The 144,179-nt window shown below is 35.2% G+C and overlaps 7 protein-coding genes, 1 long non-coding RNA gene and 5 pseudogenes across 10 annotated transcripts; 7 read left to right on the top strand and 6 right to left on the bottom strand.

Moving 5' to 3' along the window:
* Nucleotides 1-8,776: 8,776 nt before the first annotated feature.
* On the bottom strand, nucleotides 8,777-9,632 carry LOC120217078 (protein LATERAL ORGAN BOUNDARIES-like). Its single transcript, XM_039214295.1, has one exon. It carries the CDS (start codon nucleotides 9,626-9,628, stop codon nucleotides 9,071-9,073), a length of 558 nt encoding a protein of 185 aa, XP_039070226.1. The 5' UTR covers nucleotides 9,629-9,632; the 3' UTR covers nucleotides 8,777-9,070.
* A 16,370-nt stretch (nucleotides 9,633-26,002) lies between these two features.
* Nucleotides 26,003-43,321, top strand: LOC120217088 (annotated as a pseudogene).
* Nucleotides 43,322-46,390: 3,069 nt separating this feature from the next.
* Nucleotides 46,391-50,006, bottom strand: LOC120217087 (annotated as a pseudogene).
* A 728-nt stretch (nucleotides 50,007-50,734) lies between these two features.
* Nucleotides 50,735-51,289, bottom strand: LOC120217104 (ethylene-responsive transcription factor ERF021-like). Its single transcript, XM_039214311.1, has one exon. It carries the CDS (start codon nucleotides 51,287-51,289, stop codon nucleotides 50,735-50,737), a length of 555 nt encoding a protein of 184 aa, XP_039070242.1.
* Nucleotides 51,290-74,957: 23,668 nt separating this feature from the next.
* LOC120217086 lies at nucleotides 74,958-76,960 on the bottom strand (annotated as a pseudogene).
* Nucleotides 76,961-90,173: 13,213 nt separating this feature from the next.
* On the top strand, nucleotides 90,174-94,113 carry LOC120217076 (annotated as a pseudogene).
* A 676-nt stretch (nucleotides 94,114-94,789) lies between these two features.
* Nucleotides 94,790-97,303, bottom strand: LOC120217110. Its single transcript, XM_039214318.1, has 3 exons — nucleotides 96,964-97,303; nucleotides 96,077-96,228; nucleotides 94,790-95,648 (listed from the first exon to the last, which is right to left on the bottom strand). The coding sequence occupies exons 1-3, from the start codon at nucleotides 97,208-97,210 to the stop codon at nucleotides 94,974-94,976; spliced, it is 1,074 nt and encodes a 357-aa protein (XP_039070249.1). The 5' UTR covers nucleotides 97,211-97,303; the 3' UTR covers nucleotides 94,790-94,973.
* Nucleotides 97,304-100,644: 3,341 nt separating this feature from the next.
* Nucleotides 100,645-103,863, top strand: LOC120217108 (arginase 1, mitochondrial). Of its 2 annotated transcripts, XM_039214317.1 has the most exons (7): nucleotides 100,645-100,830; nucleotides 100,911-101,059; nucleotides 101,146-101,305; nucleotides 101,724-101,857; nucleotides 102,576-102,785; nucleotides 103,118-103,228; nucleotides 103,450-103,863. In XM_039214317.1, the coding sequence occupies exons 2-7, from the start codon at nucleotides 100,913-100,915 to the stop codon at nucleotides 103,717-103,719; spliced, it is 1,032 nt and encodes a 343-aa protein (XP_039070248.1). In that variant the 5' UTR covers nucleotides 100,645-100,830; nucleotides 100,911-100,912; the 3' UTR covers nucleotides 103,720-103,863. The 2 variants fall into 2 exon arrangements, with proteins under 2 accessions (XP_039070248.1, XP_039070247.1); XM_039214316.1 differs by lacking the exon at nucleotides 100,645-100,830 and having other exon boundaries at nucleotides 100,837-101,059.
* Nucleotides 103,864-104,450: 587 nt separating this feature from the next.
* LOC120217107 lies at nucleotides 104,451-113,719 on the top strand. Of its 2 annotated transcripts, XM_039214314.1 has the most exons (10): nucleotides 104,451-104,801; nucleotides 105,214-105,252; nucleotides 105,484-105,610; nucleotides 105,959-106,020; nucleotides 106,833-106,900; nucleotides 107,222-107,271; nucleotides 107,670-107,739; nucleotides 110,188-110,311; nucleotides 110,636-110,752; nucleotides 113,580-113,719. In XM_039214314.1, the coding sequence occupies exons 1-10, from the start codon at nucleotides 104,508-104,510 to the stop codon at nucleotides 113,679-113,681; spliced, it is 1,053 nt and encodes a 350-aa protein (XP_039070245.1). In that variant the 5' UTR covers nucleotides 104,451-104,507; the 3' UTR covers nucleotides 113,682-113,719. The 2 variants fall into 2 exon arrangements, with proteins under 2 accessions (XP_039070245.1, XP_039070246.1); XM_039214315.1 differs by lacking the exon at nucleotides 106,833-106,900 and having other exon boundaries at nucleotides 107,211-107,271.
* A 2,176-nt stretch (nucleotides 113,720-115,895) lies between these two features.
* LOC120217106 lies at nucleotides 115,896-119,075 on the top strand. The gene is made up of 3 exons (XM_039214313.1): nucleotides 115,896-116,213; nucleotides 117,984-118,098; nucleotides 118,814-119,075. The coding sequence occupies exons 1-3, from the start codon at nucleotides 115,992-115,994 to the stop codon at nucleotides 118,885-118,887; spliced, it is 411 nt and encodes a 136-aa protein (XP_039070244.1). The 5' UTR covers nucleotides 115,896-115,991; the 3' UTR covers nucleotides 118,888-119,075.
* Nucleotides 119,076-126,845: 7,770 nt separating this feature from the next.
* Nucleotides 126,846-128,568, bottom strand: LOC120217082 (GDSL esterase/lipase At1g71691-like). The gene is made up of 4 exons (XM_039214298.1): nucleotides 128,250-128,568; nucleotides 128,037-128,158; nucleotides 127,468-127,707; nucleotides 126,846-127,396 (listed from the first exon to the last, which is right to left on the bottom strand). The coding sequence occupies exons 1-4, from the start codon at nucleotides 128,524-128,526 to the stop codon at nucleotides 126,926-126,928; spliced, it is 1,110 nt and encodes a 369-aa protein (XP_039070229.1). The 5' UTR covers nucleotides 128,527-128,568; the 3' UTR covers nucleotides 126,846-126,925.
* Nucleotides 128,548-132,530, top strand: LOC120217085 (annotated as a pseudogene).
* Nucleotides 132,531-133,179: 649 nt separating this feature from the next.
* Nucleotides 133,180-134,198, top strand: LOC120217083. The gene is made up of 3 exons (XR_005525122.1): nucleotides 133,180-133,296; nucleotides 133,651-133,755; nucleotides 134,149-134,198. It is a non-coding gene; the product is annotated as an uncharacterized LOC120217083 (long non-coding RNA).
* The last annotated feature ends 9,981 nt before the right edge of the window (nucleotides 134,199-144,179 follow it).

Raw genomic sequence — 144,179 nt, 5'->3', positions numbered from 1 at the left:
AAGACCTCCAGTGCAAGATGTTAAATCATCATGTTCATCCATAAGACCTCCAGTGCAGGATATTTAAAATCCTTCGGGTCATCTGTAAGACCTCCAGTGCAAGATGTTAAATCCTCCGGGTCATCCATAAGACCTCCAGTGCAGGATGTTTAAAATCTTTCGGGTCATTTGTAAGACCTCCAGTGCAAGATGTTAAATCCTCTGGGTCATCCAAAAGACCTCTAGTGTAGGATGTTTAAAATCCTTCGGGTCATCTGTAAGACCTCCACTGTAAGATGTTAAATCCTCCGGGTCATCCATAAGACCTCCAATGCAGGATGTTTAAAATCCTTCGGGTCTTCTGTAAGACCTCAAGTGCAAGATGTTAAATCCTCTGGGTCATCCATAAGACCTCCAGTGCAGGATGTTTAAAATCCTTCGGGTCATCTATAAGACCTCCAATGCAAGATGTTAAATCCTTCAGGTCATCCATAAGACCTTTAGTGCAAGATGTTTAAATCCTTCGGATCATCTGTAAGACCTTCAGTGCAAGATGTTGAAATCCTTCGGGTCATCTGTAAGCCCTCCGGTGCAGGATGTTTAAAATTCTTCGGGTTATCTGTAAGACCTCCAGTGCAAGATGTTAAATCCTTTGGGTCATCTGTAAGACCTCCAGTGCAAGATGTTAAATCCTTCGGGTCATCCATAAGACCTTCAGTGCAAGATGTTTAAATCCTTCGGGTCATCTGTAAGACCTTCAGTACAAGATGTTGAAATCCTTCTGGTCATCTGTAAGCCCTTCAGTGCAAGATGTTAAAGCCTTCGGGTCATCCATAAGACCTTCAGTGCAAGATGTTAAAGCGTTCGGGTCATCCATAAGACCTTCAGTGCAGGATGTTTTCAAATGAGATTTTAGAAACTAATCCTTAGAGGGTTTTTTAATCTATAAATCCTTCGGGTCATCTGTAAGCCCTTCAGTGCAAGATGTTAAAGCCTTCGAGTCATCCATAAGACCTTCAATGCATGATGTTTTCAAATGAGATTTTAGAAACCAAGCCTTTCAAGGGTTTCCTAATTATCTCAAAAGAGTTGTTAAAAGAAACTAAGCCTTCGAGGTTTCTTAATCTATAAATCCTTCGGGTCATCTATAAGTCTTTTGAGCATGATGATAAGACTTTCGGGCCATCCATAAGACCTTCAGTGCTGGATGTTTTCAACATTTTCGTTGCTTGATTCACGACATTTCGAATCAGCGATGTCCTTAAAAACAAATTTTATCTTACCTGAGATTATTCCTCATTGAACAAATTTCTTTGCATTCATTTCACATTTTTATCTAGATATTGAATATTTGACAGGAATTCCAAAGATTTCAGCAAAGAATTAGTCTACTTTTCAATCTTTGAAAACGTGAATTTCAATAAAGATTCGAATCCATCACAGAAGGAGATAAATCATCATTCCAAGTGGAAAAGTTCATAATAAGAACTCGTCTAAAGAAGAGAACTTATTCAACCTTTTGCTCGACTCATTGCAGAAGGAGATAGATCATCATCAACATTTCCAGAAGGAGTTCATAATAAGAATAACAAAACTTATAGATTAGAAGTTTGAACATTTCAAGCTAAAAATGGTGTTTTATGTCTTTGCTCCATTCCTGTTCCACAGCAACGAGCAAAGAGGGGCAGCTGTAATCACAATTTTTAACTTCCCATTCCAGCAGCTCCACGTTTCAGCTTCAACAATTGCCAACAGCTCAAACAACAACAACAACCGTCCAGCTGTTGCTCTACTACAGCAACATTCCAGTAGCTTCTAGCAATGACAGCTCGTCCTCTATGTTTCAGCAGGTCTCCATCTGCACCATCCTAGTTCTAGCTCAGCCGCCACACCCACAGCCACCAATGATCCACGTCCCAAATCAACTTATTATCATAAACAAAAATAGTGTAAATTTTATTTATTTTACATGTAAACTGGAGCTATAAAAACCCCAGAAAAATAAGAAAAAAAGAAACGGAGAAATCTAGCAAAAATACATTGAGGATTGGAAATAAAAACACAGTAAAGGTTCTCTTCATTTTGTTTTTAGTTTATTTTTCAGTTTTATTTTTCATTTAATTTTGTTTTTCGAAATAAAAACAGCAGATTAATAAAAAAACAGAAAAGATAAGGGTGATTTTACCTCACCGTCGGTTTTCGTCGGGGTAGGGATTGTTGTTTGAGCTTCTTTCGTTCGGAATAGCGGCGTTTGGAGCGTTTTTGGCCATCGATTCACAGTGACCATTTGGGTTATGTGAGAAAAAAATATGAGAAGGAAGGAGATGAGAAGAGTTTGGTTCTGGAAGAAAAAAAATTAAAGAGAAGAAGGAATGATATTTTGTTCTTCACGTTCTGAAAAGAAATAAAGGGGAGAAGGGTTTTGTTTGTTTTAAATTTTGGGGTAAATCACGCTTCAGTCCCTTATTTTTGGAAGTTTCTTACTTTATTCACTTAATAGGAAAAATAATGAAATAATCCTTCTAATTTATGCGTATATTTACACTAGTTCCTAATTTCTCTATTTTTTATTATTTCAAAATTAACTGCTATATTTTATTTTCTTTTATTTTGATCTCTTTGCTTTACGTTATTATATTTTAGTCATATTAATTCTCTATTTTAATCTTTTGAACTATTTTATTTTGGGAATTATATTATGATATTTTTTTATTTTAGTTCTTTACTTTATATTTTAATCTTTTATTTTAGTCTTTTACTTTATATTTTAAATTTATGCCATTTACTTTTTATTTATTTAATTTTAGTTATTTAATTTCATTACTTTAATTTTTAATTTTTTAATTATTTTTTAATTATATTTTTTAATACTTTAATTTTAGTCTTTTAACTATTTCGTTTTATTTTTTTATTCATTTCATTTTAGTCACATGAGTATATATATATGAAAGATTCATAAGTAGAACTTGACTAATTTTATAATTTAATTAAATAATAATATTTATTTATTTATTTTTATTAAGAAAGGGGTTATCTTAAAGTAACTAGATATTCTTTTATGATATTTTAAATAAATAAATACCTTATTTATTAAAAAAATATATATATTTATATATTTACTTTAGTTTTATTTAAATCATTTTAATATGATTTTCTTAGGAAAAAATATCATATTTTTATTAATATTTGTTTATTAATATTAAAGAAATGGGCTGTCTTAAAGTAACTAGATGTCATTTTCTTTTATTTTTAAATAAATAAATACTCTATTTATAAAACCTTAAGTATATATAAATATATTTATTTTTGTTTTATAAAAAATATTTCAATATATTTTTCATTAGAATTATACGATTGAATCTTGAATAAGAGGATCATAAATTAAATTTATATTCGAATTATTTAATTCTATTATTAGAGACAATTTATAATTAACGGGTATCAATTTTGGGCATTGTGGGGTGTTAATCCTTTCTCAAACGTAACCGACCACGAATCCCTTTTTATTTTTAAAAAGAATGAATTTTTGGTTACACGCAGACCATTTTTTCTTTTAAATTGGTTTTTCTTAAAAAAAATTTAAAAGATGATTTTTAGGTATTCGACCTACCTAACTTAAAAGGTCGATGGTGACTCCAAAATATTTTCTTAAAAAACCATTTATTTATTCACATTAATTTCCCGCCAAAAAAATTCGTGTCCGGGCGAAAACCGGTTACGACATGTCTCATTCCTAGATGATGACTTTTCCAATGGCTCATGTGAGTTTCCTTCCTCCGGGTCCATCGGATTATTGTTCAGGGCTAGTGAGGACTAAGGGGGTGCAGTTTTTGATCCCTAAGCCTTTTCGTTTTTTTAACTGTTGGGCAAGTGATCCTGAGTATTAGAGGATCGTGACTGCTAAGTTGAGAACCTTGGAAAGTGTAGAGGAGAATTTCTTCAGATAGAAGTCGAGGGTGAGTTGAGTTTAGGAGGGAGGGAGACTCTAATTCAAAATTCTTCCACTCTATGGTGGCTGTTAGGTCGAATCGTCAGCTTATTCGTACTTTCACTGATGACTCGGGTCGAGTGCTTGACACTCATGAAGATATTTCGGTTGAAGCTATTAGTTTTTTTAAAAATAGTTTAGGTAAACCAAATGAAGAGGTTGTTAGGGCTAGTATTGAGGTCTTAAGGAAGTTGTTGGGATGCACATTTTTTTTCTACTGCAAATGATGTTTTCTGTAGCAGGGTGACAAAGTAGGAGATTAAAGCTTCTATGTTCAGTTAGCATCTAGATAAGGCTCCGAGGCCGGATGGGTTCATATCCCATTTCTTTAAAAAGGCTTGGTCTATTGTGGGTGAGGAGGTAATCAAGGCTGTTAGTTATTTTTTTGATCATTCAAAGTTGCTGCATGCCTTGAATAACACCGCTTTAGTTTTGGTTCCTAAGAAATTGAATCCTAATCGCATTCAAGATTTCAAACTCATTTCATGTTGTAATGTTATTTATAAGTGCATTACTCGAATCATTGTGAACAGGTTAAAGGCTTTCATTCCTGGGGTTATCTCTGGTAGTCAGAGTGCTTTCATCTCGGCAGTGCTATTATCGATAATACACTGATGGCTCAGGAGTTGGTGCAGGGCTATAATAGGTCCTCTTGCTCTTCAAGGTGTGTTCTTAAGCTGGATTTACAGAAAGCTTTTGATTCTGTTGATTGGAGTTTCCATTTGTCTATCTTGGAGGCTTTGGATATGCCGAGGGTGATAATACGTTGGATCAAAGTTTGTGTAACTACGCCAAAGTTCTCTATCTCTATAAATGGAGGATGGATTGAGTTTTTAGTGGAGCGAAAGGTCCTTTTTCCCCCTATTTATTGGTCATCATAATGAATGTTCTTTCTTGACTTTTGGATAAGGCTGCAGAGTATGGTGTTTTTTGGTTTTCCGAAGTGCCACAGGATCAAGCTTACAAACCTCTGTTTTGTTAATGACCTGCTAGTATTCTCCAAAGGAATCGTGGATTCAATTTTGAGAATCTGTGAGGTCTTGAAGTTGTTTTCTAGTTTCTCGGTACTCAAGATCAATACTACAAATCTGAAGTTGTTTTCTAGTTTCTCGCCGAATTTAATAAATAAAATAAATATTATTAAAGAGTATACAAATAAATATTTATTTTTTTTAAAAAGTGATTATAATTACTATTTTATAATCTCAATGTTTATATATATATATATATATATATATATATGGAGGACAAATAACTAAAATTCAATGATCCCTGAGATCCTAAACAAGAACAAGACAACTGGCCTTCTTTTGTCACAGCAGCGATGCCGCTGGAAAACATTGGTTACTGTTAGGGTGCGTTTGGTTCACGGAATATAAGATTACCAGTGGGAATAAAATATTACCAGGGAATATGATTACTGGGAATGTTGTATTTTGTGTTTGGTTGGTTTAGCAGGAATGTAAGATTACCGTGTTTGGTCAAAGGAATAAAAGATTATTGGAATGTATATTTGACCAAATTGTCCTTATTATATATTTGTATAATATTACAAATTGTAAAATATTTATATATTTTCTTTAAAAAATTAAATTCATAATATTTATATAATTTTTTTACAAAATTAAAAAATATAAAAAATATTTAATGAAAGGGTAAAAAAAATTTAACCCCTAAACTTCATATAAAATTTTAATTATAGACTTTTTTTGTAAATTTAAAATAATTTAAGGATAAATTTGTAATTTAACCTTCGTAGAATTTTTATTATTCAATGACAGAAGAAGGATATTTTGGAAAAAAATAAAAATTTAAGGGCATTTTAGTCCAAAATGCCGGTAATGTTACAATACCTAAGGGAAGGGAGGTAATGACATTCCCGGTAATATACCCCAAAAAATCTACTATTGATAATAAAACATTACCGGAAATGAGATTCCCAGCCAACCAAACATGGGAATCCCACATTCCTTGAACCAAACACCCCCTTAAAGTAAACTAATGATAAATATCAGAAGTTATCAGGAAAATAATAGAGTACTGCAAATTGGGTCAAAATTGTAGAAATTAAGTTGAGGCACAATCATTTTTCCTACAAATGAGACAAGATGATGCCCTAATTTGGAATGAATGAAACGTTGCACTTCACATATCAATTCTGTAAATTTAAAATTAGAAAAATATAACTATAAACTTAAGATAATATCAATTAGTATTGGATGTAATAGTAAGACATATTGTATTCTCAAAAGAAATACAAGTTTTTTTTTCTGAATAATTATTATTTAAAGAATGAGAATTTTGATCCTAATAGATTTTGAATTCATTATCTAAGAGAAATGAGAAATGTTAACCGAGAGTTTTTTAACCACTTGCTTTATCGACAAAGAAAATATTAGTTCGAATCAAGAACTCTGAGTAAAAAAATTACTTAAAAATATTATCAGCTGAAGGAGCGAGGAATTATATTTGCTACGTATCTTACAAGTGATATAACCATGCTAAATCTACTGTGAATAACCCAGTATGAAATTGTGTAATTTTTTTTTTATAATTTGTCAGTGGCATATTCTGTAACAATTTGGAAATGTTGATGAGAAATGCAGAAGGTGATTGAAGAGCGAAAACCCATATTCCGAAATCCAAAGAATGTTGGGTGTCCTGGAAAAACAAGCAATCTCCATGGGACAATGCAATGCGATGCGATGCAGGAAGGGGAAAGAAAAGCAAAAGCAAAAGGCCAGATTCCCAAATCCCAACAAATGGTCAGTGTCTTGGAAAATCAAGAACATCCAACCTAAAAGATACAAATGATGAGACCCTCCCGGTTCGGAAAAAAACATCTGTAAGACTTGCTTGTGTGGATTGGGGGGGGGGGGGGGCAACCGCTGTTGGCTTCATCACTTGGACCCGCACACCCCCCTGTCTGTATTTCTTTGTCCTTTCCCCGTTTTGTTTATTTATTTATTTAAACAACACTGTCATTTTTCACCTGCTCATTGCTTCTTTTTCACGTTTTGCAGAGAGATTGATGGGGTATGGTTTTTGATGGATTCTCGATTCAGTATTCACTTTTTCATTCATCAGCTCAGCAAACAAACACAAAACCACAGAGCAGCCGCAGATAAACTTCAACTTGAGGGAAAGATAAAAGCCATACTGATCTCAGTACATTCTGAAACCCAACAGTACCACCACAGCTCCAACTATCGTAAATCACAATAGTATAACACGGTGATGCTGCAAATGAGGCCAAACGACTAAAAATAGTGGAGGCGATGAATTGGATGACAAAAGACGTGAACTGCCAGACCCCATATGAGTGAATGATAGAGGTGCAAAAAACACATGAGAGGAGGACAGTCTTAACTTTTTCTGCATTCGTATAGTATCTTATCATCTTCATGTGTCTGTAGAAATACAGATACATTATATAGTAGTAATAAAATATGTTCTTAAAAGATTTAAGATGAGAGAGAGAAGATGACAAAAAATGTGAGTAACAGAGAAGACGATTGTGATGATTGATCGATCGTCGTGTTTTTAATGAATCCAAGCGTGTGGCTGGCTGTGAAGAAATTTAGGAAATTTTCTGAAGTCTAAAGACTCTTTAAACCTAAATTAACACTGTCTAATGTTGAAAACGACAGCTTAGTTAATTTGGAGGGAAAAAAAGAGTGGAGACCCCTACCTTTCCGTTTTTAAGAGCATGGCTTAGATAATTTTGATAACGACATATGCTTTCCACTGCCTGTTGCTGACCTCTCAAAAACCCAGAATTTTAGGGTGCATGTATTGTTGTTCTGTAAAAAACTAAAAACCCTAAGCCACCTACGTTTCTCGTTTTCTTCCTTGTTGTTTTAGAGATCAGTTTCAATTCATATTAAAAATATACAGGAAGAAAACAAAATTACGAGAGAGAGAGTGTTGATGGCTTTTGTGTATGAGATTAGACTGTTTTAGTGTAGTAAATGTTGGGGGCATCCTAGTTCCTAATAGTGAAATAATGGCTGGTGAAAGAAAAGCTGAAAGAAACCCTTCTCCATGCAAACAACAGGTAAACAAATGCTTTTACATATGGCATCCAATGAGGACAGTGATTGTGACTCACTGTTTGAAACACCTGTTGCCATGGAAATGGGAGGTGTGGAGCTATAGCTACTGGGTCTCACTAGCTAGGAAAGATACTGGAACTCACAGCGTCCCTTTCCCTTCCTATTTTTTAGTACAAACCTAGTTAAAGATTAATTAGGTTTCAATAAGATATTAATCAAAAAGCAGAAAGAAAAAAAAAGTTGCGACACCAACCGCTCTACATACTAGGTATAGGTCATTTTAATATTAAAAAAGGTACATGCTATTGCTGGAAGGTCAGCCGGCTGATGTTAAAAACATGTATATAAAAATTACGTGATGTTATATAATAAAAGCATGTATAGATTCATGGACATACACTGCATCAAATTCGAATCTATGTACAGAAGAAAATAATGGTTAATTTATTCTTCCAACTTGGGGTTGAATTATGGGCATTTGAGACCTGCTGCGATGAATGAGTTAGTGAATAAAAGTAAACCCAGTGGTCCTCAAGAACAAAGTAGAAATGTAAGAGAATCCTCTTTAAAGTTGGACCTTAACACTTAAAAACTATTTTATTTCACTTATTCTTCAAGCATAGACAATGACAGAAAGGGAAGAGCAGCTCCACATGCACCCATGCCTAGAGCTACTTCTGCACAAATGACTCAACCAAAGGCTTAACAGTCATATATATGTATATGGCTTGTATTACCCTTATTTAGGTTCAAATTACCACAACACATAAAATAGTACAATGCAGATGATACACTTTAAAACCCCAGGTATTAGCAGGACAACAATAGAGTCTCACTGCTCCCACCATCACCGAGACAAACAATGAAAACTAGAAAAGCTAAGCGACATCTCTAGCTCGGACATAGGAAAGTCCTGAAGATGGAGGTTAGCCATAGACCAAACCTTCACTTAAAAATGTAAAAGAAGCACTCATCCCAGAACGACCATATGTCTCCATATAGGAAACCCTAAATGGAGCATAGTAGGCTCTGAAATTGTCTTGGTTGTTCACATACCGCCTTCTCCTCCTCCATCGTTGATATCACCTGAAGAGGCATCGTTCCAAGGGAAAGAATAAGGAAGAGCACCGGGGACCTGATAGAATTCTCCTCCTTCATTGCCAATATTCCTTCCGTTAAACTCCGGTAGCCTGTTACGGGGAGTGAGGGGTTGAAATGAGCTTGTACCCGGTGCTTGAGGCAAGGCTGGGGGGATGTCGTTGCAGGCGAAGCGGATCAAGTCGGCATTAGCTGTGTCAAGTTCTTTTTGGAGCCTTTGGACTTGTCTCTGCAGGAAAGTGATGGCGCCAACGCAGCCATAAACTGGATCTCTTATTCTCGCCTCAGCTTCATAGGCGAGGGAATTCATCGCGTCCTCTCTTTGGTGAGGGAGGAGCTCGTTGAGGAGCTTGGTCACGTTGCTCGCTCCGAAGATCTTGTGAACATTCACAAATTTCTGGGGCTCCTCCGGTGGAAAGTAAGGAGCAAAGATGCAGCCCGGCATGCATTTCCTCCTCAACAATTTGCAGGCAGCGCAGGGTGAATTGTAAGAGCCGGAAGAAGCCATTTTCACTGCTGTGTACAGATCAAACAAGAACAAGTTTTCGTCAGCGGAGATTTTTTTTAGTTCTTTAATAATGGGATTCTTAAAAGGTTTTGACTTTTTAGACACTATATTTTCATTTACACTTCTTCTGCGTATTTTTCATGATATTATCAGTTTTTCCTTTCTTTTTCGTAATTAACTTGGGGTTGGGGTTCACTCTTCAAGAATCTGTCTATAGCTACTAGGGTTTTCCTGAACGTATCTTGCGTATGATTCAGTATCCCTACAATCTAACCAGCTAGTTTACCAAAGGAAATAAGTCCAAAACTTTTGAAGTTTAAAAGTAAGAAAAAAAAAATCTTAAGCCCACCTTTCTGACACTCTCAGAGACAAACAACAGGAGAACCTTTTGAAACATACATGCATAAGCAATTACACATAAAGCTCTTAACTCTGTGAACATTAATTATTACTGATTTATTTTCTGCCTTCTTTTTCTGTTCCTTCTTTGCTAAGTTCTTGTTCGTTTAGAGGGAGAAAAAAGGGTCCAATTCAAGAACTGGACCTTCATGATCCACACAAGGATCTGTGCCTGCCACCATTAATTTTGGTTCCTATGTTTGTCTTTTCTTTTACATATAATATCCATAATTAACTTGTAGTACTGAAAATTTAGTAGCATGAATAGCTGTAAAGCCATCGGATCGATCCTTTTCAGCAATGGAATGAAGGATGGGATCTGATCTGAGAAGTGCAAAAATTCACCAAGACAAGATTAAACCTTTCATAGGTATATTTAAGGTGTATTTGAACATAAGCAAAGCCCAAAACTAGAGCCTTTAGCTATTAGCTATTTAGCTTAGCTTGACTTGCCAGCAAAACAAAAACAAAAAAGAAGTATTGGCACATAAAAGAAGAAAGCAGGATCAAGACATCATAAATGTACACTGAACTTGGATCTGCGGTTTATGATCAGAAGAATAAAAAAGGGAAGTACCTTTTTCCCCTTAAATGAATGAGCTGTGAGGAGGATTGTGGTTTGCTCTCCTACCAAGATAAGGGCAGCCTTGGGCAGTGGAAAACTGCTGATAAATAAACCTAAACAACCCCAGCAGATTTTATGGCTGCAGCCAAAGAGGGAGGGGGGAAACCCTAATTGGAGAAAGAGAAGGTGAAAAGCAAGATGATCAGTGAGAAAAAGGTAATGGAAAGAGAAGGGGAAGGCAAAGAGCATTTAATGAATGGGGATGGAATGGAGGCAAAAGACAAAGGTGATGAAAATAGCAAGGGTACACTAAGGAATGACCGTGACCTTGCATCTAATAATAATATCAGGGGATGTCTCCCATTTCTCTCCTCTCTTTTTTTCTCTAATGCATCAGTTCATACTTGACATATACTCCCTAATCCAAAATAACAATTATCAAAGTTTCTTAATGGAGAACTCTATGTATTAACAATTGGGAAAGGAGAAAGGAAAAGCATATTAATGGAGAATTCTTCTACATGAATATTTATCAATCAATGAGGCCGATTCTCAAATAATGGGAAATAATCACCCCTCGGATCATAATGTTAATGCTTCCTTGAATGTTTGTTACAATTATACTTATAACTCTTTCCCTAATGATAAACTATTCTAAAAACATAATTTATTATCAATGATAAATAATTTGACATTCTTTAAATTAAGTTTTGAATTCAAATCTTATAATAAGAAACAATAATATTATGAGAATTTCAAAGTCATACTTAACTCCAAATATAATTGAGCTCATGCAACTCCAAGAGGAGATTTCAAACAAAAATAAATAAATAAATATTTAATAATATATATATAGCGTTAGGATCCACTTACAATATGTAAAACTCTTTTAGTTTTAAACATTTTCTGGTTCGTTGGATTAAAGGAAATCAAATACTGAAATTAACTCCTTATTTTTTTTAAATAGTAAAATTTTTTATTAATTGTCTTTCCTTGCCTCATATGTGTAAAATAATTTTCAAAAAAATATCTTTTTATAAATAATGAGTTAAAAGTATAGATGAAGATATAGATACTCTCTTAAAATAAAATTTGAGTTATTAAAACTCAAAATTAATAGATCCTCGAGTGACAACTAGTTAATTTAATAAGATAAGATATTAGATTTTTTAAGTAAGATAAGTGATTTGGATTTTGACATTATAAACGGAGAACATTGGTTGAGATGATCGCTCCATAATAAACATCTATATCATCCGATCTGAATTAATCAATCAATATATTATAAACAATTAAAACATGTGTTTTAATCTACTAACATTAACACTAGATTCAGTATAATAATTATTTAGCGTATCAGAGGATAAATATTTTATTCTAAAAACAGAATTAAAACAATTATCACGTGTCCAATTAAAATTAGTTATAAGTGATTAATTATTTTTTTTAACAGTGATAACTGAATTTATTAATAAAAATGAAGAAATCAAAATTACAATGTATTCAAAGAGAAAATTAGAGACAATAGTCGCAAAAAACTTATACATAAAATAAAAATATTAAACCCAAAGATACGAAAAAATTGAAACATTCTGAACATCAAAACAATCTAATAACCTTCATAAAACTCCTCTGTAATTAATTATTTTTTTTAAACCTCTGCACTTTAAAGTTAACACTAATTCAGTTACAACAGGTGAATTATTAACTGAGTAAAATAAAAATGTAAAGGAAACTCTGCTAATACCTACCCAAAGCAATTTAATATACTTAATCTTTAGCTGTTGCGTTATGTAACCAAAACAAAAGGCTGTTGCATTTAGGACTAATAACTCAGTTTTAAATGTTTCTCCCAAGTATCTGCAATGACAGCAGCAACTGTTGTTTAAATCTAGCTTCATCATTTCTTTTCATCGGCAATTCTCGGTGAATGTTCATGGAAATTCTATCAAGATACTTGACAAAAGAAGATTCAGAAATGGATTCCACTGTTATTAGAGCCGCTGTTCTTTATCAGTATGCTCTTCTCTAAATGGTCAATTAGTTCGTTTATTTGAACTGACGGATCATACAGTTCATAAAAGTTCATATTAAAAGTTCAGTCTACTCTATAGTTTTTTCTCAGCTAGCTTGATATTAAATTCCCAGTAGACTCATCTTTTTCATAAGAGATAATAAAAGACCAAGAGGCCTACCCCAAAACCTACCATCAAATGCCCCAGATAAGCATGTTACGCAACGCCTATCCTATTCATTTGTAAATTATATAAACCACTGTTGGGCTATAAGCATTCCATATGATCTTTCATCTTTTAGTTCCATGACTTTCCTCATGTCCAATCAAGCCAATTCACATGACAAGCACACAAAACTAACTTTGGAAAACGTTAGCTCACCAGTGAAACAATCCAAATGGGGTGCCATAAAATGTAATTTTCAATCCAAAACCAAACAAGATTTTATGTAAGAGATGAATTTGAGAAATTATATTAGAAATTGAAGTAGTGCGGAACCTCAAAATTCTAGAGGATGTGAAATTAGATCAACAAAAGAAAATAAAAAGAAAACATTTGAATTATATAAGAATTTAAATTTTTAGAGATACGAGCACCCAACACCTCCTCGATCCATATATGAACTTATACATATAAAGTTAACGGTGAGATGTAATTTTATGGGTTAGTTTTTCTCTCATATCTACTGTAAACTGATGAAGTGACTGGGATTTGATGTTCACTGGTATGTCCAATATGTCTGCAACAGTCTCCATTATAAGATGGGGAGATAACAACAAGCTGGTGGCATGTTTATAATGGCAATGGGAATACCGAAGACTAATGTTCCCTCTAGATAGTGTTAATTTAAATTGAAAGGTAGTCTAGGCTACGATGGTACTAGTGGTGGGAATTTGACAATTTTATATTAAAAACTCTAAATAAATAATAATTTAAAAAAATATGATTCTATGGACATTATTTAAAAGAATAACCCTAAATCGTTCACATCAAACGATTTTGTGACCTACAAACCGTATGTTAAATCCTTTCAGGTAAATCGATAAAATAATTTTATAAAATGACCTCGCGCATTGCGAAGCGCGAGGTAGCCTTTATGATCCAAAATATCGCAAGATTTATGAAGGACTTCGTGGCCTGCAAAGTGCGAGAACAATAGATTCTCTACCCTCCCTTAGTGTCCATAGCCTTGTTCGGATACTATTTTTGGGTGGGAAAATGATTTTTTTTTAATTATAAACGTGTAGTGTTGTAATTTATCTTTAAGGTGATTATAATATCAACATATATAAGTTATTTTAAGCGGGGTAAAAATGTTGTTGAAAATGGTTAGAAATCATGGTTTTCTGAAGAAAGAAGAAAAAAATAGTTTGATAAACATATTAGAGTGTTATTTCTGCTTGTAAATATGAGTAATATGTGTTGTTAATTAAAAAAGAAATAATGAAAAAAACTCATTTAATTGATACGTGAGCCTGAGTGATTGAGACATTTGTTCTTCGAGTGTCCGAGATTCCTACATATAGATAGAGCATAATTTCGATTGTCCGGTTCTTTCTTGATGTTCAACCAAATCTTCGTCACAAAAAATTCGGGTTGACTGTGGACGACCGATTTTTTTCGTCGTAGTGCATAATCTGGCCGTATTGTATGTGTATTATCAAATTCATCCAGATCTCATTCATTTCCAATGGGAGGGAACTCATATTCATAAACCTTGAATATAGTTTCAAGTAAGTAAACCCGATCAACGAATCTCATGTAGGGTATTTGAACATAAAAAGTAACATCAATGGTGTGCGAACACGAGTATTTGAAAGTTTGGAAAAATTACTCGCATGTTTTTTTCTCGTAAATTAACCACATATGTGTTGTGTTGTATGCCTACCAATGGCCTCACAAATTCTTATACACAGAATAATGACATTTCGCGAGAGAATCATATGAAACTCATCGCGTTGTAATGGTACTGGAATGTTTACAATTTTATGAGGAGGTCTGGGTAGATTTGGTGGCCACCTGCCATCCAGTCAGCTGCTTGTCTTCCTGAGATTGCGAAAAGGGTTGCCAGTCGATAATATGTTACATTGACAACGAACGTGATAGGCAAATGACACACTCCCTTTAGTGATGAATTTATTGTCTCAATCAAGTTCATTGTCATGTGACCATACCATTTACCGTCATCAAATGATCGAAACCATTTCTCTTTTGAGATTCTAGCAAGGTAGTTGAAGCCCTCAGAATTCATGTGTCTCAGTTCCTGCATCAAGTCTTCAAACTCACATACAGACTGTGTGTAACCTATTAATAAAAAGTGGAACAATTAATTTGAAATAATTTTTGTAAAGATATGGTAAACCGAAAAGGGTGAAATACGTACTTATTTAAAGCAACATTAGGCGCTCATATTGACTCTTGAACTTCTGCAAATAGTTTGCGACAATATGTCGTAAACAATACATTTAATTAATATTTGGGGGTTGGCAAGACATGAACATACGCTGGAGTGCGTATTTGATACCAGCACCTCTATCAGAAATACGACAAATCCCATAATCTCTTTCCTGCATCACATGTGATAGAACATATGTTTGTATGTTCGTAAGGAAGAATTCCTAAGAGTCAATATCTTCCTTTCGACAATTGCGAAAACAATGAGAATAATTTTTCTATTGTCATCTTGTGCAACCGTCAATAACATTACTTTAGTGTATCGACTATATAACCAAGTATTGTCGATTTGAACAACCGGCTTGCAGTGTCGGAATACATTAATACATTGCGGAAAAGTCCAAAAGAGCTGGTAGAATTGGTAGACACCTTGTACAACACGATCATTTTTGTACGCTGAGATTGTTTCCAATTTCACAATTGTTCCCGGAATGTGTTTCTGCATCAGTTTAAGCCATGGCCGCAATTCATTGTATGATTCCTCCCATTTGCCAAAAAAATTTGTTGGGCTTGATACCTTGCATACCATGCTTTATGGTAGTCAACTGTGTACCCATATAGCAATGTAACTGAAGCAATACAGGTCGAAACCGTAACATGTGGATTTGATTTAAGCAGCAAAATGAAGGCTTCAGAAAGCACGTTCACATCCAAGTTATGATGATCTTGATTCAGGATGTTGGCGGTGTATGTATGTGGTTGGACGCATTTTGTGAGTTTCCAAATGTTGTTCATCGTCTTCAACCGTGATATAAAAACCCTCCAATTACATCTCTGCTCCTTGTAGAGACAATTTTGTACCACGAGCATGTGGGACATTTTTTTCATTTCCTTCATCAACTTGTTATATGTTAATTTCGTTGGTAGCTTTATTGTTACAATGTGTGCAGACTGAAACACGACACTGAGAGATGCATCACCGATCATTTAACCATCGTAATATATCAAAGCAGTAAGGCTTTCTCTCATTGACATTTTAGCTAAGTGATTGCCTGATAATACTGAATTGTGGTTTTTTATTGTTCAAGAACCTCACAGGTTGTAAGACGCGATTTCAAATAATGCTTGTATTATAAATATTTTTCTATTAAGAAGGTAAAATATTTTTATTGTATTATAAATATTTAATAATTTATTGTTTTATTAAATTTTATTGTACTAGTTTTTATTACTTTGTAGTTATAAAATGGAAGGCGGTTTGCTAGGTTTAGATGAGAATCATATCTCGAGGCATTTTACCGATACAGTAACAATTTTAAATTGCGTTGTTATTTTAATTATTGTGAATGTTTTATTTATTTAATTTTTTAGTATTAGTTTATATTTTAATTTGTATACTATTTATTAAATTATGAGAGATACCATATATTAGATCCACTCATTCGTAACGTTAAGTTATAGATACCTACTCGTGTATGGCTGTATTTAGCTGAGGCTGGATTCGATTACGTAGCGAAATGTGAAGAGCACTGTAACATTGAACCCAACCTTATTTCTGCACTGGTTGAGAGATGGAGACCAGATACACACACATTTCATCTTCCGTGTAGAGAGTGTACTATTACGCTGGAGGATGTTTTTATACATTTGGGGCTTCTAGTAGATGGGGATGTGATTTTAGGGGTTGCGGATGGTGACTGGCATTCCTTGTGCAAGGAGTATCTTGGAGGTGTCCCGCCTAATTTTAATAGTGGTCGAATACCGTTAAATTGGTTGGATACAACTTTTAAACATTTAAGTCACGTCGCCTTCGAGGAACAAGTTAAAATATATATACGAGCTTGTATATTACAGCTCATAGGAGGGATCTGATACCCGAAAAGTCGCACAAGCAAGTTTATTGTATGTGGTTGTGTCACCTCACAGATTTTCACGTTGCCGTGCACTCAGTTGGGGCTACGTAGTTTTGGTATTTATGTATAGGGAAATGTGTCGAGCAACTGATTATTGCAAAAATGCTATCGGCGGATGTCCCATTCTTTTCCAGTGTTGGGCGTGGTATCGCATGCCCTTTTTATGTCGGTCATGAAAAACTCGTTGTTATTTCCGCTATTATTGAGGTAATTTCAATACTGAATTCATATATAACTAATTTTATTGAATATATAATGAATTTTTTTCATTGAATAGGTGGTCAAGTGTAAGAAAATATCATAGGGATTTATCGAATAAATTAGAAGAAATTTGGTTACTCATTGATCAGAAGTTTGATACAAAGGTATGTATTTAAATTTTATTATTTACTTTTAATTATTGTTATATAATTAGAATATTATTTTGATAAGAATTATATATACTTGTTTTAGTTTCAATTGGCTCCTTATTCTATTGAAGAAATGAGTATTTGTATCCCACATCACTTGAGAGGCCCATTAGATGTCTGGATGGCGATAATCCCTCTGATATGTTACGATATTATTGAGTGGCATCCTACTGATCGCGTGGTCCACCAATTTGGTTGACGATATGCATATCATCGATAGATGGGGCAAAAAAGAAGTCAACTGACTGCTGAAGCACATTAAGTGGGTAATGATATGGGAGGATCGACGTGAACGCATTCCTCATACAGAACCCATTTATGTGGATCATTATTCGTTGCGGATGATTATTATGAGTGGTTCAATACAAACAGGAAATTGTTCCTACTTTTCTAGGAAGCACGAGGCGGGAGCATTCATCGGTGCCGACAAAGACATTCACCGTCACAACATCATCATCCCCCGACTCATGTATAGAGAGAACACACTTCCCTCTTGTCCTCGGTTGCATCACTAGAACCATCACAATAGCCACCATGTACACCAGTGTACATTTCGCAACCGTTTCAGATGGCACCGCAACCTTATCAAATGGCACCGCAGCTGAGTTAAACGCCACCACTTCCATATCAGATGTCACCGCAGCCAGGTCAGATGCCACCGTAGCTGGTTCAGATGCCATCGCTGTAGGGTTTTATGACCCCTCCTGGCGGATATTATAATTTCATGCTTGTAGATCCAACGTGGGGTTCATATGTTTCTTATTTGGCGAGTGAAGGTTCACCACAAACACATATACCTCCGACGTAGTTTTCGCACTCATCGATGTCGTTGTTTTCACAGTTTTCACAGTTTTATATGAGTGGTGGGATAGTTAGTCATACACCTCCAGGGTCATTATTCTATGGAGGTGTTACATCGTCATCCGTCCCTCATCAACAAAATGTAGTTGCTTGTGATGATGATGATGAGGAGTAGGAAGAACAAGTTATACGAAGAAATCCTTATCGACATAGACAACCACCGCCCTCCAGAACACATTCAAGACACGACATCGATAAAGTTGTTTAGTTTGTAATATTTTTATTTAATTTTGTTTGTTTACCAACAATTGTAAATTTTTTATTTAATTATATACTTTTTATTTATTTTGTTTGTTAATTTTATTATTATTTAATTGTTCGAATTGCATCGTATGCATTTAATGTTTCTATTTTGTAGTTTTTATTGTTTGAATTGTATCCTTTTTTTGTATTTCGTTTGTAATGTTTTTTATTTAATTTTCACTTGAGTATCCCATTACTCGGTGATGCTCAAATGAAATTAATTAAAAGTAAATGAAAATTAAATAACACAAACTTAGATTTCATAAATAACAATTACATCATCACAAAATCAACGGTTACTTGATGACAAAATATATGAATTTTTTTCCTATTGTGTCCCTACAATGTCCACATCTTTTTTTTTCTCTGGACGTCTCCCGAATATCCATATCACAATGAATTATAGTGGATTTTGGATGATCGGGCTTCTTTAATAAAGACAGATCTGGTATAATCGGAAGCCAATTCTAAACCTCGTCAGGGTCTTTCTCATTACCTATGGGGGGAACTCAAATTCATATACCTTAAATACTTCTGAAATTCAGTATACAGATCCAAAAAAGGTTATAGTCTTGACGGGTATGATAGCAAGTTGCTATGACATGGGAACATGGATACTTCAGAGCTTGAAAGAACCCATAGTCACACTACATGTCTCGTAGACTAACTCTGAACGAGTTAGCTTGAATCACTTGAAGAGGTCGCGGCATCTCTGTGACACAAAGTAATTCATGGGTTCTACAGAAGATTGTTACAGACATTCCATTTGATGCATCAATTCTTTTTTTTATAGATATACAACTAATCTTGGGTGCTAGACATGACCGTTTTGCATCCAAGTTTGAGTTTATCCCCCGAGCTTGGCAAAAATCACTCTCAAATGAAAATACATCATTTTAACCAAAGCCGTTACTGGTAAATGACGTGTCTCCTGTATGGTCGAATTGATAGCCTCAGTCAATTTGGTCGTCATGTGTCCTTATCGATATCCATAATCATCTGTATTTGTTCACATTTCTTTGTTGATGAGGCTGATGTAATTGTATCCTTACTCTTTATTTCCTCGTAACCTAAACGTCAAATGTAGAACTTATTGTTAAGTTTCCATAAAAATAAAAATGATTGAGAAATAAAATTAGACATTTTGACATACCATGCACACAAGTAATTGTCTCTCATTATTCTTCTTGAACTTTCCATGATAGTTAACAGCAATGTGTCAGATACATTACCGATGTTGGACATAGGGTGGTTGCCACATTGGACCTAAAAAACCCATTGCTGCTTTGATCCCAGCTCCACGATCTGAAATGACACAGATTTTTCCCTCTTGACAAAATGTAAGCGTAAGTTTCTGAGAAAAAAGCCCAATAATATGTATTTTCTCCTTCAACAAAGGTAAAAACAGTTGGAAGAATATTGCGATTACTACCTGAACAACTGTCAATAGTAAAACTTGCTTGTATTTTCCATACAAGAATTTCCCATCAATTTAAACAATAGGCTTGTAGTATTTCACAATATTAATGCACTATGGGTAAGTAAAAAAAGTCGATAGAATTGGCATCGATCGCGAAACACTCGATCGTTGTGGTATGCTTGGTAAGTTTCAAAGTCGATAACTATCCTAGGATTCAATCTACACACTACCCTAAACTAACTTGGTAGTTCATTGTAAGATGCATCCCACTCGTCATGAAGTTTTTTAATGGCATTTTGCTTCCTGTATGAGACGGTGTGCCCATATTGTGACTGTATAGCTGAAATCAGCACCACAATAGCTATGTGGGAGCTTGCTTTAACCATGGGCATGATGGCTTGACAGATAATGTAGGAATCCAAGTTGGGATGATCCTGTTGATCCATCTAGCACATCATGTGTGAGGAACGTTATATACTGTTAGTTCCTATATATTGTTTTTCCACTTTCTCTTCTATACACGAACCATCAAGTTCTATCCGTTATCATGTTGGACATAGTAGCAAACAAACTTTTCGGTGGTGGAACGATCGACTTTAAACTGAACAGAATTATGAATATTGTACTTCTTAATTGACATCATCCCTTCCTCTTTAGATGGAAACTCTATTCCTTTATATAACTCACCATCATTAACTGATGAGTTAAATTCGTAGTCACCAACATTAGGCATATTCGCAAAGTCTGGCCTATAAATTGCATCATAGTCAGCTTCATACATGTGTGCTGGAGGTTCGGTGTGTACCATATTTGTGGGAACTTCATCTACATCATCATCATTGGAGTCCATGTTGAACTGTGGTGATTCTGGCTGAATGAATATTCCAGTCTATGTATCATCCTCACTTGGCTCACAAAGAGGTTCTTCTGGTAGAGATGAGGGTTCCTCCATGATGCCAACATTTAAGTGGAACAAGCTGGTAGTTGAATGCCTTCCCTTTGAACTTGAAGGCATCTCGACATTGAGGTCGAAGAAGCTCGCAATTGAATGCCTCCCCTTGGAACTTGAAGGCATCATGTCAAATGGGTAATGCATAGATTGTTGCGTCAAGGGCATCTCCATATTCAGATCAAAGAAATTGGCAGATGAATGTCTTACCCTTGCATTGGAAGCGATGTTGCCATACGGATTATTTGTGGAGCCATCTTGGTACAGATCGTAACAAGTTGCTGATGAATGTCTCCCCATTGAACTTGATGGGATGGCACCATGATGTGGATTTCCCATTAACGAGTTAAAATCATTACACATTACTTGAGTTGGGCTATCAACTTGATTATCTTGTTGAGCCAACCCATAGTGGGAGCATAATGACATACCACAAACTGCAAGCACTTCAACAAATGTCGCATACATTTGTGTATCGATGTCTGAATATTGATTCTGAGAATCAACCATCATAGCAACATCATCACCGTTGGAGAATTCAAACGCTGTATAAGTTAACGGAAATACTACAGTTGAAAATCTGCATTGAAGTGAGGACAGTCTTCTAGTACTTCCAGTATGAACCTTTATTGAAATTTTAGTGATCAGCTCCTCAAGAGTGATGTTTCTCTTTAAGGATATTCTAACAGAATGATTTGATACGAAGACAACGCTGGTTTCATCTTTCTGAATTTCTCTATCATATTAAACAATAGCTGAAATACGCGTCATTTTGAGAGTTTAAAAGATTGAGTCTTATATCTGCAAAAATAATAGTTGAAATACGCCTAATTAAATAAATAGTATATGAATTAAATATAAACTAATCCAAATTTTTTTAAAAATTTCACAATAATTTCAATAACACAATTTCATATTGTTACCATATCGGCAAAATGTCTCGAGGTATGATCCTGCCTTCCAATTTTACAACCGCAAAAACTAATACAAAATAATTAGCACAATGAAATTTGTTCAAATAATTAAATGTAAAATAAATATAATATAATAAAAAATAGTTATACCTTATAAATACAATAAAAAATCTACTTAGCTTGATAGAAGTGAGAATAAACAAGTAATTTTGGTGTGGTAATGTTTGCATTCAGGGGGATTATTTATAGGGGAGGGGGATAGGTAAAAAGCTGAGTTTTTAGGCTTGAGTAATAATGGAGTACCCAATAATTCAACGTGCATAATGGAAGGCTCGAATGACCATCCACGTCTTTCCTTACGTGGAGCCAGCTCGAACAAAACCTAGTGAAGGCGCGATTTACTATCCACGCTTTATTAACACCGTGTCAAAAAGGGTGCTAGATCGATAATATTAGGGGAGAGGGTGCCTGACAGGTAATTATTGGGTCTAAGGTGATATTTCGATAGAAAGGCTGGGATATTCACTTGAACAGCACTAATAACTTTTGAAAGGGAAAAAAAACCTTTTCCGGTGCATAATTATCAAAGCATGCATACTTGCTAATTTTCATCATCTAACTTTCACGAGTCTGCAAACAATGGTTCCTCTTTATTTCCGCAAGTTCAGCAAATGCAAGTGAATTATTGTCATTTTTCTGTTTACAGCTCTCTGTTTGGGCTTCATTAACGATCAAATACAATGTTGGGCATTTTTTTTTGTGGTCAAGAAGGCAATAATGGGCTATGAGAAGCTTATTATACAACTACAGATCCAACATTTGGCCTCTTTTTTATGTGAACAAACCTGACAGACCGTGGTTGTCCACAATTTGATTTGGCATATTATGTTTCTTGTTAGATTGGCAAAACAGTGCAAAGTGCAAACATTTTAGCTTTGTCTTATTATTTGAAGTCAACTCTTCTTGTCTAATGCTTTTCCTTGTAGGCCTCTCCTTCATCAAGTAATACTATCAGCAACGCCAGCAATTAAGTATTAGCGTTAGTAATTATGGTTTGAACAATGGGAGATGGAGGGGGTCCAGTTGGATTGGGAAAGCTTAAATTGAACTACAAGTGTTAATCTATGGAGATTATGACAAGATCGAGGAGGAAGCAAATGGATTTAGTAGTGAAATAATGATATGTGCAGATGTCACATTAGGCACGTATATGCAATCTAAATGGTTGGGCCTGTTATCCCAAATGACACTCACTGTTTCTGTGCGCAATGAGTTGCAGTACGTGCCTACGTGGAGGAGGATTATGAAAAATTCATATAACATTCAATAAAATAGTCATTTGATTCCTATTTTTTACTCTAGTCCCTAATATTTTATTTTGAGGCAAAATGACCTTTAATTAGATGAAAATCTTTAACTGGCTAACGATGAACGTTTGTTCCCAACGTGACATATGTTAACACATGTTATGTGTACATAAGTGACATGTAACATATGTCACATGTACATAAATGATGGCGTGACACATGTTACGTCATCACTTTAAAGGCATATAACTTACCATATTAGCAGCAAGCCTTGATCATTAGTCAACTACACTTTCTACCTAACAAGGAGGTGTTTATCTTCAAATAAAATGTTGGGACAAAGTGCTTCAAAAAAATAAGGATTAAAGTGATTATTTAGTCAAATGTTAATGGTAAACTTTAGTATTATGCCTTTAATTTTTAACTTGAGAGTGGTTGTGATTTTGGGGGAATTCTGGTTTCGGGTGTAGTTGATGGTTAGGGATGATTATTCGATGATATTGTTTGAAGTTTAGGGATTGAAACTATCATTGATGGGTGTTTTGATGGGGGATAATTGACAATATTGGGATAATGTGTCTTGGATGCTGGCAGCATGGTGTGTTTCCTACTTTGGGGTGTTTGGTCCGAGTGAGTCTCTACGGTGTCAAAAGTCCAACCCATATGGGCTCTGTCTATGATTTAGGACTAAGTAGGTTTATGAAATGTTGGCAGTGGATTAAGGATGAGTGTATATTTGTGGGAGAAGAGAGCAGCTTGAAATATGGATGTGAATAAGATTTATTATAAGTTTGTGGTGGTAATTACGTTCGAGTTGTGAGGGTGAAGATGATCATAAACAAAAGAAAACATTTATAAGATAACATTGGTAGGTGCATCTACAGATGATGAGAGAAAAAGTTTAGAACATTTTGTGATCGGAGATGAAATGAAATAAGATAAAATACATTTTATCGTATCACATCTATTTTCTTAACCTCTTAAAAATTTTAGAGATTATATATATATATATATATATATAATTTATTGTCTAAATTTATTATACCAAATTTATTAATTATCATATTATATGTCTTTAGTTTATTAACAAAGAAGGATTAATTTATCACTCTTTTAAGTAAGTGTTTTATTTTTTATAATAAGACTTAATAATCAAAAGATTATTTAAAAATTTTACCTCATTTTTTTATTAATTAGTTTTGTCATTTGCCCAAATACACGCATCTCAGTTCTCATCAACACTTCAATTCGCGCCCATTTAAAAGATTGCCAACTTTAAGCCCAAAAAGGGAAGGAGGTCAAGCCATCTCCCTGACTCTCTTTTCTACAAATAAAATAAAGTAATTTACCTTAAATTTTATCACACATTTGATGTAGATAAAAGATGTTTAATAACAACATCTTTATAGAAAAATATTTAACTGTCCTAGATAAAATAATAAAGAGTTTGCACATAAATATTTATAAAAATATAGTTTTAATTCTTTAGATATAACCAGATTTTTTTAATATTTTATTTGAAAACTCTATAAATGTATGGGAGGGTAAAATTAACATTATAATAATATTTATTATAACTTTATAATCATTATTTTAAGAAAAGAGATATTCTAATATATTTTTCAATAAAATTAAAGTTCTAATATTATATATAATAAATATAAATATTTTTAATTTTAAAAAAACTAATGCTTATCAAACTTTAAAAGATATTAAAAATTTATAAAATATCACATAAAAATATTATGTGGTGAAACGTGCCTTAAAGTGATAAAAATATGTTAAATTAAATTGTGAATAAGAAAAATAAATTAATAAAACGTGAAACACATAAATTAATTAATATTAAAAAATTTAAGAGTTTAGCTATTTTTTAAAAATTGAAGACTTTAAATCAAATTTTTTGGATGATTTTTTTAATCTTCTCTTTCTATGGTTCTTGTACATCTCAAGTAGCTAATTTATGTGTCAATGGTTATAGGAAATATCCTAGTGCTGTATTTAGAATATGTTTATGGTTGTAAATTTTTATTCTAATTTTATATGTTTTTAATAAAATTAATTGTTCTTATTTATATAAGAAATAATAAAAATATAAGATTAATGTACGTCTGACCGTCCGTCAAACGTGGAATAATGAAGAATTAGAATTTCGAAGTGGTTGGATACGGGGAAAGAATCCTTTTTTTTTTACTTGCATCCATAAGGAAAGGAAGTAACTGCAACTGCAAGTGGTGGGCACTCCTTGCTAATAGTTACAGGGCCTAACTCCATTCTTTCTTTATCATCTTCATAGTGGTAGTGCTAGTGCTGGTGGCAATCACAGTGGAGCCAAATCTTTTCTCTTAACCTCTTTATATAAAGCTCTATTCTCATACTAACTGCATCCTGCAATCATTTCAGAACAATTTGGAGATGGGAAAATCCGGGGTTGTTCTTGCTCTCAAAGTACTCATGATCTTAATATTCACTGCCTGGATATCTCTCTGGTTCCTCAAACCAACCAATTTGTGGACAACAAAATGGAAAGCAGCAGAACGCAGTGCCCGAAATACTGTGTTTGGTTACTAATGTAAATACTTAAGATATTCACCCCCCCCTAATATTTATCCACACGTTCCCCCTGCAAATTATTTCATGTATATATTAATCCAGTAATGGATATCTTACAGGTCTTGACTTTGCAATGTATACATTTCCTGTAATTGGTCTGGCTATGGTTGGGCTTGTATACTTGAATTTACAATCTCGGGGGCAAACAAGAAGGTATTATAATTATACCAGTGTAGAGATTCTTTCAGTATTTCTCTTTATCTTCTTCCTAGCATGGACATTTTATTCACGAATATCTCAGGACTTTGCCAAGTTGGGACCTGTTGAATAAGTTGGACTTGTGAGTTCCTGAAATCTCTTACTGTGATTCAAAACATGACAGATTCTTGAATCAATAATGAGTGTGTTTTGAATTTAGATGGCAACTCAAGATGGAATCTCTTACTATGATTCAGCACCTTATTCCTAGCATGGACAGATGCTTGCCTGGCTTTGCTTCTTCTTCCCATCTTGAGGGAGCTGGCCGTGTTTCGAATACTCGGCATCCAGTTCGAAGCTTCTGTAAGATACCACATATGGCTAGGGACTGCAATGATCTGTTTTGCTACTTTTCATGGTTTCAGCACCTTATTCATTTGGGGCGTTAGCCACAAGATTCAGGATGAGGTCATAGTAAATATGAATGAATCCCATCAGACTACTTGCTAAGTTTTACCTACATAATCTGACAGTGTCACATTTGTTTGAAAAAACAGAGTTAAATGGCAGAGCACCGGTTGAATATATGTTACCGGAGAGATTGCAATGGTCGTGGGGCTGGTTATGTGGAGTGGATCACATCACTTCCTCAAATCAGAAGGAGAAGATTTGAAATTTTCTATTACATGCACCATATGTACATAATCTTCCTGGTATTTTTCTTACTTCATGCCGTAGATCGACACTTCTATGATCTTCCCTGGGGTGTTTCTCTTCGGTGTTGACAAGGTACTTCGCATCCTACAATCAAGGCCTCAAACTTATATTCTTTCAGCAAGGTTATACCCTTGTAAAGTTGTAGAACTTATCCTCCCAAAAGACACAGGTAAGTTCTGGTGTTCTTTTTACTGAATACCATGTCAAAAGAACGTTTGAGAAAGTTTCTATTCTCATTTCAGGATTGAAGTATACCCCCACAAGTATAATATTTATGAAGATACCGAGTATATCGAAATATCAGTGGCATTCCTTCAGTATAGCTTCGAGTTCGACTATCGATAGTCATACAATGTCCGTTTTAATTAAATGTGATGGATGTTGGACAAATTCTCTATATGACAATATACAGGCTCAGTTAGACTCTGATGCTGATAAGTTGAAATCCATACCTGTTGCAATAGAAGGCCCCTATGGTCCTTCCTCGATGAACTTTTTGAGGTGTGAAATAGAATCATATAGCATGACATTTCATGATATCTAAAACTGAATTCTGTCCTAATTTTTCTTTTGTTTAAATCCAAAATTCTTTGCAGGCATGACAGTCTACTTTTGGTTGCTGGTGGAATTGGGATAACACCATTTCTGAGCATGCTGTATGAACTGGCTGCAATTCAAGGGAAAGGCAGCAGATATAGAATCCCATCCAGAATTCAGTTGATATACGTCGTTAAACGATCCCAAGACATCGGCCCTTTAAGATCGGTTTCTTACCTACTGCAGAACCACCCCTCTCAGAAATGGCATCTGTAACTGAAAGTTTTTGTCAGACAGGAAAAGAAGTGTGGTGCAACAGTAGGAGAATTGCTGATGAGGCATCTCAAGTGCGGACTGTTCCCTTTCGCATAAAAGGTCTGATTTACTCGATACATGGACCTGAAACCTTGTATCGGAATGCCAGATTGGCTGGAATTGCTTCCATTATATTCCTTGTTTTTCTCATCAGTTTCAACCACATATTTGTTCCCTCTGAAAAAAACAGTGGTGTTCAATCTTCGAAATTGATCGGTTCCTCCAAAATGAAGGCCCCTAAAGAAAAAGGCCCCTCTTTGGTTATTGATGTACTTATCATAGCCTCTTTCTTCATGTCTTTAGCATGCACCGGTCTGGTAGCAATTATTTTGTGATGGAGATGACTGAAGAAAGAAATACCGAACGAAGAAATGGTACAGCAACGAAGTTCAATCGAGACGAAAGGTGTAGTTGAGGAGGACCATGAAATCCAATTTGGATGGAGGCCTGATTTGGAAGGTATTCTCATAAATATATATGCCCTTCATTGATATAGAACCTATACTGCTCTGCTCTATTAATCTTGTTATCATATGTTGTTCAAATTAGTATTTCTAACACGTCTAAATGCTGGAATCTCTCATCAGATGTACTCTCCACATTCCTGAATGAAACCGGTGGACCCGATACCGGAGTCTTGGTGTCGGGACCGGAATCGATGAAGGAGGCGGTTGCATCATTGTGCCGGCAGAAATGTGGGTGCTTTACGCTTGGAGACAAGAAAAAAAAACCATGCTTGAGTTTCCATGCCCTCACCTTACGCTTTAGTTTCTTCACTGTAAAATAATAGGTCACTGAGTCATAATAGTTGTACAGTTGACAGTTATTGTACTTCACCCAGATATATTCGTATAAATGAATGTGTATATATATTGGTCAGTAATGTCTGAATTAGTAGCTAATGGGTGCTCTTGATTAAATTTATATGAATTTTGAGCCTTTGATAAATAAACCAAATAATTTTGTTTTCTAATTAAAATCATAATTCGAATTGATATTCATTTTCTCAATACTTTTCCCTAATATTCCCATTTAGACCTAATTCAGTCGTCTAATCCAACCCAACGCTTTGCTCTCTTATTCGGTGAATCTTCGATTGGACGCCATGAAACTCTCCTTCTCTCTCCCTTCCAAATCAAAACCCACCTAAAAAGCGGCTATCTCCAACCCCTCCGCTGCCCAAGAAGCCCAAAATCATAAAGAATTCGCCACAGAATTCGACCCTTCCAAAACCCTAGCCGATTTCAAACCCTCCTTCATAATCCCTCCCAAACAAAACGAATGACGTCCCTACAAGAAGATGAAGAATCTCGACCTACCTCTCCAATCCGTATGCCTCTCGTAATCTCCAATTCGAACTCGATTCCTCATCTATTGCTGAAGATATTCAAAGCTAGCCATTGCTCCACTTGTTCTTTTCTAATTGCATGAGCTAATAAAGTTGTTAGCAACCATAAAGCTGTTAGGCTTGCAGTTGAGTTGTTAGAGCTAACTATCTAGACCTCTGTGCATTATAAATGAAGTGTACTCCTTCTGTAAAACGGTGTGATTGATAAATAAAATTTTCAGTACTTGCTTTCGTTTTCATTATCTTTTTTCTTCCTTTTCTTGAGCTTTCAACATGATATCTTTCGTTGAAGGTCCTGGAGTTATTGCTTCTTGCTAGCTGCGATGTCTCAAGTGAGTGTTGACGCCGTGCACGGAGAGCTTTTGTCCAAGAACGCCAAGATGTTCACTAATAAGAGGGTAAACATTGTTCTTGATGAAAGGAATTTCCTCCTCTGGAAGCAACAAGTCTTGTTCACTATTCGTAGCCATAGGCTTGAACGACTGGTTTGATGCAAGCACCGCTTCAAACCGTGCTTGATGATAATGGTTCTTCTGTTCCGAATGATGCGTATGAGGAGTTTGTTGCGTAAAATTGAAGGGATTTAAATAACGTTCTCTGTCGCGTCGTTTATCGCAGTTACGGATATAATAGATACCATCGTGGTAACTACAAGTGTCGCAATCGTAAATTTTTTTAAATTTTAGATAATTTATCTTAAAATATAATAATTATAATTATAACGTTAAGAAATGATTAAAATAATAGTAATTTGAAAGTTTAATGAGTAAATTAAAAAAATTTAAAGTTCAATGAGAGAATAGGATAGAATAGAAAGCTAAGTGTTGATTTATGTAGTTTACCCTAATTAAAAAGAACAGAAAGTTAAGTGATCCGAAAAATCGCAGGTCAGTCATATGCCTTCTCTAGTCATCTCCTACCTTCTTATCTAGCCTCCTTCTCCCACTGCTTCATCTCACCATATTTTTTTCCTTCCCTATCTTTTATTTTATGATTTTTTCAATCCACGTAAAATGGAGGAAGCAACCACTACAGTGCAGTGGTTTCATACTTTCATTTTTCTCCAGTTTTTGACTTCTCGTCTCCTCCCCTGTTTCCTCTTTGGCCTCCACTTTTTAATCGTTTATTTTCTAACAGAAGTTTAGTCGAATGAGCACATCTCTTTCTCTTTGGTTTCCCCTGCGTCTGCTTTTTTTTTTTTTTCAAGTCACGGTTGAATATAGCGTCCCGTTATCGATACTATTTACCGTTAAACGTTAAATTGCGACCGCGACCGCTATTGGTGTGAATCTGATATCCACTACAAAAATCATGAAAACCGATTTCGGACGGCGGCGCGCAATATCACAACTGTTATCACGTTTTCGGTTCGTAATTTAAAACCCTGTAAAATAATACGCTTGCCTCTTGTGGCAGCCCCGTTTCTCAAGTTGAACAACTCGTGAGTATCTTGAAAGGTCTACCACGAGATTATCAACCTTTTATGGAAGTCATAACTACTACCAGAGAGTCTCTTCCTCTTGAAAGTGTGTGCAGTATGTTGATTGACGCTGGATCTCAACTGGCAGAGTTTCAAGCTCAGTTTGAGGAATTACCTATGAGTGTAAATCTTGCTCAAGGGAAGGGGATGAGAACGTCTTCTGAGTCAAGAGCTACCTCGAATGATCGTAAACCTTGTCATCTCTCGTCTGGATCTGGTGGACGACATGGAGGTTGAGGACGTGGTCGTCCTTGTGTTCAACGTCAGTTGTGCGGGAAATCGGACATCGTTGATCGTTGTTGGTATCAATATGATCGTGATGTTAATTGTGTAAGTTCCAATGTTGACAGAACGCATGACAAGGAAGACTCGGGTAGTGCCAATTATGTGGCTACTGAGTGTGCTGGTTGTGCATCCTGTAGCAACCAAAATGCTAATGCTGCTCCTTGTGTTGGTTGTGTGCTTCAAGTTCATGCTGCCTCTGCATTGCATGGTCACTGGGTAGTTGACTCGGGGGCTACACATCATGTCACACCCAATGTAACAAACATTGTCCACCCTTATGACTTCAGTGGTCCAGGTAATCTCTCGGTGGGTAATGATGTTTCTCTTGAAGTTCACAATATTGGTAGATCTTCTTTATCCTTCTCTTCTCACACTATTATTGCACGATCTCTTACATGTTTTTAAGGTAACAAAGAACTTGCTCTCGGTGTTCAAGCTTGTTAGGGATAATCAAGTCTTTTTTGAGTTTTGAGCTGAAGAATATCGTGTTCATGATAAAGTTACTGGTGATTTTCTCCTTTGAGGCAAGCAACATAGGGGACTTTATACCTTTGCGGTCAATGGTGTTGGTAATAAGATTGTTGATGCTGAAGCTAGTGTGGTTATTGCTTCTGTTGAATACTATGAATTATGGCGTAGACATGTAGAGCATCCCGCTTTTAATACTTTGAAGTCTATTTACAAAACTATTGACGTACATTTTCCTCGTGATATTAATAATACTTGTGTTTCTTGCTTATCGTTTAACGACTCTCAAACTGTCTATGAAGTTCCTTTTCAACTTGTGTTTTCTGATTTGTGGGATGTTGCACGTGTGCCCTCGGCTGGGTACTGTTATTATATCCCCTTTCTTGACGCGTGCACTCGTCATACCTGGTTGTACTTGCTGCGAGACAAGTCTCAAGCCATTATTGCGTTTAGCTTATTTCAAGCTATGGTCACAACTCAATTTGAGCGACCAATATTGTGAACTGATCAAGCCATTACTCGGACATATAATGGCGTTTCGCTTATTTCAAGCCATTACTGCACGATCAAGGCCTTGCAAACCGACTGGGGAGGCGAGTATCGAAATGTTTCAGATGAGTTGCTTCAGGCAGGGATTAATCACCGAATTATATGTCCTCACATGCCCAAACAAAATGGTACTGTTGAGCGCAAGCATTGACAATTGGTGGAACGGGCCCTTGTTTTGTTGGCACAAGCATCCCTTCCGATGAACTTCTGGTCATATGTTATTGTGACAGCAGTGCATTTGGTAAACAAGTTACCAACGAGAGTGTTGGGAGGCGTGTCTCCTTTCAAAAAGTTGTTTGGGAAGTATCCTGACTATGCCTTGCTAAGAGTTTTCGGCTACCGTTGCTTCCCTCATCTCAGACCTTCTCAGAAGCAGAAGTTGGATTTTCGATCTCGAGCATGCACATTTTTGGTTATAGTCCTCATCACAAAGGTTTTCGATGTTTGGATTCTGATGGTTGTATATTTATTTCGACACATGTGAAATTTGATGAATTCTACTTTCCTTTTACAGATAAGAAGTATACATGTGGTACTTTATCTAAACCCTAGTCAACGTTCTGCAGCTCTTGAAGTTGGGACTGACTTATATAGGATAAGTATGCATAGTGTTGGAGAATCCACTCCTGTACACGTGGTTTAGCAAACGGACAGAAGTGATACTTTAGACTCCCAAGGTTCTCTATTGAGTAATAATGCAAGTAACGAGGCTCCTAAGGAAGTTTGATAATTCTCAAATAAATAAATAAATAAATAAATAAAGTAAAATAAAGAAGTAGGATAGATCCATGAGGACTAAGAAAATTTGATAATGTTGTTTCTCGGATTGAATTAACCATAAGAAAAATAAAAAAAGAATTTAAAATTAATGAAAATAAATAAATAAATGTTGAATAAAAAATAATAATGAGAAAATAAATAAAGTAGAAGAATTAAATAAAGAAGATATAGCCTCATATTTTGTTTACCCTCAATTTCAATTAGTGATCAAAATAAATTTTTTCCTTCGTAATGTATGTCGGTTACAATCAACAAAACCCAACCATTGCAACTAACTCAATTTTCCTCCGGAAATCGACTTTCAACACTAAACCATGTCGGCCCTTTTTCCTCCACCTTCGTTGGCAATAAAAGAACAGTCGAGGATATGCCTCCCCGGGATGAGGTTAACTCTTCTTCTATTCGAGGCACAAATGTGAAAAGACCTCCATTTCGCCCTCGAATTCTGGTACCAAATACTTTCTTCTACTCGGTAGAGAGCCCATAAATATATGATACCAACGCATCCCTGTCATAAGAGGAAGAATTTCCCATTTGAAAATTTGATTCTAGAAGATGGATTTTTTTTCCAGCTCTCTAATTGATTCCTCTGAGCATAATGTATATGTTGTTCTGCAGATCCCTGGACTAGCTCGGCCTCGGCCGGCACAAGCACAGGTTGAGCCAAAATCTTAAAACAGCAGCCATGGCAGTTCATTCTGTGGCCTTGGCTGCCTTTAAACTTACAGCCGTTTCTTTTGTTTTGTTTTCTTTACTGCATGGACTATATTTTAAAGCTAGGAGCAGTGGAAAAGGAAAAGCTGGAGTTATTATGTTTACTAATACTATTATTGATAAACAAAAATACCTAAGCCTCTGCTTATATAATTTAAGGTTGCTGTTTGGCGTCCAAAAAAATATTATCCAAAATCTATCTGAAACATGTATAATTACATTGATGTCCTTTGTTATATTTGTCTTTTTAAGAAAGTTTTTATTTAACCCCACAAAACTTTTAAAGTTAGAAAATCATCACATGTTTAAATTATATATAAGAGGCGGCAGGTGCTATAAAATAATTTCTACACGCAAAGGAAAAAGCCAACGAGAGAGCAGGAGGAAGAAAATCTGGAAACCCCAATGCACTGAATAGGACTCGAATGTATAATAATATTCAACCCCTAATGAGTGCACACTTTATAATAATTTATCGAAACCCCATGTTTTGAGAAACATCAACTGATACGCACTCTAAACAAAGAAGAGAATACTGGAATGAAAGAAAATAATTTTTTATTAAGTCAAAATTGATTATAAAGTATCATATATTCTAAGTATTCTCGGCCATTTGACAATGAACGTTCAAACACCCTTGTAATCGTTAGTGTTTGAACTCATGACCTCTAAAGATAAATTGAATCGTGTAGAATAAAGAAGATATTTATTAATTCTGAAACAACAATTATAAATAGTACATATTTATAAAATATCCAAACCTAACGTTAATCTATCCAAGTCCTAACCCATTGTTGTGAACTCGTTGATTACTAATTATAAGTAATTAATTAATTAATATAATATGTATTGCTACTTGCAAGCTGCAAGCATAACCAAAAGTTTTGTACAATTTTCCCGTTAAAAAAAGAGTATGATTTTTTAATTTGATATATTTTTAGGTTAATTTTTAAATCGTTTTGGAAACTCTAGTGTATATCAAAGACAAAGAACCCTTTATATATACTTGGTAACATAGTAATAAATTACAGTTGTAATTACGAATATGATATCACAGTAATAAATATTATTGATGTTACAATATGATTTAATTTCTAAATTAATTATGTTTGTAAAGTACAATTGATAACTTTAAAAATTGTGGCCGTATTTTAATAATATACTTAGTAAAAGAATATTTAATCCCAAATGTGTTCAACCAGAATTTCTTTGTAATCACTCATCAGCACGGCATCATCAACCCCAAAAATCATTGGCTCGGCCAACAACATTGCACCAGTCACTTCCATCCACATCTTGGGAGAATCGAGTGGGAACTCGTTGATAGCCTGAACTTGCTTAATTATTCTTTCAAAAATTTAGACGACAAAATACCAAAGAAAACAGGAAAAGAGAGAACATTAAGAAGCAATAATTGCATGTGTGTAAAATAATGAATTGGAGCTTAATATTTATAATAAAAAATGAGAATAGATCATTAAATAAAATGAAATAATTACCATAAAACTATAAATTGTCTCACAATATTAACTTAATTTAGAAATAAATCTTATTAAAATATTATGATAAGATTTTTTTATTGGTTTTTATTTGTTTACCAACAATCTCTCGCTAATGCAATTAATTAGATAATTTTAAAGGCGTTAAAAAAACATGTAACAAAATTAGTTGCTTAAGCAATAATGTACGCTAGATTTGAACTTGTAAATAGTAAAATAAGAAAATTTTCTATTAAAGTGAACAAACCTTGCTTGTTAAAACATGAGTAAGCTTATGACACACGACTAATCTCATATTCAATCAAATTATACAATAAATTAACCAATTTAGCTAATATGCATTGAGATGATGATAAGTGCTCTAAAAAGATAACCTAATTCTTTTATAGAAGATGATTAGTTCTTCACTCTTACGATGTTATTTCATCAAATTTAACTCAATATATATCACTTGAATTAAATTATAAAGTTATTAAGAGTATTAAAAAGTTCACACAATTTTTAAGATTTAGTGTATTCATCAAATCTATAGTAAAAAACTACTCAAATTCAATGAATTCATCAAATTCATCTAAAATTTATTATTCAAACCATAAGTTATGAACTCAATCCTACCTGATTTTTAAACGGACCTACATTTTATATCCACATCAAAATTTTAAGCTTAATAATTTATCGAAACCTCCCAAAATCTAAGGGGATATCCCAATTGTTGGGTAGAGTTACCTGCTAACCCCTTACTTTTGCTTTTTGGGTAATAGTATATATAAAGTTTAGTTTTCTTTTTTCACATAATTATAAATTTTATTTTTAATTTTTATATTTTTAACTAATTTAATTGTTTATATTTACACGAACCAAGTGACCCTCGCAGTAAAGGAGTTGTTGTTATTCCTTGATGACTTGGGTTCGAGCACCGAAAATACCAGAGGTGTGAGTTTTTAATATTAAGAGGTTGCGATTTACCTTTGAACAAATATTATCTTATATTTACCTTAGATTAATAAAAAAAAATGTTTCTATTTTAGCCAAATATAACTATAAATCTTTTAAAAAGGAGTTTGCATTGCTTTTATTAAAATGTAATGTTAACTAACAATATTAAAATTGTACAAACATCACAATTCATGTAGGGACAATTTTGTAGAGTTTACAAAAAATGATTTTTAAAAGTGTGGTAGGAAAGAACTTTTAAAAGTGCTATTTTGAAGTACAGTTTAAAATTTAATTGTTTGTTAAAAAGTGTGTTTGAAAAGGTAAAATATAACACCCCAAATCCTGGTTTAGGAGTTTTGGTCTTAACCATTAGAGCCTTAGAATAAATAATTTAGCTTATAGGATACCTTGGCCCAAATTTTAGTGGTTTTGGGCTTGGTTTAACCCCAATATCAGATAAAAGGGTATTTTTAATCTTAACAAGGAAACGGGATGACCAAAAGAGCAATTAGACCCAAGTTTGAAATAAAAGCTTAATCCTCTTAATAGTTTGATGATTCATGTCAGATTTTCCTTCCTCATTTTCACTACATTCCCTTGTCTTCTTCCTTCATTCTCTTCATTTCTTTTCCTCTCCAAGACTTGAACAAAAGTGGAAGCTTTTAGTTCTTCAAGCATAGTCCAAGAATTCTAAGGTAAGAATCTAAACCACCACTTCAAGAGCTTCAAATTAAGCTCCCAGACACAAGGTTTGAGCCTTTGTAGCCCAAGGTGGGTTTAGTGAGGGTTTAAGGATTTTGGGGATTTTAGCCTGATCTTTGGAGAGATTTCAGTTATAGGAAATGTTTTGCTCCTTCATAAGATTTTAAATGAGTTGGTAATTCATTTACCTTTTCTTTGATTAGTGCAAGAGATAGGAGAAGGCTCTAAGGTCAATGGGAAGGAAAAGTTGCACCTTTGGTGATTTGAAGAAGTTTCTAGCTGTTAGGAAGCTAAGGTAACACGTTGACAACTCTTTCATACCACTTGTGAGTCATTAGAGATTTATTTCTGTTGTGGAGTTGAGTATTAAAGCTTGTATGAGCATTCATGGTATATTTTATATTTGATGTTTTTAGCATGTTCTAAGCCTTCTTTATGACCCTTATAACTCACATAAGACTTTAAAAATACTTGGGAACCTTAATAGGGTTGTTAAAGTAGTTTAAACGGCTATTTTCGTGCCTAAGTAAGGCATTTCTAGGCCCGAGTATCGATACTAAAGGAACAATATTGATATTGTTCTTTTGATACAAAAATAAAGGGGTTTTTGAAAATGGAAGTATTGATACCCCTTCATATGATATCGATACTGATGACATGGTATCGATACTTGCATGGTGTTGTCGATACCGTGCAGACTTAGTAATTTTCAGTAGCCAAATTTGGTATCAATACTCGATGAAGTATCGATCCTAGTATCGATACTGGTCTAGAGGTATTGATACCTCCCCTTGAAATTCTACCTATTTTAACCTATCAGTACCGATACTCATGGGTGAGTACTGATACCCACGTACATTTTCAGGAAAGAAGCCTAAGTGAATTAGGAGCCAAGTTGAGAGACCCAAGAATACTATGATATACTCGAATAAAACTCTAAGTGAGAATCCCTAATTATAATTCAAGTATAACTAGAAATAATACAAAATATGATGACATAATACTAGCCTTGGTTGACACTTGGGAAAACGGCTCGTACACCTGAGTTACTTTAGCAGTTGACGATAGCTAGAAAGTATAAATTGTCTGAATTTTCCTAGGTTGTGCACAAGACACTTAAGACTAACCATGAAATAAGGCCTTAACACTCGTAAGGGGTGGGTTAGTTGGGTGTCGAATTCGATGTAGTAATTTCACATTCACATCCTCCGTAGACTAAAGAGGTATGTGAGTTTCGAGATATAGTAATCCATTAGTCGTACCATGATGTCTACCCTAGAATAGTGTGAGTATGCGTGCATACTCACTTTAGTTGTTCTTATGTCAGCATGAGCATTTGTGAACACTTTTAGTATGGCATTGTTGTTAGTGTGGCACTGGTCTAGTAAGCTCAACATTTAAAATTATGTTTCCGTTCATAGATCTTTAGGTGGAGAACTCGAGGAGCCGATTGCTTGCAGATATTCCAGATAGTCGAATAGTTATAGTACTTCTTGAGTTTATTTTATTAGAGGGCATGTATAATTCATAGACCTTATTGTACTTAAGTCATAACTAATTTTAAATACTCGATTGTACTTTTGATATATTTATTTTGGGAGCTCCCCATTACTGTAAACTGATATTTATTTTGTATGGTTTCATGGTTTCTAAATGGTTGTTAATCATTATATTATGGGTGTTTTAAAAGAAAAAAAAAATTTATATGTCACTCTGGCGGCCCCGTGTGATGTTTTAATTGATCGATTGTATGTCGTGTCAGGTTAGGATGTTATATTTAGTGGTATCAAAGTGTCAGTTTTAGTCGGTTTTAGGACCCGCAAGTTTGAGTCAGTAAAAGTTTATAAGTATGCATGCCTCTAGTGAGTCAAGAGTATGTTTATGTTTGGAACAACGATAATGACTCCTCGTTTTACCGTAATTTCAGGATTTAGCCATGAGCGATAGCACCGATCCTAGCCACAAGGGCAGAGCAAAGAGCGTAGTCTCTCTAGTGGGTGACTTTAGAAATGAGTACGCCCAAATAATGAGTTTGGGAGCCAGATGGATATAGGGGTCGATGAGGCGACCATCTTTAGAGACCTAACTACGACCCTCAAATATATAGCACAGGCTATACCTAGGGCACCTACAATACCACCCACACCATCAACCTCTTTAGTCGTAACTCACTAGGAGTCATTGGTTGAGCAACTCCATAGATATTATATGACGAACTTCTCTAGGTTGGAAGATGACGACCCCGTAGCTGTAGGCCAATAGTTGAGGGAGACCTTGAGGACTTTTTGCTAGCTGCCCCTTACCTCTAAGGGTAATCTGGAGTGCATCATCGCTCTATTAAAGGGTGACGTTATAGATTGGTGGGAGACCATCGAGATAGCTATAGGGCTAGAGAGGCTGATATGGGGGTTCTTTTTGTCTAAGTTTAGAGAGAAACATATTAGGGAGGCTCACATGGGTGATCTGAGAGATCAATTTCTGCACATGTGGCAGGGAGATCGTTCATTAATGAAATATGAGAAAGAATTCCTCTAGTTGAGTCGATATATGCCAAAGTTAGTAGCATCAAAGTATCACTGTTGTAGGAGGTTCAGGGAGGATATCTACCTCGATATTCTCACATATCTAGCTGTAGACCCACATAGTGTCTTTTTCTACCTGACTCGTTAGGTAAAAGAACTTGAGAGATTTTTAGGGATGAGAGCCAAAGCTTCTGTTGTCGTATCAGGATAAGGACAAAGGGTGATTGAGTCTTCGAGACCTGCCTAGTTACAAGGCAAAAGGTCCAGAGATTCTCAAGGGTCGTGGGGGACCCCAGCTAGTTAGTTCAGGAGACCAACGCATAGCGCAAATCGTGGGGGTAGATCTGAGTCTTTCATGAGGCCATTATTATCAGCTTCAGTGGTGAGTGCCAACAGATCAGTGGGAATATCGTACTTGACTTGCCAGAAGTGTGAGAAGAGGCAAATTGGGACGTACCTTACCAAAATACGAGGATGTTTTGGTTGCGACTTGACTGATCACTTCATTTAGGATTTCCTGAAGATTCAGAATGGAACCATGAATCATACCCAAAGATTAGTTTAGTTAGCCCCTAGGGTCGGGGATATGCTAGAGGTGGGAGCCACATTTCAGGATAACATATTAGGGGTGCACTTTAATCAGTAGCCGATTTCGAGCATAAGGTGGCCTTCTGAGAGTACCATTAGATCTCAAGAGGAATGTGACCCCACAGATGTGATCTTAAGTATATTTGTCGTGTTTTCTATTCTGATTACAGCACGAGTGGATCCAGGATCCACTCATTCACACATATTTCGTGACTTAACACAAGAAAGAAATTTGATGGCTAAGGATTTGGATATGGGGGTCAGAGGTTTTAGTCCTCTAGGGTTGAACAACTTAGTAGACAAAGTCCATCATCGTTGCCTAATGGAATTTCAAGGTGAAAACTTTCCAGCATATCTTATGAAGCTACCCTTTAGAGAATTCGATTTAATTTTGGGAATAAATTGGCTTTCAATGTATGACACCAACTTGAGGTGTAATTCTAGACAGCTTAAACTCAGAAAGATACATGGAACCAAGTTTGTAATGATTGGTGAGAAGCTGAGTTGTACAAGGATTTTGTCAGCCGTCAAGGCACAAATAATATTAGACAAAGGTTGTGAGGCTTTCTTAGCGCACGTAACTGACACTCAAGCCATAACCCCAACACTGAGAGATATTCAAGCAGTGCGAGATTTTTCATATGTCTTTTTAGAGGAATTTCCAAGACTACCACCCGATTAAAAGTTAGAGTTCAGCATTGAAATTTTGTCGGGTTCAGCCCCTATGTCCATTACCCCTTACTGTATGGCACCAATGGAACTAAAAGAGGTAAAGGCTCATATTCAAGAATTGTTAGAAAAATGTTTCATCTGGCTAAGTATTTCACTGTGGGGAGCATCGGTTCTCTTTGTCAAGAAAAAGGATGGATCAATGAGGTTGTGTATCAACTATTGTCAATTAAATAGGTTAACCATCAAGAATCACTACCTACTCCCTAGGATAGATTACATTTTTTTACCAGCTTAAGGGAGTTCGTATATTCTCCAAAATAGACTTGAGATCGGGGTAATACCAGTTGAAAGTTAAAAATGCCGACATAACCAAGACAACGTTTAGAACAAGGTACAATTACTATGAGTTCCTTGTAATGTTGTTTAGACTCAACAATGCCCCGACGAAATTCATATACCTAATAAATCAAATGTTTCACCTATACTTGGACCAGTTTGTGGTGGTCTTTATAGATGACATACTTGTGTACTCAAGATCAGAGGATAAACATGACCAACGCCTCCATATAGTTTTGTAGACTCTCAAAGAGTATCAATTATTTGCTAAGTTTGGGAAGTGTCAGTTCTAGTTGTTTCAGGTTGCGATTTTTAGGGCATGTAGTGACAGTGGATGGTATTTAGGTTGACCCCCAAAATATTCAAGCTATTTTGGAGTGGAAACATCCGAAGAGTGTTACCAAAGTACACAGTTTCTTAGGCCTTACTGGGTACTATAATCGGTTTGTAAAAAGTTTCTCGATGATCACCACCCTGATGATTACGTTGTTTAAAAAGGAGTTTCTTTTGTTTGGGATGGGAAATGACAGAAAAGTTTCGAGAAACTAAAAGCAATTCTAACCCAAGACCTAGTTCTAACCCAACCAGAATTAGGAAATGACTTCATCATACTTAGTGATGCATCATTGAACAGTCTTAGGTGGGTTCTCATGCAAGAAGGAAAAGTTGTAGCTTATGCTTTCCATTAACCCAAGCCTCACGAGCGTAACTACCCACCCACGACTTGTAACTTGTAGCAGTATTTTTTTGCGCTAAAGATCTAGAGACACTACTTGATTGGTTAGAAGTGTCACATCTTCACTAATCACAAAAGCCTCAAGTACCTCTTGACGCAAAAAGAGTTTAATTTAAGATAACGTTGGTGGTTGAACTGTTAAACATTATGATTGTGTGATAACTACCACCCAGGGAAAGAGAATGTAGTTGCTAACTCGTTGAGCAGAAAGTCGATGTTAGAGCTCAAGGTTTTGTTAGCACGTCTAAGCCTATCTAGTGATAGTGGATTATTAGCTGAGTTGATAGTAGATCCTGAGTTAATAGGAAACATTAAGAGGTTGTAGATTTCGGCTAGTCGCTTAAGGGCTCGCATGGAGCACGTCTAAAAGGGCGAAGCCCTGGGTTTTGGGTTGAGAGATGATGGGGAACTTTTCTTTAGAGATCAGTTATGTGTTCCCCTCAATGAACAGTTGTGTAATAAGATCCTCTATAAAGCCCATGTAGTATACTCTCAGTTCATCCGAGTAGCAACAAGATATACCATGAATTTTTATCCTTACATTGGTGGTCATACATGAAAATAGAGGTGTCTGAATTCGTAGATAAGTACTTGGTATGTCAGTAGGTCAAGGTGAAATACCAGGTTCTTTTAGGGTTGCTTCAGCCAATTCAGATATCGCAATGGAAGTGAGATAACGTGAATATGGATTTCATGACAAGGTTACCGATGACTAGACTGAGACATGATGCAGTGTGGGTTATAGTTGACCGATTAACCAAGTCTGCTCACTTATTACCAGTTCGGTTGGATTATAACCTTGAGAGGCTAACTAGTTATATGTTTGTGAGGTCGTGATGTTATATGGGGTGTCGTCATCAATCATTTTAGATAGAGTTCCTCGTTTCACTTCTCGATTTTAGAAAGCTCTTCATGAGGCTCTAGGCACCAAACTTCACTTTAACATTGCATTCCACCCTCAGGCGGACGGCCAGTCTGAGCACGTTATCTAGATTCTTAAGGATATGCTTAGGTGTATCATCTTATACCTTAAGGGTAGTTAGGATGACCACTTACCACTAGTCGAGTTTGCAAACAATAACAATTACCAGTTTAGTATCTGGATGGCTCCGTACGAGGCTTTGTATAGGCGCAAATATAGAACCCCATTTTTTTGGACTGAGCTTAGTGAAGGAAAACTAGTGGGCTCGAACTTGATTAGAGAAATTAAAGAAAATGTTCGGTTGATCCAAGGTCAATTAAAGGAAGCTTTCGATAGATAAAGGTCGTATGTGAATTTGAAATACAAGGATATTTAGTTTGTCGTGGAAGACAAAGTGTTTCTCAAAGTATCTCCATGGAAGAAAGTACTCCGGTTTGGGTGTAAGGGAAAGCTGACCCCCTGTTTCATAGGACCTTATATGATACTTGATAAAGTTGAACCAGTGGTTTATCTGTTGACACTACCCCCAGAGTTAGAGCGCATCCACCACGTGTTCCACGTCTCTGTGCTTGGGACGTATCGGTCTGACCCTTCTCACATTTTACCCTTGAAAAAAAATCAAAGTAAGCCAATATATGACTTATGACGAATAATCGATAAGGGTCTTAACGAGAGAAATAAAAGAGTTAAGAAACAAACGGGTTCCCCTAACAAAGGTTCTTTGGAGGAACCACAGAGTCGAAAAAGCAACTTGGGAAATCGAGGAATGCATGCAACTGTAGTATCTACATATATTCTACGTAGGTAAATTTTAAGAACGAAATTTCTTATTAGGAGGGGAGAGTTGTAACACCCAAATGTCGGGTTAAGAGTTTGGGGCTTAACCATTAAGACCTTAGAATAAATAATTTAGCTTATAGGAGACCATGGCCCAAATTTGAGTGGTTTTGGCCTTGGTATAAGCACAATATAAGATAAAAAGGGTGTTTTTTAATCTTAGCAAGGAAGTGGAAGGACCAATTTAAAATAAAAGTTTAATCCTCTTAATAGTTTGATGATTCACTTCAGATTTTCCTTCCTCATTTTCACCACATTCCTTTGTCTTCTTCATTCCTTCTCTCATTTCATCTCCAAGACTTGAACAAAGGTATAAGCTTTTACTTCTTCAAGCATACTCCAAGAATTCTAAGGTAAGAATCTAAACCACCATTTTAAGATCTTCAAATTAAGCCCCCAAACACAAGGTTTGAGCCTTTTATAGCTAAAAGTGGGTTTAGTTGGGGTTTAAGGTTTTGGAGAATTTTAGCCCAATCATTGTAGAGATTTCAGTTATAGGAAATGTTTTGACTCCTTCATAAGCTTTTAAATGACTTAGTAACTCATTTACATTTTCTTTGATTAGTGCAAGAGGTGAGAGAAGGCTTTAAGGTCAAGGGGAAGGAATAGTTGCACCTTAGGCGATATGAAGGCGTTTTCAGTTGTTAGGAAGCTAAGGTAACACGTTGACAACTCTTTCATACCACTTGTGTCATTAGGGATGCATTTTTGTTGTGGAGTTGAGTATTAAAGCTTGTATGAGCATTCATGGTAGATTTCATGTTTGATGTTTTTAGCATATTCTAAGCCTTCTTTATGACCATTATAACTTACATAAAACTTTAAAAATACTTGGGAACCTTAATATGGTTGTTATAGTAGTTTAAAGGGTCATTTTCGTGCCTACGTAAGACATTTTTTTGCCCGAGTATTGGTATTGAAGGAACAATACTGATATTGTTATTCAGATACAAGAACAAAGGGGTTTTTGGGAAGTGAAGTATCGATACCCCTTCATAGGGTATCGATACTAATGACCTGGTATTGATACTCGTAGGTTGGTATCGATACCATGCAAACTTAGCAAATTCCAGTAGTCAAATTTGGTACTAGTACTCCGTAAAGTATCGATCCCATTATCCATATTGGTCCAGTAGTATCGATACTTCCCCTTAAAATTCTACCTATTTTAACCTAGTAGTACGGATACTCAAGGGTGAGTACTGATACCCGCATACATTTTCGGGCAAGAAGCCTGAGTGACTTACGAACCAAGTTGAGAGACCCAAGAATGCTATGATATACTCGAATAAAACTCTAAGTGAGAACCCCTAATTATGATTCAAGTACAACTAGAAACAATACCAAATAGGATGACATAATACTAGCCTTGGTTGACACTCTAGAAAATGGTCAAGACACTCGAGTAACTTTAGCAGTTGACGACAGGTATAAAGTTTAAATTGCTTAGATATTCTTAGGTAGTGCACAAGGCACTTAAGACTAACCATGGCACAACAAAGGGTGGGTTAGTTGGGTGTCGAATCCAATGCAATAATTTTGGATTCACATCCCCTGTAAACTAATAGGGTACGTGAGTTCCGAGATGCAGTAATCCATCAGTCGTACCATGATGTCTATCCTAGAATAGTGTGAGTATGTGTGCATACTCACTTTAGTTGTCTTTATGTCAACTTGAGCATTTGTGAACACTTTTAGTATGCCATTGTTGTTAGTATGGCACTGGGCTAGTGAGCTCAGTGTTCGAAATTGTGTTTCCGTTTGTAGGTCTTTAGGTGGAGCACTCAAGAAGCCGGTTGCTTGCAGATATTCCAGAAAGCCGAGTAGTTACAGTTCGTCTTGAGTCTATTCTATTATAGGGCATATATATAATTCATAGACCTTATTGTAGTTAAGTCGAAATTGATTTTAAATACTTGATTGTATGTTTGATATATTTATTTTAGGAGCTCCCCAATATTGTAAACTTATATTTATTTTGTATGGTTTCATGGTTTCTAAATGGTTGTTGATCATTATATTATGGGTGTTTTAAAAGAAATTTTTTTTTGGATGTCGCTCCGGTGACCCTGTGTGTCGCTTTAATCGGTCGACTGTGTGTCGTATCGGATTAGGATGTCACAAAAAATGTCCATTATAGACATTATGTTGTAAATTAAAAATATATAATTTAAATTATATTTACACTTATTAATATTATCATATATAAAATATATCACGTAAACTATAATAAAAATATAAAAAAATATTTTAAGATAACTCGTTAATAATATTTTCATAAATGAAATATTTTATTAAGAAAAACATATTATCAATACTTTTTAACATTTGGATATAAAATTATTACGAAATAATAATTTAAATACTTGTTTTAACAAAAAGAACATTACAAAAAAATACATTAGTGCTTACAAATTAAAGTGAATTTATTAAACTATCATAAAAATATAAAAATAAAAATAAAAATATAATTATAATAAAACTATGTTTTATAATAACTCAATATTAATGTTTTAATGTTTAAACCATTAATTTTATTTACTTTTAAATAATTAAAATAAATTATTAAGTAATAAATTATTTTTTAAGGATGTTAATATCGAATTATTAAAATATAATATAAATACATAATTGAGTGAAGCTCATACATTAATAAGGTTATAATTATAATTTGTTCCCACATACAAAATTGAAAATGGAAAAAGTACAAAAATCTAACTTTTGCGGTTGGTTTGAAACCACCGTTTCTACCATTTTTTTCATTTTTTACTCGTTTAACATTAAATTTTCAGTCGAACCGAACTTTTTTGCTAAAAGTGTGTTTAAAAGTCTTACCAAACGAGACCATAATAGTACACATTACTTCAAACTATTTTTTTATTCTTTTAATAACTTTCAAATTTATTAAAAAATAATCTAAATATGTTTTATAACTTTCAAATTTATTAAAAAAAGATAGTCACACATCAATACAATATATATATATATATATATCGACTGAAATAATTACGTAAATTGCATTAAAAGACATAATTTAGAATAATATTAAAAATATATTCAGGATAATCATAAATAAAATTTAACGATGTATGACTAGTAACAATCTGATTAACAAAAGCGAACCAGAAAGATACGAAGAGTATCCAAAGAAGATGTATGAAAAACTAATTTTCCCTTAACCGTAGTCTCATCCAACCATTATGGGAAGAATCAAGGAAAGACAAAGGACTTATCGTCGAAAATAAATTATGGCCTATCCAGACAAACACTAATCGATATATATTTTTGGAAGACAATGCAATGTTATATACAAACGAACGAATGGTTAGGCATTAAGAAAGAAAACAGCTAAAGAATCTCGTAGAATCACGAATTGAGAAGAAAACCAATGGAAGAAACTTACACCGAAAGCTCGATGACATCGATAATCATAATACGAATAAAAAATAATCAAAAATAAATATTATTATAAATACATTAAAATACAACGAAAAATAATAAAATCGAACAAAACTTATTAAAATAAATAAATAACAAGGAAGTGACCGGACAAAGTCACGGCCGCTACCTTGCATGCGAAAACTACTTGTAACTCCTGAATTCCAAGTGATAACCGCAGCAGAGAATATTGAACGAAAAAATTGCTTTCAATCTAGTATATATGAATTATCATTATGCTTACGATAATGTCTGCCTCCGTTTTCTTGCAGCTGATGAGGGCGCAGCGACTTCATCATCCTCCAGATTGGAATATTCTAATCCTATCGCGGCAAGAAGATCCTGAGGATTTTCCCCATTGTCATCGTCCTGATCATTCATCTGAGTTGTAGATTCCCTATAGTTCCTGTTGGCATCTTCATCTATCATGTCATCGTCTCTCTCGTAACGCTATTTGTTCTTATCATTCCTTCTCCCCTTCCCACCTTTTCTTCTCCTCTTCTCACTATGCCCACCCTCTTCGTCATCGATTGCAGGCCTATCCCTTCGCCTGGAAGGGTTGCTGCTACTCTTACACTGGTCCTTCATACGCTTGAAATGTTCCTCGGCCTGCTGGAGCCTTTTCTGTTCGTCTTCTTGTTTCCTTCTCTCCAACAGATACTTTCTTTGCTCTTCGGCCTTACGACGGGCTTCTTCAGCCAATGCAAGCTGACGAGCTGCTTCTTGTTTCTGCCTGCTCTGCCGCTCGTCATGTTCAGCGGCTTCACGGTGAACTTTTGCTGCTTCAAGCAAGTGTTTGCAATACTCAACATGGGTGTTTATCTTCTTCTCATCAAACCCATGAAGAAGAAGGTTCGATGCAGCGAATAATTGACTAAACATGCGAACGGCATTCTCTAGCTCTGCAACCGCTGAACGAACCTCATCTGCAGTCCTTTTGTCCTTCTGAAGTATTGATGTCGACAATTTCTGCATTGCTACTCCTGCATCAAACCTTAGTGTGTAATTCGAAGGAGCTAAGTGGATGTCTCTCAAATAAAGTTTTCTTGCATTCTTGCCATTGTTCAGCTTCATAATGAGTCCTAGCTACGTAGAGAAGAATCTGAGAGTCCGTATTGTGATAGAACTTCCGCAGGCAATTTTGATACATTCTTACAGCTAAAGCAAAATTTCCTTGTGCGAAGAAGATATAAGCCAAGTTTATCCATAGATCAGCCATTTGGACAAAAACACTCCCACTTGCACCTTCTTGTACCTGCGTAAATATATCTTTTGAAACATCAAACTGGCCCTTTTCTGCCAATACTTCTCCAGCACAATTAGCAGCATATAAATTATCTGTATGCTGAACAAGGACCCTTGTGTACAGTTCCTTGGCTTTTTCCAAATGTCTAGCTTCCAACTTGGGATTTCTTTTCTCATTGCGGTTTGCTGCGAAGTAGTTCCAGTTCCCCAGAGAAAGAATGGCATAAGAATCCTTCCCATTGGTTGCATCACTAGCTGAACGCAATGTTTCTTTTGCTTTTACCCAGTCATCATTCTTGAGCTCCAAGTCACCAAGCATGGATAATGCGTTGGGGCATTTGCCGTTCACTTTCAGCGCCTCGTTAACCAGTTCAATGCTTAATTGAAGATTATTTCGAGCTTTTTCAATGGCAGCTAGCCTCAGATAAGCATCAATGTAGTATGGATACTCTGCTCATGTAATCTGGCAAGGTTACGTACAACTGTTACTTTATTCAGGGGTAGTTCCACAGGAATACCATCTTCCTCGAGCCTACGAAATACTTGCATATCCTTGTAGTCCAGGATAGATGCACTAGCTTCAATAACATAGGATTTTGGCTTATTTACTGTTAAAGCAAGCCATACACCATCTCCCAGAGCCTTGTTGAAACTTTCCAGGGCTAGCTCGAGTTCTTCCCTTTCGAAATGCAGAACGCCAATATTGTTGAGCACTTCTACCGGCACAGCTTGACCTCCCTTTTCCAGAAGATTAGTTGCCTTTTTGAAGGTATCAAAGGCAGCCCTAGATCAAGAAATGCCTGAGCATCCAGGTGATCGATTTTCGCAGCCTTTCTCATAAATTCTTGGGCCTTTTCAACATGAAAAAGCTGAACATATATGTGCCGAAGAGCCTTCAATGTCTCGCAATTATCAGGGTAAACTTCTAAAATCTCCCGACTCTAGTTTCAAAGTTTGAAAGAGCACTCCTAAAATCTCCCGACTCTAGTTTCACTTGTGCCAAACCATAGTAAGGAAACACAAATTCAACAGGCTTATTGATTTCCTTAATAGATGCCATGTAATAATACCCAGCTTTCTCAAAGTCCACCTTGCTATGATAAGAGCGTGCTAGATTGTAGAAAGAATGCGATTTCGTCGGTCCATGATCGGTGACACGGAGAGCTGTTTCGGTCAGTTGCTCGACTAAAAAGTGTTGTCCAGTGAAGAAAAAGTGATATGCTAGATAATTCAGTGCCATTGCACAATAGGGATATATCTCAAAAGCTCTACGCATTTTGTCCATTCCTTTCTCATTCCCAGCAGCGTCATTTGCTTGTAAATCCATGATTGCCAAAGCAACAAGAGCTTCAACGTTCTCTGAGTCTAACTCTAAAACTCGCTGAAATGCCTGTCTAGCCTTTTGAAAATGACCCAATTTATATCGACAGAGACCAATCCCGAGTTTGACAGCTCCAGGGATATTAGGATACAGTTGCAAGGTCTTTTTATATTACTCCAACGAATCAGAATAACGACCTCGATTGAACTCAACACATGCCTGGCCAAGAAAAGCAGGAACATTATCACCATCTCCTTCCAAGACGATCTTAAACGCAGCAAATGCCTGTTCTACTTCACCTTTTGCCAGGAGAAGCTGAACTTTGCCAACCCAAGTTGAAGACTCGTGCATAACGATTCTCGATGCTTTATTGTAATACTGAGTAGCCAAAATAAATTGATCCTCTTTTTCTCTCTGTCTCGTCTCGATTTTTCCAAGGTGGCTATAATAAGCCCCTAAAGCATTTAGGATAGCGATCCTCTCGTATCTAACATCGGCATGATACTCGTCGATTTCAGGACTGGATCCTTCTTCCAGAATTTGTTGAAATTGTTCAACCTTGCCTTGCTTAAAGTATTCCCTCGCGATGATAAGCCAAAGATTGAGAGGAGCTTGCTCGGTTTTGAGCTTGCTTAAAGTATTCCCTCCGCTTCTTGTTCTTTTCTTTTATAATTGGGGCGAAAACACCTTGGCGGGGACGTGTTATATTAGGTTTAGTATTAGAGCGATGGTCGGTTTACTTATTATATTATTTTCAGTTTAAAAAATTAATTGATTTAATTATACATAAACATAATATTAATTTTCATCATCAATTTTAATTTTTTAATTTATTTTTTATCATTTCAATTCAATTTAATCTTAAACTAAAAAATTGAAATTTAACTATCAATTCTTTTAAAGAGTGTAATAATTATAATTAATGGAGATTAGTTTATGTGATAAGTATCATGATATCGCTTAAGTAAGTTCCGACTTTGAGATCTTGTGTATGTAGAAGATTTCTACTAAATGTTTCATCCTCTGAAATCAAATGTGAGACGTAAATCGGTTCAAATTAATTAAGATAAACCCTTAAAATTAAGAGAAAAAAAGTGTAAGAATTATTATTATTAGCATAAATAGAAGTTAAAATACTAAAAGTTTAACAACATTGACATGTAAAAATGATATTGAATAAATATTTCATCCTTTTCAAAAAATATTTTGAATATTTTTATAAATTTTAAATAAATTATTGACATGTCATAAATGATATATAATCGTATTAACAATTAAATAAACCATCATGTTAACGTTATAAATATTTTAATATTTTAATAAATATTTTTTATTAGAAATAATCAAATTCTCTCAAAGAAGTGATTAGTATTTATATAATAAAATTAATTTTAAAAGTATATAAATATTAAGAATTAAATTTATCATTATAATAAAAACAGATAACATTTTACCCTTCTACCTAAGTTACATAGAAATTAAAAAACATGAAGAAAATATGTTGCTTTACCCATATAAATAATAATGAAACATTGAGTTAAATGAGAAATACAATTCAGTCACATGAGTCGATTATTATATAATTTATGAAAAACAAATCACAACAATGACTTCAACAGCTCATAAAAAAGCAGTCCATTTGTCAGACGGTGGCTCTTTCACAAAGCACAATGGGACCCACTAAAAACTCTGCATTGAGTTACACGTGGCCTTCTCTCAACGAATGCCCAAAACTACCCCCCACTAACCACTCTTGTTTATTGATAAGAAACAGATTATGTTATTTTAAAAATTGTTTATTTAAATCAACAATCATTAAAATAGATAATTAAAAAATTTCAATTGATATTTATCTTTCATTTTAGATTGTGAGTTCAGTACGAGTTATTTTTCCTTTTAATAAATATTGTTAAAAATTTGTTTATTTCAATTTAAATTAGAATAAAAATCTGAATAATATATAATTAGCGAATATTTTAGAAAAATATCTTCGTTATGTTATTGGCTTATTGGTTTACCTAAGGATCCCATAGGGAATCACTCTGCATGTCATCCCACTGATCGGTCTCCTCGTTCTCATTGGGAAACATCATCGACTCATCCATCATCAATGCCTCCGACATTTGCATCCACATCGTGGGAGAGTCCAGAGGCGACTCGTTGATGGCCTGAATCTGGCTCTGACTCAGCCTGACCGTCACAGGCCCGACGGCGGCACTGGAGCTGCTGGCGACGTCTGGTTGGGCCGCATTAGTCTTCACCACCAAGGCCGCCTCGTTAGCTGCCATTCGGATATCATCGGCATTGGAACTCAGTGGCTTCGGAAGAGAAGTGACCAATTCAGGGAAGTTAAGACGTGCTTCGCGACCCCTGAAGTGTAGCGCGGCCACGTCGTAGGCTGCGGCCGCCATTTCGGGTGTGTCGAAGCTGCCTAACCAGATTCTCGTCTTTTTTCCGGGCTCGCGGATTTCAGATACCCATTTCCCCCATTTGCGCTTACGAACGCCCCTGTAGCTCGAAGATAAGCCTCCCCGGGTAGTGCTGCTGCCGCCGCTACTCTTCTTCCCTTCCATATTACGTGCTACTGGTTTCTTCTTTCATTAATGGTGATTGTGGTAACCCCAGTGCAAGGGTATTTATACAAATACTGGGATCACTGTTTACAAAGTAAGGTTCCAAGCAGCTGCGCAAAGTGATAAAAAATAGATGGTGAAACTTTGCATGTCAAGAAACTAGAAAACTGAAAATTGGAATTTAAAAACAAGTTTTTTTTTTGTGGGAAGAGAACCAATGAGATTTGAGGAACCTAGGAGAATAACAGAGAGAATTACTGTACAAGACGCGGTTTGAGGACCCACTGATCCATACTCAGATAATATGAATCCTCCTCCCTGCTTTCATCACTCAAACAATATTACTACGTATGCTTCATTTGTTTATCGCTTCTTTTCCTCGTTATTTATCGATTCCAATTTGTTCTTTAATTTTTCGATTCTATTTATGTGATTGAATTGTCAAACCGACTCATTCTGTTGAACTAACTTATGTTTACTAAAATTATTATATTATTTAGGTTTCTTTTTTCTTGAAAAACATTGATTACGTCTCAAGGAAGGGATACAGATTTGTAGGAGGTAAAAAAGCAGAAGACACAGTAGTGGGGTGAGAGAGAGAAACAATGAGATTTTTGTTTGAAATTTTATTCTGGAGGGATTATTGATTGAATATTATAATTTTTAGGGTTAATTTGTTTAATATCTCATTCTCTTAACGTAACAATAGTTAATGTTCGATTCACCTTCTTAGTAAAAGGAAATATTATTATTTCTAGATATCACAAGTTCGAACAGTCGCGTCTATAAAGTACATGTACGTCACTAATTAATCAATAAAATTATAAATAAATATTATTTTATAATCACCTCAGTTCATGTAAAAAATTATGTGAATGATTATTCGATAATACATATAATTAAAGCATAATATTTAATAGTTGAATAACTAAAATTAAAGAAACAAAATAAAAATAACGATTAGTGTAATTTATTCACATTTAAATTAAGCTTAACAGCACGTGTGGTTCTTAAACTGGGAAGACAATTTCCTGAAAGAAGTACCCGTAAATTGGATTTAGCCGTTGAGGGAGTAAGGGTTTGTGCTTTAAGACATTTTTGGATGTAAGTTGGTAAAAGTATTGGAATATGAAGGGGGAAAGCCAACATTTTCCATTATTTTATAGCATTGGAAACAAGGCTTTAGCATTGACTAATTATTTATTGGTTTTCGAAGTGCTAAACAATTATTAAGTGCGAGAAAAATAAGTTAGTGAATGAGGGCAATATACAAGTCAGTGTCTCCAATCTTGGTTTCCAACTAAGTTCCACATACATAAAAAGCTTAATTCATCCTCCAAAATTGACCACCTGTGTATCAACACTCCATAAAACAGCTGGATGTCGCTAAGATCCAATATATTAAAAAAAACTGAAATAATACTTTTACACGTATCTTTCAGCCTTGTATGTTTAAAATTAGGGTTTTAAAAATTTTAAAACTTTTAATTTATATGAACATGTGTTTCATTCATTCAACTCATTCGAGTCAATTCGGTTTTACTTTATATTTAATATCAAAAGTTTTTTATATATCAATTTTAAATATAAAGTTATTTTTTAAATTTTAAACGGTGAAATGAATTATCGATTCCATAGAGGAAAAGGAATCGTTAAATCACTGAATGAAAAGATAAGCCTTGGCATTATATCTTCACTAGGGATGGCCACGGGAATGGATTGGGTTTGATTTTTTGTCGATCCGACTTCACCTGGAAAATGTGTATCATCTACCTGAATTTTGACTTGATTCAAAAATTGTATATCGTTTACCCGATTTGATTCGACCCGAAAAATATATATATTTCATCAATTTTGACTCAACTTGAATTTTTGGATCTGACCCGACTTAATCTGGTATAAAATAAAGACTTAATTAAAAATTAATAAATAGAGGGGATATTATAACAATTATCCATAAATTTGCTTAATGAAATTACATTATCTCTAGCTCGGATTTCGTTGGAGTTTTTCACCATCCACTTGAACTAGATTCGACCTAATTTCACTCCCTTAAAAAAGTCTAATCTAATCCGATTTGAACCCGAATTTTTAAAAAAAGATCGGATTCTATCAAATCTAATCAAATCAAAACCTTAAGAGTTAAATTGTCATCCTTAATCTTCACTTGGAAAGGTTAGTTTCGTTTCCTTTGAAAAGTAATAATATCATGAATGATGCATATTATTTCCACGTTCACCAGGGAAGTAGCAGATGTTTTAGTGGCGGCAAAATCCATTCTCATATGTAAACTCTTTTATATATATATGATTCGTTTTGTATTTAAATAAATATGTCTATATTAGAATTTATGCTTTAAATTTTGTTTTGATTTTATTTAAAAAAAAACTTGATAGTTTAACTCATTGAGTAGAAGAAATAAATTATAAAAAATTATGATGGTATAGAGGATTTTAAACTAAGCTTACTACATTTTTTCCCTAAACGATAGCAACGAGATTCAATTTGTAAAACAATGAAAGGAATTAGAATTATAAAACTCTCAAATATAGAAAGAAAAATAGTACAAAAGTTACAGAAAACTCATACAAAAATAAAAGTGTCAAAGTAAAGATACGAAAAAAATGAAACATTTCCTTGAGAATGATGACCAATGTCGAAAGAACACAATAACCTTCATAAAACTTCGTTGTCTCTATCGAATGAGAAACTTTATAAAGTGATAAATGAGTGGTGAGTGAACTAAGCTATCAAACATTTTACTTCACTACATAATTATGATTATATCATTAAACAATGTTTTATCAAATAAGGGATTTGACTATATGTGACAATCGACAAACCAATCAAAAAATAATTGTCGTGAGGGTCTTTGTGAGAGCACTAAAACGATCACAAAGGTATGCGAAAATATACCAAAAGTCATAAAGATCATATCATAAGAGCAAAGAAAATGAGTGTCACAAGAACAAAGAGAATGTGTGCCGCAAGAACAAAGAGAACATATGTCACAAAAATATTAAAAAAAAGTGTCGTAAGCACAAAGATTATTATTCAAAATTAAAAAAAGAACATAGTATGAAAAATAAGAAAATTAATAATTACGACGATCGAGAATCAATATTAAAAATAATGTAATCAGTAACTTAAAAAAATATCAAAAGAAAAGGGAAGATGACACCAAAATATTTGAAGAAAAGTTAAGTTAAAAAAAAGGAGGAAGCACCTATGTTTTAAACCCAAGCTTAATACATATTTTTATTGTGAATGTGAGGTTCTATCATTGTATACGGATTCAGTTTATATATAACTATACTTCTCACGTTATATTTTGACCGGAAGTTAAAATTTATGCCCGAATTAAGTGGTCTACCGTCTATATGGTAAAGGAATCATTAATATTTTTTAAAAGGGTGTCCACCCGGGACCTATATTTTTTTAAAAAAAATTAGTATAATATTTTTTAATTATATTCCTTTCTTTTCCGATAATAAACTTAAAAAAATTATTTCATTTCTCATAAAACTCTAATTGGCATTGTAAATTATTATTATTGGATTTTTATATTAATATTAGTAAACTGTTCTATTTCCCAAAAATATTCTTTGTAATATTATATTTCCTTAAGAATCATAATTATTGTAACACAAAATCTTAGAAATATTATCCGCTACCAATAATTCTCTTTTATAATTTTTTATGTAAATATGTATTTCCTTTTTTGGGTTAATTATTATCATTTAGATTTATCGTCATCTTTTTATATGACATAGCAACTACATATTTAATAAATTCTTTTAATTATACCAAAACTTTAAGTTAGTCTCTGATTTAAATCATGGATCAAATTATTATTTATATAAAAAGCATAATAAAAAAAGTTATTCGAAAAATCTTGTGAAAAATTTTAGGATTTATTTGACTGATTTTTTTTGTTTTCCTAAATAGTTACGAGTGATTACAAAATAAGATATTGTCGTAACCGTCTTTCGGTTGGGCCCGAAATTGGGCTTCGACTTAGGCAAATGGATTGGAGTCGCCACCGATCATTTATTTTAAAAAATAAAACGGGTTGATCGGATACCTTATTTCTTACCTGATCCGCTTCTTACCAGTGATATGTCGGATTCGGGAGCCGGTTACAGTCAAGGAAGGGTTAGCACCCTTGAACTGCCCTTTCGGTACTATGTAATTTCCAGTCATCTTTAATTAAGAAAATTGTAATTTTAAATTAAAAGGTAAAAATAGCGATCTAGATTACTTACCTTTGATTGGTCAAAAAAATACCCTTTAAAATTCAAAAATGTGTTAGAAAAATGAAAATAAATAATACAAAAACGAACGAAATAAAGAAAGTAATATAAAATAAAGAAAATAAAAGAATGAAAAAGTAAAGACAAAAATAAATAAATAAAATGAAGAAAGATGATAACATATACATATAATATTAAATGAAACGGGTGAAAACCATAGTGAAAGAATGATAAATAAATGCTAAGACGAAAAAGAATAAATAATGATAACATAAAGTTAAAACGTCAAACCTAATCTATTAATTAATCAAAGTACAGCAATGCATGAAAATGAAGAAAAAAACGGTGGGGGTAGATAGATATAATTAATGTGAGTATAATATATATATAATAATAATAGTAATAAAATATATATATACAACGACGAATATCAATAAAAATAGAGAATAAATATAATAGTAAAAATATATAAAATTAAATGAAAAATATATATATACATAATATTAATAAATAAATAAATTACGTAACAAATAAAAATATATACAAATAGAAATAAGGGTCGAATTAAATAAGAAGAAAGAGTTAGGTGTCCAAATTCAAATAAAATAAAAATTACGGGCCAATATTAAAATGAATTTAGGGATGCAAATGGGGCCTTTTAACACAGCAGGGGACCAAAAGGGTAGTTTTCCCTTTATTTCGTAAAAATACGCAGATCAGAAGATTGGGTCGGATCTACACGTGGGTTAACTGGTTAATATAAATGTTAAAAAAATTTAAACCTTCATTTTTCATCTCTCTCGCTGAACAACCCTCTCTTCTTCTCTCCCTTTTCTCTGGTTTGTTCTTGAGTTTCAAGAACAGGCCACCGTGGTTCTTCAAGAACCCAGTATCCGACCACCGCATGCCGCCTCGTCGGCCACCACGAACGGCGCTGGCCGCGGTCATCGGCGGCGAAAATGAAAAAGCTTTTATTTTTTTGAAAGGTCTTCTTGCGTAGGTTACAAAAATCCAACTAGTTTTTTAAAACGGGCCTCGGGGTCGCGTAGATCTAGCAAAATAGCTTCGAAAGCAACCCCCTTGGTCCTCGGCCAAAACATTTTTTGTTGTTTAGAATCAAACCAGAGTGAAGGAAATACATACATACAAAGTAAACAAGAAAGGTACGAAACTTTTACCCTTTATTTTGCTACGAAACGATTACAAAATGTCGATCTCTGAAGTTACTTTGCTCGTATTTCACTAATGAACACTCGTAATGTTTGTATGTGCGGGTTGTCGTGATGATCTCGTGTGTTCGTCCAGTGTCAAAAAAAAAAGATCCCCCTGAGTGTTCTAATTACATGTATTTATACAAGCCTACTTTAGAGTTTTAATCCGAGTAAAACTCGGTTTGGTTGTTGAAGTCCTAAACTAACACGTTGCCTTGCTTATTGTTGGCGGTTGGCTTCGTGTGCTGATGGTTGTTTGACATTGAGGAGTTCAAGGCGCCGAGATAATCGGGAATGAGTGCCGGTGATACGTGAGACACGGGACTCTCGCATGGGGACAGTTACGGCGTTGGCTAGAACTTGCTAGGGTTTCTGGAAACCTTTGCTTGCTGGGTCACGAGCCTGTTGGGCCACTGTTGGGCCCGAAAACATATGTAAATGTTGTTTTAATAAAACGAAAATAATTTATATATATACGTAATATATATATATATATATATATATATATAAATAGTGTGTCTACAGCTGCCCCTCTTTGCCCATAGTCGTGTAACGGGGATAGGGCAAAGATTAAAAGACACACTTCTCGTCTATATCGAATGTCCTCCGTCGTAGACTTGAAATTCGATGTTACAACTAATATATCAAACTGAAATATGAGATGACTCCCTCGTCATGAAGTTGGGTCCATCCGTTTGTGAAGTTGGAATTGTATATGGGCCCTTCGTTGTGAAGGTGAGCCTGAGAATTGGATATCCCTCGTCGTGAAGTTGAAATCCAAGTATTGTTCCGAGTCCAATATCCTTCGTTGTGAAGTTGAAATTGGCTCTGAAATTGAGAAATGTTTGTTGACAACCAGCGGTCCCTTCGTCGTGAAGTTGAACTTGCGTTGTCTGGAGTCCAATATCCTTCGTTGTGAAGTTGAAATTGGCTCTGAAATTGAGAAATGTTTGTTGACAACCAGCGGTCCCTTCGTCGTGAAGTTGAACTTACGTTGTCTGGAGTCCAATATCCTTCGTTGTGAAGTTGAAATTGGCTCTGAATTTGAGAAATGTTTGTTGACAACCAGCGGTCCCTTCGTCGTGAAGTTGAACTTGCGTTGTCTGGAGTCCAATATCCTTCGTTGTGAAGTTGAAATTGACTCTGAATTTGAGAAATGTTTGTTGACAACCAGCGGTCCCTTCGTCGTGAAGTTGAACTTGCGTTGTCTGGAGTCCAATATCCTTCGTTGTGAAGTTAAAATTGACTCTGAATTTGAGAAATGTTTGTTGACAACCAACGGTCCCTTCATCGTGAAGTTGAACTTACGTTGTCTGGAGTCCAATATCCTTCGTTGTGAAGTTGAAATTGACTCTGAATTTGAGAAATGTTTGTTGACAACCAGCGGTCCCTTCGTCGTGAAGTTGAACTTACGTTGTCTGGAGTCCAATATCCTTCGTTGTGAAGTTGAAATTGACTCTGAATTTGAGAAATGTTTGTTGACAACCTGCGGTCCCTTCTTCGTGAAGTTGAACTTGTGTTGTCTGGAGTCCAATATCCTTCGTTGTGAAGTTGAAATTGACTCTGGTAAAACCTGTAAAGATATGCATATATGCGATATTAGGGATGTCACGCTCTTAGGTATGCCTAAAATGTATAGGCAACATATGTTATTCTGGTCTCTGGAGAGAAATCTTGATCTCCGGTGGCCTGTCGTTGTTGACTCTTGATTTTGAAAGCTTGAAGTTCCGATCTCTGATCTTGAATTCTTCAAATGTTTAAATCTGATGTGCACATTCTGTTTTTTTTCTTGATTTGGGAGATACTCCTCAACTATCTCAAGTATGTGCATGTGCCTTGATCGGCTTTTGGGTACCTGTACTTTTCAATGAATCTTTGTACAGTAATATGCGATTATCTTTCATAAAAATAAATAAATCATTAGATTTAAATCTAATTCAAGATGCTCCAAAGGAATTAGAGGAAAGATGGTCTTTATTCATAAAGGATGAGAAGAACAAAAAATACATGGCAAACATTCTAGAAAACGAATACACGGTGATGTGTAAATGAATGTCTTATATCTCGATAATGTGGGCACTTCTGAGCTGAAAAGCCGTTTGATGACCTTGAATGCAGCCTTTGCCAAAGGATCCTTGAAAATGCGATAACGTTTGGGAGAGTGCAATATTTCTCCAATTTGTTGAGTTCGTAGAAGATTCATGTGCCGGGATGTTTCCACTGTTAATATCCAAATCGCACTTTCCAGGTTTTCAACTTGGACCCATCCTTGGTTGCAAGACGCCCTTTGCGGGTTTTCATCTTGAACCCCCCTTATTTTCTCTTCTTTCGTTCTTTTTTCTCTTTTACTTTTTCTTTTTTTCAATTCAGGGCACCCTTTCGGGTTTTCACCCTAAACGTTTTTCTTTTTTTTTCACTTAGGACGCCCTCTCGGGTTTTCATCCTAAGCGAAGTATTTCTTAACTGCGCCCGAGTTGATGGGATGTAGCAGTTCAAGTCCGTCCATTTCAGCCAGGACGAGGGCTCCTCCGGAGAAAGCCTTTTTCACGACATAAGGTCCTTCCCAATTTGGCGTCCATTTTCCTCGGAAATCCTTCTGGACTGGCCAAATTCTTTTTAACAATAGATCCCCTTCACGGAATATTCTCGGGCGCACCTTTTTGTCATGTGCCCGAATCATTCGTTTCTGATAGATTTGACCATGATGAATGGTTTTCAGTCTTTTTCCTCTATCAGATTAAGCTGATCATATATGGATTGTGCCCACTCTGCATCATCCAGTTTAACTTCTGACAAGACCCTGAGAGACAGAATCTCGACTTCAATGGGTAGCACTGCTTCCATTCCATAGGCTAATGAAAATGGAGTTGCCCTAGTCGAAGTTCGTACCGAGGTTCGATAAGCGAACAAAGCAAAAGGCAACTTCTCATGCCAGTCTTTGTAAGTTTCAGTCGTTTTCTCCACTATCTTCTTAATGTTTTTGTTTGCTGCTTCTACTGCTCCGTTCATCTTTGGTCTGTAAGCAGTGGAATTGTGATGTTTTATGTTGAACTATTCGTAAGCAGCACTCATCATCTTGTTGTTCAAGTTTGTTGCGTTATCGGTGATAATCCTTTCAGGCAGACCATACCGACATATAATTTCTTTCTTCAGAAACTTGCAAATAGTGGATTGAGTGACACTGGCATATGACGTAGCCTCTACCCATTTCAAGAAATAGTCAATTGCTACGAGAATGAAACGGTGACCATTCGAAGCCTTCGTATGGATTTGCCCGATAACGTCCATGCCCCACACAGAGAAAGGCCATGGTGACGTCATTACATGAAGCGGATGGGGTGGAACATTTATCTTGTCTCCATAAATCTGACATTTATGACATCTCCTAGCATAGTTGATGCAATCGCTTTCCAGCGAGGACCAAAAATATCCGCATCTCATTATTTGTCTTGACATCATATGCCCATTTGCATGTGCTCCACAAACTCCATCAAGTACTTCTTCCACTATCATTTTTGCCTCTTCAGCATCGATGCACCTTAACAGAACTTGGTTATGGCTTTTCTTGTATAAAACCTCTCCGTCAAGGACGTATCCAGCTGCCAACCTTCTAAGGGTTCTCTTATCGGTTTCGGGGGCTTTTTCTGGATAACTCCGATGCTTGATATACTGCAGAATGTCGTAGTACCAAGGCTTAGTGTCTTTCGCTTCTTCAATTTGGTAACAATGAGCTGGGTACTCATACGACTGCATGTTAATTGGCATCATTTCAGACTCTCCACCAGCCCTGAATGCGGCTGCCAATGTAGCTAAAGCGTCAGCCATCTGATTTTCTTCTCTAGGCACGTAGTGGAAGGTGACTTCGTCGAACTCTTCGAGTAGATCCAGCACTAGTCTCCGGTATTCTAACAGTTTTATATCCTTAGTTTCCCATTCTCCTCGGAGCTGATAGATTACTAAGGCTGAGTCTCCATACACCCGTAAAGTCTTTATATTTTGCCCCAGTGCAGCCCGAATTCCCAAGACACAGGCTTCATATTCAGCCATGTTATTGGTGCAATCAAAGTTTAGTCTGCTGGTAAATGGGTAATGACTCCCTTCCGGAGAGATCAGGATTGCCCCGATGCCATGTCCTAATGCATTTGATGCTCCATCGAAATGCATTCTCCAGGAGCTGTCTGTTGAAGTATCTGCTTCTTCTAAAGATATGGCCATCAAGTTTTCATCTGGGAAATCAAATTTCAGCGGCTCATAGCTCTCATCAGTTCTGCTTGCCAAAAAATCGGATATGGCACTGCCTTTTACCGCTTTTTGGCTCACGTATTCGATGTCAAATTCAGACAAAAGCATCTGTCATCGGGCTAACCTTCCGGATAGAGTAGGTACACCCATCATGTATTTTAGTGGGTCTAACTTGGAAATCAACCAAGTGGTGTGATACAACATGTATTGTCGGAGTCTTTTTGTAGCCCATACCAGGGCACAACAAACCTTCTCCATAGGAGGATATCGAACCTCGTAATCGGTGAACTTCTTGCTTAAGTAGTAGATGGCTCTTTCCTTCTTCCCGGACTCGTCATGTTAACCCAGGACACACCCCATGGAGCTCTCGAATATGGAGAGATACAAGAACAGAGGTTTTCCTGGGATAGGGGACATCAGGATAGGAGCGTGGGACAGGTACTCTTTTATCTTCTCAAATGCAATCTGACAGTTTTCATCCCATGTTCCAGGGTTATTTTTTCGGAGAAGGTGAAAGATTGGATCACACTTGTCAGTTAACTGAGCTATAAACCGGGCTATGTAATTCAATCTTCCTAAAAAACCTCGGACCTCCTTTTGTGTTCGTGGAGGAGGTAGACTCTGGATAACCTTAACCTTATCAGGATCAACCTCGATGCATTTTCTGCTGACTATAAAGCCTAATAGTTTCCCGGATATCACCCAGAAGGTACACTTGCTAGGGTTCAGTCGTAACCGGAATTTTCTCAATCTCTGGAAGAGCTTTCTCAGATTCTCGACATGTTCATTCTCTGTCTGTGCCTTGATAATCATGTCGTCGACATAAACCTCGATCTCTTTATGTATTATATCGTGGAACAGGGTCACCATAGCTCTCTGATATGTTGCCCCAGCATTATTTAATCCGAAAGGCATCACTTTGTAACAGAAAGTTCCCCACATTGTGACGAAAGTGGTCTTTTCCATGTCTTCGGGATGCATCTTGATCTGATTGTACCCCGAAAATCCATCCATGAATGAAAAGTAGGCGTTCCCGGCCGTATTGTCCACCAGAGTGTCTATATGTGGCAGAGGAAAGTTGTCCTTGGGACTTGCCTTGTTAAGGTCCCGGTAATCGACACACATGCGTACTTTCCCGTCCTTCTTTGGCACAGGCACTATGTTGGCCACCCACTCCGGGTATTTGGCTACTTGGAGAAAACCGGTATCAAATTGCTTCTTGACTTCTTCCTTGATCTTAAGGAGCATTTCTGGTCGCATTCTTCTCAGTTTTTGCTGCATAGGTTTGAATTCTGGTTTGATTGGCAGTTTGTGAACTACCATATCTGTGTCTAGTCCCGGCATGTCTTGATACGACCAAGCGAACACATCTCCGTACTCCTGAAGTAAGACTATCAGGTTTTTTCTTGCTTCAGTCGAAAGAGTTGTGCCGATTTTAACCTCCTTTCGATCTTCTTCAGTGCCCAAATTTAAGATTTCGATCGCCTCCTCATGTGGTAGTATTTGCTTTTCTTCTCTTTCTATCATTCTCAACAATTCGGTAGGCAAGTTGTACTCCTCTTCATTATCGTATTCATCAAATTCCCCAAGACAAATGGTTGATTCAAAATCCATCTCCGGATCAGGATCATCAGTGCCCACATTATCGTTATCTGGGAACCTGAAAGGAGGAAGATGTGCATGTGTGAGAGGATAATATCCCACACGGAACGGTCAAGAACGAATTTTGAGAGTAACTGGAAATGAAATACTGGAATGAAGGAGATAGATAATGAATTCAAAAATAAAATAAAAATTTGTTTGCCATAGAAAAGAAAAATGCATCTTTTATTAAACTTAAACAAAATGTTTATTCACCCTTACAAAAGATCACTTATTGCCCCGGGTATAGGCAAATAGGGATAGTTCGAATATTACTCTGGAAGATTCTTGTAAACCACAGGTAGTTCTTCCACCGACCAACTGCTAGGCACGAACCCATGTGGCAGAGGGCATATCCCGAATCTATCTCCGTTGTCAACATCTTCTGTGGTCACAGCATTGATGTTCAGATCTTCCAGAGCCGTTTTTAACTCGGATATGGTGGTCTCAAGCACATAACCACCTGACTTGAATGTTCTGAAAAGTGGCGGGAATGTCATAGGCTTCCATTGGAGTTCGTTTCCAGTCAATCTGGCCAATCTTCTCTCCCGGATCTTTTGGATCTCCTTTATCTTTTCATGATAACTGGGCTGAAAACCGAGCCCAAATTGGTCTAATTTTGAGATATGAAGGACATGATTAATCATTCCTTGCAAATATTTCCCAAAACCTCTCCCGGTTCTGGCGCCTCGGCCCAGGGTTTGCTTGATCTCCATCATTGTGCATTTGGAGAGTCGAGGTCTTGGGATTCTCTTTCCTTCCGCCACGAATGTGGTATTCACAAACTCCAAGGAGCGGAACGAACATTCTACCGCTTCCTCATCTACTTCGATGTATGGAGCCTCCGTGGTCACGCTTGCCACGATATCTTCCTCAGCGTTGATAATTACTAAGGCCCCATCAATAACAAATTTAACTTTTTGGTGCAACATGGAGGGTACTGCACCTGCTTGATGAATCCATGGCCTTCCCAAAAGATAGCTATAGGACGGCATGATATCCATCACAAGGAACTCAACATCATAGGTGGCTGGTCCGATGGTCAATGGTACCTCGATCTTTCCGATTACCTCTCTTTTGGTCCCATCAAATGCTCGGACCATATTCTGACAAGCTCTCATATGAGAGGTATCTATTGGTAGCCTCTTCAATGTAATCGAAGGCATCACGTTCAGAGCCGAACCATTATCGATTAAGACACTTGGTAAAGCGTGCCCCTTACAGTGGGTAGTAATGTGTAACGCCTTTGTTCGGCCTCTTCCTCCTGATGGAATCTCATCATCTGAAAACGAGATGAGATTATCAGCTTGAATATTGTTCACCAGTCGATCCATCTTACTGACTGGTATATCTTGTGGCACGAACGTTTGATTAAGGACATTCAACAGCGCTTCTCGGTGTGCTTCCGAGCTTAAAAATAGTGCTAGCATTGAAGTACGTGTAGGTAAGTTATGGAGTTGTTCTACAATGTTGTACTCGCTGTGCTTCAAGATCTTGAGGAACTCTTTAGCTTCTTCCTCCTTTATAGGTTCATGGACAACTAGCACATCTTCTTTGAACGGCTCAAGTGGCCTTTGCCCCACTTTGCTATTACCTCCTCCGGAAGTACTCACCTGACATTCGTACTTCCATGGCACTTGCCGATTGTCCTTATATTGAGAAGGCCGAGGTACTGAGATTACCACCTTGGCTGGTGTTGTTACTGTCATGCTTGCCTTAGGGGTAATTATCAAAGGACTACCCCTACCAAATCTTCTATCTGATGATTCTTCAGTGGCACAAACATCTGCTTCCAAGGACTCTTGAATTTCTTCGTAAAACTCCAGCTTCTTCCGATCCATCATGAGCTGGACTAATAATCTGAACTCTGGGCAATCTTGCACTTTATGCCCTTCTTTGTTGTGGTAACAACAATGGTTACCATCTTCATTTTCTGTCATATCTGGATATGGTGCAAGAAATCATGCCTTTACCATTTGGCTCCATACCCAAGCCAAAGGAGATTTAATTTTCGAAATACTTGATTTAATTCTCCTGCCCCTTCAGTAGTAATGGCATTGATTCCTGTCTCCTGATGATTGGGTAAGGGATTCTGGGCGACGTTTGGTGCTCCGGAGTTGAAAGTGATCCAATTCTTGTTCCGCATTCGTTGCACAAGTCTCTTGAATGCGAGACAACTTTCAATTGAATGCCCTTGCACACCGCCATGGTATTCGCAGTGAGTGCTCTCGTCATACCATTTCGGGTAAGGGGGACTTATTGGATTCATAGGATAAGGCGATACTGCATGAGTGTCGAAGAGCTGTTGGTATAATTCTTTATATGTCATGGGAATGGGTTCGAACTGCTCCCTTTCCCTTTCCCTTCTTGGTTCTCTCTGATTCTGTCTAGAAGTACCTGATGGCACAGCTGCTGTGGAATTTGAGCTTGAGATTGTGACCCCCTTGCTGACGTTGTAGGTGTTTACATTGTTGATCTCTCGCTCTTTGTTTTTCACGGGAGGTTTTTTACTGGAGTCTCCTCCCTCAATCTTTCCTTATTTAATGGCCAACTCGATCATTTCACCGGCCATGACTAAATCTGAGAAACTTCCTGACGTGATTGCTACCAAGTGCCCGAAGTAAGGTGCCTTCAAGGTCTGTACAAACAACTTTCTAGTTTCCTTTTCATCCAAGGGTGGATGAACTTGCACAGATAAATCCCTCTATCTCTGTGCGTACTGTCGGAAACTCTCATTGTGTTTCTTCTCTAGGCTTTGTAACATGACCCGGTCTAGTCTCATATCGTTGATATGCTTATACTGCTCCAAGAAAGACTTGGCTAAGTCTTTCCACGTCTTGATATGAGTCCGGCTAAGCTGGTTATACCACCGAATAGCTGAACTGGACAGGCTCTCCTGAAAGCAATGGATCAGGAGTTGGTCATTCCCGCCATATCCTGTCATCTTTCGACAGAACATAGTGATATGGGCTGAAGGGCAGCTGTTCCCGTTGAACTTCTCAAACTCAGGAACTTTAAACTTTGGTGGAAGCACCAAGTCTGGAACTAGGCTCAGCTCCATTGCGTCCACTCCATAATAATCATGGTCTCCCTGGACCATCTTTATTTGATCTTATAATAATTTTATCTTTTCTTCCATCTTTTTGGCTTTATCTTCCTCATCAAAGTCTGGGACATGATAATCATCCGGATGATCGTCAGGGATGATCGTAGAAGTTTGTATCTTCACAGCAGGTGCAACTTTCGCTTTGGTAACGAATGAGTCCCCGGGTAGTGCTGCTTTCCCTTTAGTAGTAGATGCGTCCCCGGGTAATATTCCGGGTGAGATAACCACTTGCGGGGTTGGTGGTATGGCCACACCCTCGGAAGAAATGCCCCCTGATACGCTAGCTTGTTGTAGACCCGACAACTTGGCTACGATTTGGTCGACCAAGGACTCCTGATTTTTCTTTATGGACTCCAGAGTACTTTCACTGTTCTGAGCCATCTTATCTTCTAATTCCTTTTGAAGTCTTGCCATGTTCTCTTCGATCTTCTCCATTTTGGCTTCCATTTGTCTCTTTTTTGCTCGAGTATTGTGCGGGTGATGTGTATCTGATGCTTGCGGTGGTAAGCTCGGTGTCTGAGAAATGTTCTGTTTAGTTAATACGAATGTAAAAACATGGAAAATATAAAATAAACAGACATGAAATATAAAATGCAAGAAATGCAATGCATGATGTATGCAATTGGAGGCATTGATCCAGAAAAGTGTTCATTATTATAAATAAACCCTTGTTCAGACAAAAATGTCTTATCTTTTAAGAGACATAAAAACAAATTAAAGGTACATTCGGACTAAATCCTCTAGACCTCGAACAGCTTCCAGTAGGTTGACAAGTCTTCTGCCTTCATCTGTCACTGGTTGAATGCCTTGTCGAACCACACCAGCTTCCCTTGCTAGGCCGTGAAGATGACGGGCTGCTTTTTGCACTTGGTCCAGGAAATCTCGGATGGTTACGTCTCGGGCCCTCACCCTTCGCTGTGCTTGTTCCCAACGGAAACGCCATTGTAATCCTCCGTCGAAGGGCACCATCTGAAGCTCGTTTGCTTGCCTCTTGAATCCATCTACAATAGCTTCTAACTCAGCTATTGTCTTGCCATCTTTCTCCTGCTGTTTTTCTAAGTCAGCTACCCGAACTCTCAAGCGTTGGTTCTGATATTGACTATCTGCCAAGCGTCTTTGGGCAGTCTTCATCTGTTCCTTCCAAGTTTTCTCATCAGGCCCCTCAAACTTCCTTTTCAGGCTATGAGCTTCGTCTTTCCAGTATTCAGAGGTTACCTTCAATTTGGCGTTATCCTTGACCTTATCTTGATACCCCTTTCTCAAGTCTTCGAACTCAAAACAGACTCTTTTCTGTTCTCTTTCCAGTTTATTTGCCCGGTCTTTCTGAGAGTCAGCATCTAGCTTCCACTGATAGCGCTCAGCTTCAAGTTCCTTTATCATTTGCTTAAGCTCACTATTCACTGCTTCAAACTCGGTCTTGGCTATCTCGAGTTCAGAAGGGACATGCCTGAGATGTTCTTCCATGGTTCGGGTGTCATCACAGTCTGGCACAGGGATGTTGTCATTCTTTCTCAATCTTCGCCACTCCACATAATCCGGAGTGAGCATGCTTCTGGCAGCTACAACATCCATCCGGAATACTTTCCTCCACGAATCGACTGCTTCTTTGATTATCTTCTTATAGCTGTCGCCGTGATACTCAAACTCTGACCTAGCCAACCCGCATGTTGTTGGGACAAACTGGTGCGCTCCATACTGTCTAAGTGCTAATAACGGAGCATACCCGACTGCTCCCCAAAGTCCAAGTAAGGTTACAGTGTCAGAGTCACCACATCGGAAAAGAACGTCACTGAGAAATAGCCAGGGGGCTCTCCAGACAATATCCCGGTCTTGAAGATGCGTAAAGACCTTCATCCATTTTTCCTTCGAGGCGTCTTCATGCCATTTTAAGGTGATAAATTCACCTAGAGGTGAATAGGTGGTGCTGAAACGGCGGTAGGCAACCCCGTTAGTCTTCCAGAAGTGGCTGTGAATCCAGACCTGAAGGAACTGAATGCACCCGATGAATCTTCCTCCGCCAGTTCTTCGGCAATGGTTGAGAGATTGAAAGGTCTCGGCCAAGATGGCTGGTGCCGGGTTAACTCGTTTAGAAAGTTTCTCAAATAGTTCCACCACGGCAGCGTCAATGCACCCCAAAGCTTTCGGAAAGATGATCAAACCGTACAAACCCAGTGCAAAAAGGTATATAGTGTTCCACTCATCAGGGTGGTTTTTCATTAGTTGCTTTATGTGGATCCATTCAATTCCTTTTCCACTGCCTCTACGCTGAGTCCGATCGATTACCCATTTCTCATCTACTCCTGCAACTTTGGCCAGTGCATTCTTGAAGGGCTGGCTTTTGATGTGTTTAATGTAGGCTCGCTCAAGCTTGATACTTTCACAATGGAGCAGTGTAGTGTATTCTTCGATGGTGGGCACCATGTCCTCTTGGTTAAAAGTGAAGCAACTATATCCCGGGTTCCAGAATTGAACCATGGCTCTGATTAAGGGCTCATCAGTCTTAACATGAAGCAAGAGTGCAATGTCACCGTACCGTTGGCTGAACTTCTGTCTCCGATCATTCTTCCAACTATCCCAGATATCTCGAAGCTCTTGTACATTGTTCTGTTTTAGGCTGATAGGGGTGTAGCGAACCAACTCTGACACATAGCTTTCTTGAAGACTGTCTCCCTTTTCACTTTGAGTCTTCTCGGACCATAGTCGTGCCTCAACGTTTCCAATCTCTTGTATTACAACACCTTTGTCCATGAATTCAGATTATTTGAGTTTTAATAAACACCTTTTTAGGGATCAATGGCCTCTTGTTATGATGCAAATGCTAAAAACAAACACAAAGGCAAAAAGGTTAGTAAAATAGAAATAAATAAAAATAAATAAAAAAAATGGTAAAGGAAAAAACATAAGGACACAAAAAAAAGGTTAGGAAAGAAATGTCCTAGGTTTTGGAATGTGGTTTTGGGGTAGGCTCTATTTATTCAAAGTCTCCCGGTTTAGGTTCTAAAAACGGTACTCGAGTTCTCCTTGCTGGCGCCCCCTTGGACCGACCAGACCCTTAGTCCGAAACCCATCACAGGCTTGTGTGGACTAAGTTAAACTCGAGAGGACACATTCCCTTATGCCCATACGGAGAATAAATTCACACGAAGGCATAAGGTATATGAATCCCGAAGGCTACTTGCTAGGCCCATACGGTGAATAAATTCACACGAAGGCGTCGCTTTCACCCCCACTTAAAACGGGTTCGGAGCTCGGGTTTAGAGACTTAGATGAAAAATGTTTGGAAAGCTGAAATCATTAGAAAACGGTCAGTCCAACTATTTACTCGAAAAAATATAATCAAAAATAAGTAATAAGGATCGAAATATTACCTTAAAATTTAAACTTACCCTTTTCGTTAAAAAGACAACTGGAAATTACCTTAGCCTGACTCACTTACCTGTGTCCCCAGCGGAGTCGCCAAGCTGTCGTAACCGTCTTTCGGTTGGGCCCGAAATTGGGCTTCGACTTAGGCAAATGGATTGGAGTCGCCACCGATTATTTATTTTAAAAAATAAAACGGGTTGATCGGATACCTTATTTCTTACCTGATCCGCTTCTTACCAGTGATATGTCGGATTCGGGAGCCGGTTACAGTGAAGGAAGGGTTAGCACCCTTGAACTGCCCTTTCGGTACTATGTAATTTCCAGTCATCTTTAATTAAGAAAATTGTAATTTTAAATTAAAAGGTAAAAATAGCGATCTAGATTACTTACCTCTGATTGGTCAAAAAAATACCCTTTAAAATTCAAAAATGTGTTAGAAAAATGAAAATAAATAATACAAAAACGAACGAAATAAAGAAAGTAATATAAAATAAAGAAAATAAAAGAATGAAAAAGTAAAGACAAAAATAAATAAATAAAATGAAGAAAGATGATAACATATACATATAATATTAAATGAAACGGGTGAAAACCATAGTGAAAGAATGATAAATAAATGCTAAGACGAAAAAGAATAAATAATGATAACATAAAGTTAAAACGTCAAACCTAATCTATTAATTAATCAAAGTACAGCAGTGCATGAAAATGAAGAAAAAAACGGTGGGGGTAGATAGATATAATTAATGTGAGTATAATATATATATAATAATAATAGTAATAAAATATATATATACAACGACGAATATCAATAAAAATAGAGAATAAATATAATAGTAAAAATATATAAAATTAAATGAAAAAAATATATATACATAATATTAATAAAAAAAAATTACGTAACAAATAAAAATATATACAAATAGAAATAAGGGTCGAATTAAATAAGAAGAAAGAGTTAGGTGTCCAAATTCAAATAAAATAAAAATTACGGGCCAATATTAAAATGAATTTAGGGATGCAAATGGGGCCTTTTAACACAGCAGGGGACCAAAAGGGTAGTTTACCCTTTATTTCGTAAAAATACGCAGATCAGAAGATTGGTTCGAGTCTACACGTGGGTTAACTAGTTAATATAAATGTTAAAAAAAATTTTAAACCTTCATTTTTCATCTCTCTCGCCGAACAACCCTCTCTTCTTCTCTCCCTTTTCTCTGGTTTGTTCTTGAGTTTCAAGAACAGGCCATCGTGGTTCTTCAAGAACCCAGTATCCGACCACCGCATGCCGCCTCGTCGGCCACCGCGAACGGCGCTGGCCGCGGTCATCGGCGGCGAAAATGAAAAAGCTTTTATTTTTTTGAAAGGTCTTCTTGCGTAGGTTACAAAAATCCAACTAGTTTTTTAAAACGGGCCTCGGGGTCGCGCAGATCTAGCAAAATAGCTTCGAAAGCAACCCCCTTGGTCCTCGGCCAAAACGTTTTTTGTTGTTTAGAATCAAACCAGAGTGAAGGAAATACATACATACAAAGTAAACAAGAAAGGTATGAAACTTTTACCCTTTATTTTGCTACGAAACGATTACAAAATGTCGATCTCTGAAGTTACTTTGCTCGTATTTCACTAATGAACACTCGTAATGTTTGTATGTGCGGGCTGTCGTGATGATCTCGTGTGTTCGTCCAGTGTCAAAAAAAAAAAGATCCCCCTGAGTGTTCTAATTACTTGTATTTATACAAGCCTACTTTAGAGTTTTAATCCGAGTAAAACTCGGTTTGGTTGTTGAAGTCCTAAACTAACACGTTGCCTTGCTTATTGTTGGCGGTTGGCTTCGTGTGCTGATGGTTGTTTGACATTGAGGAGTTCAAGGCGCCGAGATAACCGGGAATGAGTACCGGTGAGACGTGAGACACGGGACTCTCGCATGGGGACAGTTACAGCGTTGGCTGGAACTTGCTAGGGTTCCTGGAAACCTTTGCTTGCTGGGTCACGATCCTGTTGGGCCACTGTTGGGCCCGAAAACATATGTAAATGTTGTTTTAATAAAACGAAAATAATTTATATATATACGTAATATATATATATATATATATATATATATATATAAATAGTGTGTCTACAGATATATTTAACATACACTGTACAAATATATTATTTAAATCCAATACTTCAAGTCTTTAACTATTTAATGGGTCAACTATGATTTATTAAATAAAAATTATTTCATATGTGATTTAATCTATGGTTTTTGTTGATATAGATAAAATAATAAGATTCCGACAGATACTTGGTAAGTTAAACCATGAAACACGTGTTTTCCTTCTTTTTTTCTTTGTTGTTTTCTTGGAATCCATTTTCAAAGGGTTTTCATTTTCTTGTCTCTCACTTTGTACTTTCTTCGCATGTATCAATAGTTTTTACTCTTTCTGCAATCATGCTTCCACTTTGTTGTATCTAAGACTAAAGCCACTGCTTTTACATTCTTGGTAAAAAAAAAAACCAAACAAGTAAAATAGGGTCAATAGAACTTAACTTAGAGCTCCAAGTTTAAACATCCTAATCTTTATAATTATACTGCTTTTGATACAAAGATAAAAGCTTTGTTAAATGAAAAAGTAAACTCCAATATTGCAGTATTTCTATATATATATAAGCTTAATTATCATTAGATTACTATTGCAGTATTTCTAACACATTTCACCTGCATTAGAGGATTTGTTTAGTTACATTGATGTTACTGTGGATTGTTTGATAGTTTATACAATAGTCTTCTTTATATAGAGAATTTTCATTAATTTTAAAAATAATCAAATAAACATGTCATTTAATTATAGAAGATAAACTCATTTATGCTAGTTTAAAAGTAAGCGAGTTTACACTCTCATAAAATTATTTTAAAATTAATATTTTTAATAATTCAATCGTTGACTTTCATATTATATTAATGTGATTTATACAAGTTAATTTTTAAGTAAATAAAAATATTATTTATTATATGTATAAAAAAATTAACAGTTCTATCTATCTATCAATAAACTCTTTGATCAGTATGACAGAGATATTAAATTAATAAAAAATTATATGCATAAAGCCATAATTATATTGATAAAGTGAATAACCAAATTATGAAAATAATAATTGTAAAAAAAGAATGAAATGTATAAAAAGTAGTTAAATAATATAATTATATTGATGAAGCGAATAACCAAATTATTAAAATAATAATTGCAGTATTTATTATATGCGAGTGGATTCATTCTCTTAATGATTTGAGTATGACCTACTTCAGTCCACTAATATTCTACCGACAAACCACAAATTAAGGCGAGTAAAAAACACTGCTGAATCAAAAGAAACCAACACCGACGCTATCTCTCCACCTTTTAATACAGAATGACATTGTTATCAACGCTGTTTTTTAATGACTACTGAGACGGATTAAACAGCATATGACGTAATCATGCAGACATTCGATGTTTGGTTTTTTCCTTTCCATTGGATTTTAATTTAATTTGAGTGGATTAAGGTATACTTAAAGCTAGATTAGAGAGGGAAACAGCTGCATGGCAATTAACCACATTACATGAATCTAATTGGAACATCAATTAACAAAATACATTTTTATTTTGTTTAAATTTGTGGGGCCACCTTTTGACTACCAATCATAAACTGCCACGTTTCAGAACAAAGAATCTATTTCGATTTTGTGGGGGCCACAGCTGATGCCGGCGGCTACTGGTGCCACTCCCAGATTCTTCCCCTCTCACGTGTCCCCATTAAAAGAAATGGGGATCTGTCGCTGACGTGGCAATTTAAGCTTCAATGGATTCCTTTCAGCCTTGTATTTCGTTTATGATTTAGATTCTTTTTGAAAGTTAATATTCTTTTATTGATTTTGACGTCACTATATTTTATTCAATTTAGAATATATTAATTTTGTTAATGAGAGATTTTTTTTTATAATTTAAATGTTTGACTTTAAAAATAAAATATATTTTATTATTTCAAAGTAAATTTGTGTATTATATGATAGTTGTTTTCTTAGAAGAGTATTTATATGTTGTAATAACAATAATAACGTTTTTTCTCAAATAGTTTAGGATGATTATATGGTAGTATTTTTCAAAATCTTTTTAATCATTTAGGATAAACACATAATTTTATGTTAGAAAAATATTTTTTTTAATTTTTAAAAGAAGAACTTATAACATATATTCAGGGATGAACGAATGATCATATTTTATATATTCGTCTCCCTTAAAAATTTATGAGTTCATATAACATTATATACTGCCTCCATCTTTACATTATATAAAATAATAATTACAATCATTGATTTAAATTCATCTAATTATTATATTTTTATATAAATTTAATCTGTCTTATACCATATAAAGGTTTATTAGAATAAAGTAATATGAAAGGATTTTTGTTATCATATGATGGGAAATTATTTTATTTTTTAAAAAGAAAGTAGATAGCTTCTTGAAAAATCAAAACAAAATGTTAAATTTAGATAATAATATAATATTACAATGAGAATTACGGGTATGATATTCTCTAAAGTGTAATTGTAGGGTGTAGACCCAATCCTTATTAAACGGGAAATGATGGCCCAAGTTTAATCCAAAAACCGTAAGCCATCCAGATCCAGTAAATTGAAGGGTAAAAGCGGCCTAATATAATATGCGGGTTAATTATTTAGTCAAATACGGCACGCAACAATTTACCTAGAGATGTACGATATTTTTTATAATGATTTAGAACTCGTCAATCAACGTGACGAGTTTTAATAAAAAATATTTTTTATTTAAACTTTTCACCGATGTGATAAATTTTAGTAAAAAATATTATTTGGACAAACTCATGTGGACGTGATGACTGAAGAGTTTCTCTTACACTACAACGTTTATTGTCGATCCAAAATTAATCTTGAAAATGACCTAATGAGTTAAAATTTTTACCGGCCGCTTGACCTATTGGGTCAATTTTACAGAGTTGAAGCCTAAAAAATCAATCGATATCCAACGTCTAATTCAAAACTCCAAAGTAAAATCAAGGTATAATTCTAAATTTCATCTCTCTACTTTATGAAAACTGATTGGTTAGTCCTTTTTTACTGTAATTTGTCAGACGTTGAGTTTATAATTTACGAAAACCGAGAAATTAGTAAAATTGATTTTTTTTAAATATTTGCATTAAATCGTCGTCGTTGGTTTAACATTTTATATGCAAAAAAAAAATTAGCAATTTATATGCAACATAGTAGTACAAATAAAGAGTACAGAGGCGGCTCAGCATCTGAACGATCATACAGCTGGACTCAGTGCCTTGCCCCTGATTCGAGCGATAACTACCCTTTGGCATCGCGGCTGGTATGTTGAAATCATTTGGGTCCGTCGTGAAGAAAATATGATGGCCACTGCTGCAAATTTCCCGACTCTCACCTTCCTTGATGCTCCTGCTTCCATCACCCGACTTTTGGACCAAACAGTACAAGTTCATATATTTATCAACAACTGAACTAATTTTTCAATTTTCTTAATGTACAAGGACCAAACTTTGGCAAATTAAAGGTCTAACTTTTCAATTTTCGAGGAATGAGATCCATATTACAACAGATAACTAACATTTACAACACATAAATTCAATACAATTCTGATCCATATCTGAAAACCTAATATGATCAATCGACTTCGAATTCAATCCAATTGGTTTAACCATAAAAAAGATATCAACTTGAATTCGAGATAACCGGAACTCAAAATGATCTGGAAATATTAAAACCAGAGTTTACTTGATTGAGGCAGGTCTAGTTGAAACCGAAACATGAGAAAAGAAGACTGCTGTTTTTCCTATGATGATTGGGATTTCATCTGCACGAATCTTTCGGCCTCCTCAAAGCGACCAAACATATTAAGAAGTTCAATCATTATACAGTAATGTTCTTCAGATGCCTCGAGTTTATACTTGCGAGTCATTACACTGAATATTTGGCAAGCTTCATCGACAAATCCAGCCCTTCAGCAAATTGATAAAACCACTTTGAAAGTGAAATGATTTGGAGCGAAACCATCATATATCATTCGATGGAAAAGACTAATTGCATCTTCAAAAAGATCATTATATCCATGAGCCTCAATAATGGCCGTCCGTGTCATTGGACCCTTAACACGGACTGCATCAAACACTAACTTTGCAGTGCTGATCAATCCACAAGCACCGTACATCTTTATCATCTCTGCCGAAACCGAAGGAACTGACTCGAAATTTTTCTTCAAGACTTGTCCATGAATCTCCCTCCCAAGCTTTACAGCTTTAAGTTCACTGCAAATGTCGAACATCCTTGCCATTACCACCGAGTCTGGCCTGTGTTTCGACAACTGCATTGACCTGAACACACCGATTGCTTCATGTAAACACCCACACTCCGCATACGACTCGATCATGGCCGTCCATGAAATTACATTCCTTGCCTCTAAACCATTAAACAACTTCAAAGAATAATCTAAAACACCACACTTTGAGTACATAATCATCAGGGAAGTAACAATAGATACATTGGGAAAGAAGCAATTCTTTACAGCATAAGCATGAATCTCCATCCCATGATTGAGAGCCCTCAAACGTGCGCAAACAGGAAGAACTGTGGCAACCGTGACGACATCAGATTAAATCCTTCCTGTTGCATCCATTGAACCGATCGCAAAGCCTGCTCAAGCCTCCCATTCGATATGTATCCAGACAATATAAAACTCGTCTGCCCGATTCCATGTCACCACACTTGCAATACATATCAACTAAACCTGACTTAATAGCCAGCTGCTTCGAATAACCCTTTGCCTTAACTACATAAGCATGGACCTCCTGGCCTATTTTCCGAGCCCAAACTTCCCCGATCACTGGAAGAATCATGGTAAGTACAACAGAATTCGGATATATACCTTCATTTATCATCCATCTAGTATAATTCAAGGCTTCCCTTCTCATCCTATTATGTGCAAAACCCGCAATCATCGCCCCCCACAAGACAATATCTCTGTCAGGGATTTCCTCGAACACGCGTTGAGCGAGCTTAATCTTCCCGCATTTAAAATACAAACCGATCAAACCAGTCTTAAGCATTGAACTGTTAACGAAACCATATTTAATCAAAACGAGCATGAGCCTTTAAACCTTGTCTAAACGCTGATGCACCGGCGAAGCTCTTGAGAACAGTAGAGAAAGTGTACTCGTTCAATCCGACGTCCAACGATCTCATTTCACAAAACGTAGAAAGCACATCCAAGTACCGTTTTTTACCCAACACAACATTTCCTCTAAGCAAAGCATTCCAGGAATAAGCATTGTTGCTGGTACATCCATGGAACACCCTTTGGGCGTCTTCGATGGAGCCACAAGAAGTGTACATGTGAGCAAGTTTGGCACGTAAAAACTCGTTGTTTTCAAGCCCATTGGTCCGAATATAAGCGTGGATTTGTCTTCCGTCGGCTAAGGATTTGGTACGAACGCAAGCGGCGAGGAGGGAAGAGAAGGTGGTGGGATTGACGGGGATGCCTTGCTGGTCAACGTAGTCCAAAATGGCGAGGGCTTGTTTGAGCTTGTTCTGTCTAGCGAATGTTTGAATGTCTTTGTAAATGGCCTGTGGGTTCTTGGAGTGGAGAGGTAAAGAGGAGGGAACGGGGGAGGGAAAGAAGGGCAATGAATGTGGGTTTCTTCTTCGTTTGCGGGGAAATTTGGGTGGGGATTTCGTGGAGGCTTTGATTCGGCAGAATTGTTTGGTTTTATGAAACAGAGGATTTGGAGGAGAAAGGTGAAGATTGAATGAAAGGGAATGGGATTGAATACATTCCCTCATTTCCTTGGAAATTTTCCGATTCCCAAATTTTAAAATTCACAGTAATTCATCCTTCATTTCAAAACTACATTTATCCTTTTTAATTATGAGAATAAATTTTTCATTTTAGATATTTCTTACCCTTCAATTTTTTAGTAAAGTACATATCCCGGGTATAAAATGTTGCTTTATTGATTATCCTTACTATTAAAAATTCTAGAATAATCATTTAACTATAAGACATTGATTTATTGAGTTTATCGATTGTTGAAAGTTACAAAATAGTTATTCAGCTATTTATATGTTTTAAACCTGTCTTTTTCACTAAAATAATTAATAACAATATAAGTTGGACGTTAACATACTGACTGAGGTATGATAATCGTTTAAGATTCTGAGATTAGATTTTTTCATATCTCAATTAGCAAGTTAACATCCAACTCAGACCGACATCAAATTTTTACTAAAAAAGAACGAGTTTGGAACATTTGAACAATCGATGATCATTTTTTAACTTTTAATAGACGAGGACTCAACAAAACAACACTCTAATTTAAATATCATTTTGTAACTTTTAATAATGAGAGACTCAACAAAACAACATCATATAATCAAAGGATCATTTATATACTTTAAATTTTTAAGAGACTAGGATCATTATAAAATAATTAAAGATATATACACTTGCTTTAACCATTTTATCATTAAAATTATTTAATAAAATAAATAAATGTACAAAAGTAAAATAAAAAAGTCTAATTTAAGTACTACATAATAAAATAGATAAATTATACGTATAATCATTAAATTATAAATAATTTTATTTTAATTTTTAATTCAAAAATTTTATCATTAAATTATTTAATTATATAAATAATATTAATTAAACTAACATAGTTGTTAAATGAATTTATATAACTACACTTTTAATCTTTATTATTTATATATTTTATAATTTTAATTTTTATTAAATCAAAAAAAATTATTCATCGCATAAATATTAATACATGTTATCATTAGATTGTAAAAATACTAGATTGTAAGAATGCTAAATAAAACAACAAATGAGAAAGGAAATGATCAGGTAAAAACGACATAACTAAACTAATGTAGCAGAGGCTTGACGATTTTCATGCAATAGGGCTTCAACTTCAGTTGGGGCAGTCAAACGTGAATGTCATTCGGGCGGTTCCAAGCTAGTTTTGCCATGCCATCGGCTACTCGATTCCCTTCACGAAGAACATGTCAGAATTGCAGTCTCTAATCTCTCTGGAGTAATTCCATCGGGTGGGAAGCAAGAGGAGATATGTGTTAGATTAAAATACATAATTACGGGCACATATTTATAATGTATATTGTTATTATAAAATATAACATAAATTAAGTGATCAATTATATTATAAAGTCATAAGGTATTAGAAGTGTCAAGGAAATAAAGTTGTAGATACTATTAAAGTAGTATTTATAATTAGATGAGGGACAAAGTTATAAGTACATAAAATAATTGATTCTTAAATAAGCTAAATAAATGATATCACTTTTGACTTCTTGGATGTCGATAAAGTATAAGGGTCAAAGAAATATGAGGGAATACATTATAGATATGTTTCATATTGCTTTGAGACTTAAGACACTTAACACCAGTAGTTAGCAATGCTGGAAAATGGGTCTTCTTTACTGTCGGAATTTCGAACAACAACATTGATATCATAAAAAGAGCAACAGGTTTCCACCATGGTTGTTTACCTGTTAGATATCTGGGACTTCCTTTAATAACAAGAAAAGTATCACAAAATGATTGTGGACCTCTGATTGATAGTATTAAATCTAGGCTCAACCTCTGGTCTAGCACACACTTGAGTTACGCTGGCAGACTTGAGCTCGTAAGAGCTGTACTGTTCAGCATTGCTAACTACTGGTGCATGAAATTACTGCTTCCTCAGTCTGTAATCAACAGGATAGAACAGCTCTGCTCCCGTTTCTTCTGGAAAGGCTCAGATAATACTTCTTCAGGTGCACGTGTTTGTTGGAATAAAAGTTGCCATCTGAAATCAGAGGGAGGCCTTGGGTTGAAAGACCTAAAATCTTGGAATAGAGCCTGCATAATCAAACTCATAAAAAATATACTTGCAGGCGATGGTTCCCTTTGGGTTGTTTGGATCAATGCCTATGTCATCAAGGATAAGGACTTCTGGAACATGGAAGGAGGTGCTAGCCTTAGTTGGAGCTTTAATAGAATTCTTAAACTTCGTAATGTAGCACACCCTGTCCTCTCGAGTGGAGCTTCCACCATTAGGGAAATTTGGCTAGAGATTAGATGCAAGGATGATAAAGTCCCTTGGCACACCTTGATTTGGTTCCCTCAACACATTCTTAAGCATAGTCTGATAGCTTGGATAGCGTTATTAGACAGACTCCCTACTTGTGATCGACTTCTACGCATGGGAATTATCACCAATGGGATTTGTGTTATGTGTAACGAAATACTGGAAACTCAGAATCACTTGTTTTTTAACTGCTCCGTTGCTTCTTTTTTGAGAGGAAAAATTATGCTTCTTATCGGTCTAAACAAGAACATATCTTCTTGGGAGGACATGGTAACTTGGGCTTGTAACTCATGGAAAGGTAAATCTCTCATTTCTAATATTCTTAAACTTGCTTGGTGTGCTAACATTTATGTTTTATGGGAGGAACGCAATCGAAGAATCTTCAAAGGATGCTCCAAAACTGTCGATGAACTTCTCAACATCATCAAAGAATTTGTTGGAATCAAGCTTAGGGGAAAAACCATTAATAGACTTGACTATGTAAACTCCAACCTCTGTACTTCTTGGGGTATTTATTAAACGATCGCTCTTTTTGTATATTATTTGTAATTCTTCTCTGTGATTGGTAATTGTTTTGCAACAGACATTGCTTATTTGGGTAATAAAATTTTATTTATCCAAAAAAAAATAAGATCGAGTTTTTCTAAAAGAATTACTTGTTCTTGTGATTCCAATATCGATTCCTATAGAGTTTAATCAACTCAAAAGGATAAACAAACTCTAAATGAGCTCATTTTTCATTATGTGTAAGAGGAAGAAAGGTTGAAGCATAATAAGTTTGAAAGTACTCACTTGAAAAGTGCATATAAAGATATGAGCAAAAATAAAACCATAATTTATTTATTAAGAGTCTAACTCAAAAGAGACAATAATATATTATAAAGGGTTGCTCTATTTTTAATAAGTTAGGACATACGAGGAAAAATTAAATTCTAAAATAGTAAGCAACTAATTTGGTTATTCTATGTGATTTAGGGGTTATAAGTTTTATGATCTCATAATTAGGAATATTTTTATATAAGATCTATAATATTATTTTTGAGGATGTTGAGTTTGGAGGAAGAAATAAGATTTGAGAAATTGATTTTAAGGAGGAATTGGTCATAACTCAATTCATATTATCATTTTTGATGATATCCATATGTTTACACACGTTGTTAATGAAGAATTGAATCTGGAATCTTAATAAGGTTATTTTGATAACTCTCCATTTAAGATTGGAAATCATTTCGGAAAAACAAACTCAACAACCTCATAGAACAAGTGTCATTAAGAAGATTCACGAGATGAGAGAAATAATATTTTAATTATTATGTTGTATTTCTTCAAGAAATAAGGATGACAGTGGAGTGATGGAGGATGATCTAATCAACTTTCATCATGTCATAAGAGTTATGACTCTCATAAGTGCAATAATGTCATGAAAAAAGAGTATAAGTTATATACAAGATAATAAAGTTTAATAACTTGTCTTATTACCTGAAGGTGTAAAATTAATTGGTTGTAAATGGATATTTAAAACCAAAATAGATGCAAAAGGTGATGTTGACAGGTATAAGACACATCTTATATATAAATGATATACCCATGAAGAAGGCATTAATTTTGTAGAGACTTTCTCTTTGGTTTCATTGAAAGACTATTTTAGGATAATCATGATACTTGTTGCTAATATTCAATCTTGACTTATATAAATTGGATTTCAAAATGATAACATTGATGAGATGTTTTATAAGGTGCAATTAGAAAAATTGTGTCTGATGATATAAAATTAATGATATGCAAATTAGGGAAATGCATTTATGAGTTTAAGTATGACTCCCTATAATTGTATAACAAATTTCACCAAGTGATTATATCATTTGGTTCTGGGATAAATTTGGTTGATAATTGTATATATATAACTGGGGGTAAACCAAATAATACCCCTTATTGATAAAGGAATCAAGTTTAGTCTTGATCATAGCCTTTTGAAACTAAGAAAATTTAAAAGATTCCTTATGCTTTGAAATAAATAAATATTTTAATGTATACTTAGGTTTATACGCATTTAGACATAGCGATGATTTTAGGATATTAAGCAGGTATTTCAACAATTTGGATATGGATTATTGTATAGCAGTCAAATTGATTCATACAATACATTTAAGAATAAAAATGTTACATGCTCACATATCAGAGGTCTTGTAAGTAAGAGATCATTATGTTTATAGACTCCGAATTACTGAAATATAAATGTAAAATTTTGTCACATGAACTGCTAATTATGAATTGATAAGAAAGACCACTTGAGTTATTTGTGACAACTAAGTTGTAGTTCTTTATTCCATATATATATAATATAACTTAAGTTTAAGAACATAAACATTATGTTTGTGGTTGTTAAAGAAAATTTAGAGTGATTATGTGTTTATAGAGCATGTTGGTACAAATTCATAACTGCGCGCTTACTAAAAAACTGTTGCCCAAGGTCTTTCATGAACACACTACTCTTTTGGGTGTAATATCATTTAAAGATATTCGGTTTTAGTGGGGAGTTCATAATTTTAATGCTCGTTTGTTATATACACAATTTTAGTTACTTTAGTTTAAGGATATTTATGTTAAAGTTATTTTCTGTAGAAATAAAGTTTGTTTTGGTAAAATTTGATCTCACTTAAAAGGACCAATTGAAAATAGACATGTGCGGTTCACATTGCATGTAATTTCTATACTAATGCTTCATGATTGATCTATGTCATTTGACAGTGTTTGTATACATGGCAATTGATGGGTCTAGTCATGATTGATACGACGAAGACCGTTTGATCCTATATGGATATAGTTGATGGATGAAATTATTATAGAATACATATTATATGATAACAAAATTTTGAGCTCATAAGATTATACATTTATCAAGAAACATATGTTGCCCAAGTGGGAGATTGTTATATTAAAATCCATAATTATGGGCACATATTTATAATGTATATTGTTATCATAATATATGACATAAATTAAGTGACTAATTATGTTATAAAGTCATAAGGTATTAGAAGTGTCATAAAAATAAAAGTGTAGATACTATTAAAATAATATTTATAATTCGACGAGAGACAAAGTTATAACTTATAAGTATATATAATAACTGATTCTTAAATAAACTATATAAAGGGGTCATGGTTTCTAATAAATAGATAATTTAGGATTTTCGCTTATCCCATTAGAGAGATTATAATCAAGAGAATTCTATCTTCTTAGAAGATCACTACCAAAGAAAGATTCAAGAACTTCAACCTATCAATTAATTCATGTATGCTTCCGCATCTATTTATTTTATTCTTGATGATTTGACATATTGGATCCTGATTGTTTTTCATATTTATTATGGTTTGGTTCTACAAGATGATCTCCATATGTGTTCCTTATAACAGCATGTTCCAAACCTCTTTATTATCAACTTAAACTATCATCATTTTCAAGTTTAAGCTCCAATATAACTTTAATCCTTCGAGGATCCCTCAAAGTTCACAGTTAAGAGTCGAACAAATTCCTATAAATTTTGAGAACCCTCCAATCCAAGCACAATTTGTTCGACGAATGATACCACCGCATTTTGTTAAGCTTGTTGATTTTCGTGGCCTGTCGGTATTCAGTTTGTACCGCCTCGGAGGTGGAGGGATCCATTTAGTTAAGCCAAGGGCCCTCCGATGATCAGTAGTTGACCTTTTGTAGTGATCTCGAACATGAACAGCTTCCAACATCAGTTAAGTGCATCTTTGGACTATGCTTTCAACTTCAACGACACCTGGCTCAAAAATGGCTCGATTGCATCTTGTCCAAATGCATCATATAATTGAACCAAACAAAATATTCCACTCCTTATTGTCCTTAGGGGAAATTGTTGGTTGTTGCAGGTTTTTTGTGATCCAATCCATGAATTCCATACCTAGAAACTCATCAATCTTCTCAGATAGTATCAATCCATTCCAAATTATTCGGGCCAGATAACACTCGTGAAAGACATGCGAATAAGACACCACATTTGCTTTACATCATTGCCTGCAACTAGGATCATCAGTTAAATGTCGGTGTGCACGTTCTTCATTGGTCAGGATTCATCCTCGACATATGAGCCATAAAAGTGTGTTGATTTCGGAGAGGCTTTTTAAGTTCTGCCAGTACTTTTTAGATCGATGAGATTGCTTCTTCCTCCACGTTTGCTCAAAGCTATAGGCCGTAGATAGTGTGAACCGTCTTGTCTCCTCCCAATTCCATCATAAGGTGTCTCTACTATTTAGTGATGGAGGTTGCACAACCGCAATTTATAAGAGAGCTACTTCGGGGAGCGATTGTTGAAGTGAGGTCCAGTTCCATTCTCCTTGTGACCATGGATCGAACTGGAATAGAAGTTAGAAAGGGGCTTGATGATCCTGAACGTTGATGCTCTAGGGGACCTGCAATACCCAGCCATTAGCCATGAGTCTTTCCAGAAGTCAACATTATCATCACTTCCCACAATTCAGACAATCCTATCACATACATCTTTCCAAACCGTGGACAGCCCAAACCATAATTTGCGAACAATTCCTTCGATTATTCGTGGATGGAAAACTCGCAGGTAACTTATATTTGGATCTTAGTACTCTTACCCAAAGTTGTTTATCATCATAGATTAGTGGAAACCCTAATTTCATAAGAAACACTTCGTTTTGATATTTGAGTATATATTTTAAAGGATCTCAAATGACTTATAATCTCTGTTTTTTTTTATAATACACGTTTAAATACCCTGTAGTCTATGATGTTTAAACTTGTAATCTCTAAGAATAAAAATAATTCATTTAATCACTTAGGTAATTTAATTCGTACTATTTTTTTTATTAAATCACTTAACTTAAGATTAACAACATATTTTGTTAAAGATTATATTATTAATAAGAATTATAGAAAGAAAAAGTTTGAAAACCCGAGACAATGAGGTGAGGGTGTTAGAGCCTAATTAATAAAACAAATTTATCACTTAGCTTAAGATTAACAACATATTTTATTAAGGGAAAATTTTACAGTGCACGTTGCACACCATAACATATCACTACAACAATGTGCTCGTCCAACTCAGTTGGTAGAGTGCAAGGCTTTTAACCTTGTGGTCGTGGGATTGAGTCCCACGGTGGGCAATTCATAATTCGGAGGTCTCCCACGGAAGCTGCTCTCAACCTGGCGTTGGGGGCAGCCTACTATCCTACCTCCCCTTACCCCATTACATATAGGAATAAGGGTCAGCTATTTTTTGAATTGCCCGTCCAGCTCAGTTGGTAGAGTGCAATGCTCTTAACCTTGTGGTCGTGGGATCGAGTCCCACGGTGGGCAATTCATAATTCTGACTGCCGGAGGTCTCTCACGGAAGTTGCTCTCAACCTGGCGTTGGGAGCAGCCTACTATCCTACCTCCCCCATATTCCATTACATATGAGAATAGGGTCAGCTAATTTTTTTTAAAAATATAAATTACAAGTTTTGTACCTAAATTATCACTTTTTTTAATTTTAGTATTTAAACTTTAATTTTTCAAAATCATTTGCGGTAATTCTTATGTGGCATGATATGTCAATTTTTCAATTACCACATCACTTTTTCATTTTTCAGTAATTTTTAATTAATTTTATTCAACTAATTAGGTGGTAACATGTCTCCACCTATAGGATAAAAAGACAAATCATTTTTTCTCTTAGTATGAATTGATATTGAGTATCTCACATGAGAAACAAATCACTCAACCATTGAGTGAAACTAATCATTTGACCAAATTTCACCATATTTTGTATTTAACTTATATGACGACATCACCATAAAATCAATATTTTTCAATGATTATAAGGTTAAAATATGGAACACTTTAAATTAATCACCAAAAGAAATAAAAATATATACTTTAAACTTATACTTATATCATTATTAAATTAAAAGCTAATTTTTCACTTTATTTATAAATAAAAGTAAAAATTAATCTATTTTTATAAAAATTATATGAAATAATTATAAAAAAGGTATATTTATAATATTATAAAAATATTTATTTTTTTAAAATCAAATTATTTATTTAATTGAAATAATATTATTTTAAAATTATCTATTTAATTTTAAATAATTTAAATTTAAGGTAAATTATAAGTTTAGTAACTAACTATCACTTTGGTTATGTACAATATTATTTAAAATTAAATCGATAATTTAAATTATTATTTCAAATAAATAATGAGTATTATTTCAAATAAATAAATAATATAATTTTAGAAATTAAATAAATATTTTAAAATATTTTTATAATATTATAAATAAACTTTTTAAAATAATTTAATATAAATTTTATTATTATTTTTGAATAGAAATTGATAGTATTATTAAAAAGTAAATATATCTAAAATTACAATAGAGTTTACAAATATAATCGTAAAATAATTACATAATTTAACTTTTTCCTATAACATTGAAACTAGCCATTTTAGATCACATAAGAATCATACATGGACAAAGTTAAAAACCCAACCAAAAGACTTAAACAAAAAATAGATGTGAACAACTCTGACTGCAACGGCGAACAAACCACAAAAGGGGATTAATCCACTGAAAGACCACTGAGAATTGTAAATCAGAGTTGAGCGTCATGAAAAACTATCCACAAACGTAAAATCACACATCCAAAATTAATTTGAGGATCCACAGCAGGGAAGATCAACGGGGTTACAAGTAAGCGTCATCTTGATCAGTCGTGGTGTCATCAAATCTCATCATGAAAAAACATAAATAAAAGAACGATTAAGCGACTGAGAAAGAAAACGAAAAATATGCCACAAATGCAGAGAAAAATGTGCCACAAAGACGGAGAAAAACGTGCCATGAAAGTAGAATTATTCTTATTAAAATACTAAGAAACAAATAAAAAAAAGAACCAACGGACAACAACTAGCATCAAAATTGATATCGTCGCTGAATAAACAAAATTAAATAATAAAAAGTTTATATCTATAAAAACGATTAAAGAGAAAACGAAAGGAAAAAAGAGAGGGATGGGGAGAGCGACTAGTTTAATATAAATTTATAAATACATACAAGTAATTATTTAATTATTTTTTATTTCCAAATAAAGTAAAAAAATTCTTTAATTTAATAATGATATAAGTAAGTATTAAGTTTGATATAATAAAAATAGATTTGCATTATAGTTGAATGACTAAACTTTCGATCATTAATTTAAAGTGTCATATATTCAATTTTAAAGTGCAACATATTATTATATAAATTAAATACAAAATATGATAAGATTAACATAAATGACAAGCTTAATTCAATAGTTGAGTTGCTTGCATTCTTCCTGTAAGAATCCTATGTTCAACTCAAGACAAAAGCAATAATACTTCCTTATATTTTATCATCATAGTTGATGACAAATATCATCATTTAATTAGTTGAATAAAATTAATTCAAAAGCATCGGAAAAAAATGATGTGAAAATTAAAACAATAGAAAATTTGACATGTCATGTTACATCTTAATGGTTTTTAAAAAAATAAAGTTTAAGTATTATAACTAAACAAAAATGATAGTATAAGCATTAAACGTAAAATTTGCCTTTTTGATATTTACTTAATAAGAATATTTTAATTAGTGATGTGTTTTAGTATGTCACTTTAATAATATGTTACGATATGCGTTATGATGTAGTCTCACCCTCTTATTATGACCTTAAATTACCCGGTGATTAGGCATCAGATCTACATTTTCAGGGGGTTTTTTGGTCTAATTCTCTTCAATTGTGTTAATCATTTTTCTGAAAATTTTCTTTCGACAAAATAATGTCGTTTTATATATTAAAATAAATGTTTTCTTTTGTTTCAGTAATTATGTTGGTAATTATCATCATTTGTTATTAAATTAATGATCCAATAATATATTTATATTCACTCATTTTCGTCCGGAGCTTATTTAGTATATAAATAATAATATAATATATTTTTTTAAAATAGTTTTTATTAAACATATAATATATAGTTTTAGAAAACGTTTTTGAAAGTATATAATATATAGTTTTTAAAAAAATCAATTTTTGAAAATATATAGTATGATTTTGAAAATATGTTTTTAAAAACATATATAGTTTTGAAAACATTTAAAAAACATATATATAGCTTTTTAAAAATGGTTTTTTGGAAACATATATAATATATAATTTTTGAAAACATATTATTTTTGAAAACATAATATTATATAGTTTTATTATATATTAATATTAATATTATTTATTATTATTATTATTATATTTTTAATTTTATTTTCGATTTTTCATGTCCAAGTCCAAATTGAGTCCAAGCAGTCCAGCAAGGGTGTCAAACCGGGTCATATCAGCCTGACCTAGCAAAGCAGGCCCGGTAAGGGGCCAGACCCAACTCAAGATAATTAGGGTTTCATCATAAGCTAAAGGTGGAGCAACATGTAAGCTGCCAGATTAGATTAATGACCCAGATAGCATCAGGAAGGCAAAGGGCACCATTCAACAGCGCGTGAGAGCCACGCGCTAACAAGGCTGAGATTTCCGGCACTGAAATCCAAAAAATCACACCCCGGGAATGAACCATCCCCAAAACTTTTGGCCAACAATGAGCAATAACAAACCAAAACAACATGGGATGAAACGAAAACCCTTAACCACGAGTAAATTGGGAAACAGGGGTAAACGACACCCGAAGCAAACGAAACGACCCTGAAAAAATCTTTCCGAGCGTGGCTATAAAAGCCCTTGCAAAACACAAGCGAACCAACGGGAAAAAAAAGCATCGAGCAGCAAACAAAGCAAAGCATTCGAAATAGCAAGAGAAAAATCACAAAAAATATCAAGTGCTCGGTTTTAGGGTGGCATAAAGGAAAGCACGGCCGTGGAAAGCCAAAGGTCGTCGGAAAAATAGAAGTTTTTGCCAAAAAAGGTAAAACCCGAGAACTCTTTTTTAGATCTACGTTGAGGAAAGTGTTTTCTTGGTATTTGGGGCTCAGATTTTGCTTTATGGGGTCGAGAGGGAACTTGTAGGTAAGTTTGGGTTTTTCGGCCACTGACGGTGGTGACCAGAGTGGTGGTCGGCACGATGAGGCTTCATCGTCGGGTGGCCTACCGTAGGCTGGTTTGGGGAGAGAGTTGAGAGAGTTTGGGGGTTTGATTTTAGGAAATGGGTGAAAATGAAATAAAAATGGTGTTTTAACGTGCATATATATAGGATACCTCTGTGCAATTACCAAATATTAAAATTATTTATGCAGTCTTTGTACTTTTGATGCGTAATTCATTTTAGTCATATATTGTAATTTTGCCCTTGAATTTTGAATTTATTCAATTTAATCTCAGTTTAAATTCCTTATATTTTGCAAATTGACTCCTCCTAACTTTTTATTTTTCTTGCAGCTTTCAAATAATATCAATTTGCTCCTTAATTTGAAATTTTTTTTTAGTTAAATCCTTTTAATTTAAAGTTTTTATGTTATATTTCTCAATTTAATTGTGTTTTGTTTTAATATGTAACACTGGTTTGATTCATTATTTTTTAGGGTCAATTTTAAATTCTTCAATGGTAAGTAATTCGATCGAACTTTTAAATTTTAATTTGACTTTTAATTTTCACCATTAAGACAACCGATAAATTAAATTGGTACCGAAATGACAATACATGAGTGCTAATTCTTCTATGACTGTAATCGACTCTCAAACCCGATTCAATTATGATAAAAATACAGATCAGATAAAATGGTAAATTAGGATATCCGATCAACCTAATTTTAAATAATCGGTGACGACTTCATCACATCGAAATTAAGTTGAAACCAGATTCTGGACCAACCTGAAGGACGGTTACGATAATATTTATAGTCAAAATCAAAACTCAGTTCTGCAATTAAAATAATAAGTTCAGTATTATAGTTAAAATAATTAAAAAATTAATAATCTTAATTATAAGTTCACCGTCTCCGCGGCTGCATCGTATATTGCACCGCCTTGCATGCTGATATAAATATTTCACCGTCTGTTTTTACATGGTAAACATAAAGTGTCGTTAAAGCAGGTGTAAGGGCACGCAGAACTGGGTTTTTTGGATACCAGTCCTTGATGGCTCCGGTTCGAAGATCAAATGTGCTATCGGTTGTTGGACAAACTATACAACCATCCTGTAAAAGGGGGAAAAAGGATGCAATCAGACATTTGCTGTTCATCATTCTAAGAGTACCTCTAAAAGTTCCAGCGTTTGCATATCTGAACTCTGAACCGGAACCGGAAGACTGTCCCGGTTACACATGAGAGATTTGGAATAAAATAATAATTTAATTATAAAAAATAAAAAATGTTGAGTGAGTAATATAATTCATCTTATAAAATAATCTTAATTAATAATTAATTTTTTATTAAATAAATATAAATCAAATTATAACAATTGGACAATAATATTTTAAATATTAATAGAAAACTGATACTTTTGTCTTCTTAATAATTAAAACATTAGAAATTTATAGAAAATAGAAAAAAAAAATTGACAACCGTCTTTTAAATATTAGTAGAAAGTGATACTGTTGTCTTCTCAATAACTAAAACATCAGAAATTTATAAAAAGAATATATAAAAATGATAAAAACTAAACTCGTTAAAATGTATCATTATGGTAAAAAGAGATAAATTTAAATATCAATATAAATTTAGAAAATTAATGAGTAATGTGAAAAAATAAATTTAGATATTGATGTGAATAAAAAATTATCAATAATATAAAAAAACAAGTAGGAATTAAAATATAATTTATTCCTTTAATATAATAATAGCTTAAAGAAAAAACCTTGTTTTCAATTTATTAAAAGAAAACCTATTTTTTATTGATAATCAGAAATTGGAGTCAAACGTAAACTCTTTGAGAAGATAAATTTACTTTTTAGAAAAGGGAATAGAGAAGTAGAAATCCCCAGAAATGGTAGGTTTCTCATAATTTTCTTCATTCCAATTCTTTTCAGTATTATCCTCTCTGTTATGTCGTTTTTCTGTCTCCTAATTAAAAAAAAAAATCTGCTATTTCATCACTTATTTAAGTTTATTTGTAAAAAACAGTTTTTTTTTTCAGCATTCAAATAAATTCTTTTGTTTGTTTATCCATTCTTATTATTATCAATTTGCTCAGATTTTAATCGGCTGATTGTTGACGTTCTTTTTATAATCTGGGTGTTCCGTATAGAAGAAGTAAGGTTTTTGGTTTGGGTTTTTAATTTTCAGCATTCAAATAAATTCTTTGGTTTGCTTATTCATTCCGATAATTCTTCAGTTTACGCAGATTTTAATTGGTTGATTGTTGACGTACTTTTTATAATCCGGGTGTTTCGTATAGAAGAAGTAATGTTTTGGTAGGGTTTTAAATGCTGGGTGGGATTGTAAGCGCCTAAGAACCGATGTTATAACGAGGTTCGAATTCGAGCAACAATGGAGAACATGGGTTTCCTTGTTGCTTAATGCATGGTTAGAAGAGGGATTTTGTATGTTTTATACAAGCACATTCGAGGCATAGCTAGTGGAAAACAAGGGATTGTTTGGGGGGGGGGAGGGATTATGGGCTGCATCTGCATCAAAGGAGCCAAAGATGAGAGTTTTGACGACAATTGCAATGACGAAAATGGAGATTAAAACAGGGGATCAGTGCAACTGATTGCTCCTACACCAACAAAGAATGATGATCTTTTAGCTGATCGACGTTACTCCCTACGCCAACCATCCAAAACCGGTCGTTTTTCTGTGGATATAGCTGTCTATTCTGCTCGGCCTGTCACCGAACTAGTGGCTGCCAGATGGCCGTCGTGGTTAGTTTCAGTTGCTGGAGAAGTTGTTAAGGGATTGCTGCCTCGGCAGGTCGAATCTTTTGACAAGTTAGAGAAAGTAATTACTTCCCGTCATTCTTTCTCCTAAATCACTTCACTTTTTTGGCCTTTTTTTTTCCCCTTGAACTCAATTTGGTTTCCCCATGCAATTGCATTTCTTATTGTATGCGACAAATTTTTTTCATGAGTGTTTTTGCCCATACTGACATAGTCTTTTGTATATGCAGATTGGTCAAGGAGCTTACAGCAGTGTATATAAGGCTCGTGACCTAGAAACCGGCAAAATAGTTGCCATGAAGAAGGTCCGATTTGCCAATATGGATCCCGAAAGTGTCCGCTTCATGGCTAGGGAAATCATCATTTTACAGAGGCTTGACCATCCTAATGTTGTGAAGCTTTTGTGTATAGTCACTTCAAGGATGTCGAGCAGCTTGTACCTTGTCTTCGAGTATATGGACCACGATCTTGCGAGGCTTGCAGCAACTCCTGGCATCAAGTTCACCGAGCAGCTGGTATATATTTCTCTATGCAATAAAATACCTTGCTCGGGTTATATCTGCTTTGGGTCTTATAAGAGGCATATGCGATTTTGTTGTAGATAAAATGTTACATGCAACAGCTGTTTCTTGGCCTTGAACACTGTCACAGCCGTGGTGTTCTGCACCGAGACATCAAAGGCTCGAATCTTCTGATAGACAACAATGGAGTTCTTAAGATTGCAGATTTTGGTTTGGCAACTTTGTTTAAACCGGACCAAAAGCAGCCACTGACAAACCGTGTCATAACTCTTTGGTACAGGGCACCCGAGCTTTTGCTTGGGGCTAATCGATATGGAGTTGCTATAGATATGTGGAGTGCAGGTTGCATCCTTGCTGAACTATTTGCTGGGAAGCCGATTCTTCCAGGAAGAACAGAGGTAGTTTCTCTTTTATGTGTTGGGAATATGACTGCATGACTGATTCTGCATATTTTTGCAAATGCACTCTCATTTTTCTTTGTTCTTCTGTAGAATAATGCTAACTGACGATGTTACTCGGATATGTATGCCAGATATGGGTATGTACAAGTTTTTCTAAGTTGTTTCGTTTCTGATTACTCCAGGTAGAGCAAATGCATAGGATCTTTAAACTCTGCGGTTCACCCTCTGAGGAGTATTAGCAGAAAACGAAAATTCCACATGCAACTAGTTTCAAACCTCGACAACCTTACAAACGACGTGTTGCTGACACTTTCGGAAACTTCCCGCATTCTGCCTTGTCTCTTGTTGATAAACTCCTCTCGTTGGAACCAGATGTTCGAGGATCTGCTACTTCAGCACTTAGAAGTGAGGTATTTGGACAACCAGCTATATGCCTTTTTGTTGTTGTTTGGTATTTTTTTTCTTCACATCTTGTTCTATGATATTGCTGGACCGATGGTCGAATCATCAGTTCTTTACAACTGAGCCTCTCCCTTGCAATCCCATCGGATCCTATCCTCCAACCAAGGAACAAGATGCTATACTCCGTAATGAGGAAGCAAGAAGGTTGGTTGTTTTCATCCTTTTTTTAACCTATGCATACATAAACTCATGCTACGCTAAGTAGTCATGTCTTCTTGTAATTGCAATTCCAGATTATCAATGAAAGTTAATGGGAAAAAATAACCCAAGAAAATCATATCGATTTATTTTTCATTCTGATGCATTTATCCTATACTGATGGATGCCTGAGAAAGAAAAGACAAGGATGATTCCATGACTTCCTCTTCTTCTTTTGAGAAATTTTTGAATCCATCTTTAAACTTCTATTTTTTCATGTAACTTCAGGAAAAGAGCAGAGGCTGTCAAGGGGCGGGGAGCTGAATTGGTGAATTCACCGGAATTCATTCCTCAGGGACCATCAAAACCAGTTACCACTCTTAATACGACCATCCTAGTGCCTCGGCTATTGGAGTTGATCCTCTTAAGGTCACCTCGCAAAATGGCTTATCTCATTCCTCTTCGATGATCCATATCAGTGCAGTAAAGTCATGGAATAAGGCAGTTTGTATCAGAAACTCTAGCAACATTAGGAAACAGAATTCATTGAACCCTCAGGCCGTCAACACTTCCTATAAAGAAAGATGATAGAGCATCAAACAATGATCAAGCCTCGGTAATTTAACCAACTGTTTCCAACCACTTTTCGTTCAACTTTTCTCGTTATCATCATCATATCATGTTTAGGTCAGATGATCTAGTCATGTTACAGTACATACCTATGTTTCTTCGACACGAGTGTGTCTCGGATATGGATATGGTAATGTCTAACATGGGGATGCAACTCTCTTAACTGCTTAGATGGGTACGTGCAAGATTTAAGATTCGGATGTCAAATATCGAGTTTTGGGTAGAAATGATCCTCTAGTCGACTCCTATCATGTCTTTGCCGTGCATCATTTGTAATGTTTCATATATTCTTAAACTATTGCAGGTTTATGTAGCAAAGGAAAACAAGATCCACTGTTCTGGACCACTGGTGCCTCCTGGTGGAAACAACCCAAGTCATGCTTAAAGAGGATGAAAGACAAATCCAGCAGGCTGCTCGAAAAGGACGAATCGAGAACTGAGGAAAGCAGTAAAAATTTGCAATGTAACACAAGTGCATCATGGTGGGAATACATCGTAAAAACCGTATGCTTTTTGCTTGCTTCCATGTAAGAAGCTTGCTCCGAGAGCTCTCCGATACCATTTTCGCTTCGAAATGCCGAGTTGCAACCCTTGTGAACTTTATTTGCTCGTCGTCAGAAATCAGAATACAACAACATTGAGATGGAGAGGTTAAATTGATTTGGGGTTATGAGACTTTCTGATGTTCATGAAATGTTGATAGGGTTGGTCTGGTTAACTTGCATTGCAATTGCAATTGCAAGCAAGAGGCGGTGCAGGAATTTATTGTGTACAGTACGAATTTGCTCTTTGTTCTTATAGATGGCATTCTTTTTCGGCATCACTTTTTTTTGGGATTATTTTTTATATATACACGTGCATATATAAGAAATTATATCATTAGTACTTACATTATGCATAGATTATGAATTTAGCTCTTATACGTTAATTTAGACACTTTTAGTCTTCAATACTTTTCATATTTTAAAATTTTGATTTTAATTTAATTAAATTAATTTAATCTCTAATTAGATGATGATAAATATCACTATTAAGTTAGAGGATACTTCTTTAATTTTAATTTATTTAATCTAATAATTTTTTTCCTGCGCTAGGTGGGATTTGAATCTGGTACAAGGAAAGATCATACCGACACCTGAACCGCGACCTATTCCGTTACATTTTTTATATGTGCTCAACTTCACAAAGCTTATCAATCTCTTCATCATCATCTTCCACTTCTTTTTCTTGGAGAGATAAAAGATAGTATGGTGATCAAAGTAAAAGAGGTAAAAATAGTATGGGGACGAATGGTGTAGTTTACCAAAAAATTTAGGATCATTAGTCTCCGGCCTAATAAAAAAATTGACTAAAATATATATATATATATATATTCAATTTAGGTGCTTAAACTCTAAATTGAACGAAAAAAAATTAAGCAAATAAATGAAAAAAGAGATACAGTAAGCTTTAGTTTCCAGGTGAGTAGCTGGTTTCTGATTGTACCGGTTCAACAACCCAGTTGGGTGCAGTTTTTTCTATCACTGAACAGGAGAAGAAAAGGAGAATGAAGATCATTTGATTGAAAGAGAAAAGGCAGTTAATATTATGTACATATGATTCATTATCTACATATCAATATTCAATACTCAACTTCTTAATTCTATATTCATCCATTAGGCACATTACCAGTCAGATGACCTACCCTATATATCTTGCTTTGGCTTCCTGCTTAATTCTGAGTACTGACCACCCATTTCCTGCAAAATCTCCTTCCACAAGCTTTCCGACCAAGTGTCCGATGAATCACCGAAAATCAGATTTGGGCTGCATGCTGCCACGTGCCAATAGCCAGACTCAATTTCCTCTCTCAACTGATCAAACTGCCATCCAGCATACCCGACGAAGAACTTGAAATCCTGAGACTTGAGCGTTCCTCTCTTCACCAGCTCGGCAGCTTCCTCCAAACTATTTTTAGCACCGAAACAGAGGCCGGGAATCACCTCTTCGAACCCAGGATTAGATTTCTTTCCCACTCTTAAAAGAAACACACTCGCTTCAAGAGGCCCCCCGAAGTGCAGGGAGCAATCGACAAAGGTAGTGGCTAATTCGTTATTATTGGGTTTCATGTGTTTGATCTTCTTGTGAAGTGGACGATTAACGACAACTCCAAATGGCCCTTCTTGTGGATGTCTGGTTCCGGATCTCAGAAGGAGAACCACTGTTCGTTCAAACGAGCGAACTCCATCAAGCTTCTCAGTGGCAAGAAGAACACAGCCGGTCTCTGACACCGAAAGTGGGTGTGCCCATTTCTGGCCAAGAGGTTTCGACACATGAGGTGTTTCACCTTGTTTATGAGCATCGGAATCTGTCTTTTCCACCTGTTAAAAGTTATTTTTTTCTATAGATCAAGAATTCCAAATTTTATACACATCGCTTTCAATGCTTTTCACATACATAACAGGTCAATTAACATTGAAAAGAACTAACAATAAACTAGAAAGTAAACAGATTTTGCTTCCAAATGCAGCATATGATAAAAGCAACAAAAAGTTAGAATAATTACAAAATTATACTGTTAGAATAAGCACAAGGAGTTCATTTGATTTCTGCTGCATGCATAGCCGTATCCTTGACTAAAGAAATTTGTTTCTTAGAAACAATAAGAGAAAGACTTGTATCCGACATATAGATACAAAGATATGACCATACCCATGTTCGGCTCACACCTGAGTACATGTAACATAGATTTTACCCCTCAAATATTGGAGAAGCAGAATGTACACAATTAAAGGACGAAAGACGTCACCTGGTAGTTATTATATAGAATTGCCCTGAACTCTCGCCAGTTTTTGCTTACATCATGGGACTTCTGAGAAGCATCATCATCAGATTTGTTGCTGCCTGAAGAATTATTTATTCTCGAATTGTCTCTATCAGGAATTGATTGATCACCATTTCCTGGATAAATTCCCACAAACATTCAAAAACCGTGTTAAATTCAAGTTGTGGCAACTCTGAAATGCCGATTTATGTATTGAATCATACACCAAATAATAATAACAAGATGAAATCAAGGAAACAAAGAGGAACGTAAGACTAAATGATTTATAGATCACCAAATCTAAATGAATATTGCCAACGACCTCTTGTCCTAGCAGCAAGAGACTCACATGATACCAATACCTATACTTCTGTCCTTCATATCAAACACACAAGAGGGAAAAAGAAAACAATGCAAGGGGGAAAAAAAGGATTTTCAAGACACATTTGAAAGAGACACTATAGACCAAGACTAGGTACCAAAGCCACAATCCTAGGCTCCTAGCTCGAATAAGAAAAACTTCAACATTTAAACCAAATCGAAATTCCAATAAACACTAACAATTCTACAGTTAAGATTAGTACATCAAATCACTAACCTTTGTGAGTTCATTCATTTCAAAACTAACACTTTACTGTTTCAATCAAATGGTCAGTCACCGTCCTTCAATGTTCAAAACTAATCCATTATTTGAATTAATCATCCTTAAACGCTTTCAAATACTCAACAAGAAGTAGCTTCAAAAACCCAACGATATAAACAACAAATTATCAACAAAATTAATTACTGAAAAAAAGAAATTAAAAAGTGCCAAAAGCTATGGATCTTCCTAAATTTGCATGAGAGAAAAAAAAGGGGAAAGAAAGGCACACCGGGAGATGAGGAAGGAGAAGATGAATTATCTTGATTATTGTTCTTAGCCATAGCTTTAAAGGTGAAAGAACGATGGGCAGATGAAGGAAGGCATATTCTTGAAACCCTGATTTGAGAGACTCCGAATTTCGAAATCTTGCAAGCATTGGATCTTTCAGGAATCGAATTTCTCTTTGTCAACAAAGCAGCAGAAGCAGGAGGATTCCCAGGGTTTGCGTTCTTCAAGTGAACCGCCCAAAGATCCATTTTTCTCTCTAAAAAGTCAGCTACTTGATCTTCTTTCCCCTGCTCAAAGCCGAAACAGTATCGTTTGGAATAAAACAAGGAAATTACGATGATGAGAGAAAATCTGTAACAGATTATATGGATTTGATTATTAATGGAATTATTAAGGGTTAACTACATGGATGGTAACTTATTATTGTATTTTGTTCACTTTTGATCACTGATTTCAAAAAACATAAGATATGATCAGTTTCGTTTTTATTTAATTAATACATAGTCACCCTGAGTTAACTGCCGTTAACAGTAGTTAAATATTTGTTATATAATCACACATATTATTCATGTTATTACATATCTTTTAATTTAGTCGTAGTTTTAATAAATTAAAATAAATTTAATCCTCTAATCAAACGATACCACTTGTCATGCCATTAAGGTTGTTAAAAAATACCAGACCCGATTGAGCTGATCAGTGGACTCGCTAATCCAGTTAAAAAAATATAAGCTATTTATAATAAAAATACCTAATTTTCGGGGTCAGGTGCCCTACAGGATTTTTGGGTCGAGCATGAGTCACAAAATGTTGGTTAACTGGGTACCCTCTAACTCGATACCTGATTTATTATATATATAGTTTATTTTATATTAAATTTTTATTCATAATCCTCAAATTATTTCACTCTAACATTTTAAAATCTTAATTTCTTAAATTTTGACACCATAACGTTCTAAATTCTTAATTTCTTAAATTATTTCACATTAACGTTCTGAATTATTTTTAAAAATATTTATTTTAACTTCAAAATATTTGAAATTTAATTATATTTCTTTATTTTAAATTTTAATAATTTTTATTTCAATTATGTAATCTAAAATTTTAAACTTTATGTGTTATATAGACTTTTATTTTAAATTTTATAATTTTTTATATAATTTTTTTAAAAATAATATAATTTAAAGAAAATAAAATATTATGAAACGATACTCATGACCCAAATTATTTATAACATAATTATATATATATATATATTAATTTATTAAAAATAATTTACTATTAACTTAATTTAAAAATATTTTATTTTATTTTCATTTAAAATATATAATTTATTTTAATTTATTAAAAATATAACTAAATTAAGAGAATATGTAACTTACAGGGACTTGCAGGTACCAAATGTGTGGGTATATCAAAATATTTAACTGTTGTTAACGACTAGAGCTGGGTATACGGGCTACCAGCCCGTTTAGCCTGTGGGTTTTGGCGATGCGGGCTTAAACGTAACGGTTTAAAAAACCCGCAATCATAAACGATCTTGAATTCTAAGGTCCGCGGCCCGTCCATTTAACCTGCAGACTAAACGGGCTTACACGTTTACTGTTACTGTTTATGTGAAAAAAGAGAGAAGTTTGGGAGATAGAGAGAAACGACGGAGAAGGGAAACAAAAAAAAAATGAAACTATGGTTCCTAAAATTTTATAAGGGCGTATATATGATATAAGTCGCACAAAACAACGTGTTTTAGGGATTTAGGGCAACCATGACAAATTTTAATGTGCTAATCGTGTAAGGGCTCTACCCACTTTTAAATTAATGCAATATAATCCTCAAATATAGTTTATTATTTTAATTTAGCACTCCAATTTCATGTATTTTTTTATTAATGCCTCAAGTTTTATATATTATTTGCATATTATGTTACTTTACCTTTTTAATTTAATTATTATATTTATACATGGTTTAATATTTTGATTTGTTTTTTTCTTCTGTTTTTTAACGTATATGTATATAGTTTTTCTTATGATTAATTATTGGATTATAATAAACGTTTTATGGCTTATATATATATATTGATGATATTAATTATAAATGGTAAATACGTATATAAAAAGATAGAAACATTTTTGCTTATGTTATCATATTACGTTACCATATGTATAATTAATACATTCGAACTTCAAAATTGGATATCATCAAATTAAAACGTGAATTGAGCTTTAGATTTCAGTGCACATAAAACGTAAATTAGGCTATGGCTAAAATGCACATAAAACGTGAATTGGGCTAAACATGAATTGTCTTCCGTAAAACATAAAATAAATTAAAAAAAATAATTAAATTAAGTGGGTTACCCGCAGGTATACCCATTAAACCTGCGGGTTTAACGGTCCGAGCTAATAAATCCGCAATTTAAACGAGCTTTATTTTTTGAGGCCTGATGCCCGCACGGGCCACGGGTTATACGGGTAGCATACGGGCCTTAGCCCATATACCCAGCTCTATTAACGACAGTTAGCTCGGGGTGATCAAATATTGTTTAAATAAAAAAGTAAGTGATGATATCTTATATATTTTGAAATTAATAACTAAAAGTGGTTAAAACCCAAAGATAAGTGATCAAGCGTGAGTTAACCCAATTATTAAAGGGGAGAATGCAAAGAAAATAGATGCGCAATACAGCTAGGAACTGAAAATGACTCGCTTGGCCTCGAATGGAGTGAGAATATGCTTTATTTTAGACTTTTTTTTAGGGTCTAGATGTTTGGATAAATAACACTATTAGTCCTTCATCGGTTGTCATGTTTCTCATTTTATCACCTAATTATATACTCTTTTAATTCAATCACTAACTCTATGGAAATAATTTTTTGGACAAACTATTTAACTGTCGCCAAACTTTCAAATAGCTTTCATTTTGGTAAAACCCCCCCTCAATTTAGTCATAATCAATAGAAAATTATTTATTTTAGTTGTTCAAACTATAAAGTTATTATTTTTGAGTACCCGAGTTCGACCACCATAGAAATTAGGAGTGTGAGCATTCAATATCAAAAAATTAAAAGTTACATTTAAATATATAATGTTTTGTACTTATCCCGAATTAATTAAAAAAAATCTCAAGCATTGATGTTCAGCCAATAAAACTCACTTTTCCGTCCGTAACCCACTCTATGAACCATTAATACGACATATTTCAACTCCACACCAAGTTATATTTTTTAATTATAATCGAGAATTTCCCAAATTTTAAGAACCATGTTCAGTCCTTATGGAAGAGTTATAGGCTATTTGTGTTCATATCATTGCAGGAGAAGTTCCGTCCCAAGGCATTTGTTGGATGGGATGATGTCTCATTATTCTATTAGTTAATCATTGTCCAAAAATTATTTACTTAAATTTCAAAGAATAAAGTGTCAACTCCATTTATTCTTATTAATAGTGTCTATAATATATTATTAATAAATTAAAAGATATAAATAAATATTATTATAATTGCTTCAAACAATTAAAAATATAATAATACGTATGATATTTTTATAGGGTTGTGTGAGAGTCAGAGAATGCATTGGTATGCGCATTGGGGCTCGTGACGTTTGCCCCGTGATTGGTTATTAGTTAGTGTCATCATCCCATCCCATGATTATCTTATGTGACTCAGCAAATCACCAACGGTAATCCTTCTTTATTTCTATATCCCCAATCACTTCCATTAATTCAAGGTACCGTCTTCGCAATTTTCACACTGTTGGTACAAAGCAACCCACCCCCACTGCCTCCTTCGATATCCGAATCCCCTGTTTTTTACTCACTCTCCTGAAGTTTTCAAGTTCCTTCTTCTTGTACGTCATCTTCAAGCTCAAAGGTACAAAGCAAAATGCGCCTGCTTTCATTTTTCTAAGCCAACCCATCATCATTAATTTATGAATCTATGTTTTTTCACAGATATGTCAGGCTCAGGGATAGTGCGAAGAGGGATTCATTATTTGCAAAAGCTAAAAGCTGCGAATATACCTTCCGATTTGATAGAACAGGGCCAAAATCGTGTTGTTGATGCTTCTCTTACCCTAATCGGCGAGAGGGCAAAGCTCAAGGTTATATATATACAACTTAAACTGATTGCTTCTCTTGATTCCCCCCTTTTAAGGCTTTTGAACTTCATAATTAATATTATTTCCAGGGACAACTTGTGCGTGCTTTGGGTGGCTCTTTAGCGTCAACAACACTGCTTGGAGTTCCCTTAGGACATAATTCATCCTTTCTTCAAGGACCCGCTTTTGCTCCTCCTCGTATTCGGGAGGCTATCTGGTGTGGCAGCACCAATTCTACCACTGAAGAAGGTGGGCTCTTCGTTTCCGTTCAGTAAAGGATGTTATCATTTATTATATCCCTCCTACGAGAATTATATATATATATATATATTGTTGGTACTGGACTACTGGTCTATATTACTCAGATTTAGGCGCTAGTGACGGATATGAGAGTGTTCGACACCTGTATGTTCAAATTTTTCTAAGTTTTTTAATGTATTTGGAGGACCATATCCCTATACTCTGAATATTGGTCAAAAACTAATGTTGGCAGTCACCCCTGGAAATTTCAAATTATCATATATTTTAGATATTTTCTTTGTATTTTGGACAATATGACAATGTGAATTTTGGACACATTGTGATGGAAGTGGTTAACATTTGGAATCATATTATAAACAGTTAACCTGTTAATAATATTCTCAAACTGTGTACCCTGGTCCTGCAGGGAAGGAACTAATGGATCCGCGGGTGCTAACTGATGTCGGTGATGTCCCTGTTCAAGAAATCCGTGATTGTGGTGTAGATGATGATAGATTGATGAAGGTCATAAGTGATTCTGTCAAGCTAGTAATGGAAGAGGTGAGTTGTTCTTTACCTTCTTTTTTCTGAATTACTTTGATTGATAATGATGAGTGTGTTGGACCGTTTACATATATAGATCTTGATTTATAGACTGTTCGAACTCTGGAACTTTGTCCTGGAAACAATCTTGTGATCATCTCTGTGTTGAAATAAGTTGAATTTTGCTTTCCACTAGTTTTTCAGTTTATCTTCTTTCTTCTGAGTTACTTTGGCTGATTATGATGAATGTTATTGTGCTTAACTGCTTACATCTTATACATATTTCAAACTCAAGAACTTTGTCTCAGAAACAATCTTGTGATCATCTATTTGTTGAAATAGGTTGAATCTTGCTTTCCACTATTTTTTCGGTTTAACTTCTTTCGTAAGGGTTGCTTTGACTGATTGTGATGATTGTTGTGTTGAACTGCTTTCATTTAGATCTTTGATTATACCCAATTTGAGCTTTTTAACTTTGTTCTGGAAACAACCCTGTGATCCCCCAATGTGTTGAAATAGGTTGAATCCTGCTTGCCTCTAGTTTTCGGGTCGTCCATTTTAGAAATCTTTGATCTTTCCTATCAAAAAATTTTAGAAATCTTTGATCTGTTAAATATTTCTCACCAAAGCATTTTGTTGAGTGGGGGAAGGTCGTTGTTCTGAGAACCTTTTCTCATGATGCTTGTTGCAATCAACATAGATGAATCTCAACTTTTTTCAATGTCCATGCTTTCAGGATCCATTACGCCCACTAGTTTTAGGTGGCGACCATTCAATATCTTTTCCTGTTGTAAGAGCAGTCTCTGAGAAGCTTGGTGGACCTGTTGATATACTTCATCTAGACGCCCATCCTGATATTTACGATGCTTTCGAAGGAAACAAGTATTCACATGCATCTTCATTTGCTCGAATTATGGAGGGTGGTTATGCTAGGCGGCTTTTGCAGGTAAATTTAACAAATGTCTGTTACGGTTAGGTTTTCTCAAAAGTATTTTAGACATTCATGTTTTGTATATCTTGGATTGGATGGTGCGTTTTGCAACTTCCGATTTTCCGTCACCTCCGTGTTTTCTTACCTTCTTTTCAAGAAGTCATGTTTGTTGTGCCTCAAGTTCTTCGATGACAGAATGATGAGTTCTCTTATATGTTGTTTTAGTTGTTTCATCTTTGCGTTTACAATCATTCTGTTGTTTTATGAACACATCATGACCATATGCTGAAAAGGGGATGATATATCTTGTTTTGCAAACTAATTGATCAAGTGTGCTGTTATGGTAGGTTGGCATTAGATCGATAAATACCGAAGGGCGCGAACAAGGAAAAAGGTTCGGTGTGGAGCAATACGAAATGCGGACATTTTCAAGAGACCGCCATTTCTTGGAAAACCTGGTCTCTCATTCTCTTCCTCTCTTCCTTACTGTTATCTCGTTCGCTCAACACACGACTATGTTGTGTTTTCACTCATGAATTCATTGCAGAAAATGTTTTCTGAAAATCTTAAACGGATAGTTTTAGAATTGAAAACTAGAAAAACTGTTGTTTGGTTTGATGGAGGAGACTAAAAGCTGGTTAGAATTTGAGACTAATAATACAATAGTTTACTTTGACAGAAACTAGGGGAAGGAGTAAAAGGTGTTTATATTTCAGTGGACGTGGACTGTCTTGATCCTGCGTATGCCCCGGGGGTATCTCACATCGAACCAGGAGGCCTTTCATTTCGCGATGTTCTCAACATTCTGCACAATCTTGAAGGAAATCTGGTTGCTGCCGATGTCGTGGAGTTTAATCCACAACGAGACACGGTCGACGGGATGACTGCAATGGTTGCTGCTAAGCTTGTAAGAGAACTGGCGGCTAAGATGTCAAAACTTTCGTCTTAAATTCTGGTCTTTGGAGCAAGCCCTCAAAAGGAATAATAGAAGGCGCCCTGCCCAATGTTCTATTTTCTGGTAGATTTTAGCTTGGAACTTTTGACAATGCTATTGCCATCTTTTAGCTGAATAAGATTTATACTGTTCCCACTCTATTTTGTTTTGGATGATATCTGTACTCCTCATTTTAAGGAATGAGTTTGGAAATTAAATTTTCTAATATTTAAAAAAAAATCAATATAATCGTATCTTGCACAGTTGCACATACTAACATTCAATACTTATTATAGTTTGTAATCATAATTCATTTGCAAGTAATTATTTTTGACATAATGTAAAAAAGGTCCCTTACGATTGTCAGTTTTCTCAATTACATCTTTAAACCTTTTTTTTCCAATTCAAACCATATCGTTTTTTAATAAGTGTTTTAAATCATTAAATGATCAATTTAAACTTTAAGGATGCAATATAAACATAAGAAAACATTGAGAGTTTTTATTTACGTTTAATTTATAATTTTATTTTATAGCTTCATAGTTTCCTTATACAAATAATATCATTTTAATTATGTTATTTTAATATATTCTTAAATTAATTTAAATTATACATAAGACTCTTTCATAAAACAAATTGTATATATTTTTAATCTAAATCAATAACATCAATTTTTTTAATTGGGACGTTTATATAGTAAATAAAAGTTTACAAATAGTTAAGAGCTTTACGGGTTGCATCTTCTTTCACATAAATATCTGTTCAGAATTTGCCTCCAGAAATAGAGTTGTTGCTAAGGAAGGATGATGGCTTGTTGTTCAGCCCCTCCCCTCACTTGTTTGTTTTCCTCAAACTCAATCAACAATCCTCCATCTCCAACAGCTTCACTTCCAGCTTCAAAGCTGCTTTTCTCATCGACAAACAAGCAATGGGTCTCACGCAGAAACAGATTCTATCTGGCCAAACCACCTGAACATGATTTAATAGACACGAGGCAACCATCCCCACAAGTCTCTACACAAAGTGCTGGCGATGATGATGCCAATCCATCCACCAGTTTCTTATCTATTCTTTGTCCTCTTCTCAGATTATTCTCTGTATGTCACTCTATGTCTTCTCGAGTACTCCGTCCTATGAATTTTGGTGATATGTTTTGGGTTCCATGGATCATTTCTTCTCTCATAATTATTTTTTTAGCAAGTGGAGATTTAGCACCTTCTCTGTTAGGAATCTAGTCTAAGGGTTTCTTCTTCATTAGTTTCCTGACTGTGTTTCTGTTTAAATTTGATCCATCAGTAGCTAATGCAGTTGATTTGCTGTCTTTCTGCTGCACTGTTAATTGCATTATCACTTAGGAAAGCTTCTGTAGCTTTAAATAAATTTTCTTTCCTCCATTCTCGTATTTAGAACAGATTTCATTTTTTAGTATACGCAGTTATAATTGTGTGGTCTTTCTCTGTAACTATTCATCTCTTGCCTTATTAATGCCTTTTGTATCGTGGCTTGCAGGTAGGAGATCCCTCCCAAGAAAGGAATCATGCGCTGGAGGTATAACCCCTTTAAAGAGTCACCCTTTTTCTCATCACTCTTATATTATATCATTTAATTCTTTGCCTGAAATATTATTGTCTTTGCCCTTTTATTTTACTTCCTTAAGTTTCTTCAGTGTTTTCTTTACATAAATGATAACTGTAGAGCCAATTTTCTTTACGTTTCTTTCATCAGTGTTTGCATACGCAGAAAGTTTTAATTCTTTACTTTTTTCTGGCTTAATAGTAGGTAGCAACATCTTCCTTATCCACCTTGGCAAGATTTCCTTGGGGATCAAAATCACTATCGGAGGGCATAGAGAGCCAAGATATAACCATTTCTGATCCTCCTATTCGTCTGCAACTCTTTGAATTTGGTAACTTTCTTTCTAATCGTGAGGTGTGGTCATCATATTCATATGCTTATAGAAGGAAAAAAGAGATAAGTTGCTTTCTTCTACATTTTAACTACGGGGTTCAAGTTTAGCAATTCGACTTGCTTTTTTTTAGCTTCGTTTTCCTTATTCAGTGTTTTGGTTGCATAAGTGGATGGAAGAATGAGCATTAGAATTGAAAATTAGCATGTTGGAATAACCAAGTTCTTACGCCTTGTGGTAAAAATAATCATTACATTTAAGATAAGTTTGAATGAATTGCTTGCTTCAATTGGCATTTTCTGAAATTCAAGGTTTTCACCGTATTAAATATTTGATTTTTGTAAACAGAAGCATGCCCCTTTTGCAGAAGGGTTCGAGAAGCATTGACAGAGCTGGATCTTTCTGTAGAAGTGAGAACTGCTAGATGTTTTTGTAGAAAAATTTATTGTCTATCTCAATTGACCAAATTTTATTAGCTTCTGTTCAGTTTGATGAAACATTTTATGTTTGATTCAAAATAGTTGATGCAAACAAACAATATTTCAGTTGTAATTAGGGGAAAAAAGCAGTATTTCATCACAGCCTGTTGCAAGGTTGGATTGGATGGCTTAATCATGTCGGCAGATAATGCAAATCTGTAGTCAACCTAAAAGACATGAAGTTAGCTGATCGGGTGTTATAGAGTTTGTGTAGGATTTACAAGTTTTGCGAATCTGTTTTTACATTGCTTAACCAGAAAATTCCCAGAGGATGTCTTGTTATAAGTTAAAAGTATCTATCTTATATTTGACGATTTATTCTGGTTATTAGATATCTGAAAATATAGGAGTTTGGATTTAAGAATTCAAATTTCTTTTAGCTTCTTTCATCCTAAAGAATACTGCCCTAAGTTAGCGGCTTCTGTACATATGGATTGGGAGGGTGACTGAATAAACGATATAAACCTTTTTGGATGATTCTTAGGAGTTTCATGTTTATTGCACCTTTTAGATGATTGGAACTGACTCTAGTATAAATATACACTTTATATTCTTCTTATAATATATAAAGGTACTACTACATAGGAGTTTTTATCACATACATAATACATATCATCCCCGTTTTGACTAGATTGCCAGCATCTTGTATCTTTATCACTTTTATGAGATGCAGTTTTTTTTAACGCTTTGATGTTATCTAGTTTCTTGCATCGTGATACAAACTTTCTATCATTTTTGTACAGGTCTATCCCTGTCCGAAAGGTTCTTTAAGACATAGAGAAATGGTTAGAAGTTTTGGTGGAAAAGAGCTGTACGTGGTTCTCTATCTTATAGTTGTACTTTGGTTGTATGAAGCTGTTGTTTTCTTTGATTTTTGGTTGGTTTGTTGCTTGGAAGTTCTTAAATCGGATTGAAACTCTAGATATTTTGAATATTAGCAGTTTCATATCTTGAAGTCATTGTGTAAATTTGTGTTTATATTAATTTTAAACCTATTTAACTGAGCATAATTGGTCTCGGTTTCATCAATCCTATATGAAGATTTTTTGGTGGAAAAGGAGCAATTAATGTTGTTAAGTGTCTCTCGTTTTTTGTTTTACGGAATTTTAAAGTTTCTGAAGTTATCATGCAGGTTTCCCTTCCTTATTGACCCGAGTGCTGGGATATCAATGTATGAAAGTGGTATGTCCTGAAGCTTTTACCTCACCTTGACGGTTGTTTTGTGCAAATGTGCTCCATAAATCATGATTATGTTTAATAATGAAAACGAGCATGATAATTGTAGGTTACGTATGAGAATGATTTTATATTTATATATCATGATATTATATAATATTATGTGGTTTTGAATAGAAATGAAAACATCATATTCTTTTCCCATGAACACATCAGGCGCTTTATGGATGCCTATTTATATACAAGTCAATGGAATCTAACATGATCCCTAGCGGACTGCTCTTATTTATAAGTAGTTATACAGTTATTTTATATGGTAACCTGTAAAATAGTAGCGGATTCATTCTCTGAATGCTTTTTTGACCACCATTATCAAAATTTGCTGAATGTGCTTTTTCCGGTAGGTGATATAGTCAAATACCTATTCAAGACCTATGCTAAAGGGGGAAGCCCCTCGACAGGCCTTTTAGAAAGGTATGGTAATACAAAAGTTACATATCGTGAAGCATATCAAATATTTGTTCAAGTGTGTAAATTGGTTAACCCAAAACCCAGCATCTAAAGGTGGAAGATAGAAAGAGAAACCTTATTGGGGAGCTATTTTTTGTTATATGAGAATGAGACTATGTAACTCGGACTGGGGCACGAGTGTCAGATATGGAGAGCCAAATCAACATGTTATATTTTTATCTAAAGGTGCTTAAATTATAGATATGCACTTGAATCAATATCGAACATGTTAAGCGGCAGAGTTAAAGTGTTTCATGCGTTTTGGCATTTCTTTGATTTGTAAGAACTATAGTTTGCGTCCAAATTCTTAGTTAGTTCTTTTTTTTGATAGGAATTGAAGGCCTCATTAAAAACCTCCTTCTTGATTAGAGAGACTTAAAGAGAAGCTCCTTAATCAGCGGAAGGAGGAAAAGAGTGCCTTAGAATTTCATTGAACATAAGAACACCAAAATACATCCAGATATCGACCCCGTACATAAAACTAAACACCAAAAAACACCCCCATAGCAGCAACAGTAGCTCAACCTAATATCAACCACAACAGCCTCTAAAGGACTAACCCAACTAAAAGCCTAACTCTTGACTCGGAGAGCACCAGAAAACAGAACTCCTAAAAAAGAGACAAAAAATGATAGCTGGCTCAAACCATAGTATCCAAAAAAAACACAAACATCCAGGAGCTTCCATCCACACGAAGAGGGCAGAAAACCAAACTATAGACTCTGGCTCCAAAGCTGGAAAAATGGAATCATAATCTGGCTCCCAGAACAGACAAATCTCCCTCACATTGAACCTTCTATTGATGCTTGATTTGGCTGTATCAGGCCATTAATTGGGGACCCGAAACTTTCTCTACAAACCCCGATATATCTCTGCCATCCAACCTGTCAACCACCGCCCCAACCTGTTGGCCATCCCCATCCTGGTGGGCCTCCACACCCTTGGAACTACTAATAGCACGCCTCTTGATAATGTTAATCACGTTCTTCATCACCTTTGCCTTTAACCAACCATCTAAGTTGGATGAATCAAAAAAATCCAATATTATCTCTCTATCACGTGTAGAAATACAACTTTCGCTGCTTTCAAAAACTGACTCTCTAGCCCCTTGATCCAGCACATTCTCGTGCTCCACCACATCCTCGAATTTTCGATGGAATAATCCCCAAACCAGCAGCATAATTCCTTAAGCCCATAATAAAATCCTCCCCTATGTTCCTTTCCTCTACTTCCCCACCCGACAAGAAGCAGCCACTAACTCTTTCCCCATACAACATAATAGACTTTCTTCATCCACAGAACAACGCTCAGAAATCTTCTCCACCGAAGAGTCCTCGTTTCTGCCAGCTCCCTCAAGACATACCTCCACCACGGGAGAATTAACTGGCGAGACACCGACGAGCTCCCCCACCAAAGATAACGGGGAGGCAACTGCCTCATCCATCAAGAACGAGTCTGCCCAGACCGAATCGGGACTGAAACAAGGCTCAAACTCAGAAATACAAATTGTAAATAACAAGTCCCCGGTTTTCAAAACAACGGATTCTTCCACACGTGTTTGACGGTTTGTAATAATTTGAAACAAAACCCTTTCAAAAGAAGCTGGATTCACAGATCCTTCGTCAATGGAGATAAGTTCTCCCCATTTGTCTGCAATGCTTCTGAAGGTGGAGGGATTCCACAAAAACGGTGGGATCCCTTTGCACGAAAGCCACGCCCGACGGCTGCTGCAATGAAAGTTTTCCGACCACACTTCTACTTTGCCAAAACATTTATTCAATGCCCCCATCTGATTATTCAACGTGAAATCCCTACTCTCATCATCTTCAAAAATGATTAGAACTGCTAACCCGCTTAGCCTCATGATTTTCGGGCCTAAAATGCCTTCCTTATGCATTATGGCAACCAACTCATTCATCTTAAAAAATTTTTTGCACCACCCTACCAAGCTGCCTCTGCAAGATAGCAGCTTGTCCTCGTCAACAGAACCCACAATGGGAGCCTCTAAATGCCCAACATCCTCCCTTTTACTCTTGATCTCGGCTGGTTTTAAACCCGAAAACTTCTTTCTCCAAAAAGCTTCCCGGGGTTGAAATCTGGCCAAAAAAACTCTAACTTCATTACCGCGAATCCTAGATCTGTCAACACAGTTGATAGCCTTCCTTGCGTCCTCCAATCTGGTAAAACGAACAAAGCCAAACCTACTTCATCCCTTGCTTCTTTTGTTAGGGATGAAAGAATCGACCACCTCACCATGTTTATCGAATAACAGCCAAAGCCTTTATGATGAAGACGCTCTGGAATGTTGAAAATGATCACCGTGAAACAAATTTTCCCAGCAGAACTAGTCACCTTACTTGCCATCATAAGACATATTCTTAGTTAGTTCTCTAACAATGTTGCAAATTGCAGCACATTGTTCACTGGATGGATGCCAACAATTCTTCGAGCAGGCCGAGGAATGATGCTATGGGATAAGGCAAGGAAAGACCCACCACCAAGAAAGCTTGAACTTTTCTCGTATGAGAATGATCCGGTAAGATATATATTCTTGACACTCTCTGCATTGTTGTTCTTCTTTTGCTTAGTTTTAAGTTACGCCTTGCAAACTGTTACTTGGATTCGGATGTGTCAGATATGTGTCTTACATGGGTATTTTTATATATTTTTAATGTTTCTTATATATTTCGAGGATCTTCAAAGAGCCATACCCCTTTAGGCTCCATATCCATGTCAGACACGAGTATTAGACACGCATGCTTCAAGAACAATGAAGCTTCATCTGTTGATTCTTGTATTGGAATAAAGCATTATTAGCCTTTGGATACTCAAAAGTTCTCATTCTTTTGCTATTTGACAGTATTCACGAATTGTACGAGAGGCACTTTGTGAGCTTGAACTTCCTTACATCCTTCAAAACGTGGGAGAAGGGTCTCGACGGACGAAATTACTCCTCGAGGCATCTGGATCCAAACAGGTTAGGTCCTTGATAAATTCATATTATCATTCAATTAAAAACAAATTCCTCCTCAAAGTAGTGGTATTTAGATGTAGCATTTGCTCGCATATGCAAAAAGCATCAGGTCATATGCAGTAATAACGGTGAGCCACTTGAACCTTGGCTTTATGTTGCTGGATCCGACACTCATGTCTGATTAGGGACGGAGCCAGAACCTGATAGTGGGGGCAAGGATTAAAAAAAAATTTATATAGGAAATCAGGCCTCATAAAAACCCCCTTATTAACCAGCAGTCTACACAAAGTAGTATGCCTGACATTGAAAGGAGGAAAAGAATGCCTTTATTTATTACTATAATTGAGAACTAACATACGACAATCAAAGAGATACAACCAGAAGCAAAAAACATTTAGCCTAAAATCCTCTTCCTAGATCAGAAAGCGATAGCTTATCCAATTCCTAACTTAGCCAATTCATCAGCTCCCAATTAGCAGATCTAGGGATGTGCCTAACAATGATATCCCGATCTTGAATAATAGCACAAATTTATTTAACAAGCGATTCAAACAGCGGAGTGCAGGAGCATCCAATCCAAAGCTACAGAGCAATCCGACTCAAGAATGAGTCCCCCCTTATCGCCATAACCCGACTCCACAAAAAGATCGGCGGCCCTGGACCAACACCTTCTGAAAACGAACCTAGAACCACCTCCTCACCATTCCTAATTAAACCCCCAATACCTCCTTTTTGCCACTTCTTATCCAGAGCACCATCCACGTTAATTTTGAGAAAGTCACGTGGAGGAGGAACCCACCGCACTGCCGAAGATTTTACTGACTCCGAACTAGAAACCGAATCTGCTAAGGACAGATCTCCAACTAGACTATCAAAAGGGATCGACAAGTCCGGATATCTGATAACAAACCACGAACTACCCTGAATCTTATGAGGAAAAACAATAGGATTGGATCTAACTTCCCTTTTTCAAAAATGATCTCATTTCGGCATTTCCACACTGACCACATAAGTGCCCCTGGTATGAAGGTCCATATAATCGATCACGGAGAAAGCTCATTCCAAGCAGACAGCAAAGCAGCAGGGTTCTCCGGAACAGCAAAAGAAATATTCCAAAGCCGCATGAATTTTACCCATAATCCCCAAACCACCTCACACTGAACAAAAAGATGAGAAGCAGATTCAGAAAACCTGCCACACAACGGACACGAGGAATCACCAATCCCCTCAACACCTCTCTTCAACAACTCCTTAACAGCTAACTTCTGGTGAATAACCTGCCACACAAAAACTTCAACACGAGGTGGAGCCACTCCTAGCCAAACATGATTAGACCAGAAAGGGTTATTTGCAGACAATGCATGAAAACGACTTAGGCAAGACTTCACCGAAAAACAACCTTCCCCGTTGCCAATCCAAGCCCAACAATCTTCCATCAGATGCGTAGAACTGAAATTGCCTAACATCGAATTTAGATGTAACCATTGTTCTAGGTCCCAGTCCGCAAGATTCCTTATCATTTGAAGGTCCCAAACACAACCTGAAGAGTTGAATGATTTGAAGTCAGCAACTCTACCCCCTTATTAGTTGACAGAATAAATAGCCTCGGAAAACGATCTCTCAATGGAACAGGAGCCAGCCAAGTATCATGCCAAAAAAGGATATTTTCCCCATTACCAACTTTTAACTACTAGTTGTTTCTAAGACAAACACCAAAATCATCTCTTGAATTGAAATTCTTAACCACAACCTCCCATATCCACGAGGCTCGATAGGAGGCCAAGGAATACACCGCAATAGAATTCAGATCCAGGTTATTCACACAACAGACTACCTTTTTCCACCACGAGTCTTTTCAATCACAAATTTCTAGATCCATTTTCCCAACAGCGCTTTATTCAACAAATCCAGATTGGAGATTCTTAATCCCCCAAATGTTTCGGACTACAAACCATAGGCCACTTTATCCAATGAATATTCCTTTTCTCTTGTTAACCTCCCCCCCACCAAAAAAAAAATAATACCGCCGTTATAGAGTTCAATTTCTTTAAAACACTAGCAGGCAGTCTAAAAAGATGGATAAAAAATAAATTGGCAGTGAGCATAACACTGATTTGATCATCACAGCCCTTCCAACTATAGATAATGATGATGCCTTCCAACCAGCCAGCTTCTTAAGGAATCTTTGGATTACCGGTTCCCACAAAGCCATAGAATTCCTCTTAGCCCCTAGAGGGAGACCCAAGTATTCTGATGGAAACGTACCCACCGAGCATCCAGTAGAAGAGGCCCAAACCTTAATTAGGTCAGGATCAACATTGATTCCAAAGATCCCACTCTTTGACAGATTTAATTGTAATCCTGCCATTAAACCTTAAAAAGATGGGGAGGGCATAGTCTCACCCACTTTCCACATAGCTCCGTCACCGTGTCTGATGCATATCTGGATATGGATATGAGATTTTGATCCTTCAAGGACCACCAAATTGAACATATATATTCATGTCGGACAGTGGTAAATGTCCGGCACTTAAAATCGAGTTCGAGTTATATACCCTAGACTAGACCTTTGTTGCCCTATCCCCCGAATTTGAGCAGAAACTCTGCTATTAAGGAATATAAGACCATTGGAGCGCTTGAATCATATGTTACTCGGATTTGGGTGTAAATGTAGGACATTTTAGAACTTTTCCCATGTTTTTGAAGGATCTATGGAGATCATATGGGTTGAACACGAGTGACGGATACAAATACTTCAACAAAAATAAAGAGTTAAAGCAATGCAACGAGGTTTGAATTACTAACAACAGGTTTTGATCGTGCTTTGCAGGTTCCGTATATAATCGATCCGAATACGAATACTCAACTCGGAGATTACAAGAAAATACTGTCATATTTGTTCAATACATATTCCTCAGCAGCCACTGTATAGGTTTTTGACATTTAAGTTCTAATCTATTTTGATCTGTCATGTTAAAAACATTCCCAAACACAGTACAAGTATTAGCAATTGAAACTGTTGTTTTCTGGGAACTTGGTAAACATCCACTCATTTGTATGTGATTTCATAACATGTAAACATGGCAACTATCCGATATAGGTATGGAATATAATCCGTCAAGATTTCTTTAAATATATGTAAAAGAAGTAATCACATGAAAAAACTTTAAAATTTGTAATAATAAGTAATAGTCTAGTAATTATAGACTTCAATTACCCTTTAATTTATTTAATTTAATTCTCAACCATTTGACAATGAACGTTAATTTTCTTGACATCTTTAGTACTCAAACTTGATATCTCAAGAAATAACAATTCCTTTATCATGAGGTCACTTGATTCATGTAATTAAAAATTTATGCATTATGTTATTATTTAGAATCCAATAAACAAATGATGGGTAATTTTTACTAAGTTTTCACATACCATTTAGTTTGGTATTATTTTTGAAAAGTACAGTAAAAAATTATTTTAGAAGTGATTTTGAAAAGTATTTTTGTTTGTTTAGTTTAAAACTTTGAGTATTTGAAATTAATGTTAAAAAGAGATTTTAAATAAGTAAATGACCATTTTATAATTTATATTAAAATTTTAATAATATTTTTTTGAAAGGTATGCCTTGTTAAAGTCCCTTCTCAACTAAAGTGTAAGTTACGATATCAAATATTAGAACGAGAACTAACAATCAGTTGGTTTAGTGGGATGATTCACTAGGTCCCTTAAGCAAAGTCAGAGGTTCGAATCCTAGCGTTTGCGAATGAAACAAACTGGATTGGAAGGATCGCCCTCGTCTATATAATACCGATATGGATTAGTAGATCAATAGATCGGATACTATGATTAATTAAAAAAAATATTAGAAGAGTGTCCAAATGTTATTAAACTTAATGTCCAATTACATCAAATTTCATAAAAAATCAGTCATGACAACTACACAAATAAAAGCAAAGGTACTGTGAATAAGCCACAAGTAACGCCATTGAACCTCACGAAGAAAACTTTAAAACAAAACAGATCCGATCACACTCAAGAATACCTCAATCAGGATCATAATCATCAAAGATGCAGACCGAATCCTTAACTCTACTGTTACTCTCTTTAATCAAAAGGTCAGCAGTAATATTTTGAACACCAAAAATATGTATGATCACTCAACGATCTTTATCAACATTCATTGCCAAACTGTTAACCAAAGAAGAGAACATAGGGGTCGCCTTAGAAGGATCCGCGATCCACTTGACAGTCGCATTCGATAATCAACGGATAAAAAGAATGTCAAGCGAACGCCAAGAAGAGATCAATAGCCTAACGGATCGCCAGAATTTCAACCAACAAAGTTGACCCAAAACCAGCACGACATGAGAAATCCATTAGGATTTCTCCACTATTGTTCCCGAGTAAACCGTTAATACCACATGTGCCATTGTTTCTTAAGCAAGCTCCATCGACAGAAGGATAGGGATCCGGTCTGAGGCGACTTCCAAGCAATCAGCAGGTAACCCGCCTTGGATTTAACCAATCTGAAATCTGCACTCGGAGGATCAGCAATCAAACTATCCACAGAGACAAGATTAACATTACCCTTTGCTTTAAACCACCAAGTTGCTCCATACTTAACAATGAGAAATAACTGATCAACATCTAAAATTTTAATATCGAAAACAATCTTATTTCTCATCAACCATATTGATTAATTTAAATCATATTTAAATTTATTAATATTATAATATATAAAATTAATATATTATTTATAATTCAAATATATAAATTATAGAAACAAAATGTGACATAAGGATAAAAAGTTTAGAATTTTTTCTTTGCAAATGAATGGAGTCCATGTAACATAAGGATAAAATCATAAATATGCTTTTAAAAGTAATTAGAAAATGAAAAAAAATGAATTTTTCTAATTTTTACTTGTTGATTTAAAATTATCCATTCAAATGTATTTATCCATAAGGGTAAAAACATAACCATGGAAGCCCCTGTACTATATATCAGATTATATTTCGGTAGCTTTATTTGTAACGTACAAGGGGTATGTTTATGAATTTTTTAAGTAGAGCTACCAAAATATAATCTGACATATAGTACAGGAGCTTCCATGGTACTTTTACTTCTTAAACAGGTTTCAATTTTTAAAGCGTTCCTCTTGCAACCAAACAGAAGGTCTTATCTTATGTTGCCTTTAAACCTGGAATAAGGAAGGAAATAAAGCAGTGAAATTGTGCAGCAGCCATTGATGGGAAATCCAAAGAAAGAGCTGCTAAGAAAAGCGCCGTGGAGGGTCGATGACGAACAAGACAAGTTCGCCGATGCCAAGTTCAAGGTTACCAAACAGCCGGGCTCCACCGCCAAAATGCACGTCCCTCGCCGCAAGTCCGCCTCTTCCCGAATTGACGACGACGACGACACCCTCGAGATTGACCCTGAACTCCGTTACAGCTTCCAGCGCAACTTCCAGGTCATTTTCTCGTTCGCTTCATTCTGTGTTTGTTATTATATTTGATTCTAAAGGAAACCCAGTTTGAGAAATCATTGTTACGCATATTGGGTCAGGTTTTTCACAATTGGTTTATATAATTTCTCCCGGTAGTCTAATTATGGCTCTTATTGACTGGTTTGCTATTTCAGAATCATAATAGACTAATTTATTTTATATTCAAACAATAAGGTATTCCCAAGTTAAGATTTTAGAATCCAAGGTAATCTTATGTTCAATTTCGTAACTGCTAAAATTTGACTGATGCAAGGTTGAGGAATAATTACATTCCTAAATGATTACTGGAGAACTTCTCTGACACCACTGTTTTAGTGAAAGAGTCATAAAAGACATACCTTCTCTATAACCACGATATGAATTATGATAAAATCACATTATACATCAAACTTGTTGAGGAGAAGTGTTGTGTTCCCCAGTTTTGGTCCTTTGCCCCTCAGTTTTTGTCCTTTCTGAAAAGTGCGTTGCTTAACATTACCATTCTACTTTAAAAATATACTTTTTGTTTTTGGAGAGTGGTGTTGTAGTCTTTGTTACTTTGACTTAGATGTACCATGTTCAATTTTTCCCAAGTTTTCTTTGTACTTAGAAGGTCCTTGGAGGGTCATATCTTCATATTCAGTTTTGGATTTGTGTTGGACATGAGTACTTCAAGAAAGAAGAATCAGAGCAACTTTGTTTATAGGTAATCAGCAGACTATATATTTTGATCACAATCTGCAGTCTTGATCTCAATATGGTAAATCTTGTTGTATTTCAAACTGAAGAGGGTATTCAACCATTCATACACTTTTCATTTTGCATTTTCTTCTCATGGGTGCTATGCATAGAGCTGGTATAGCCCTGAATATATATTTTAAATTCCTAGTTTCTGTTTGCTGCTCATATTTAATATCAATTACAAACATGACATTTTTGTCATACTATTCGATGTTTTTTATTGCATTAACCTAAAATTTAGTCTCATTTTGAGGATAGTCCTTTGCTAGTCAAATTACTTGGACTTGATTCATCATTTTCAATCCGAGTTGAGCACCTGTTAGGGGTTCTTCAATATCCATGTTTTCTGATGTTTTGTTCATGATTATGTTGCAGCTCAATACATCAATCTCTTCATGCATTTGTTTGTTTGTTTTCAGAGTTCAGCATTCTAAAATTTTATTCATTTTCTACTTGGATGCATTTAAGTTGAACAATTTTGCAGATTTTCGTGAACCCAAAGAAGACATTTGCTGTTTGTTTCCCCCCTTGATCTCTTGATTGTTGCTTAAAGCAACTGAAAATAAAATCATCAAAAAGGAAGAAAAAGATTCCTAAAGTAGGTAATTATAATAAAAGGTTTCCTAGGGCCTTATGGCGTATCATTTATTGCATGAAGTCATCTTCAAAAGTGTGCTGTTTAATGGACCTTGGTATAAGCAAAAGGAGATTATCATAGAAGTTTACTTCAATTATCAACTTTTGGAGAAATTTTGATTTTAAAACTTAAAAGAATGATTGTGCTTAGTAAACATTAATATCACTGAAATAGTTAATAAAACTGTGCTATTTTCTTAATTACAGTCTGATACTGTTGTTGAAACAAATAACTGTTTGCTGCATATCCAAACTTCCATTTTAGTAGCTGATAAGTCGAAATGCCGTTGTTGTTTTTTTATGTCTTCTATATGTCCCTATTGAGTATTGTTCATTCTCTTCTTAGATGAGTATTCTAACATTTTCATGCTCATGCAGTTTCTGCAACGAGTTTTTAGCATAGACACTGTTGTGAAGCCTCTTCCACCTGCTATTGCATACAATGTTTCTCGCAACTTGAGCTTCTTCAAACGCATATTCACTCAGTTTTTTGGTGAGATTTTTTATTTGCAAATAAGTAATTGGTAGCTCAAATATTGAACATTAATATCAATGAATTATGCTCTGTATTAAGGTTGTCTTGGATTCCCATCCTTCTCTTCGGTACTCTTGTCTAACACTCGTAAATGTGTCCAACACGTATAGACATGGGTATGGATATACGACTCACCAAGATCCCCCAAATACATGTAAACACTTGGATGAAAAATTGAATATATATCCATATTGAACACATACTCATGTATGACACTAACACTGAAGTCAAGGTAACATAGATTTTAGGTCATATACTCGTATTGGTTTAGAAGCATGATTCCTACTCTTTTAATCACAAATGTCTCTTCCATGTCTGAGTCTAATGTTTTTGATTGGTAGCTTACGACACAGTTTAGTTGCACCCCTGGACATTAGAAAATTTTAATTATTGTGCTAGAATTCAAGTGAGTTGGATTTGTCATGTCTGACACTGAGTATGCTCATTTTCTAATACGTTTTCTCCTTGTAATTGGAGGATATTTGAAGTCATGTCCCTATATATAAGATAGATACAAATACTTTAACAAAATGAAAACTTGTAGTAACTGGTTCTGATTATCTAGGCAATGGCCTAGAAAGCGCCTCCGGCAGTCGATGGTCATCAATTTCTTTGAAGTTATGCACTCTTAGTTAACAAAAAATTATAACCCTGTGGGTTTGTGTTGTTGCAGATCCTGAAGGTATTGCAAATGCACAGAAATCACTCGGGTTGGGACAGGAAGAAAAGGCTCGTCGCGTGCGTTAAAGAGATGAAAGAGCTAGCAGCATGCACACATTTTGATTTTCAATCTGAAACTGAATTTTATGATTTGAATCCTTTGTGTGGTTAGGGTATCTAAAATCCCATGACTAGCAGCGGATACATGGAAAATGCAACTCTCAATCTTTCTTGCTGAACTGTAGATTTATTAAAATCATCAAAATTCTGCTCCAAGATACCAACTATTGATCATGAATAAGCTTCTAGTAGAATTGTACTAGGCTTGAGTTATCCCTCCAAGCTAGAAGATTTATTTATTATTTGATTTGACTCAAATTTAAACTAATCGAACAATAAAAATTTGTCCAAGGCATTATCTCTGGATTTAGTTATCCACTCAAATATCTGTACTTTGGACACTAAAATATCTATACAAAGAAAAATTAAGTTGTACAAAAACAATGTATGCGGAGGGTCCAGCTTGGAACAATCGATATCTTATTGGAGTATAGCTCTTAGGCTGAGTTGAGCTTGGATAGAAACTATTTACAACATTTATATATTTGTAAATAGATAGTTGAAATATTCTTAGGCTCAATCATACTATATTTTTTCTTTAAATTTTTAAAAAATTAAAAATATTATTTTTTAATTATTGTTTAATGGTTTTATACATTTTTAGTAAATATTAAAAAAAAACATGAATAAATTATCATTTTTAGAAATTGTGGGTGCCCCTCGTTCATTTATTTTAATAATCTAAGTAAAGACTAATTTTGTTAAATCGTGTATGAATGGGGTAAAAAATAATTTCCCCTCAAATATTTAGCGACATTATATTCTCAAGATCTCATGTTCAAAATTATAGTTAAACTAGAAAAATTATGTGTCAGTTGATCCGAACACTTTATGGTAATCTAACATACTCTTACATCACATATTATTCGTTATTTAAACAATTCCTAAACTACTCTTGGTCTTATAACCTGTTGCGTGTAAAGTGATTTGCAACTCAAGTAATAATAATGGTAAATGAGATTGTTTCCACAAGAATTGAAGGAACTTAAGTAAATGTACTCAAAGATAAATAAAAATATCATATGTGAAGTGATATTAACAAAGTAAATAAATGTTGCGGTAAAAAGATGTCGAGAACGGAGATTTACAAATTAAGACAATGAGACTTTACACGTCTTGAATGAAGACAAGAGATAAAAGGATACGTTTCCTATGTTTTCCTTAACAAATGTCTAGCATCTTACCATCAATACACTGTTCGAGAGAATAGTCTAGGTTGTTTCTACACTATCTTTAGCAAGAAATCAACAATAAAAACACTAAGATCATACATTTTTGTGTGTGTCCTAATACATTATTATCTTTAAAATCTACTCCTTTTAGTCATTAAACCCTATCCTAATCTTTAATGTGAGTTAGAGTTAGAGTTAAACTTAACATCCCAAACTCATTGTTCACATGGATCTATGCTTAACTCTCTCGAATATTAAAACATCTAACTAAGTGATAGTCAATTCTCGAAGATTCTCACTTAAACAAAACAAGCAACCAAATGAACAAAGCAAGTATTAACAATAAAATGCTAAGACATTCATTAAACATAAACATAATCACCTATAGTAAATCCAGGCCAAGATAAACCAGTTCATAGTTGGACAGAAATCATCAACGACAAAATATTCAAGTGACATTTCAAGAAATAATAAAATAACTAAAGAATAAACTAAGAATAAGTAAACTCATGAGCTGCTGTGAGCTGATCCACACCTTGCAAGCTTCTCTCGAGAGCTGCATGATATTCCTTGGAGCATTTAACAATGGGGTTCATCCAAGATGAAGAATAGGAAGAAGATAGTTGTCGCCCCTATTTCTTTCTTATCTCACAAATTCCAGTTCTACTTTAATTTGTGGGTGTCTTTTGCTTTATATATTGGAGGCTCCTAGGGTTTTGTGCCCTAATTATTTGTATGCCTTGGAGAAAAGATTCCCTTCACGTGTAGGTCACAAATGGCTGGGGGTAATCTGTACAACTATAAAAATATCTTAATTTTATATTTTTTGCGCTTAGAAATGTTATTCAAAATATTACAACATTTCATCAATTCTTCTATTTTGTTCAAACCTTCACAAATCACTACCAAACACTATCATTCTCTCATCGTAACACCATTTTATTTAAAAAAAAAATAAAGACGAACAAACTAATTCCACCACTTGTATAAATTATGCAACTAAATGAATTGAAATCAAACAATAATCCAAATAAAAAGGCATGGAATATACCATTTTTACGGGTTAACAAAACCCTTAAATAAAAGATAACTATGTTTAACTACATTCAAATTTATCTTTTTCTAAAAGATATCATTGAAATAATACTGTCACACCCAACTTAGGGCCTAAATTTTTTTAAAAACTTTTCGAGAACTACATTGAAATTTTAACTAAATTCAGGGACCAAAGTGAAATTTTGATTAAATTCAGATCCAAATTCAGAAAGTATCAAAAAATAGAGGACGTATGACATAATTTTACCATTTTTCATTTTTATGGAATATATATACCTAAATTTGGAAAGTTTCCTCTTTTAGAAGCCTCATTCTCTCCCTCTTCAAGCTTTCCTCTTTTAGTAAAAATCTTTAATCGACGTTTCGTCACTGATCGTTATTCTATTTTCGACATCTCCTGCACCATCGTGTTTCTTGAGTCGTCTTGAGTCCACCTATGTCCATCTTGTCTCCATTGTCGCCGGCGTGTGAGGGGGTGAGGAAAGTCAAGTTTCTAATGTTGCGAAATCGAGCTCTCTATCGTTCACCGCTGTGAACCAAGCTTGGTAAGTGTCTCAAAACCCCTTACAATGCATATAGGAATTTTTTTCACAGTTTTTTCGACCCCCGAAGGCCCCGCACATGATGCCACTACGCGTGGGAAAGTCTCCTCGCCTGGTGGGTTTCTAGAAAGTGGGCCGACCCGACCCGTCTGTCTGGCCCGATCCAACCTAAACCGAACCGGTCAGCTGTTGACCGTTGACCGTTAAGCATTAACCAGTGTTGATTTTTTTTCTTTCAAAAACCTCTATCTTGATTTTTTTCGATGTCCTAAGTCCGATTTTGTGATCCGTTTTGCCAAATTATGACTTGAAAGCCCTGAATCAAGCACATTAATCCGAAAATGCTTAGTATTTTTAGCATTTTTGCTTATTTATTTGAGATTTGGTTATGAAATTGATTCGAGAAAATATTTTTAAGAAGGTACTCGTGTTTTACCAATCGAGGGTCGGTTAGATCCGATAACTTTCGTTCGTCAGATTCACTCGATTCGCGTTCTTCGAGAGTCACTCGTAGGTTTATTATAAATTGTTTAAATATAGATTATTATTATCCATATTAGGATTTTGATATAGATTTTCTGATTCATAGGATCTAGCACTGCCGTTAATCGTGATCGACAGACTCAATAGTAGACTTCCCTATCAGACTACTCAGACCGATACAAGTGTGTTTCCTGATAGTGTTACATTACTGTTTAAATTATTCATGTAAATTGTTTTAGATTTATGATGATACTGAATATTTTTACGAGACAATACCTGATTTTCTAAGTATTGTTTATCTAATATTTGATTTATTGTATATTTTTGATATGATATCTAATTATTGTATTTCTTTATCTGATTTTTGAGCCTGGAATATTTTCATGTTTTAATGGATTAAACTATCGTTTTCACTCGAATACATACATGTTAATTACTGCCATTACGAGTATTATTGGAGGAAGTATATCATGCCTAGTCTATGTGTAACACCCCACCCCGCATCCAACTCGGATCCGAGTCCGAGGTGTCACATTGACTTTTCAAAGCATTTACTTTTACAAAGTAACTAAAAATTTCATTTGACATTTATTATAAAACAAAATAATTTCTATTATATAAAACATATGGTTTTACAAAACATATCAGAGCATATTCAACTCAATTCTCTTAGTACATGCCAACTACATACAATATACCAAAATACATAATCATAACCATTTTTTTCTGATCTGACCTTCGATAAGGAGAAACTGACATGTCTTGCTCCTCTCAGCTCCTTAATCTTTTCGGAACCTACGTGTGAAACATATACACGCTAAGTCGATAACTTAGTGAGACATATAAAATGAATACGAAAAAATTTAATTATCTAACAATGCACAAACAATTCACACACTAATATTATGCAAAATCATATAACAATTCATATGACCATTGCAAACATACATATATTTATACCATAATTATCATTATTCACACTATTATTATTATTATCAGTATTATTTGCATTCATTCTTTTAGTCTTATGATCTTATTCTTAACACTTATGCATATCATATCATACATTCCACAAGCTAAACAAATAGCATTACACAAGGTTTCTCATGTTATATCTTTTATGAGCCCGTGTACACATGTGAGAACTAAAGATATGTGAGTACATAGAGGTTGTGCACATATGTTGTCACCACAGCTCGTATAATTACCACTAGGGGCACGTAGGATTTGTCCCAAATGACCACTATGTCCCGAAGGACCACATATCACATATGTCCCGAAGGACCACAACTTAAAAACTATATACATATTCCAATGGACCAAATAAGTGTACCGAAGTACCGCATATATGTTCCAAAGGATTACACATATGTCCCGAAAGACCACGTAGAACTCTCGACTCTTGGCATGCCAACTATACCTCTAGCTCTCATGACACATAACATGGGCATTATCATTTATCTTATTTCACATAGTCATAACACATAGACACATATTCACATGGCTTATCTCATATGCATATGTTCACATACTTTATACCTTTTCACACATGGTCACATAGGTCAATATTAGATAGCTTATTTCACCTTTCATATATTCATAGAGTTTATTATCACATCATTGATATCATAATCACATCACATACATTTACACATATCATATAACATGTACAACAACACATCACACATGTACTCATATCAATAACATGCTTATATACATTATTTCATGCATCATAATATAGGAAATAGACTTGTCGCAAGTCTTATTTCCATTCATCATCATATACTAACTAATATGCACTCACCTGACCTCATTAGTCAATATCGATCTCTTATCATTTTCCCGATGACTATTACTTGTCGACTTGTCCGGATGTTGCTCTCGATCGATATCTACACAATCATGCATATTATTCATATCAGCAATCCAAATATCATAATTCGATCCTTAATAACTCAAGCTACACGAAATGCTTAATACAATTTCCACTTTGAGTAGTATCGGTACCCCCATGCATGGTACTAATACTTCCCTAACTATGGTATCAATACCAAACTTGGGTATTCGATACCCTTTTTACATTCAAAATCCTTATTTCAAAAATGGGCACCGATATTAACCTTATGGTATTGGTACTCTTGGTATCGATACTACCTTCCCAGGTGTCGATACCCCATGAAGCATTTATAAATTCTGCCTTATGGTATCGATACTCATTTAACCAGTATCGATACCCATACCTTAATAATCACTTATTTTCTCTTTGAAGTATCGATACTAAATGAATAGTACCGTTACTCCTAGCTCAGAATACACTTTTTTAACCTGAAAATCTTACCAAACTCATTTAATTCTTCTTCCAAACCCTCCTTTTTAACCCTTGAGACTTAACTATACTTATTCAAATCTTCTTATATCCATATAACACATTATCATCTTCAATAACTCATCATAATTCTTGAAACTAAAAATCTTACCAAATTTCCAACATGTTCTTAATTCAATTCTATCACTTCTAACTTCTTAATTATACCATTGACAAGTAAATTTCACCTTCAAAATCCATTTACTCCTTCTATTTCAATATTCACTCAAAAATTCAATTTACAAAATCTCTTATAACTTGTTCATCCTTAAGTTTTAAGCCACTTTAAATCTTCCCTTACTCTTTCTTACCACTCAAGAATCAAAACCAGCTTAAACATGAAAGAAAACCTTAACTTGAGACCAACTTACCTTATTCATAGTGTCACGGGAAGATAAGAGGAAGAAGATAACTGCTCAAACTCTCTAGACTTTTTCCCCATTTTTCTTCCTAATACCCACGTGTTTATACCCCATAAAAGAAAATAAAAAAATCTTTCTTATGAAAATACCAGTTTACCCCTTATTTGATTTAATATTTACCAAACAATTCCTCACAAAATATTCCCAATTAAATTTATGAACTTTTAACTTATTTCGAAATTGAGCAGAAAGCTTTCAAAATTTACATTTTAGTCACTAGCCCTGTTTTGGGATGTTAATAGACTTGTAAGACCTTACTGCATGCTCCTCTTGTTTGTGCACAGAGTAAGTATTTACCGCATGTCCTTATGCTATATGTATAAGGCCCTTACAGGGTGTACAGGTGGGTGTATGGTTCTGGGGAACTTACACACTCTGGTGATTGAATGGGGGTAGTGTTCATATTTTTAAAACATGTTTGATGTACTGATTTTTAATAAAGTATTCTATCTATATGTTTTTATACACCTTAAGGATCACACTGGGCTTTTTAGCTCATTCTGTAAATTTTAACCTTTTCAGATAGTGGTAGACCATAGGCTAGCAGACTTGGCATCAAGAGGACCGACTACTCCTATTTTTGTACCATTGTATATCTCTATATGCCTTTTTGTTATACTTTGATGCCACGTGTTTTTGCAGCCGTCTCAATATATCTGTATTACTAGTATTTTGTTCCATATATGTTCTATACGATTTTCTGATATATGTAAACATATATATTTACCATACAAATCTTATTATGGCTAATTTTCATATTATAATGTTATATGGATTTTAACATTGTTTTAAATATGAAAAGAGTTTTTGAATACGATATGTAACCGCTTAACGTCTAGGCCGGGTCAAAGGGGTTACAAATACTTAGTTAGGGATGGGTATGAGTCGGGTTGGGTCTGATTTTCGGTCCACCTGACCTAACTCAAAAATTTTAAATTCCCCACCTGACCCAACCTGAAATAATATATTTATTAAAAATATTTTTTATTTAATAAAAATAGGTTTTAGTTGAAAGAAAATAATATATATAGGGGTATTATTACAATTATCTCTAAATATATAAGGTAAAATTACAATTGTTTTGAGTCGGGTCGGGTCGGGGATTTTTCACCCTAAACCCGAACCCGACCTATTTTTTTATAAAAAAATTCGACCCGATTGAGTCGAGTCAGGTTAGAACCTGTCAGGTTTGGATCTCATGCCCCTTATACTTGGTCCATATTATATAGGGTAAACTACACAAATGATCAATAATGTTTGAGTAAGTTTTCATTTTTTTACTAAAGTTTCAAAAAGTAACATATTGGTCACTAATGTTATCAATTTGTAATAAAATGGTGACTAACTTTATCGATTTGTAACAAAATTATCAATCAACCATCATCTTTGTTGAATTGATGATGTGGCAATGTTAATAAAAGATTAATATTTATTTTTACCCCGAAACTATTGCTAAAACATCAAATAGGTCCTTAAACAATGATTTTATATCTAATTTACTAAAAAAATTAATTTTTTTCCAAATACCCACCACCACCTTATTCCTCCTCTCCCCTCCCCTCCTCTCCCCTCCCCCATCATCAGCTCCCACCGTATACCTTCCATCAATGACTTTTCTCTTAAATGAGTTTTGTTTTTTTTTTCTCAATTATATATATATTTTTTCAGATCTCCAAACTATCTCAAATATCATGCCAATCTTCGGGATAGAGCAAGAAAGTGAGAAACCCTACTTCTTAGACGGATCTGTAAAGAGTTTACAAAAAGGATTTTCTTACTATTCTGTTGTATAATCATATTGTATCCAACATTACTAAGTTAATCTATGTTAAGAATTAAAGTAGGCATTGAAGTAGTAGGAGTGAAGCCAAAAAGTAGTGTTTATTCTAATCAAAGAGGAAATAAAGTAAAGAAGTAAAAGAAAACAAGCCAACTAGTGGCTGATACATTTGATAGGGTTAAATATCAAAGTCTGGCAAGCTGCTGAATGTTGATGGGAAAAACAACGGAATGGTCGCCACTGAAAGCCTTCCGTGCCATTAAGATGTTGACCTTCTCAGTGGGATGGAATGCATCCCAAAACATATATTCATCCCTGTTGTTGCAGGGTGTTTGCAAGGGAAGGCACGTTATTTGGCCTCTGTTCCGCCCAATGCCGCAACACCCTTTGTTCACCACCCTAAATCCATACGTTGTAGGATGGGCTATCATATCTCCCAAAATGTGAGCCACGTCCACGTAGATAAATCTGGCTCCCCGCAGGTTACTATTAAACTCATTCAACATCTTCTTAACGTTGGCATTGAAAGGTACCATCAGCTTGTTCACTTCTTCCGAGCAGCGTCCCGAATTGCTTTGTGCTCTAATGCTTGGAATACACCCCATTCTTCCCAACCCTGTTACCACAAACTTACGTGCCCCCATATTGTAAAGTGTCTGCGCATAAGTAAATTTCGAATTTAACATCAAATATTACCATCAGATTGTGGATGAAGTGGTTAACATACCCTGAGTTGCTGAGTGTATTTCTGAACCAGGTGATCAGCATATTGTTGACCATTGTACTGATTTCGGGTGGGGTAATTTGGCATCAGGTAGTTGTTGAGGTAATCATTGCTTCCTATTCCAACAAAGAAAATGCATTTAGCCAGTGCTTCTGCTACATGGATTGCACCCCGATTGACCATTATCTGATCCAACGTCATCTGGAAATTTCGAATCTGTTGATCAAATGGTATTCGACCCGCCTGAACAAACCCAATTCCACAAAAATCAAAATAATATATATATATATATAGAGAGAGAGATATTTAGTCTGTCTTCATTTATTATCTGACTGCATGTAATTTTTGCACCATACTGCAAGCTCTATATTTACAAAAAAAAGATGGTAGACATTAGAGGTTTCTACAGATTTGGATAAACAAATGATAGATGTAAGACTTGTAATAATTGTCTAGCATTACATATCACGTGAAATAAATTTAACTGCTAACATTACATATCACGTGAAATAAATTATCTTAATTTGGAAAAAATATATATAATCACGTGCATGTATAGGAGAAATGCTTACAAAGTTTCCTCCGGTTTCGTCGAGTATACCAGAAGCCGCGGAGGCGTAGTTGACGCCATGAAGAACCCGGTCACCAAAAGCTTCAGAAAACGCAGGAATCAATGGAAGCCCTAGCATCTGAGCTGCATGTTCGCAGACATTGATTATTAGGCTACATTACAATCGGGTTTAAATGGGAGGGAGACATAAAAAAAAGTGTGTTTACTGACAGACCAACTCCGTCAACCATGGTATAGCCATTGGAGAAACGACCAGTAGGGCCGCCATTGAAGTCAATCCCATAAGGTAAATAGTTAGCCTTCGCAAAAGAAGGAAGGGCATTGTTGTTGCCATTGTCGATGAGAGAATCTCCAAATATGAACATGGCAGGCACCATTTCTCTTCTATTCCCACGGCCCTCGTGTAAAAAAGGGTTTGGTCCTTTCCCTAAAACCGCATCGCTCAACGCGGCACTTAGGCAAAGGACGAGGCAATACGTCCACAACGCCATTGCCGAGCTTGAAGCTTTTATATGAAGAAACTTGCAGATCAGAAAGGGGATGAGTTGAGTGAGTGCTATGGGAGTAGTGGTGAAGGTGTTAAATAAGAGAGGTAAGGTTGGTGGTTGGAAAAGCGGTAAATGACTTCATCTGTTTTCGTGCACTCTACAGTAATTACTTTATTTCTCGTAAACCCAGGCCAACATCCCCAACCATTCCTTTTACTTCCATTTTGGAATGTGCACGACCAAGTCAGTTTTGCCTCTTTTGAATTATTTTCAATTTATTTTAAATTCTTAAATAAATTCTATTTTAAATTTAGTACAATATGATATAAAACAATTTTTTTTATAAATTTAATATATATAAATAAACATTATAATAATTATCTTGGATCAAATTGGATACAGAATTTTCTATCTTAAATATGACACTGACTTCTTCATTTACATAACTTATGTCCAACCCCTAAACTTAAGTTAACTTTTTTTTTATCAAATCAAATCAAAATTTATCAGGTTCAAATAATTTCATCCCATTCACGGCATTGACATTGCTATGAGTCCATGGATTGCAATATACAGGGTGGGTTTGGATCGGCTTTATGAACGTATAGTTAAACAGACTGAAAATACCCGATCTGTATATTTTGATTTATTTTGGAATTGTGGGAGCTCCCCGACTATAAACTATTTTTACATGGATTTTATTTTATATTTTATTGCAAGTATTTACACACTATGATAAAGGAAATTTGTTGGTTAGCCACTCCGGTGGTTTTGTGTGCCACTCTCAATGGTCGATTGTGTGTCGTACTGGTGTAGGGTGTTACACGACTCGAGTTCGAGAAAACTATAATTATAAATATTCTTATACTCAACTCGATTGAAGTTCAAACTAGGTTCAAGAGCGAACTCGAATTCAAACCTGAATCATAAGTAAATGAAAGCTTTACATTGTATTAAAAAACATACACATGTTAATATTATTAATGTTTTAATTTAAAGAAAATAAAATTTAATAAACTATTTTTTTAATTGTTTGTGACTTTTTCAAGTCGGTATCAAATAGTTTACTTTGACTCGTTGAGAATTCAAATCAATTTGAACTCAAATTTTGAGTTCATTCGACTAAAATATTAGCCAACCTTTAATCGAATCAAACTCAAATAGTTTGCAATTTATCTCATTTCGTTTATAGCCATAATAAATAATGCCCCATTAATGGACAGCTTTGACAAATCCAATTAAATCCATTAATCAATTTGTAAACAATTTTTGTGGTTGGACAAACCCATGTCTTCACTCCTATTTAACTGCATTTGGGTTTAGTACGGTATTGGATTAATATAGGTAGAGGTCACATTGAAAAGTTAAGGCCCAATTAAAACCTAAAAATTAATTTACGACCCAATAACAAACCTATTAAAATTTAAAGAAATACACTTCAATTAAATTGGTAATATTTTAAACATACCATGCAAAATTAATTTTGTAAATACAGCGAGGGTTTAAGTGGAAGCGGGAGTGAGGAGGAAGTTGAATCACGAATTATTCATTTGGCGTCTCAACGAAATTGCATGAGACAATGAATTTCACATGCAGACGGACCAATCAATGCGTCTTTATTTCTCACTGCATTGCTTCGTCATCCTCTTGCGATCGTTGGATTTACGCTTTCTGTATGCCGCCTTCTAAACCTTTACAGCTGTAATTTGCATTCTCATAATTCCGAATTATAACTTTATTGTCTAAAATCATAAATTTAGATTTAATGGGAAATAAAGATTTTAAAATCATTATACATATTTAGTAATTACAACAAATAGTTGTCTTGCTGTCACTATTGGTATATACGATGCTTGGATGCTTGGGGAAACTGCAGAAGCAAGAGAGAAGAGAGGTTTGGTTCTCCGTTAAAGTTTAGTTTAGGCATCGACGGAGAAAAGGGCAGTGTCAGCGTTAGGCCTTGCTGCATTAATCACGGTAGGGATTGTGGTTGGAGGAGGAGAAGTGAGTTACGATGGCAGATCGTTGATAATTCACCGACAACGAAAGCTTTTGTTCTCTGCTTCTATACATTATCCTCGAAGCACTCCTGAGGTACATTTTGTTCCATTTCCTTCTTAGATTAGCTCTTTCAAGTTTTTTTAGGAGCACAATGAATTCATAAACGTTTAGAGATTCAATAAAGACTAGTGAAATTGAGTTGACCTCTTCTGATCTCATTAAGCTTTCTTGTTGAATTGCCAAACAACTTTCTGAGAGATCTTACTGGAACCAGTCCATTACTTCACTGTTCTCATAGATTTTTTATTACAAATATATTTAAAAATTTCAAGTTGTTGCAGATGTGGGCAGGATTAATAGCGAAAGCTAAGGAGGGAGGAATAGATGTGATACAAACATACGTGTTTTGGAACCTACATGAGCCTGTAAAAGGCCAGGTGTTTTTTCCCCTTATATCAAACCCTCTGTTTTTAGTTTCCATTACGATTTGGTCATTAGATAATAACATAGTTGTGTAATTTGCAGTATGATTTCAGTGGAAGAGCGGACATTGTTAGATTCATTAAGGAAATCCAAGCACAAGGCTTAGATGCAAGTCTCAGGATCGGTCCCTTCATCGAGCTGAATGGAATTACGGGTAAACACCTACTTATTTTTCTTTATATTCTTGACCATGGATTTACCTGAGTAGCTCTCGGTTGTATTTGTGTTTGTTTGTTTATTTTTAAAGTTTTTCATGTTCGGTTCATATTTGTTTAAAATTTAAATATAATGTTTGTTTCATTTTTTTTTTGAAGATATTCGTGTTCATTTTGTTTAGTGTTAGCAAACATATTTGTTTATATGTTCAATAAATGATGAAATTACACTACTAGTCTATAAGCTCATTAGGGTTCAAAGTTTGAACCCAAAATTCACATTATGTTTAATTTAATCCTTATCTTTACAAATATTTAATCCATGTCTTCACAATTTAAACATAAATAAATTAAATACACCTCTATTTATATTTCTTCATTTAATAAATGAACATAAAAAATTTATCCGAACTCATTTATTTGACTTAATAAATAAACATAATAAAACATTATATAAACGATTTCGAACAATTCATGAAAGGCTATATTCATTTATTCTAGACGTAGACTAGGATAAAGGCATGGGAGACCGTGTCTCATGGTTGGTGGCCTCATGCCATGTGAGTATCCCATCCCATGTGGATCGAGCCGCAATTTGTGATGCGCTAGATTAAATGGTACGTATTCTTAGGTCCATCGATGTTTGAGCCTCTTTCGCCTGTTGGTTTTAGTCAAGAGCCTGGCCGACTGGCTTTTGGCGAAGGGTAAGTCTTGGGCTAGATCTGTTGTTTGGATGTTAAATTTTGCAGGGGATTAACTTTCTGGTTGCATGACATCCCGGGCATTGTTTACAGATGTGACAATGAAGCTTTTAAGGTGCATTATTTCTTAATTATGGCTCATAAAGTTTATTCACACTTTTTCATACATTGGTTGATGCACTATTCATGTACGGCGTACAGATGCATATGCAGAATTTCACCACAAAAATAGTAAACATGATGAAATCCCAAAGCCTAAATGCTTCGCAAGGCGGTCCATTCAAAGGGCTAAACAGAAAAAAGGGGTTCAGATCGTAGTTCTGGGTTTAATTATGGTTAAAATAAAATGTAGATTGAGAATGAGTACCAATTAGTGGAAGACGCATTCCATGAGAAAGGACCTCCGTCTGTGAAATGGGCAGCTCAAATGGCCGTTGAACTTCAAACTGGGGTTCCCTGGATGATGTGCAAACAATATGATGCTCCTGATCCAATCGTAATTTACTCTCCTTCACCATTTTCTTTTTAACTCCATATCATTAAAAATATATTATTATTATTATTATTATTTATACACTTGATTTGTGTGTAGATCAACACTTGCAATGGGATGAAATGTGGGGAGTAATTTCCAGGGCCTAATTCACCCAACAAGCCATGGCTTTGGACAGAAAATTGGACTACTCAGTATGTTGTTATTGCATCTGCTACTATTTGATATATTCATAATATATAATCATACTTCCTTGTATCGTGTGTATATAATTACATATTTTACCGTAACATTTCTTGTTTCAATTCTCAGTATCATGGTGGAACAAATTTTGGGAGAACAGCCTCAGCATTCACAACGACAAGTTACTATGATGATGTCCTCCTGGACGAGTATGGTATGTCTTAAACTTCTGATAAGTTCTCTTGTATACAAATACTTAAAAAGGTATATAAATTATAAAAATCCATCTAATAAGCTCACACGGTTGATGTAGGTTTTATTAGGTAGCCAAAATGGGGGCATTTGTGACGAACACTTACCATCTTTGAATCTTGAATATCATAATTCATTTTAAAGAGGAATTATTCGGTTGTTGATTATGATGTTTAATTTCAGCTTTCAGCATGAATCATCAAACAGTAAAGCAGTGCTTAAGGTGCAGTCGGCTGGGCATGTTTTGCATGCATTTGTCAATGGTGTTTTAGTTGGTATGTCTACAATTTCTACTGTAATTTGCGAGCAGATGAATTAAAAAACTTTACCAATAAGTACCGTTGGCTGTCTTGTTTTATCATTCAGTAAATAAGCATTAAGTGGGATGTTAATCTGTTAGGCACATGGAGATCATAAGAGGCCAAACTTCAGGCTAGAGAACACAATTCCATTAACCAATGGCAGTAATAACATCTCCCTTTTAATTGTCACCGTTGGTTTACGGGTAAGCCTTTTATCTTTTATATCTCGATTCATTATCATTTATGTTTCACATGACACATAAAAACTTTATAAAATATGAGTTGGACAAATATATATCTTAGTTGAAGATTCTAAAGATCAAATTAAACAACAACAAAAATACCAAAATATTAATGATATATAATTTTAAGGGACGTTAAAATATCATTTAATCTAAAAATATTAATGATAAAATTGAAATTGAAATAACAATGTTATTTAAATTTTATATGATAAAACTTAACTTTATAAAAATGCTACTCGAAAACATTTGAATTTAAAATTTAAGGTTATGATAATAAATGGTTAACCTTTGTTATCAACTTTTGATTTAAAGGATTCAGGAGCCTATCTAGAGAGAAGGGTAACAGGGCTGCGGAGGGTAAAGATTCATGACATAAAAAAATCAACGGATTTGACCAATTATCGGTGGGGTTATCAGGTACTCTTTATCTTTTTAATTTCAATCTAACCCTAATTTAATTTTAATTTTAATAATAAGAAAGATTTTTTATTTAATACAAAATATTTTTAATATTAATTTGAATATTGAAAAGGGATTTTAAATTCATTTGAATTTAGACAAGAAAATAACCTTTTTCATAAATAATTCTACTTGATAATTGAAAATTCATTCTTCACTAAAAATCGTCTCTTTAAATATAAAAATTAACACAAATGGTTTGTATAGTATTTCTTAGAAATAAATTTAAAATTTAAATCTTAATATTTACAAAATTTCTCTCATCTTGTTTCATGACTATACCTCAAGTATTCCATTTTTTTAAAGCTCACTACATTTTGCATTTTGGTTAACACTTTGACATTTGTATAGATTGGACTAATAGGAGAGAGATAAGAAATATATAAGGACCAAAGTTCAAGCGAAGTTCAATGGACAACATTGAGTTCTTCTGGCAATCCCCTTACTTAGTACAGGGTATGTATATAACTATTTTTTTGGCAATTTCTTTTAGGTTGAAGTGTTTTCAAATTTACACGTAAATCCGGTCCTTATTAAAAGAATATTGAAAAAGAAATACAATTTGTAAACTTGGATTATGTTAAGCTGTTATAATGAGCGACACGTGTGTGTATGTTAGTGGTTGGGTTAGTTAGGTTGTTAGCCAAGCTGTTAAGTCCGTTAAGCTGCAGTTACCAAGAATGTAAAACGTGCATCATTGTATATAAGAGTGTCAAGCTCAATAAATAATTTTGTCTTGCCTATTCTTCAATATTGTTTTGCACCTTTTCTAATATGGTATCTTTCGCCGGAAATCTTGGGGTTCTCTATTAAACCTCCGCTTCTGCTTGCTCTCGCCTAAGAATGGAGTCGTCCAAAGGCTTCTCGCACAAGAAGATCAACGTCGTTCTCGACGAAACAAACTTCCTGCTATGGAAACAACAAATTTTGTTGACAGTCCGTAGCCATCGTTTAGAACGGTTGTTGACCGGTGTTTTGAAGCCGCTACCTGAAACGATTACTGGTGACAATGGTGAAGTGAGCACTAACGAGGCTTTTGAGGATTTCGTGGCACAAGATAGCGCTATTCCGTCGTGGCTTCTTTTCACCATTAGCTCCCACATTCTTCCTCAATTTGTCGGGGCTGAGTCGGCTGCTGCAGTGTGGTCTACGGTTCAACAACTATTTGCCAATAGGTCTACAACGGCGGCGATGAGCCTGCATTGTAAACTGCAGTCACTCAAGAAAGGTAACGACAACATGCGTACTTACCTCACCAAAATTAAAGAGATCTGTGATGCACTTGCATCGTGTGGAAGTGCAGTCCCTCATGTTGGTCATATTGCCAGCATTCTGAAAGGTCTGCCCAGGGAGTATCAGTCGTTTATGGCTGTCATTACCACGATGAAGGAGACTCTCTCGTTGGACAGCCTGTACACAGTTCTTTTAGATGCTGAAGCACAGTTAGCTAGCTTTGATGAGCAATCAGATTTCCTTCCCATAAATGCCAATTTAGCTCAACATCAAGAAGGTTATAGTGTTGTTAAAGGTTATCGTTGTGAAATCAAAGTTACTCGGCCATCCTCAACGCACAGACCTGGGAGTAAAGGTTGGGGAAGAGCCAAAATCCAATGCCAACTATGTGGGAAACTCGGTCACTTAGTTGACCGATGTTGGCATCGTTTCGATGAGGAATACACGTGTGTAACCTCTGACTCAAGATCTCAAAAAGGCCAACCCGCTAATGCATACTATTCTGTGTCCGAAACCTCTAATATGAGTTGTGAATGTTGTAAAGGGTGTTGTCAAGGGGCTGGTCAAGCGTAGGCTAATGTGATCTCCAAAGCTGCTGATTACTGGGTTGTTAACTCAGGTGCAACACACCATATTACGCCTGATGCAACTAATGTCTCAAACTTGGTTGAATTTAGAGGTCCAGGTAAGCTTATTGTGGGTAATGGACTCTCTCTTGATATACGTAGCATTGGTAATACTGATGTTACTTCTTCTTCTTCATGAACCTTTTATTAAATGAGTTATTACACGTGCCTCGGATAACCAAGAATCTTCTTTCGGTTTCGAAGCTTGCTAGGGACAATGTTGTCTTCCTTGAATTTCATGCTAAAAGCTGCCATGTTCGTGATGAGGCTACGAAAGAAATTCTCTTGCAAGGTGAAGAGAAGGAAGGGTTATATGTTTTCTCGGTTGGCTGTAAGCGTGTAGAAAGCTATAGTCCCACTGCGCATCTTACCTCTGCTAGCATAACACAGTCCGAGCTATGGCATCGTCGGTTAGGGCATCCAACCAGCTATGCCATGAATAAAATAGCTAAAGAAATCGATGTAAATCTTGATTTGAATGTTAATAAAACGTGTGTGGCATGTTTCATGGGAAAAAGCCATAAACTGCCATTTTCTCCTTCGAAGAGTCAGTACAATTCACCATTTGAACTTGTATTTTCTGATTTGTGGGGGCCTCCTCATGTTGCTTCGAATGGTTTCCGTTATTATATTTCGTTTGTTGATGCATGCACACATTTCGCATGGATTTATCTTCTAAAGAACAAAGCACAAGCATGTACAACTTTTCAGCTGTTTCATAAACTTATAGAAAATCAGTTTGGGCTGATGATCAAGGTTATTCAATCGAACTGGGGTGGTGAGTTTTGTCGCTCTCAATGATTATAGCAAAGTCAGGGATCATCCATCGGATGTCCTGCCCACACACATCCGAGCATAATGGTGTTGTGGAACGAAAACATCGGCATGTTGTAAAACTTGGGCTTGTTCTTCTTGCTCAAGCGTCTCTGCCCCTTCGGTACTGGTCGTATACCATAGTAATTGCGGTTCATCTTATTAATAGATTGCCTACAACTATTCTTGGTGGGATGTCACCGTTTGAAAGGTTGTTTAAGAAGAACCCAGAATATGACTCGTTTAGAGTATTCGGGTGTCAATGCTTCCCACACATGAGGCCGTTTCAGACTCACAAATTAGATTTTCGATCATAGCAGTGCACTTACCTTGTCTTCAGCCCTCAGCACAAAGGACATCAGTGTCTTGATAATGATGGTAGGGTGTATATATCACGACATGTCGTGTTTAACGAGATGATTTTTCCCTTTGTAGATAAAGCATCACCTGGTTCGAAAGAAGTGGCTTGTTCGATAAATCGTTTTTCAGGAGTGCGGTCACTAGATATTCCTATTATAGTTGATGTAAGAAATTGACCATGCAGTGCTATTCCAGATGAGGTAGTTGACTATGAACAGGAAGCTACAGATCAATCTCAGCTGGGTGTTCCTACTCAGCATGAAGATATATTGCATACGACTGAAGAGGTCATGCCATTAACAATCATAGACACTACTATAAACGAGGATGCAAGTTCAACTATGCCTTCTGATTCAAGTTCAACTATACCCTCTGACACGGTTGGTACAGGTGATCGTGATGAAACGGGTGGAGGATTAGACATAGTATTATGCAGTCAGCTGCAGGATAATGCACCTCTACGAAACGTTCATCCCATGCTAATACGTAGCAAGTGTGGAGTGTTTAAACCCAACTCCTACATTAGTTATTTTGAAAATGAAGTGCCCTTTACGGTTTAAGAAGCATTGCAGTCTACTTGTTGGCAAGAAGCAGTGCAAGCTGAGTATGATGCGCTTCAGAAGAACAATACGTGGGAGCTGGTTAAATTACCAGCAGGGCGTGCTCCAGTCGGCTGCAAGTGGTTGTTCAAAATCAAACGCAATCCTGATGGGTCTGTGCAACGACATAAAGTGCGGTTGGTTGCAAAAGGCTTCTCACAGGTGCCAGGGCATGATTTTACTGACATTTTCAGCCCCGTGGTAAGGTTTTCCTCCTTTAATGTAGTGTTGGCTTTAGTTGTGGCTAACGGTTGGGAGTTAAGGCATGTAGACATCAACAATGCATTTTTTAATGGGGATTTAGAGGAAGATGTCTTTATGCAGCAACCACCAGGTTTCGAGCAACACGATGTGGATGAAACACCCTTTGTATGTAAGCTTAAAAAGGCCCTCTATGGCCTTAGGCAAGCCCCATGAAATTGGCATAACAAACTTAGGGATAATCTGATTCAGATTGGTTTTGCAGCCTCCCGCGCTGATCCTTCATTGTTCGTCAATAAAAGGGATGATGGAGAGTTATTTCTTTTGGTTTATGTTGATGACATTGTCATCACTGGGCAGTCGTCGGGTGCAATTCGAGAAGTGATTCAGCTGCTCAGCGATAAGTTCTCATTAAAGGACCTTGGCTGCCTCAGTTTCTTCTTGGGGATCGAAGTGTATAGAGCACGTGGCTCAGTTGTGTTGAGTCAGAGGAAATTCGTACTAGAGTTGCTGGAAAAATATGGAATGAAAGAAGCTGCAGCATGCACAACACCTATGGTAGTATCCTCTAAGCTTTCAGGGGACGATGGTGAATTGTTGAAGAATCCTAGTGAATATAGGAGTATCGTTTGGTCACTGCTTTACGTATGGCACACTCGAACAGACTTGGCTTACAGTGTTGGAAAGGTAGCGCAATATATGCATGCTCCACGAGAAACGCACATGATGGTAGTTAAGAGAATATTGAGGTATTTGGCTGGAACTGTGGACTGGTTTTTCAAATTGATACAGGTCTCACTATCTTAGCAGTTGCCTATGCGGATTAGGAGTCTAGTGTTGACGATAGAAGATCTATTTCAGGTTATGGAGTGTTTGTTGGCCGATGCCTTGTTACATGGAGCTCCAAGAAGCAGAAATCAGTCTCCAGATCAACGATGGAGGCTGAGTACAAATGCGTTGTTGACACTGCTGCTGAAGTAACTTGGGTGAATGCCTTGCTCAAGGATCTGGGGATACAACAATCACAAGAACCAGTAGTTTGGTGCGATAACACTGGTGCAGTGGCAATGAGTGCCAACTCAGTTTATCATGCTCAGTCGAAACATATAGACTTGGATGTTCACTTTGTTAGGGAGAAGGTAGTTGCCAAGCAGATTCAAGTTAACTATGTTCCGACTGTATATCAAGTTGTTGATGGCTTCACCAAGTCACTGACTAGAACTGCATTTGAAGAGTTTCGTAGCAAGATATGCGTTGCACCAGTTAGCAAATTCAAACAAGAAATCTGGAAAAAGTAGAGGGAATGTTAAGCTGTTATAATGAGTGACACGTGTGTGTATGTTAGTGGCTGGGTTATTTAGGTTGTTAGCCAAGCTGTTAAGTCCGTTAAGCTGCAGTTACCAAGAATGTAAAACATCCATCATTGTATATAAGAGTGTCAAGCTCAATAAATAATTTTGTCTTGCCTATTCTTCAATACTGTTTTGCACCTTTTCTAATAGATTATAGAGATTTTAATAGAATAGAACCATTGATGTTGCACTTGGAAATAATGTGACACAAACAAGATTTGATGCGCCAGCAGAGAAGGCCTCACTTGGGTTGAATCTTAGGTCAATGGGAAAAGATGAAGTGTGGGTTAATGGAGAAAGAATATGCAGATATTGGGCATCATTTCTCACACTCCTCAAGGACCACCTTATCAAACTTGGTATGTATCCATCTCAATTACCATTCATAATATGTACACCTAAGGTTAATATTTGCACATATTTCTTTGTTATATTCTTTCTTCAAATGAAATCAAATAAACTATATACTAATATATCATTAACATTATGTATTTTTTGTATATGGGTATCATGTACCTGGTTCATTCCTCAAACCCAAGGACAACTTCCTTGTCATTCTAGAAGAACAAAATGGGTCGTCTCTTGGAATATCCTTAGATATCATTTCAACCGTTTTAGAAAATTAGACACTAAATTCTTCAAATATTATTTTTCTTTTGTTTTCAAATTTACCTGTGCTAAGTTATGAAAAAGTAAGGAAAACTGAATATTTTAAATTTTATAATAAATATAAATGTTAAATTATTTTTTTTAAAATTGTGGTCTTATTTAATTTAAAGGGATTAGTCTCTATTTAAATCAGTAATTAAATACACAAAGACACTTATAATTTGCATTATATTATATAAATATATTTAACTATTTGAAATCATAATATATTATAAAATTTATTATGTTATTAATCATATTATAATTATTTTATATACATACGATATAATAGTATATATATATATGTATATATATACTAGTTTCGTACTATCTAATATGATACATGTATCACACGTTATAATTCTAAAGAAGATGGGCTAACTCTTGCACTTGGCCCGATCACACGAGGAAGGGTCAAACTTCTTAAAGCTAAACTTCATACGATTATGCAAGCCTTCATCAGCAAGAGCTTACACACCCACATGAAGACTAGAGACTAAATACTTGAATGAAGAAAATCCATACCTTCCTCCATCCATGTCAATTTGGATCACCACAACACAAGTTGAAACTACCTCTGAATCAAATTACAAGAATCACAAAGATAATTCAGAAACTATGTTCTAGCCCCTTAAATGAGATCCATCTTATAAAGTTATCCATTGCTTAATTATAACTTCTTCTTTTAGGATTTGAGTTATTTAGACAATTATAAGGGTTTTTATTTTATTTTATTAGGATAAGGGTAAATGGGTAATTGTTTCTAATGATAAAGCCCATATAGCTTATCATAAGATCATGGTCGCCCATCACCTTGCTTATCACAAGCTTGGTCGCCTTTCACCTTCCAGAAGACTCATCTTGGCCATCCATCTCAACATACAAGCTAAAGGACTTAATCAAGCTTTCAAACTCCTTGATTTCATCATCACCATTGGACCAATCACTACATCAAGGGCTCACATTGTTGTCGCTCATCCCATTGATATTAGGATAGTTTTTTATTCTTATTTTATTACTTAGTCATGTTACAACAAGGACTCCTTTAAACTTATATAAAGGATGCTCCTCCTACCATTGTAAACACATCTTTTCTTGAATACAATACATTGAGAGTTTATTTTTGGATGTGTTGATTACTTGTGCCTTCGAAGTTTCTTTCCATTGAGTTCTTTTCAAATTCTTTGTGAGAGAGATATTCACACTTCAGTTTGCCTCTTCATTACGATTAAGTGGCCTGATTAGAGCCAATTATCGAATTTACCCAGTTAATTGCGACTAGGCGGGTTCGTAGGACAATTACCCATCGACTATCATCATCCGCAACATCATCTTCATCAATCCATAACATTCACGCCATCCTTCATCACAAACCTAGGGTTTGCGTTAACCCCATACCTATTGGGAGAAATTTTCAATTAAAATTTTCTTTTGTTTCATTAATCTTTTACAATTCTGTTTGCATATCCATAATCCTTATTTTATTACATTTTTAACGCCTATTCACTTGTCTTATTCCGTGTCAGGAACGTTTTTTGTCAAAAAACTTAATTTAGATAAGTTATTATTATCCTCTTTTATCCATTGTATTTATTTCTCCTTATCTTTTTATTATCCTTGTTTTTTTTCTTGTCTTAATCTTTTGTTTGTCTCAATTTCCAACTACCCTAATTTTTATTTCTTATCACTTTTGGCTCCGCCCACATCACCTTCTCTCTCTCGTTATTTGATCGAATCTAAATTTTTTTAGGTTTGATTCCTCAACAACAAGCAATATTCATCTTCCTCCTTCTGTTCTCTATTATGATGTATGTATGATATATTAATTCATAAAGATAACAATTCTTAAATTTGTGATTTTTTAAAGGGGATGTTTTGTATTATATTCAGTATTTTGAAAATCGGACCGGATCGACCGGTTCAACCGGGAACCGTTGCCTAGTCCGGTTCAATCTACACCGGTTGAACCGCTACTAGTGAACCGACCAGAACCGCTAAACTGGACTGGCTGAAAATCAGAAAAAACCACCAATTTTATTTTATTTTTTTAAAAATTTAAACCAAACGACGTCGTTTGTTAAACGAGCCAAGTCGAACTCGGGTATTGCTGAGCTTGACTCGAACTTGAAAACTTTAAAAGTAGGCTCAACTCGACTCAAACTCACTAGCTAAAAATTATCAAGTTCAACTCAAACTCGAAATATAATATTGAAACTTGAACTCAAAAAAAATTTAGAAGCTCGATTGAAGCCTAAAATTCGAGCTTGATTGAAGTGAAAGAATAGTTCACTCAATGCTCACCAAAAGGCTCCATGATTTTGAATGCCAAATTACCTCTATTATTTATAGAAGTTAGTTGTGATGCTCTTCTATATTTCTTAGCCATGTGAGATTGTTTTGTTCTCATATTTTTACTCTTTAGACTTTTGGGATGTTCTTCTATGTTTCTTAGCCATGTGTGATTGTTTTTTTTAAAAAAAAAAATTAAACCAAACAATATCATTTTTTTATGATTTTTTTAGCCCCAAATTTATTTATTTTAATTATAGTTATATAATTATATTTATTATTTAATATGTTTTACCTTAAACATTATGTTGTAGTTAATTTAAATCATTTTTGTTTCACTTGATTTTATGGTTTTTAACTTATATATGTTATGATTTTCTTTGAATATGACTTGTGATATAAAAAATTATTTTTTATTAAATATTTTTGATATTTTTATTTAATTTTTTAAATAATTATAACGTCGTCCGGTTCTTCCGACCGGTCAGACCGATTCGACCGATTGAACCAGTGAACCGGTAGCATGGCCGGTTCGCTAACCGGTCCGGTTCTAAAAACCATGATTATATTGGAAGATATACATATAAAACATGATAAAAACATGAGCCTCATTACAAAAATCTTTCTAATCCTAAATGAAAAAAAAAGTATACCATATAAATGTCAAAATGGTGAAACATCAAAAGTGATCGATTAACACAAACAAATGACCAACCCACCGAAGCCCGAAAAATCATGAGTAGGGAATGAAAGACAACCCCATGAAATTATGGACCGACAGAATCAAAACTACTTTCCACATACACGAGAACTCAACACTGACCCATCACAAAGCTCAACAATTTAGAATTTTCAGCTAAACTGCAGGGAAACAACAATACATAAGCTGAATTTCTATTCCAAAGTACCAGTTAAACTTATCTCTTCGAACATGTAAAGGCGGTGGAGATACTGGAAGGCCATCTATTGGATCCAAGCCGCTAAACAACATCACACTTAACGAGCCCCTAAATTTCGAGAACAAAAATAAACATTGCACAACAAGAATCCATCCCATGACTACTAAAAGAGTATACCTTACAGAGAAAGTAAATCAACATAATCACAGGATAAACACAAACATAATTAACTTAGGACCAAATGACTACAACCGAAACCATAGGTAGCAACACCTAACTGGTAATACACCCAGCGAACAACGCTCCAAGAATCTATTTAATGGCAAAGAAACCTCGACTACACACCACACATAATGAGGCAAAGCACTACACACCACACATAACGCCACAAAATCCATAGACAATATAGGTGTATTTCTTCATATTTTTTCTCATATGTGATATACATTTATGATACGGAGTCGAGAGACTCAACTCAAACTTGAAAATTAATTCACCAATTACTAAAAATTTTGAGTTATTCAAGTTACTATTCAAGTTAAATTTTACAACTCGATTTGAACATTAAATATTTTTTTAGTCGAATCGAGTTTTGTTCTCCCCTAACCCTAATCCACCGTGTCATATGCTTTCCTAAAGTCGGCTTTGAGAACGATAACTTTCTTCTTTTAACACTTCAGGTTATCGATTAATTCATTTGCGATCGAAGAGCAATCCGAGATCTATTTACCGGCAATGAAAGCAAACTGAGTGTTGCTCACCACTTCGTTAATGCAATCAGCCAATCTTTTAAAAAACACTCGATCCAAAACTTAGTATATACTTCCTACGAGGGAAATAGGTCTATAATCCTCAATGCATTCAGGAGGACACGTCTTCATAATCAGGATAATGAAGGAATGATTGATGGATTTTCCCTTCAGAGATTCGCTATAGAAATCCGAGAAGAAATCCAAGACATCGCCTCTGATGTGGTGCCAAACCTCCTCTTCCGTAAATGACACCTCAATTGCCCTTTTCGAAACCGACCCCAACTTTCTAAACTGGATTCCAAGGCCTTTTACTAGAATCGTTTTAACTACGTTGTAGCTTTCACGGAAGTGATTTTCAAATGCCAATTAGATTTGCTTAGGATCAGACAACACCACGTTATTCACTTTAATAGATGAAATATGGTTCAGGCTCCCTCTACATTAATATTGGTATTTAAATTTATTTTGTGTAAATTTATTTAATTTTCCACATTAATACTTATTGTTTGTATTGATATTTAAAATATTTTTTCTTCATTAATGTAGTTATATTATGCTGATTAAATATGTATAAAAGGTTAAACTATTAACGTAATTATAAACAGAAAAC

This window comes from Hibiscus syriacus, unplaced genomic scaffold (genome assembly GCF_006381635.1).
Source record: "Hibiscus syriacus cultivar Baekdansim isolate YM2019G1 unplaced genomic scaffold, ASM638163v2 tig00110183_pilon, whole genome shotgun sequence".
Classification (NCBI taxonomy): domain Eukaryota; kingdom Viridiplantae; phylum Streptophyta; class Magnoliopsida; order Malvales; family Malvaceae; genus Hibiscus; species Hibiscus syriacus.
This window is presented reverse-complemented; position numbering and strand designations above follow the sequence as displayed.

Bases quoted from the DNA above. Each gene is read 5' to 3' on its own strand.
- LOC120217104 (XM_039214311.1), bottom strand. From the start codon at position 51,289: ATGGAAGGGAAGAAGAGTAGCGGCGGCAGCAGCACTACCCGGGGAGGC.
- LOC120217078 (XM_039214295.1), bottom strand. From the start codon at position 9,628: ATGGCTTCTTCCGGCTCTTACAATTCACCCTGCGCTGCCTGCAAATTG.
- LOC120217110 (XM_039214318.1), bottom strand. From the start codon at position 97,210: ATGGATCTTTGGGCGGTTCACTTGAAGAACGCAAACCCTGGGAATCCT. The intron at 96,229-96,963 runs GTGTGCCTTTCT...GAATTTATCCAG, and splicing joins TTCTCCTTCCTCATCTCCCG to GAAATGGTGATCAATCAATT. The intron at 95,649-96,076 runs GTGACGTCTTTC...AACTTTTAACAG, and splicing joins TTCTATATAATAACTACCAG to GTGGAAAAGACAGATTCCGA.
- LOC120217107 (XM_039214314.1), top strand. From the start codon at position 104,508: ATGATGGCTTGTTGTTCAGCCCCTCCCCTCACTTGTTTGTTTTCCTCA. The intron at 104,802-105,213 runs GTATGTCACTCT...CGTGGCTTGCAG, and splicing joins CTCTTCTCAGATTATTCTCT to GTAGGAGATCCCTCCCAAGA. The intron at 105,611-105,958 runs GTAACTTTCTTT...TTTTGTAAACAG, and splicing joins TCTGCAACTCTTTGAATTTG to AAGCATGCCCCTTTTGCAGA.
- LOC120217108 (XM_039214316.1), top strand. From the start codon at position 100,889: ATGAATCTATGTTTTTTCACAGATATGTCAGGCTCAGGGATAGTGCGA. The intron at 101,060-101,145 runs GTTATATATATA...TATTATTTCCAG, and splicing joins GCGAGAGGGCAAAGCTCAAG to GGACAACTTGTGCGTGCTTT. The intron at 101,306-101,723 runs GTGGGCTCTTCG...CTGGTCCTGCAG, and splicing joins CAATTCTACCACTGAAGAAG to GGAAGGAACTAATGGATCCG.
- LOC120217106 (XM_039214313.1), top strand. From the start codon at position 115,992: ATGGGAAATCCAAAGAAAGAGCTGCTAAGAAAAGCGCCGTGGAGGGTC. The intron at 116,214-117,983 runs GTCATTTTCTCG...ATGCTCATGCAG, and splicing joins GCTTCCAGCGCAACTTCCAG to TTTCTGCAACGAGTTTTTAG. The intron at 118,099-118,813 runs GTGAGATTTTTT...GTGTTGTTGCAG, and splicing joins CATATTCACTCAGTTTTTTG to ATCCTGAAGGTATTGCAAAT.
- LOC120217082 (XM_039214298.1), bottom strand. From the start codon at position 128,526: ATGGCGTTGTGGACGTATTGCCTCGTCCTTTGCCTAAGTGCCGCGTTG. The intron at 128,159-128,249 runs GTCTGTCAGTAA...GCGAACATGCAG, and splicing joins TACCATGGTTGACGGAGTTG to CTCAGATGCTAGGGCTTCCA. The intron at 127,397-127,467 runs GTATGTTAACCA...ACTTATGCGCAG, and splicing joins AATACACTCAGCAACTCAGG to ACACTTTACAATATGGGGGC.